The sequence below is a fragment of the Aquarana catesbeiana genome, linkage group LG01, assembly GCF_042186555.1.
Source record: "Aquarana catesbeiana isolate 2022-GZ linkage group LG01, ASM4218655v1, whole genome shotgun sequence".
NCBI classification, from domain to species: Eukaryota; Metazoa; Chordata; class Amphibia; order Anura; family Ranidae; genus Aquarana; species Aquarana catesbeiana.
In genome coordinates, this window is record NC_133324.1 from 85,114,802 (window position 1) to 85,258,980 (window position 144,179).

General features: G+C 43.3%; 3 protein-coding genes across 8 annotated transcripts in view; 1 reads left to right on the top strand and 2 right to left on the bottom strand.

Annotated features, from left to right (window-relative positions):
• Positions 1 to 788: 788 nt before the first annotated feature.
• Positions 789 to 66,241, bottom strand: LMBRD2 (LMBR1 domain containing 2). Of its 2 annotated transcripts, XM_073621185.1 has the most exons (19): positions 66,051 to 66,241; positions 65,773 to 65,830; positions 57,122 to 57,350; positions 54,818 to 54,951; positions 49,453 to 49,551; positions 47,345 to 47,512; positions 42,059 to 42,269; positions 30,749 to 30,823; positions 30,411 to 30,524; positions 28,801 to 28,984; positions 25,105 to 25,286; positions 20,488 to 20,621; positions 16,959 to 17,064; positions 16,781 to 16,878; positions 15,533 to 15,636; positions 12,640 to 12,686; positions 4,974 to 5,079; positions 2,790 to 2,919; positions 789 to 1,087 (listed from the first exon to the last, which is right to left on the bottom strand). In XM_073621185.1, exons 3-19 carry the CDS (start codon positions 57,293 to 57,295, stop codon positions 1,021 to 1,023), a joined length of 2,133 nt encoding a protein of 710 aa, XP_073477286.1. In that variant the 5' UTR covers positions 57,296 to 57,350; positions 65,773 to 65,830; positions 66,051 to 66,241; the 3' UTR covers positions 789 to 1,020. The 2 variants fall into 2 exon arrangements, with proteins under 2 accessions (XP_073477286.1, XP_073477295.1); XM_073621194.1 differs by lacking the exon at positions 65,773 to 65,830.
• Positions 66,242 to 74,554: 8,313 nt separating this feature from the next.
• SKP2 (S-phase kinase associated protein 2) lies at positions 74,555 to 112,404 on the top strand. Its single transcript, XM_073621206.1, has 10 exons — positions 74,555 to 75,173; positions 76,929 to 77,179; positions 79,524 to 79,635; positions 81,153 to 81,296; positions 83,987 to 84,121; positions 93,063 to 93,161; positions 95,039 to 95,166; positions 95,271 to 95,322; positions 98,163 to 98,270; positions 108,994 to 112,404. Exons 1-10 carry the CDS (start codon positions 75,166 to 75,168, stop codon positions 109,202 to 109,204), a joined length of 1,248 nt encoding a protein of 415 aa, XP_073477307.1. The 5' UTR covers positions 74,555 to 75,165; the 3' UTR covers positions 109,205 to 112,404.
• Positions 112,405 to 138,732: 26,328 nt separating this feature from the next.
• The window catches only part of NADK2 (NAD kinase 2, mitochondrial), a 54,756-nt gene continuing 49,309 nt past the window's right edge, over positions 138,733 to 144,179 (bottom strand). For all 5 annotated transcript variants that reach the window (XM_073621252.1, XM_073621236.1, XM_073621227.1 and 2 more), the window contains one exon: positions 138,733 to 139,419. In XM_073621252.1, coding sequence (XP_073477353.1) covers positions 139,281 to 139,419 — 139 coding nt within the window. In that variant the 3' untranslated portion in view covers positions 138,733 to 139,280. The remainder of the gene's footprint in view (positions 139,420 to 144,179) is intronic.

Here is a 144,179-nt window from a genome sequence, read left to right on the forward strand (position 1 = left end):
TAGTGCTACACTTGATAAGGAGCTGTGTCTAGGACAGTGAAGAGCTCCCATTGTTTGCCCACACTTTCCCCTCCCTGCATCTATTCACAAAAAGCCTTGTGTTCTTTTCATGGTCTACAAGGCATTCTGTGAATAGGCAAGGAAAGATCTTGTCATCCATTCACCCACTCCTCTGCCTTTGTCCATACACAGAACACCATGCATTCCGTAAGAAGAAGAACACAGGGCTTTTTTTTGTTTAATGAACAAGGGGAGAGGAAAGGGCGGGAGAACAACAGGAGCTCTTCTCTGTCACAGTGGCAGCTCTTCATCACGTATATCGCTGTGTGTAGGAAAAGGAAAGGCTGCACACCAAGGGAAACGATCCAACGTGATTTATTCAATCCAATATAAGTTACACACGACAGCCACCAAAACAAAGACACGGAACCCAGGAGGTGACGCGTTTTCAGGTTTGAAGAAGCACTATTGACAGTGTGAAACACGTCACCTCCTGGGTTCTGTGTCTTTGTTTTGGTGGCTGTCATGTGTAACTTATATTGGATTGAATAAATCACACTGGATCGTTTCCGTTGGTGTGCAGCCTTTCCTTCTTTTCCTATGGTCTTCGGTGGCGAGCCGTGGCCAGCACCCAGCACATCCGTACTGCACTGATTTGATCACCTGGAGCGGTGTTCTTTCCTCTTGAACTTTGCTGTGTGTAGGATCCAGCATCAGAGCTACTAGAATTTTTGCAGTAACCAACAACCATCCATCAGAGTCATTAGAGGGGACTTATTGAAATTGTGTTTGAAAAAAAAAAAAAAAAAACCTTTTTTTTGGAGTTCAGGTCAGTAAGTACATGCCCCTTTATATACTATGTTACAGTTCTCAGTCGTTAATAAATACATATGAGTACAATAAAATCGCAAATGCCTCTCCAGTGTTTAATACCATGACGCGGGTCTGGATGAATGTCAGATGAAGAAGTCCGCAGGGCTACAAGCACTTGCTCGTATGCTCTTTCATTCCGGCTCAGGATTATACGTCATCAAATATTCTGCTGTTTGATTTAGACATTGATAAATAGCGTCCGGCTGGCTGATATCTACGAAACACAAAACAAAGACAGCAAAGTAAAATGGTTGAGCTAAATATTGAAGAGGAACTTTTCCCGCACCACGTTCTGGTGTGAACTCACTCTTAATGCAAGTGATGTCACACCTCCCTAATGTCAAATCACCTTGTGTTATAGATAGCTTGGGTTAGTCAGCGCTCAGCAGCTGGACTCAATTGTTGGATGGTCATAATATAACAATTATGACAAATAAGGAATATAGTGATAAATCCCCAAATACAAGAGGACAACATAAAAATCAGTCCAGTGAAAAATATAAATGGGTATATACAGTCCAGTGAAGTGAATATTGATAAATCAATCCTTTCTCTGCAAAATGAAAAACACCAGTGATAGTGAACCTCCACCGTACAAAATGCACGCTTACCAGAGGGCAAGCAATAACAAGCCTGTAATCTTAGATCGATATCCGGACATCAGACCAGCACCAGCAGTAAATCACTTGATTAGGGTGAGGATACACCGGAAGATCATGGCTCAATGGATGGACCAGCGATCCGGGTTACGGGAGGATAAAAAGAAACTCACCATAGTGTGAATCCATAAACCAACGATTTTATTGTAGATAAAAATTATGCCCTTACAACAAAGCAGAAGATCAAAAGCTCGTAAGGGAATGCCGGCCGGCTCGCAGACACCCGGCCACACACACGCTCTACACCGCGATGACGTCAGCACGTCTGCCTCTCGACATACGTTTCGTCAAAGATTGACTTAGCCATGGGGAACAGTTCCCCATGACTAAGTCAATCTTTGACGAAACGTATGTTTGACGAAATCATGGCAACAGGGACGATTGCATTCCACACTGGCCATGTCTGCTTCCTTGGACACGTCACTTCCGGTCCAGATCTCTGTGACTCTTTTCCTCCTGCTGCTCAGCACGGCATTCCCTCGCTGTATCAGCCAGCCGCGGGAGCCTCCAATTTGCCAGCGTCAGTGACACCATTCTTGGTTGCCAGGGGGCCCGACACCCTACACACTCATGCGGCCAAAAGTGTTGTATTCTAGGTCGGCATTCCACCATTCAATTGTCCAGGTCTGACATTTAAACCATCAGTGCTCCAGTCAGCTCCACAGCTGGTGTGATAACGTTCCTACAACTATGCATGAACTGTACTGTTTTTAATCATCCTTTACACAATTAAAGTACCAGCAATTCTCTGAGAGGTAATGTGGTTTAGTGCAGCCACCACACAACAATTCAGTCCAGCTTCTGAGCGCTGACTAACCCAAACTATCTATAGCAGGGATATGCAATTAGCGGACCTCCAGCTGTTGCAAAACTACAAGTCTCATCATGCCTCTGGGTGTCATGCTTGTGGCTGTCAAGAGTCTTGCTATGCCTCATGGGACTTGTAGTTCTGCAACAGCTGGAGGTCCACTAATTGCATATCCCTGATCTATAGCATTCTAGTATTCAATCCCATGCCCATAGCCTGCAGCACAGCCTAGCTGCGCTTACTATCCATTTGGGTGCATCGCCTGTGATCAGCTCCAGGAACCTTTTTTTCTGTCTTTTTATAATCACCTTGTGTGCCCCCTTGGCTTCTAGTCTCATGACAACACAGGGCTGCAGATAACCAAATCCACAACACAAACCGCCATCTACCACCCAGCCTGAGCAAACAGAAGTTTCACCTGTTTTTCCACAGAACTTCCAATAGCTTACCTGCTTCCAGACTCAGAGTCCAGTGGGTCATCTGTAAAATTGTCTGCATTAAAATCCAGCGGTTCTGCATCCTGCAGGAGTTCAATTCGATCCCTTTCTGTTCGGTTGTTCTGTCTTGTGTACTTTGATGCTGGGAAAAGTTTAAAAAAATACCGACATTAATGGATAAAAATTCTTGAAAGGGTAGAGTAAAAGCAACAGAAGAGACAATAAAAAAAGAATACAGAAACCACATGATGGATCTCGTTATCAGAACAGCTAGCAGGGAAGTTCCTAACCGTGATCTCACAATCTGGTGGTCTGATATAACACGGGAGCAGGAGCCATTGATGAAAATACACAATGGCCATCCCTTGGGGGGGGCAGCTAGACTCCGGTCCAATTGGAGCAAACTTTACAGGATTCCCATGTAAAGAAATAGGGCATTTCAAAGAATAAAAAAGGAACTAGAGACCAGAAGGTCCAGAGTGTTCAACCTCCTAGGGCACCAAGTTGGAACAGAGGCTTCAGCTTCCTATCAAGGAGATGTAACTCCCAATGAGAGGTAACCTTTTACTTAGGACCTTATGTACCAACACATCCTTACTATTTCATCATAATAACCAATCAGATTGAAACTTTTGGGGATGATCTGATGGCAAGAAAAAAGTTAAGTCCCTAGTAATAACTGGAGTGAGGGTAGTGATATTACTACAGAGGACTTTGGTGTCCCTCAACAGATAATGAAAGTTGATATCAGACAGCACGGTAATAGCACATAATTACTATGAGCAACATCTCATTAAAGTATATATAAACCAGGGTTTTTCAACCAGGGTTCCATGGAATCGTAAAGTTCCTCCAGAGGTTACCAGAGGTTCCTTGAGCAATGAGCAATATCTGCCTCTCAAATATGTTTCCACTGACACCTTTCATCTTTTTAGTTATCTGTAAGGGGGGAATTCTTCCCAATGACCACAAGTGTAAGGAGCTTTCTTCCCACTGACCATCACACTAATGTATCATGAGTTGTAGATATAGTCATTTTTAGCAGAGGGTTCCCTGAGACTGGAAAGTTATTTTATTTTAAAGGTTCCTCTGCTTTGAAAATGTTCGGAAACTTACAAGCATGTTTGCTTCCTTTTGGTCCGTTAGATATATACGATTAAACAGGTTTTGTAATATCTGTTCAATCAATGCAAAAATATACCTGTTGATCCTGCCAGAAATCTTGAGCTGGTGACTTTAATGTGCAGTTCGACCCTATTTTTTAACTTCAGCCCCTGTTGTTGCTGATCGATATGCCATTAACGTTAGGAATTTGTTTTTTTTCTTAAGGTTTAGTACCTGTAGGGTTAATGAAGACCTCCACTTCCGTCCTACCGTACGTCACATCTTCCCACTCATTGGCTCCTGGGATATAAGTGTCATTAATCCCAGGAGTCAATTGGCAGATTCACAGGTTGCCATAACAACAAGGTGGGAACTGCCCCCCCCCCCCCACACCGCCGTTACAATGGCAGCTTGCAATATACAGAGTGTGCCAGACTTTGTTTACACTGCCCAGGCATGAGATCGGGAGGTGCATGCTGGGTAGCCAGCTGCACCGTATCGCTGAAGAAACTGAGTGGGCTTCAGGTGCCTACACTTAAATGATACAGAGGGTGCAGTGAGCACATTAGATTTACAAAAAACTAAGAACAATGACATATGCAGCATATGCCAATTTGAATTACATAAGCTGCGGCTATCATGGGGGTGCTTTTGAGGGAAAAAAAATGGATGGAGCTCCGCTTTAACACTGTCTGTGCTGACTCAGCATTCTTCCCAGTTTTCTGTGGACTACAAAACTGCTCCCCCTATATTATGTAGATCAGAAGAGAGAGAGTTGTTCTGTAGCCCTGTCCTAGGGTGACAATGATCCTCCTCCACAGATACAGTAAAGTGAGGGAGCGTTGCCACTCTAGGACAGGAAGTAATTTACTGGCAGCACCACCAGGTGAAAATAAAAGGGAAAAAACACCTGAATAAAAAGAATACACCAACCACATCTAAAGACAGGTAAGCTGCAATATATACATACATTTTTATTCTTGGATTTAGACACTTTAAACAAGCCTATAGTCTTACAGTGTAATAATATTAGTGGCATAGAAAGGTTGGTGATTCCCCAGTTACACAATTTTCATTGACAGTTCTACTCACATCGGCTGGTGGTCATCTCAGTGTATGTGGGCTCCTTCTGTTCAGTGCTGACATTTCTGTTACGGCTGGAATCCTCCCTGTTGGTGGCATAGCGCTCCTTCCATTCCTGCAATACAAAACCAGTCAGAGGGAAGAATGATCAGTCTCTATATGGACAGTATATAAACTCAGCGTGCTCTAAAACAAAGAAGAAGCAGGAACACTGGATGTTTTGGCCACAGCAGCCAATCAGAATACAACTAATTTTAATCTATTTAACCACATACCTACTGGGACAATTAAAAAAAAATTAAAAAAATTCACATGATAGAATTCTGCATTTTTGCTAGAAATTTACTTAAAAAACACCCAAACATTATATATTTCTGAGAGCAGAGGCCTTGGAGAATAAAATTATTGCAATTTTTTGCAATCATCATAAGCACAGCCCTTTATCAAAGTCAAATTATCAGGAAAAATAGGATTTTTTTTATAACAGCTTACCTGTAAAATCCTTTTCTTTCGATGGACATCACGGGACACAGAGCCACAGTAATAACTGATGGGATATGTAGGTACCTTTAGGTATTGGACACTGGTCACACCCTAATCAGGAAGTTCAACCCCCTATATAATCCCTCCCCTTCCAGGGATACCTGAGTTTTGTAGCAAAGCAATATAAGTGTATTAGAAGAGGGGCGGGACCTCTGTGTCCCGTGATGTCCATCGAAAGAAAAGGATTTTACAGGTAAGCGGTTATAAAATTCCTATTTTCTTTCTCGGACATCACGGGACACAGAGCCTCAGTAATAACTGATGAGATGTCCCAAAGCAATGCCAACTGAGGGGGGGAAATCACAACCAAGTAGGGTGCAATCAGACCTGAGGACCCTGTACCGCTGTCTGTAGCACACTACGCCCAAAGGCGATATCCTCATGTCTTCTCACATCCACCTGGTAGAATCTGGTGAATGTATGGACTGAAGACCAGGTTGCGGCCTTGCAGATCTGAGCCATAGAGGCCTGGTGATGCACTGCCCAAGAAGCACTAATAGCCCTTGTGGAATGTGCCTTGATCTGAAACGGAGGAATCTTCTGTTTCAAACCGTAAACCTGAATAATCAATTGTCTAATCCATTTAGAAATGGTAGCTTTTGACGCTGCCTGTCCTCTATTGGGACCTTCTGGCAGCACGAACAAAACGTCCGTTTTGCGAATTTGAGCAGTTGCTTCCAGATAGATTTTGACTGCTCTTACTACATTCAAAGAATGTAGTGACCTCTCTTACGGAGAACAGGGCTCTGGAAAAAAGGAAGGCAGAACAATGTCTTGGTTTAGATGAAAATCTGAAACCACCTTCGGTAAAAAATTAGGATGAGGGCGCAATACCACTCTATCCTTGTGTACAATCAAATAAGGCTCTTTACAGGAGCTGCTAATTCTGATACTCTTCTAGCAGAAGAGATGGCTACCAGAAAAATCAGTTTCCTTGTCAGAAAGATCAAAGGAATCTGACGTATTGGTTCAAAAGGCTGTTTCTGTAACACCGACAGAACCAAGTTCAAGTCCCAGGGGTTTATGGGCGCCTTAACTGGAGACGCATCACCCCCTGCATAAAGTTTCGGAACAAAGAATGCAAAGCAAGTGGCCGTTGAAACAATAATGATAAGGCCGAGACCTGGCCCTTGATGGTACTCAAGGCCAGCTTCATTTCTAATCCTAATTGTAGAAAATCAAGAATTCTACCTATCACATATTTTCTGGGATGCCAACCCCTGGATTAACACCAGGATACATAAGCTTTCCAGACTCTATGATAAATCATTCTGGAAGCTGGTTTCCTTGCATTGATCAAGGTAGATATGACAGGACCTGAAAGCCCACGACTCTTCAGAACGTGGGTCTCAATAGCCAACCCGTCAAATTTAGCGTTTGTAAGGCAGGATGGAACACTGGACCTTGAGATAACAGGTCTGGGCGTACCGGTAGGGTCCACGGGGAACCCACCGTCATTCTTACTATTTCTGCATACCAAGTCCTTCTGGGCCAAGCAGGGGCCACCAGAAGTACTGACTTCCTTTCCTGCCTGATCCTGCGAAGGAGTCGTGGCAGTAGCAGAATAGGCGGGAATGCATAAATCAGTGAGAACCGATGCCACGGAATCACCAAGGCATCCGTCCCGCATGCAAGAGGATCCCTTGTCCTTGCCACAAATCTGTCTATCTTTTTGTTGAATCGGGATGCAAAGAGATCTACATCTGGGAACCCCCCATCTTTGGCATATGGCCCAAAAGACGTCGGGATGCAGAGACCATTCCCCTGGGAGTAACTGCTGGCGACTTAGATAGTCCGCCTGCCAGTTCTCTATTCCTGGAATGAAAACTGCCGATATGCATGGCACCTGCATCTCTGCCCAGACTAAGATCTGGTTCACCTCCTTTTGAGCAGCTGGGCTCCGGGTGCCTCCCTGATGATTGACATAAGCCACTGCTGTGGCATTGTCAGACTGGATCCTGACCGGGCAACCCTGTAGCCTGATAGTCCAGGCTTTTAGGGCTAGGTATACTGCCCGGGTCTCCAGAATGTTGATGGGTAAGGTCCTCTGTCTTGGACCATAGCCCCTGGATCGCAGACCGTTCCAGAACTGCTCCCCAACCCGACAGACTGGCATCTGTTGTTACCACCGTCCAGGTAACCAGTAGAAAGGATTTCCCCTTCTGCAGGTTTTCGGGTATGAGCTACCAATTGAGGCTCTGACGCACCACATGCAACAGGTGCATCGGAAAGTCTAATGCCTGAACCTTCTTGTTCCAGCCCGACAGAATACTGTGTTGCAGTAGTCTTGAATGGAACTGAGCATAGGGAACTGCTTCGAATGAAGACACCATCTTCCCCAGCAGCCTCATACAAAGGCGGACAGAAGGACCCTTCTTGGTCCTGACTGTCAGAATCAGTTCCCTTAAAGCAGTGATCTTTGCCTGAGGAAGAAATACGTTCTCCTGGCTTGCATCTATGATCAGACCCAAATACTCCAGTCGTCTTACTGGTTTTAGGAAAGATTTTTCTAGGTTGAGGATCCAACATAGATGTTCCAGATACTTGACCGTGGTCCTCAAGTTCCCGTTCAAGGAAGCTACAGACCAGTCTATCAAGAGCAGGTCGTCTAGGTATGCTATGACAGTTATACCCTGAGCCCTTAATCTGGCCAGAGGAGGAGCCAAGATCTTTGTGAACACTCGAGGTGCAGTGGCTATCCCAAAAGGCAGAGCCACAAACTGGAAATGGCGCCCTCCTATCTCAAAGCGTAGAAACTTCTGATGACCAGGAAAAATGGGCACATGTAGGTATGCATCTCTGATGTCTATTGATGCCAAAAATTCTCCTCCCTGCAGGATGGAGACTACTGTCCGAATTGATTCCATGCGGAAGCACTGTATCCTTAGGAATCGATTCAGATCTCTTAAATCCAGAATGTGTCTGACATCCCCATTTGGTTTTTGGACCGTAAAAAGGTTGGAATAGAAGCCCAATCCTTGATCCTTTGTGGGAACCACCATAATGACCTCTTGCAACAAAAGTCGCTCTAACGCTAGAAGGAGCGACTGCTTCTTCTCTGGGTCTCTGGGAACACTTGATCTGAGGAAATGAGGAGAGGGAAATTCTTGGAACTCCAGCTTGTACCCTAAGGTTACCGTGGAGATTACCCATCTCTCCTGGAAATCCTCCTGCCAGAGCTTTGAGAACTGTAGCAGTCTTCCCCCCACTCGAGCGAGCGGGGACGCCCCTTCATGAAGAGGCCTTAGTGTCTTGTGTAGAAGACTTCTTCCCCCAGGACTTCTTTTGTCCCTGGGGTTGACTCTTTTTTTTTGCCCCAGACGGAGGATGCTGTCGCGACTGCCTGGAGGCTGAAGCCCCTGGTGCTGGGGAAAGAGCCCGTTTGAAAGAGGGGCGCTTACCCTTCTTTTTAACAGGTAAGAGAGTGCTTTTCCCACAAGAGATTCTCTTGATATAGTTATTCAAGTCTTCTCCAAACAACCTTGCACCACGAAGAGGAAACCCAGCCAAGAGCTTCTTACATGGTGCTTCAGCTGACCAATTTTTCAACCATAAGATTCTATGCATATGCACCAACCCAAGTGAAAGGCGAGAGGTTTGCATGATAGAATCTCTGATGGCGTCAACAACATAACATAAGGCCGCTGGAAGGTTAGCAAACCCCTGGGCCTGTTGTTCAGGTAATACTTTGATGACCTGCTTAACATGGTCTCTTAAGTATTGACAGACTCCAATCGCTGCTACTGCAGGTTGGGCCACTGAACCTGCTAAGGAAAAAACATCCTTTAATAAGGATTCCATCTTTTTATCCACAGGATCCCTGAGCATCTGAGCGTTGTCTACAGGACAAGTCAGACTATTATTCACAGAGGAAATGGCTTCATCAATAGCTGGCATTCCCCACATCTTAATACATTTTTCTTCCACTTCCATTCTTCCTCACCTACTATGTAACTATGATAAAGTGTTGAAAACTTTTTCGGCGGAAGAAATCGCTTATCTGGGTGATCCCACTCAGAATAAAGGAGCTTTTCAAGCAGATTATGAACAGGAAAAGCTTGTGCTGTTTGGGAAGGTTTCAGCGACCCCAAAGCAGAAGAGGATTCTTTAACAGATTCAGGTATGGGCAACTTAAATGTGGAGCGGACCAATCCAGTACTAAGTACTAAGACTTTCTCCTCTTGGGAAGCCGAAGAGGGTCTGTCTCCACCTGATTCCTCTGAAGAGGAATCATCCGTCCCATCCTGATCCTCTGAAAGGGATTCGTCTCCTTTATCCCAGAGCTCCTCTACCTGAGGGTCTTGGGAAACAGAGGAAGGCCTAGTACGTTTCTTTCCACTGAGTGAAGAAGTAATCACGGCCATTAATCTTTCCTCTAATCCAGTAATGGTTGAGGAAAAAACCTCTTGTGTAATGTATACAGGGGCTGAAGTGCCGGAGGCAGGTACAGCCCCAGACCCCAATGGCTCTCCCTGACCAGCCGTTCCTGGCCCCTCAGGGGGGGAGGATGTAGCAGACAGGGGGTCCTCAGAACCTGAACGAGATCCCCTAGTGTCTCTGGTTCTGGGGGTACTTGAACCTCTTCTACCCATAGTGCAAAGCAACAAGGTGTGAGGTTTCCAAAATGAACACTGACTGCTGAGCGATGTAGTCTGGCAAAAGCCTTGCTACCAAACACCCAGTCTGGTGTTACCTTAGTAAATGCAGCCTAGGAGAATGCCTGTGTCCCACCTTACATGCGACCGTCAGCTCTGTGTCCCTCTAAAGGCTCAGAGCACCTGTAAAGTGTGCTTTAAGTAGCCATGCTTCTGGCACTGTGGGCGTCTGAGCACGCTGACGCTCCGCCCACCCCCCACCGCTTCCTGAGCTAGCCGACCCTTTCGGGACAAGCCTGGAGGCAGGCTGGGGGTGGAGGAGAAGGAGGAGGCCGGCAGTGATGGGGTCCGCCTTACAGCCCATCTGTAGCCTCCCCTAGCCTGGGGGGAACATTCCTGAGGAGAAATCCCCCCATCCCATCCTACCTGGAGCCGGTCGGATGAGCTGTGCAGCGTCGAACGCTGAGACAGATCAGCATGAGAAGGTATGTGCTCTTGGCAGCCCCCCGGTGGTCACAATAGGCATAGCATGCATTTACCTTAAAGGAGAAAACCTACTAGAATTCAAAAATTCTGTGGAATCTCCTCTTACCTTATCCAATCTTCACCTCTCACGGTGGGCTCCATTTAAAAAAAACGTCAGAGACTGGGGCCCCCTACAAATAGGGGGATCCTGCAGTTCTGGCCCTGTAAAGAACCCAGCCAGAAATTAGGAGGTTTAAAGCCATTTTCTGATCTGCGGGGTCCAGCTCTCTAAAAAGAGAAGCGTTACAGGTAAAACCTCGTTTTTTCGGACACGAGGCCCGGGTACCATCCAATTCGGCCATGAAAAGACACTTTGAATGGATCTGGTTCGCCTGGCTTGCCCCAGTATAGGACATCAGGATATTCCCTTTGGAGCTTCAGCACAGGACATCTTTACACGTTCAACACCTAAGACACTGGCATAAAAACTGAGGTATCCCTGCAAGGGGAGGGATTATATAGGGGGTTGAACTTCCTGATTAGGGTGTGACCAGTGTATAATACCCAAAGGTACCTACATAACCAATCAGTTATTACTGTGGCTCTGTGTCCCGTGATGTCCGAGAAAGAAAGTTCACTTTTCCTGATAATTAAAGCACACAAACACAACACCCAATTTTTTGGTAAAATATACAATATGATGTTGCGTCGAGTACAAAAATACCAAACATGACAAGATTTAAAGCTGTGCACGCTTGTGAAATGGCAACAAACTTTGGTACCTAAAATTTTCCATAGGCGACGCTTTAACCACACCAATACTGGGCACTTTCACCCCCTTCCTTTCCCAGACCAATTTTCAGCTTTCAGCGCTTTCGCACTTTCAATGACAATTACGCGGTCATGCAATGCTGTACCCAAATGAAATTTTTATCATTTTGTTCACACAAATAGAGCTTTCTTTTGGCGGTATTTATTCATGACTCCGTTTTTTTTTTTTTGCGATATAAGCGAAAAAAGAGCAGAAATTTTGAAAAAAAACCCCAATATTTTCTTCTTTCTATTTTAAAAGAAATCCAATAAAATCAAATTTTGTCATAAATTTAAGCCAAAATGTATTCTGCTACATGTTTTTGATAAAAAAAATCCTGTTAAGTGTATAACAATTGGTTTGTGTGATCACGGACAGATGTACGTAAATGATCATGTTTTTACTATGTGGGGGACATGTGTTTTGGGGATATGTGTGTTGGGGACATGTGTGTTAACTTTGTGTGTTTACACTGTGGGGACACTAGACTGGTGATCAGTGAGTAAAAAGCTGTAAAAAAGCTCATACACACTTATCACCAGCCGTCTGCAGTGATCCGCTCTCCTCTCCTCACCGACAACTTCTGTGTGAGGAGAGGAGAGCCGATTGCCTAGCAACCGGCTCTGTATTTACATTACATGACGGCTGTGATTGGACACGGCCGTCATGTGATCAGGAGGGCCAATCGGAGATGCGCCATGTCCGGGTGACACGAGCGCATCGGGATTGCGTCGCTGCGGAGAGAGCAGTTGCAGTTCAGCCCTGCCCCCTCTCTATCCACATAGGCTCACTGACTTTGATTGACAGCAGCCAATGGCACCATGCTGTCTCAGCCAACCAGGAGGGAGAGCCCTGTCAGCCGAGTCTCTACTGCAACTTTGCTGGATCGAGATGGGGCTCAGGTAAGTATTAGTATTAGGGGGGCTGAGGGGAGCTGCTGCACACAGGCTTTTTATCTTAATGCACAGAATGTTAAGATAAAAAAAAAAACCTGACTTTACAACCACTTTAACCTGTGAGCAAGTAGCTACAGTAGGATATCGCAAAAGCTTTTAAAGATGTTGTAAAATATTTGTATTTCAAAAATGAAAAATAATTATAGTTTAATGAACTGACTGAGCACACGTGTTATATTCAGTATATCATTGATATAACTGGTCATTTTCTGTTTGGTTTTCTTGGTTAGGCTCTCATGCCGTCCCCATAACCACTTACAAAAGGAAACCATAAAACATATTAAAAACAAACCAAGATGACGCACCCGCCTGCGAGTTTCGCCATCTTCATGCCTCTGACGTTTCCTCTTTTCTAAAGTAAAAAGACAAAAAAGTATAAATCCTATGAATGATAATGAAAGACCTCTAATTTAAAACATAGACTAAATATTCCTAAAATGTATGTAAACCCCAACAATGAACTTCTCTTATTTGTTCCCTTGTGGTCAGTTTAATAAACCTTTGGAAGTGTTTTGTTTTGAAAAAAAAAAAAAAAGAACAATCCTGTCAAAAACTCAGAGCTGCCCTGTGTCCACTACACACTTCTTGTGTTATCTCACAGAGCCCCTCTCCCACATCACATCTTAGACTACAGAAGAATTTGCCTTTATGTTGTAGATCCAACAGTGGGAGTGGTTAATTAGTTTAGCAAAGACAACTGGGCAGGGCTTACACCGCTCAGTCCACAATAATGCTGTGTGTCGGCAGCCCACAACAGGAAATTAAGAGCTGTGTCCATCTCTGGCATATCAACAACAGGTATTGTTCTGCACTCATATAGACTGGGAAATATATTGCAGAAATGTAATGCATATTTTTTGTTTTATTTTGCCTTGACATACAGTGGGGAAAATTATTTGATCCCCTGCAGATTTTGTAAGTTTGCCCACTTACACAGAAATGAAGGGTCTATCATTTTTGTCATAGGTGTATTTTAAATGATAGAGACAGAATAGCAACCAAAAATCCAGAAAAAGCACATGATACAAATGTTATAAATTGAGTTGCAGTTCAGTGAGTAAAATGAGTATTTAATCCCCAAGAAAAAAACGATTTAGAACTTGGTGGAGAAACCCGTGTTGGCAAGCATTTCTTGTAGTTGGTTACCAGGTTTGCACACATCTCAGTAAGGATTTTGGTCCTCTCTCCTTTACAGATCTTCTGTAAACCCTTAAGGTTTCTTGGCTGTCGCAATTCAACGTTTCAGCTCCCTCCATACATTTTCTATAGGATTAATGTCTGGAGACTGGCTAGGCCACTCCATGACCTTAAAGTGCTTCTTCTTGAGCCACTCCTTTGTTGCCTTGGTGGCATGTTTTGGGTCACTATCATGCTGGAAGACCCATCCATGATCCAGCTTCAGTGTTCTGGCTGAGGGAAGAAGGTTATCATCCAAGATTGTACAATACATGGCCCCATCCATTGGCCCCACAATGCAGCAAAGTCGGCCTGTACTTTTAGCAGTGAAACAGCCCCAAAGCATGTTTCCACCTCTGTGCTTGACTGTAGGGATGGTGTTCTTAGGGTCATAAACAGCATTTTTCTTCCTCCAAACACAGCGAGTCAAGTTAATGGAAAAGAGCTCAATTTTGGTCTTATCTGGCCACAGCACTTTCTCCCAAACCTTCTCTGAATCATTTAGACGTGCATTGGCAAACTTCAGATGGACCTGTACATGTGCCTTCTTGAGGAAGGGGACCTAGGGGGAGATGCAGGATTTCAATCCATGGCGACGTATTGTGTTACCAATGGTTTGTTTGGTGACTGTGGTCCCAACTGCCTTGAGATCACAAGCTCCTCCCGTCTAGTTCTGGGCTGATCCCTCACTTTTCTCATGGTCATGCTTACCCCATGAGGCAAAACCTTGCATGAAGCTCCAGACCAAGGGAAATTTTGATGGTTATTTTGTATTTCTTTCATTTTCAAATAATCGCTCCAAAAGTTGTCTCCTTCTCACCAAGCTTCTTGCTGATGGTCGTGTAGCCCATTCCAGCCATGTGCAGGTCTACAATCTTGTCCCTGGCATCCTTTCTTGCCCATGATGGTGAGGTTTGAATGGAAGAAAGAGTGGACAGGTGTCTTTTATATACATAACGAGTTGTCGTTAGGAGCACCTTCTTAAATGGACAGGACTTATCTGTGTACCACATGAGCACTTACTGTAGCCAGTCTGTGGGAGCCAAAATTATTGTTGGTAGGTAGGGGATCCAATCTTTAATTTTACTCACTGAACTGCAACTCAATTTATAACATTTTTATCATGTGTTTTTTCTGGATTTTTGGTTGATATTCTGTCTCTATCATTTAAAATACACCTATGATAACAATTAAAGAGCCTTCATTTCTTCATCATAGGTGCCGCCGGGTCCAGGAGGAGGCAGGAATGACACTGCGGCAGCGCTGGGCACTGGGAGATCCCCGCCCGCTCTGTGTAAATGGGCGGGCAGCGGAGCGGCTCTCCTATCTTGGATCTCTCTCCCTGGTGCTTGCAGCCTGCTGTGGAGTGGTCAGAATGAGATGGGCTACACTACACAGGTAAGGCTGAGCTGCAGGAGTGTCAAGAGGTCATCTATCACGGGGGGGGGGGGTGTCAATGTAGGTGTCGGGGGGGGGGGGGGGATCAGTGTAGGTGTCGGGGGATCACTGTGTCAGGGGGATCACTGTGTCAGGGGGGATCACTGTGTCAGGGGGGATCACTGTGTCAGGGGGGATCACTGTGTCAGGGGGGATCAATGTAGGTGTCAAGGGGGTCAGTGTAGGTGTCAAGGGGGTCAGTGTAGGTGTCAAGGGGGTCAGTTTAGTGGTCAGCATGGATGGGTACTGGTGAGCCAGGCAGCAACCAGCAAGTGAGACTAACACCCCACCCCCCACCCCCACCAAGCAGTCAATCCCCCGCCGCCGGGCTTGGACTTCGGGCTGAAGCCCCTGGTCTTTTTCACACCTAGCAACGCCCCTGACTGACACCCTCTGTGGATCGCAAGGGCAGTGCGATTTGAATGCGGTGGGGGATATGTGCACGGATTGTGGGGTTTTCCGCACCACATTAATGTGAACCTAGGCTTAAGAAATACTTTTATAAAACACATTCAACATCAATTGGTCAGGCATTTGGATTTTACAGCTTTCTTAAAATAACTTCTAACTATGAAGAGAACCTACCTCTTCTGATCAACTCTTTCCCTTCATCGGTCAGGTCGGATGTCATGTCGTTATCCCCCATAAACTGCTGGAAGCCCAGTAAATTCAAGCAGCGAGTACCCAAACTAAAAAGAGAATACAGAAAAGCGATTACACTATACAGCATAATATGTAAAACACACAGTATGTGAACCACTGACCTTGTAAAAAAAAAAAAAAAAAATTAATTTAAAAAAGGCAAAATATTTGTGGTCTGTGCGCATTATTATTGCCAGCGGTTTAGACATTAATGGCTGTGTGTTGAGTTATTTTGAGGGGACAGCAAATTTACACTGTTATACAAGCTGTACACTCACTACTTTACATTGTAACAAAGTGTCATTTCTTCAGTGTTGTCACATGAAAAGATATTATAAAATATTTACAAAAACGTGAGGGGTGTACTCACTTTTGTGAGATACCGTGTGTGTGTGTGCGTATATATATATGATATATATTACACACACACCTCACAAAAGTGAGTACACCCCTCACATTTTTGTAAATATTTTATTATATCTTTTCATGTGACAACACTGAAGAAATGACACTTTGCTACAATGTAAAGTAGTGAGTGTACAGCTTGTATAACAATGTAAATTTGCTGTCCCCTCAAAATAACTCAACACACAGCCATTAATGTCTAAACCGCTGGCAACAAAAGTGAGTACACCCCTAAGTGAAAATGTCCAAATTGGGCCCAACTAGCCGTTTTTCCCTCTCCGGAGTCATGTGACTTGTTAGTGTTACAAGGTCTCAGGTATACATACAGTATGTGTTTTAGAGATGGCCAAGTCCTGGTCTGTTCTGACAGGCAAAGCTCAGACACTTCCAGATAATGGCAGAGTTTGCTGCTACCTCCCACTCCCCACACATTCATATTGGCCCAACACAATGATGGGCTGCCCTCTCTAGCCAATAGTGGTGTGCAGGAGGTAGGAAGGGATGGGAAAACACCATTGGGAAGAGCTTAGCTTAGCCTGCGTGATCGCCCTGGGATTCAGCCACAATGGCAGGGTTTAGGAGGTTGCTGCAATTAAGCACAGGCACCTACACAGTCTCTTTATTGCAACCATTTTCATGACGGTTCCTCTAATAATTTTCAGGGTGTATGAACATCCATTATGTGAACACAGTATCATTTAAAAAAAGATCATGGATCGCAGAATGATACAATAAATCACAGTGGTAATCATATGATACAACTAGATATTAATGTGCATCTCTTACTTGAAATATGTGGCAATGCAGAGAATGACGACCAGCATGGGATAATAGATATAAAAGACATCAGCAATAAGTGGCAGAACCTTTAAAGATCCCATAATCTATAAGAGGAGAGAAAAGCCATTTAGGGACAAAGCAGTGTTATCCTGCATCTATTTTAATGATAGGATGACGTACTTACGGAAGTGTAGGCAGTCTGCTCTGAATTCTGGTGAGAAATGGATCCATCCATATGAGTCAGACCCAGGAAATTCAGACACAGCGGAGGAGTCAAACGGCAGAATAACCTGTGGAGTAGAAACCATTAATAAAAAAAGATAAAAGGCAGCAAAGGGAGACTATTATGACTCCATTATAATTAGAGAAGGGACTTTATAACCACGGGCAAACCGCCTTTTTATTAGCACCACATCCCTTGACTGAATAGGTATAGGGGAATTTTATGGGATTTTTAAGGTGTCTCAAGATATAGCATAAAAAGTTTTATTTAAAAAGACAGAATAAAAATGTTTTAAAAACAAGTATGGCAAGTATGTTTCAAAACAATTTGATAGATACAGCACTTTAGAATGGAGTTCCCAACATGTTTCACCCATATTCCGGGCTTCTTCAGGGGATGCTGTCCATTAGAGGTACAAGCCTTCTATTGAAAAAGAATATACATATGGTAATCACATCAAGTCAATTTAAAATCATACGCTATACATACATTCGTTCATTCAGAAGCGTGTAATAGCTGGAACAAGCGCCCTTAAATACCCCCCATCCGGCCAATCAGGCTGGATGCGGACGAAAAGACCGTGCCGCACATGCACGAACCACATCATATCCGCCACTCAACCCGTTGCCACTGGGTCCCAACGCCCGACCCAAGAGAGGACAAAGAGGCTCCCTCTGGTGGCTTCTTTGTCCTCTCTTGGGACCCAGCGGCGAAAGGTTGAGCTGCGGATATGATGTGGTTTGCGCATGCGCGGCGTGGTCTTTTCGTCCGCATCTGGCCTGATTGGCCGGATGGAGGGTATTTAAGGCCGCTTGTTCCAGCTATTACACACTGCTGGAACTACAGGGACACATATGCTACTGCAGGACGACAGGTACTGGTCTATATTAATGGTTGTATGGTTGCCTCTGTTTTTTTTCCCTGGCTTCTTAAGCTCTAGAGACAAGTGCTGGCTTGCGCAGACAGTTCATGACCCTGGATACTGAGTTCACTGCAAAACCTAGTTTTGTAAGTTGACCTCTTTTTTATATACTATCCTCGTCTTTTGGAGATTCATTCCCATTTTTTGATGTTGAAATGAATTAATTATTCTTTTGTTATTATAGCTGGTCCATGAATGCCCCCTATGGTCACCTATAGCTCGTGGTTTTCTTGATGCTGGCAGACACTTTGACCCATATAGTGGTTTGATCATAGTACATAATATCTCAAAAAAACTTGGGTAAGCAATAATGTCGTCAAATTGAATGTGCACATGTATGTAAAAAACTATTTTGTATTGAAGAATAACCTCTAAAAAGGAGTGAATAAACAAACGTATGTATATCATATGATTTTGTGTTCGACTTTTGATGTGATTACTATATGTATATTATTTTTCAATAGAAGGCTTGTACTTCTAATGGACAGCATCCCCTGAAGAACCCCGGAATATGGGCGAAACATGTTAGGAACTCCATTCTAAAGTGCTGTATCCATCAAATTGTATTGAAACATACTTGCCATAATTGTTATTAACATTTGTTATTCTGTCTTTAAATAAAACTTTTTTTACTATATCTTGAGATCACCGTACCCTACTTTGCACCTTAAAAATCCAATAAAATTCCCCTATACCTATTATAATTAGAGGCTTCTAAATACACTTGGGCTGATTTAATAGAACGGGAGAAAATGAAGTAATATAAATTGATGAGATTTTCTAAGCTACTCTTCAAAATCTGATTGGTTAGCAGTTATAATACAATAGAAGCTGGAAATCATTGAAGTAGACAACTATACCAGTGATCTCCACTTACTTCCAGGTCCTGTGCTGAGCGGCTGGGCCTGATGCATTGTGAACACAGGAGGTGGACAGCTAGGCATGGGCACCAATCAGAGAATGCTTTACATTCTCTGAATGAATGCACAACGTTCCCTGTTTGGATGATATGGAGAGGCGGGGCAGCCATGCTTTTAAATTTGTCCAATCAGAGAGCATTGTGCATTCATTTTGAAAATGCAAAGCATTTACTGAATGGTGCCCATGCTGATCAGCCGACCTCCTGTGTTCACAATTCAGAAGAGGAGCTGCTAGGCACAGGACCCGGAAGCAAGTGCAAATCATTGTATTAGTGGTGCCTACTTCAGTGAATTCCAGCTGGAAGGGGGAATCGGCCAGGTACATTGATCAAACCTGGACTGATGTAAAAATTCACCACACCTTGAATTCCATTTTAAGCTGCAAGAACACCCTAGAGGTTGAGTTTTTAGTTTAAAAAAAAAACAAAAAAAAAAAAACAAGCTTTTAACCTGTTTAGTGACGGTTCATGCTGCATGATCCTTGGTCATCTTCGAAGCTACACAATAGTCTGAAATCCAGGGTTGGTAGGCTGTGGGTTCTGTATGCTTTTCAAGGTCTAATTTATTTGAAGGAGGCCTCACCACTGCAAGTAACCGACTTGTTGATGGTTATCTGATGCTCTGGGAGCACCATCATATAGCTTTCATGTGTGTTCAGAGAATGCCTGACCCTGTTGAATATACTCTCTTTTTGGAATCTAAAGATTTGGAGGACCAATTATGTGGGTATTATCAGTTAGCACCCTCTTCCAGGTATGTCCTTTACTTACATCCTTTTTCTATGCACTACAGGCTCCCCGCCAGAGTGAATGCCGTAATCCTGCTCAGAAACGTATCTAGGGAGCTCAGGAATGGCTAACATTGATCTCGGTACACTAACTTTCTGAACCAGCCATGCCACAGCATGACGAAGGGGGTGCAGTTTAATGAGCAGGGGTGGGAGTAGTCACTTCAAGGTGTGCAAGCAGTTGGGAGGGTCGATAGCGTTTAGCAGGGAGTGGACGTACTGGACCCACCTGAAAGGGTTAAATACCTGCAGGGAAGAATCAATGCCGAGGTGTTTCAGCACATGGGTCCCTGGAAAGTGAAGTATATTGCCTCTTATTTTACATGGTGTGCATTGTGCGTGAGTGACCCCGTGGTTAAAGGGTAATTTTAACTCTTGTGTAAGCTGCTGCCCATATGTATAGAAAGTCTGGGTTGGAGGACTAAGTACAATCCTACAAAAACATGAAAGAAATCCTCCTACTTTGATCGTGTATCATTTCATCCCATGCAACATTTGTAAAGTTAAGCTCACCAGCAGGTGGGGCTATAGGCAAAATGTGAACCTGCCCCTTCTGCTGTGGAATAGGGATGAGCTCAGGCATGTTTGAATATGAGTCCAAAACCTGCCTGAGCTAACCCGCCAGGAAACCTTCAAAGCAAACAGCCAATCAAAGAGGGCGGAGGTATGCCATGTATACTTGCAGCTGCTGGGAATGCCTCCACCGCCTAGGATTGGCTGTCCACTTTGACAGCTTCCAGGCAGGACTCAGAACACACCTGAGCTCATCCCTGCTGTGGAACTGGGCCATGTGAAGCTGGGCTCTGGGTTTCATGAATTCATTTAGCAGATAAAGTAGTAAAAGCAGTTTGATCCTCTTACATGCCGCTGAACAGGAGGCTGTACGCATCTGTCTGATGATGTGATGCAAAGTAGTAATAATTGAACACTCTGATCCTGAAGACTGTGGAGTAAACGCAGATACTCAAGAAGAATATGGTGAGAAAACAAGCTACCTGGAAGTGAGAGAAAGCCAATATGGATATTACATGAAACTGTTCATTATTAAACAGTATTCACTACAAAAACTGTGCACAGCTTAGAAGCATGAACTGCTATCAATTGTTAACCTAGTAAGAGCAAATTGTTAGAGTAAAACCTCGTTCCTTCAGGATTACGGCCCCTTTCACACCGCCACGACTTGAAAGTACCGCGATTTTGCCGCAATTTTCTATGGACCTCAACTCGCAATAAAGTCGGACCAAAGTAGTACAGGGACTACTTTGAAGTCGCATAGACATGAATGATACTCACTGGAAATCATGGGGTACGACTTGTCTTGGGACTGCAAAGTCGCATGACAAGTCGCACAAGTGTGAAAGGGGCCTAAGGATGAGCTCAGGTGTGTTCGCAGCTCCACATGCTCGAGCCCGCCAGGAAGCGGACACTCCGCAGCGCTAATCACAGGCAGTGAGACATTTCCTGGTCTGTGCAGCCGCGGATCGGGAAATGTCTCACTAACTATGATTAACATTGCGGACAGTCAGCTTCCTGGCGGGCCCCCTTGACTTCAGAACATGCCTGAGCTCATCCTTATTCAGGATCCCCGGCCTGGCACCAATACCTGATAGTTCTGGGTATGGAGAAACAGGTGATCTTCTCCCATCACAAAAAGGATTGAAAATCATAGAAATCTAAGTCCATATGGTATTAAATTCCAGGTGTAGCCTATGTGCCCAATGTAGACTAAAGAAAACAAAAGGGTAGGTCAAGGCACAGACACCAAGACCAACACAGCAGCCACCCTAATAGGGCTCAGGTGGCTTGTGCCACGCATTAAAAAAAAAAAAAAACAAATATATAACGGAATCAAATTTCCGTTATTAATTTACAAGGTCAAAAAGTACAAAAATACCTCCATATAAAAACACACCCTTCACCAATACAGGCATACCCCACTTTAGAGTACACAATGGGACCAGAGCATGTATGTAAAACGAAAATGTACTTAAAGTGAAGCAATACCTTTTTACACATTTGGGGTGTAGTGGAGGTGTCAGGGGCTGTAGTGGAGGTGTCAGGGGCACACTGGAACAGGGCGGGCTACGCTCTCGGAGCTTCAGCTCCTTCTGCTGTGGCTGCAAAATGTCTGTACAGTACTTGCAAGGCACTTTACATACAATCACTGGTATGTCCGTACTCGCGAGTGTATGTAAAGTGAGGGTACTTAAAGCAGGGTATACCTGTACCCCAAATATAATAAATCTCCTCCCATATAACAGTGCTCAGCTCTAGCAGCCAATTGCTAGATTCAAATACTGTCAAATACTGGGGATTTTAGTACTGGTTGCAATGTTTGAGGAAAGATTGGCAGGGGGGCACAGGAAAGTGTGTGTATACATATACACACACATACTATATATACACATATACACTAGGGGTGCTGAAATTAATCGTTGCATCGATGCATCGCGATTCGGGTGTCCCCGATGCGGCATCGATGCATAAGGACCGGAAAATCGATGTCCGGTGACGTCATTATTAGCCCCGCCCCTCCCGGGAAGGTGCTCCGAGCGTATTTTTAAAATGACTTTTTTTTAATGAATGTTGTATGACAATAGATGCTGTGCCCCCGCTGTATGTGCTTTTTAAAAAACAATGTCGCTTTATACCGAATTTCGCCGTAGTAGTACGATCATGTGACTCCCGGCCCGTCCCGCCCCTCTCCGCTCTCCTCCTCCGTCTCCTGAGTCCTGACGTCAGCAGGGATTTCTCAGTCCCGCCCGCCTCTCTTCTGATACGATAACTATAGTCAGCGGGCGGGACTGAGAATTCCCCGCTGACGTCAGGACTCAGGAGACACGTCAAAGGAGAGCGGAGAGGAGAGAGGAGAGCGGAGAGGGGCGGGATGAGCCGAGAGTCACATGATCGTACTACTACGGCGAAATTCGGTATGAGGTGACATTGTTTTTTAAAAGCACATACAGCGGGGGCACAGCATCTATTGTAATATAACATTAATTAAAAGAAAGCAATTGTGGGGGGTTAGTGATGGCTGCGTTTGATGGGCACAGGTGGCTGCGTTTGATGGGCACAGGTGGCTGCGTTTGATGGGCACAGGTGGCTGCGTTTGACGGGCACAGGTGGCTGCGTTTGACGGGCACAGGTGGCTGCGTTTGACGGGCACAGGTGGCTGCGTTTGATGGGCACAGGTGGCTGCGTTTGACGGGCACAGGTGGCTGCGTTTGACGGGCACAGGTGGCTGCATTTGACGGGCACAGGTGGCTGCGTTTGGGCGGCACAATTGGCTGCGTTTGACGGGCACAGTAAGGCTGCATTTGACGTGCACAGTAAGGCTGCATTTGACGTGCACAGTAAGGCTGCATTTGACGTGCACAGTAAGGCTGCATTTGACGTGCACAGTAAGGCTGCATTTGACGTGCACAGTAAGGCTGCATTTGACGTGCACAGTAAGGCTGCATTTGACGTGCACAGTAAGGCTGCATTTGATGGGCACAGTAAGGCTGCATTTGATGGGCACAGTAAGGCTGCATTTGATGAGCACAGTAAGGCTGCATTTGATGGGCACAGTAAGGCTGCATTTGATGGGGGAGGTTCAGTATTTTTCAGTTTGTTTGCACCCCCCAAAAAAATTTTGAACACCAGCTGCCACTGGTCAGCACAGTACAGGGAACTTCACAGGGCTGTTTGTCCTCTGTGGATTGTAATCCCTTCTGACCTCCAAGCAGCCGTGTGTGTGAATCTCTGTACCCTGTAGTGCACCGGATTAGTGCACTTTTTAGGGAGTGAGGTTATTTTTAATTCAAAGCAGAGTTCCAGTCAATTTTTTGTTTATTAGAAGTCAGCAGCTACAAAAAAAGTGTATCTTCTGACTTTTAATAAAAAGACACTCACCTGTCCCACAATCCAGCGACGTGGTCACCCAAACCCTCCATTCTCTCCCCCGCCTGTCCACAGCGCTGGCAATACTACTGTGGTCATCCGGCTGTGACAGCTTGCAGCTTCACAGCCGGGTGCGCATGTCTCACTGCGCTGTCCTGCATAGCCAGGCAATCTTTTGGGAACTGTGATGTGTCCCAGAAGATTGCAGGGTGGAAGGGCCGCCTAGGTGGCCCAAGCGGAAGTGGGAGCTCGTAAGTAATCGTGATGCATCGCGGAATCGTAACGAATCGAATCGTTGACCAGATAATCGTAATCGAATCGAATCGTGAGACCAGTGAAGATGCGCACCCCTAATATACACACACACATACATACACAAGGAGATATATATATATATTATATACATATACACACACACACACTATATATATATATATATATATATATATATATATATATATATATATATACATACGCGCGCGCACACACACACATGCAGTATCTCACAAAAGTGAGTATACCCCTCGTATTTCTGTTAATATTTTATTCTATCTTTTTATGTGACAACACTAAAGAAATGACACTTTACTACAATGTAAAGTAGTGAGTGTACAGCTTGTATAACAGTGTAAATGTGCTGTCCCCTCAAAATAACAACACACAGCCATTAATGTCTAAACTGCTGGCAACAAAAGTGAGTACACCCCTAAGTGAAAATGTCCAAATTGGACCCAAAGTGCCAATATTTTGTGTGGTCACCATTATTTTCCAGCACTGCCTTATTCCTCTTGGGCATGGAGTTCACCAGAGCTTCACAGGTTGCCACTGGAGTCCTCTTCCACTCCTCCATGATGACATCACAGGGCTGGTGGATGTTGGAGACCTTGCGCTCCTCCACCTTCCGTTTGAGGATGCCACACGGATGCTCAATAGGGTTTAGGTCTGGAGACATGCTTGGCCAGTCCATCACCTTTACCCTCAACTTCTTTAGCAAGGCAGTGGTCATCTTGGAGGTGTGTATACATATACACACACACACACACCCCAATATCAATACCTGACCTAAAATAGCCCAATTTTCCCTATTGATTTGGCCAAACCAAGCACTGCTTACATTGTAAAGTGTTAGGGATAAGTTGAGAACAATCAAAGAAATATGTATTTTGATACTGTTACCATGACTGCTGCCTATATGTTGAAACAACTAATGCAAGTGTCTGTTTCTGTATTGATATTATGAAATCTCTAACCCTTGCCCAGCAGCACTCAGATAAGAATGGGGAGGGTCAGCACTAGGAGTCAATCGGGCTCTATTCTATATGTATGTATTGAAAAGGAACACGCTGACAGGGGGAGAGGGAAGAGTGATCAGAGGGATGAGCTCATGACTTTGTTAAAGCAAATCTTCAAGTAAAAATAAAAGGAGAAAAAAAGACTACAATAGAGAATGTGGCCACCACATAACGACCGGTAAGGTGAACCACATTACAATTTGGTTTTTGGGTTTCAATACACTAACAAGTAAGGGCAGAAAATGAGAAGCAGGAAGAAGATTCATCAATCAGCAGGTGGACTGTGTCACCAGAATGAACTTACCTCTATGTAAATATAGTTATAAGTTCTCTCGGCCTGTTGAATAAACACAGCAAAAAGAGAGAGGACGGGGTGGGTGCTGAAGAATGTGCATTCTGACCACACAACCACAGCGGAGAACAGAGCCAGGACGACGGCCAGGATCCGAGAACACCAGGGCCGCAGCAGACACTCCCAGTACCACTCTGTGCAAAACAAGAGAGGAGGCAAGATCACATTTTATTTGGACTTTTTCCTGGCGCTAGAGAACCCTTCAAAATCAGCCAAGAAACTTACAGTCTAATGATCCAACACAGTCTTTGTGTAAAAGCCTAAACACATACCACTTCTATCTTTATTGGTTTTGTAGGTCTAGGATGCAAGAGTGCCGAGTTTACAATAGTTGGCTGAACAATCTTTAATTTTAAAAATTAGAACCTTCGATCTTAAAAGTGGAACTTCACTCTCTCAATCAACATTGATTATTTTTAATCCTCCTGCTGCAAGCACTAGTACATAGATAGGAAAATATAACATATATAGTTATTTTAACCGCTTGCTGACCAGCCGCCGTTATTATACTGCAGCAGGTCAGCTCGATCCCACGAATCGCCGTAGCTGTACGTTGGTCCCTTTAACCGCTATAGTGGGCGAGTATGAATCCGATCTGTCCACCGCAATGTCGCAGTCCTAAAAATCACTGATCACCACTATTACTGGTAAAAAAAAAAAAAAATAGAATAATAATAAAAAATGCCATAAATCTATCCTATTTTGTAGACGCTATAACTTTTGCGCAAACCAATCAATACACGGTTATTGCGATTTTTTTTTTTTTTTACCAAAAATATGTGGAAAAATACATATCAACCTAAACTGATGAAGAAATTAACAATTTTTTGTGATATTTACTATAGCAAAAAGTAAAAAATATTGCTTTTTTTTCAAAATTGTCTGTCTTTTTTTGCTTAAATTGCAAAAAATAAAAACCGCAGAGGTGATCAAATACCACCAAAAGAAAGCTCTATTTGTGGGGAAAAAAGGACATCAATTTTGTTTGGGTACAACGTCGCACGATCGTGCAATTGTCAGTTAAAGAGACGCAGTGCCGTATCTCAAAAAAGTGGTTTCGTCATTTGGGGGGTAAATCTTCCGGGGCTGAACTTTTTTTTTTTTTTTTTTTACATTTCTAAAGTTACTTGCTGGTTTCTTGCCTAGGCAAATTATGTCATACATCCCAGGAGACTTTAGGAGGAATGGTTTTCTCAGCTAAACACACTCTACTGTGTGCATGCTTGAGCTAAGGGCAGATGGATTCCAGGAAGTAAATGCTACATGAATCATTTGCCCTTACTCAAGATGGCCACGGCCAAAAATGCTAGGGGGGTGTTTATCAAAGTGATTTCTGAACAAAATAGTATGGAGACGTGGATGGCTGGGGGGAGTTTGCTTTAAATAATACAAATTTGTGGGGCTCAGATGCAGTGAAGATCCGCTTTAATATTGTGAAGGCTTTCATACTAGCCAACTACCAAAGTTGTTTTACACTTAGCCCTGGTTCACACTGGTGCGATTTAGCAAGTCGCACCCCACTGCCGCAATGGGACTGTTCAAAGTCGCAGCAACTTTGAAAATGTTTTCTGCACTACTTTTTTTGGTTTTTATTGGGACTGGCATTGAATTCTGTTAAATGAAGTCGCAAGCCGCAATGAAATCGGAAAGGCAAATCGCACTGATCTGCAGCTTTGAAATCACGCTGAAGCAGTGTGATTTCAAAAGCAGCACCAGTGTGAACCAAGACTTGCAGAACAATCTCTCTCTCTCTCTCTCTCTCTCTCTCTCTCTCTCTCTCGAGGAAGTGAACAGGCAGCAGCTTCAGCTGCCCACAGTTAAAATGGCTGCAGCCAGACTCAGTGGAGGGAGATTTCTGTAGCATATTTGGAAAGTACAGAATGACAGTATATATATAAAATAATATGCAATGTGGTTGGAGGGAAGAGAGAGACAGAGACAGAGAGACCGAGAGGCATGATGTCATAAGCCTTTTTACCAGACAAGAAACAGGAAGTGGGCTGTATAAGGTATTTACTGGCAGAGAAAAAACCTTTTACTATCCACAGTTAAAACAACAAGGACAGAAGATTTAATAGTTGGAAAGATGAAAAAAATGACTGAAGTTCCGCTTTAAAAAAAAGGCATCATTAAAAGTCCTGTACACTATTGTTAAAGTAAAACTATAGGCAAAACTTTTTTTCCCCCATTATGGCAAAAGCAAGGGAGTGTTATAACCACTGTCAGAACCGCTGTTTTTTTTTTTTTTTTTTTTTGTTTTTTTTTGCCATCTGTGTCCAATTGCAGAGATTTCCCTTCACTTTGTTCCACAGCCAAACAGGAAGTGAGGGGAAATCTCTGCAAATTAACCACTCGCAAAAGCGTATATTGATTGGTTTGCGCAAAAGGTATAACGTCTACAAAATAGAGGATAGATTTATGGCATTTACATTTTTTTACTAGTAATGGCGGTGATCTGCGATTTTTATCGAGACTGCGGCATTATGGCGGACACATCGGACACTTTTGAGTCGATTGACAATTATACAGCGATCAGTGCAATAAAAATAAACAAATTACTGTATAAATGTCACTGGCAGGGAAGGGGTTAACACTAGGAGGCGATCAGGGGGTTAAATGTGTTCCCTATGTGTGTGTTCTAACTGCGGGGGATGGGAGGGACTATAGGAGATGACAGATCGTGGTTCCCAGCTCGTAGGAACTCTGTCTCTCCTCTCCTCACAGAACTGGGATGTGCGTGTTTACACACACACACCCACGTCCCTGTTCTGCATCTTGTGCCCGCGATCGCTCGTGGGCGGTGGTCATCGCGACCGCCGGTCGTGAGCATTGGCACCCCCGCTGTGCAGTGGGCGCGCGCCTGCTATCCAGCTTAAAAAGGCACCGATGTATATCTACGACAGCTCGCGGGATCATGCCGACCTGCTGCAGTATAATGACGCCGACTGGTCGGCAAGTGGTTAGGGAGTTCCTCTGGGACCCCTAAGTAGGGCTGGGGAAAAACTTGATCTAAATATTGAACTGAGTTGAGAGGTCAAATCGATTCGAAATGTAAGCGAAACGATTTTTTTAAATTTTTCACTGCGCCGGTCCTGAGGAGCTGCGGGCAGGAGTTTTTAGGCGAGGCCGCAGCTTCGGCCTAGTCCGCGAGGCCGGACGCTGCGGACTAGGCCGAAGCCGCGGCCTCGCCTAAAAATTCCTGCCGCAACTCCTCAGAAAAAAAAAAAAAAACTCGATTCGAATCATGAATCAAATTTTTTTTAAAGAAAATCTCAGATTTTTTTTTTTTTTCAGAAAATCTCCCAGCCCTACCCCTAAGTCACCAGAACTAGTGTCCCCAGTAGAAGATTTCCCCTTTATTACTTTTCTGGGGACAACCAAAAATTTGGGATTTTCTTTTACTTGCAGTGATAATGGAAAATATGACAAATAGAGAGGGTGAATCTCCCCAACAGGGGCACAGACAGCAATAAAAACTGACAGGTGTTCTAATCCCTCTCCACTCCATCCAAAACTAAAAACACTCCTTTTTGCCTTTAGTTATACTTTAATACATTTAAACACGACTGTCAAATAAAGCCATCAATTGTTCCTCTACCAGTGTGGGGCATCATACAGTGCAGTGTATGACATGTATTCTGCTCATACCAATAGAAGGAGTGTAGAATCTTCGTGTGATCCAACTTTCTGGTTCCTGTTGGGGGAAGGTGTGTACAAACTGTCTGGCAGCACTTGTCTCATTTTTAGCAACATCCTCCAAGTGAAAAGCTTGTTCCAGAATAATGCGCCACTGAACCTGAGTCCGGTGATGTCTCTGGACTGCGTAGATCGCCTTCAAGAAATCAAGACAAGAGATGTAAGCGGAGACAACAATATCATCATCATCAAGGTAAGCTAGGCTGTTATTTCTCCACTGAATTCAAATGTGTGTATAAGCAAACTTTCTTTTTTAACATTTTGGATAGAGTAGAGAGGGGAAAAAATCTCCCTGCCTGTCTGGTTGGGGCAATTTGCCATCACTACCTATCCCACAGAGGCTACAGGAAGTGAGATATAATCTGTGTAAAATGCAGGAATGCCCATCTCAGACACTGGAACATGTGTCTCGTTAAGGCTGCTTTTACACTGGGGCAGACTTCTGGTAAAATTGGTGAGCCAATCACACAAGCAGGTAGGGCTGGGAGATTTTCCAAAAAAAAAAAAAAAAAAAAAAAATCAGATTTTCTTAAAAAAAAAAAAACTCGATTCACGATTCGAACCGAGTTTTTTTTTTTTTTTTGGACACCGCGCCGGTCCTGAAGAGCTGCGGGCAGGAATTTTTAGGCGAGGCTTCGGCCTAGTCCACGTCCGAAGCTGCGGCCTCGCCTAAAAACTCCTGCCCGCATCTCCTCAGGACCTGCGCGGTGTCAGTGCCGGTACTGGGGAGTTGCGGGCAGGAGTTTTAAGGCGAGGCCGCGGCTTCGGCCTCGCCTAGAAGCTCCTGCCTGCAGCTCTTCAGGACCAGCACGGTGAAAAAAAAAAAAAATCTAAAAAAAAAAAATCGATTTGCTTAAATTTTTAATCGATTTGACCTCTCAACTCGATTCATGATTTAAAATCGATTTTTTTCCCCAGCCCTACAAGCAGGATATTATGTTTCTGGGGTGGTCTGTACACATTCTGTGTACAGAACTCCTCCAGGTAGCCATATTGCATCGCATTTTCAGAAAATTACAGCAGCTGCAGACTGAAAAAGGGAAGGCCATTTACTTTCAATTATAATATGACTTGTGTTTCATTTGTATATGCTATATTATTTTTTATTTGCTATTTTTTTTTCCCCACAAAAGTGGAGTTACCCTTTAAAAATGCGTACTAAAAACACATTTATCCCACATTTACAAGGGACCGAAAACGCCTGAATACGTTTAAAAAAAATAAAATAAATAAATAAACTGATGTACTTGAGTGTAAGGTGATTGAGCCCAAAAGTGCGAACAGGGACATTATGGAAGAATAGGATTGTGCATGTTGAATGTATTCAAGCATGGGGAAAAACACTCAATGTGAATGGGGGCTTAGGATTTCCCCTCGGTTTCTCACTGGCAAACAGGATAAAAAAAAGGTGAATCTTCCCAGTGGGGAATAATAAAAACCTAAAAAAGGAAAAAAAAAAAAAAAAAAAAAAAAAAAAAAAAAAGAAAGGTTTGGGCTATACAAACACTTTAATAAAATCCTATCTTCCCCCTTTCCCACTGAGGCCCATTAGTCGGAGTTACCTGTTTGTGAAGTTTTACTAGGGTTTTCTCACTGGGATAGGTAATATTCTTTTCTTCAAAGTCCTCATAATCATCCATATTCCTTCCCATTTTCTCCTGGTACTCGGTGGGACACTAAGAAAGAAATCACATATATAATTCCAGCCATCCTAGGATTAGTCCCCACAATGACAGTGGCACCGGGGACTAGAAGCTACAATTCAGTGTCTCTAAATAAGCAAGCAGGACTGTGCTGTTCTGTATAGTCTATGATGGGATTTGACTCGTTTACCATATATTGATAACATGGCACACCTGATCAGATCTAATGAAATCGGAATCAATGATTATTCATTTACCTTCCTTAGGATTGTGTCAACACACTTGCGCAGGGGATGATTGTATTTGATGCATTCATTCACTTTACGGACTTCCTGTAGAGAAACCACAACATATTTTATATTTATTTCAGGTACTTCTATAGCGCCATCAATTTAAGCAGCACTTTACATATATATTGCACATCAACACCAGTCCCTGCCCTCAAGGAGTTTACAATCTAAGGTCCCTAACTCACATACAGTGCTTTAAGAAAGTATTCATACCCCTTGATAATTTCCACATTTTGTCATGTTACAACCAAAAATATAAACGTATTTTACTGGGATTTTATGTGATGGACCAACACAAACTGGCACATAATTGTGAAGTGGAAGGAAAATGATAAATGGATTTCCATTTTTTTTTTACAAATAAATATGTGAAAAGTGTGGCGTGCATTTGTTTTCAGCCCCCTTTACTCTGATACCCCTAACTAAAATCTAGTGGAACCAATTTCCTTCAGAAGTCACCTAATTAGTAAATAGAGTCCACCTGTGTGTGATGTAATCTCAATATAAATACAGCTGTACTGTGAAGCCCTCAGAGGTTTGCTAGAGAACCTTAGTGAACAAACAGCATCATGAAGGCCAAGGAACACACCAGACAGGTCAGAGATAAAGTTGGAGAAGTTTAAAACACTTCCCATTCTGGCCAATTCTGGCACTTCCCTCCTATATGTAAAAATCATAATTTTTTTTTTTCTAGAAAAATTATTCAGAACCCCCCAAACATTATGTATATTTTTTTAGCAGTGACCCTAGAGAATAAAATGGTGGCCGTTGCAACTTTTTACGTTACACGGTATTTGCGCAGCAATTTTTCAAACGTGTTTTTTTGAGAAAAGAAAAAAACTGTTTCATGAAAAAAAAAAAAAAAATATAAAAAAAAGTAGTTAGCCCAATTTTTTGTATAATGTTTAAGATGATGTTACGCCGAGTAAATAGATACCAAACATGTCACGCTTTAAAATTGTGCACACTCGTGGAATGGCGCCAAACTTTGGTACTTAATCTCTATAGGCAACACTTTCAAATGTTTTACAGGTTACCGGTTTAGAGTTACAGAGGACTTGGACTAGAATGGTTACTCCCGCTCTAATGTCCGTGGCGATACCTCACATGTGTGGTTTAAACGCCGCTTACATATGTGGGTGCAATGTATGTATGCGTTTGCTTCTCTGTGCGAGCATGTGGGGACGGGGGCGCTTTAAACAAACCATTTTTAATTTTTTTATTTTAATTTTTTTTTATTTTTACACTTTCTCTTTAAAAAATTTTTTTTATCACTTTTATTCCTATTACAAGGGATGTAAACATCCCTTGTAATAGGAATAGTGCGTGGCAGATCCTCTTTATGGAGAGATGTGGGGTCTATAAGACCCCACATCTCTCCTCCAGGAAGGAAACACCGGGATCAAAAGAAAAAATGAACGATTTCCAGCCGAGTCCCTGGCAATGTTTACTTCCGCCGGGCCGGACACGACGTCATAGAGATTGCCAGGGACCATCTGTCCCTTGAAATTTTCTATGCTCAACTTCCAGCGCCGGTGGATTCCTTCTCCGACTCGCCGATCGCATGGGCAAGCCAGTATTAGCACCAGATGTCCCCTCCCACCACTTGTAAGTACGATCAAGCGGCTGAACTGCCATTACGATTGTTCTTATGGTGCAGGGAATTGCATCATTCAGACATCCCCACTCAAAGTCCAGGATGTCATATGACGTACCTTGGGCGGGAAGTGGTTAAAGCAGGGTTAGGTTATAAAAAAATATCCCAAGCTTTGAACATGTCACGGAGCACTGTACAATCCATCATCTGAAAATGGAAAGAGTATGGCACAACTGCAAACCTACCAAGACATGGCTATCCACCTAAACCGACATGCCCGGCAAGGAGAGCATTAATCAGAGAAGCAGCCAAGTGACCCATGGTAACTCTGGAGGAGCTGCAGAGATCCACAACTCAGGTGGGAGAATCTGTCCACAGGACAACTATTAGTCGTGCACTCCACAAATCTGGCCTTTATGAAAGAGTGGCAAGAAGAAAGCCATTGTTGAAAAAAAGAGCCATAAGAAGTCCCGTTTTTAGTTTGCGAGAAGCCATGTGGGGGACACAGAAAACATGTGGAAGAAGGTGCTCTGGTCAGACGAGACCAAAATTAAACTTTTTGGCCTAAAAGCAAAACGCTATGTGTGGCAGAAAACTAACACTGCACATAACCCTGAACACACCATCACTGTGAAACATGGTGGTGGCAGCATCATGTTGTGGGGATGCTTTTCTTCAGCAGGAACAGGGAAGTTGGTCAGAGTTAATGAGAAGATGTATGGAGCCAAATACAGGGCAATCTTAGAAGAAAACCTGTTGGAGTCTGCAAAAGACTTGAGACTGGGGCGGAGGTTCACCTTCCATCAGGACAACGACCCTAAACATACAGCCAGAGCTACAATGGAATGGTTTAGATCAAAGCATATTCATGTGTTAGAATGGCCCAGTCAAAGTCCAGACCTAAATCCAATTGAGAATCTGTGGCAAGACTTGAAAATTGCTGTTCACAGACACTCTCCATCCAATCTGAGAGAGATTGAGCTATTTTGCAAAGAAGAATGGGCAAAAATGTCACTCTCTAGATGTGCAAAGCTGGTAGAGACATCCCCAAAAAGACTTACAGCTGTAATTGCAGTGAAAGGTGGTTCTAGAAAGTATTGACTCAGGGGGGCTGATTACAAATGTACCCCACACTTTTCACATATTTTTTTATAAAAATTTGTAAAACCATTTATCATTTTCCTTCCACTTCACAATTATGTGCCACTTTGTGTTGGTCTATCACATAAAATCCCAATAAAATACATTTACGTTTTTTGTTGTAACATGACAAAATGTGGAAAAATTCAAGGGGTGTGAATACTTTTTCAAGGTACTGTACATATACTAGGGCTAATTTAGTCAGGACCCAATTACTTTACCAGCATGTCTTTGGAGTGTGGGAGGAAACCCACACAGGCACAGTGAGAACATACAAATTCCAGGCAGGTGGTGTCATTCCATCATTGGGTATACTTTGTGCCTTGGCAACCAGAAGGCTTACAGTGTTACTAAACCCACAATAGTACAAATCAGTCTGTATATGCAATAAAAGCATGATTGTTATACTCACTGTGCAAGCGAATGTGTTAATCCTCTGCATTGTGTAAAAAGGCTGTTTGATCCTGTCTTCTCTGATCCTCCCCTTCTTTTACCGTTCCCAATCCATCTCCTGATAGTACAAAGCCTTGGAGGCACCTTTTTGGGCACAGCCTCCAGTTTGACATACATCTGTCCTAATGCCTTAAAGTGTACTTTCCTACTTACCCTCTGTTTCAGTATTGCTGTCTCTGTAAGACTCCTTTGTATTTAACACTTCAAAAAATGTTGGCTTTGTCCCCTGCTGTGGTTCCCTTCAACCCATACATGACTACAGGACTAAAGCCCCATACACAAAAGTCAAATGTTGGGAGACATCATCTGGTTAAAAAAAAAAAAAAAGAAAAAAAAAACGTACAACATTTGGCCCATGTGTATGCTAGCCGGTCTGACAGCTGACAGAAGCCAGCCATTCAGGTGTGGAAAACCCAACAGCCATTGGCTGAGTGCTGATTGGAGAGTTCTGGCACTGGGGGGGGGGGGTTTGCCCCCCCTGTCAGAACACAAAAGCTCAGCGGGGGAGATCGCTGTACCAACGTTGGATCGTTAGTACAGCATCACTGACCGAAACTGACAATTTTCTTTCGTTCAACCCGAAAAAAACATTTAAAAAATCAGTAATATATGCTGAAGCCAAAAGGATGCTTGTGAAAGCTGCAGATATACGCCACCAGAGAGGACAGTAATGAAAGCTCTTCTATTGCAGGGACCTTTCATTGGAATTTTTTTTTAACCCCACGGGGTTGATTTAACCACTTCAGCCCCGGAAGGATTTACCCCCTTCCTGACCAGAGCACTTTTTACAATTTGGCACTGCGTCGCTTTAACTGCTAATTGCGCGGTCATGCAATGCTGTAACCAAACGAAATTTGCGTCCTTTTCTTCCCACAAATAGAGCTTTCTTTTGATGGTATTTGATCACCTCTGCCGTTTTTATTTTTTGCGCTATACACGGAAAAAGACCGAAAATTTTGAAAAAAAATGATATTTTCTACTTTTTGTTCTAAAAAAAATCCAATAAACTCAATTTTAGTCATACATTTAGGCCAAAATGTATTTGGCCACATGTCTTTGGTAAAAAAAATGTCAATAAGTGTATATTTATTGGTTTGCGCAAAAGTTATAGCGCCTACAATCTAGGGTACATTTTCTGGAATTTACACAGCCTTTAATTTATGACTGCCTATGTCGTTTCTTGAGGTGCTAAAATGGCAGGGCAGTACAAAACCCCCACAAATGACCCCATTTTGGAAAGTAGACACCCCAAGGAAATTGCTGAGAGGCATGTTGAGCCCATTGAATACTCATTTTTTTTGTCCCAAGTGATTGAATAATGACAAAAAAAAAAAAAAAAAATTACAAAAAGTTGTCACTAAATGATATATTGCTCACACAGGCCATGGGCATATGTGGAATTGCACCCCAAAATACATTTAGCTGCTTCTCCTGAGTATGGGGATACCACATGTGTGGGACTTTTTGGGAGCCTAGCCGCATACGGGGCCCCGAAAACCAATCACTGCCTTCAGGATTTCTAAGGGCGTACATTTTTGATTTTACTCCTCACTACCTATCACAGTTTTGAAGGCCATAAAATGCCCAGATGGCACAAACCCCCCCCAAATGACCCCATTTTGGAAAGTAGACACCCCAAGCTATTTGCTGAGAGGCATGTTGAGTCCATGGAATATTTTATATTTTGACACAAGTTGCGGGAAAGTGACAATTTATTATTTTTTTTTTTTTTTTTTTGCACAAAGTTGTCACTAAATGATATATTGCTCACACAGGTCATGGGCATATGTGGAATTGCACCCCAAAATACATTCTGCTGCTTCTCTTGAGTACGGGGATACCACATGTGTGGGACTTTTTAGGAGCCTAGCCGCGTACGGGACCCCGAAAACCAATCACCGCCTTCAGGATTTCTAAGGGTGTACATTTTTGATTTCACTCTTCACTGCCTATCACAGTTTCGGAGGTCATGGAATGCCCAGGTGGCACAAACCCCCCCCCAAATGACCCCATTTTGGAAAGTAGACACCCCAAGTAATTTGCTGAGAGGCATGGTGAGTATTTTGCAGCTCTCATTTGTTTTTGAAAATGAAGAAAGACAAAAAAAAAAATTTTTTTTTTCTTTTTTTAATTTTCAAAACTTTGTGACAAAAAGTGAGGTCTGCAAAATACTCACTATACCGCTCAGCAAATAGCTTTGGGTGTCTACTTTCCAAAATGGGGTCATTTGGGGGGGGTTTGTGCCACCTGGGCATTCCATGGCCTCCGAAACTGTGATAGGCAGTGAAGAGTGAAATCAAAAATTTACGCCCTTAGAAAGCCTGAAGGCGGTGCTTGGTTTTCGGGGTCCCATACGCGGCTAGGCTCCCAAAAAGTCTCACACATGTGGTATCCCCGTACTCAGGAGAAGCAACAGAATGTATTTTGGGGTGTAATTTCACATATTCCCATGGCATGTTTGAGCAATATATAATTTAGTGACAACTTTGTGCAAAAAAAAAAAAAAAAAAAAAATTTGTCTCTTTCCCGCAACTTGTGTCACAATATAAAATATTCCATGGACTCGACATGCCTCTCAGCAAATAGCTTGGGGTGTCTACTTTCCAAAATGGGGTCATTTGGGGGGGGTTTGAACTGTCCTGGCATTTTATGCACAACATTTAGAAGCTTATGTCACACATCACCCACTCTTCTAACCACTTGAAGACAAAGCCCTTTCTGACACTTTTTGATTACATGAAAAAATTATTTTTTTTTGCAAGAAAATTACTTTGAACCCCCACACATTATATATTTTTTTAAAGCAAATGCCCTACAGATTAAAATGGTGGGTGTTTAATTTTTTTTTTTTCACACAGTATTTGCGCAGCGATTTTTCAAACGCATTTTTTGGGGAAAAAACACACTTTTTTACATTTTAATGCACTAAAACACACTATATTGCCCAAATGTTTGATGAAATAAAAAAGATGATCTTAGGCCGAGTACATGGATACCAAACATGACATGCTTTACAATTGCGCACAAACGTGCAGTGGCAACAAAATAAATACATTTTTAAAAGCCTTTAAAAGCCTTTACAGGTTACCACTTTAGATTTACAGAGGAGGTCTACTGCTAAAATTACTGCCCTCGATCTGACCGTCGCGGTGATACCTCACATGCATGGTGCAATTGCTGTTTACATTTGACGCCAGACCGACGCTTGCGTTCGCCTTAACGCGAGAGCAGGGGGGACAGGGGTGCTTTTTTTTTTTTTTTTTTTTTTCTTTATTATTTTTTTGCTTTTTTATCTTATTTTAAAACTGTTCCTTTCATTTTTTTTTTTTTTTAATCATTTTTACTGTTATCTCAGGGAATGTAAATATCCCCTATGATAGCAATAGGTAGTGACAGGTACTCTTTTTGAAAAAATTGGGGTCTATTAGACCCTAGATTTCTCCTCTGCCCTCAAAGCATCTGACCACACCAAGATCGGTGTGATAAAATGCTTCCCCAATTTCCCAATGGCGCTATTTACATCCGGCGAAATCTAAGTCATAAAATGCTCGTAGCTTCCGGTTTCTTAGGCCATAGAGATGTTTGGAGCCACTCTGGTCTCTGATCAGCTCTATGGTCAGCTGGCTGAATCACCGGCTGCATTCTCAGGTTCCCCGTTGAGACAGGAGAGCCAGAGAAAAACACGGAAGACGATGGGGGGGGGCATTCTCTCCCACTGCTTGTAAAAGCAGTCTAGAGGCTAATTAGCCACTAGGAGTGCTTTTACATGAAAGCCGACCGCTGGCTGAAAAGAATGATACCAAGATGATACCTAAACCTGCAAGCATCATTCTGGTATAACCACTCAAAGTCGTGAATGCTGTACCTGAAGACAAAAAAATGGTTAACAAAAAAGCACAGTAAACGGTAAAGTATAAAAAATTGCATACCTGAAACGGTAAAGTATAAAGTATAAAAAATTGCAAACATGATAAAACATAACAACAATAAAACATTGCAGAATAGAATACAGTAAAAAAGAGCAGAACAATAGAGAGAATAGAGAGAGAGAGAATAGAGAGAGAACAATAAAAAGACAACTATTATTTTTTATTTTATATTTTTGTTTGTGTTTTTTTTTTTTTTTTTTTTTTTACACTTTTTTTGTAACTGTAACTTTTATAACTGTAACCGGTTCCAGGTTCGGGTCTCTCAAAATGCGATGGCATCTTGGGAGACCCTGTGAAAGTGTGTCCTAGTCTGTGCAATGCTGTACCCTACGCTAATACTCAGCTAGTGAATGGTAGCGTTCAAAACATTCACCAATGCAAAGACCAGGATTGTCAGGACAGGAGGGACAATAATAGCGGGTGTCACGCATATATCCGCGCTTGCTGCAGACACAACATCTTTTTTGGGGGGTTCGCTGGGTAGGGGTACTCGGGAGGACATAAAGAAAATGCCTCTCATGCAGCCGACTGCATTTGGTTGGGGATGTGAATGGGGGAAGTACGGGCGCTGCAGAAGTGGTGGGTTCCCAATTAGGATTGGCGAATGCAGCAGGAAGGGCATTATGGGCACGACGGGCCTGTGTTTGTCTTCTTGGTGGCAGCGGGACACTATTTGTGCTTGCCACCTCACCAGCTTGAACTGCACTTATGGGACTCGCCACGTCACCAAGTGTTACTGCAGCGCTGGTTTGACTACGACGGGGTGTACTAGGCCGCTGGTGCTTGCCAGTTCACCAAAACGCTACCAAAAAAACTGTTAACGATCGCAGGGATCAGGCCTGACTCTGCGAACGCTGCAGTTATGCGTTTAATGTTTTGTAAGTGACAGTGATCGATCGATACTGCACTTGGGTGGGCTGGGCTGGGCCGGGCGGAGGGGCAAAACGCAGGTGCTAGCAGGTATCTGGGCTGATCCCACTAACACTGCGTTTTTGGGAACCCTAAACTGCTGGGGATGCCAGTATAGATCTGATCGGATCAGATATTGATGCGTTCAGATACTATACCACTAAGGGAGGTGTACGGTGCGTGCGTGGGTGTTAGCGGTACTGGCGCTAACCTGACGCTGCCTGGGGCTGGTGCTTGCCAGTTCACCAAAACGCTACCAAAAAAACTGTTAGCGATCGCAGGGATCAGGCCTGACTCTGCGAACGCTGCAGTTATGCGTTTAGTGTTTTGTAAGTGACAGTGATCGATCGATACTGCACTTGGGTGGGCTGGGCCGAGCCAGGCGGAGGGGCAAAACGCAGGTGCTAGCAGGTATCTGGGCTGATCCCGCTAACACTGTGTTTTTGGGAACCCTAAACTGCTGGGGACGCTAGTATAGATCTGATTGGATCAGATATTGATCCGATCAGATACTATACCACTAAGGGAGGCGTATGCTGCGTGCGTGGGTGTTAGCAGTACTGGCGCTAATCTGACGCTGCCTGGGGCGACGCATATCACCGCCGGGCGATCAGGGGGCTAAATCTTTATTCGGTAATAAACGGCGGGTGCCCTGACACTATAAAAAATAAACAAACTAACCAGCGTCACCCGTAACGGTTATACAGTGATCAGTGGTGAAAGGGTTAACTAGGGGGCAATCAAGGGGTTAAAACATTTATTAGATAGTATATGGGGGTCCCTGACGCTATAAAACGCTGACGGCGAACCTAAATATTTACCTCACTAACTAGCGTCACCAGCGACACTAATACAGCGATCAGAAAAATGATCGCTTAGCGACACTGGTGACGGGGGGGTGATCAAGGGGTTAAAACTTTATTAGGGGGGGTTAGGGGGGTATCCTAGACCTAAAGGGGGCCTAACACTCACTGCCCTAACACTGTAACTGTCACAAACTGACACCAATACAGTAATCAGAAAAAAAAAAAAAAAAAACCTGCTTGGTGTCAGTTTGTGACAGGGGGGGGTGATTGGGGGGGGATCGGGGGGCGATCGGGGGGTTTTGTGTGCCTGGCATGTTCTACTGTGTGTGTGTGTGTTGTGCACTCACATTGCAGTCTTCTCTCCTCGGCCCGGAACGGAAAATACCGAGCCGAGGAGAGATGACATCATTTCCTCTGCCTCTGTGTACAATACAGAGGCAGGGAAATGATCCCATTGGCTGGGAGCGATCGCGAGGGGGGGGGCCACGAATGGATGGCCTCCCCCTCACCACCGATCGCCGGGGGAGATTTGCCGACCGCCGCAGGCACCGAGGGGGGGTCCGATCGGACCCCCCACCCGCGGGCAGGCAAGGACGTACCTGTAAGTCCTTTTGCCTGCCCGTGCCGCTCTGTCGACGTATATAGTCGTGCGGCGGTCGGCAAGTGGTTAAATGTGGGCACCTAAAAGTGTAAGCTGGGCTCACTGTATACATCTCAAGGTTTATCAACCTTTGCGACTGAAGTGTAACATCAAAAAAGGTGCACCTTACAAGGCTGCCATCCCAAACATGTTTACTACATAGATATTTACAGACCTGTAACAAGAATGTAGTATGGAGCTTCAATTTTTCATATTCCATTGGCTGCATGCATGTTCTGGGTTAGTGACTCATAATAAAAAGTTAAGAAACCTTTAATAAAAGTCAGCAATGGCAACTTCCATATATCTTTCCTCAAGGTTTTATTAAAGTTAAGGTCTTCTTTATGGATCCCCACTTTCTCCATAGTGGACATCCCATGGGTCAATAATTACCAGAGTACATCCTGAGTTCACCCATAAGAATAAACCAGGACCTTGTTGTTCGATCACAGACGCACAGTGACCATCTCAGGATTGGCACTGCATTTTACATTTTATACAGGGGGCCGCACCATAGGGGGAGGGGAACATAAAAAGGACAACCTAAAGCCAGCAATACATGGATCAAATTTCAGACAGTTCAACAGAGACTGGCCGAGATTCATTCCATGTATGGGCAGATAAGTTGTACAAAAGTCGATCCATCCTGTTGGCTTTTTACATGAGATTACTGCCAGCAGCTATAGCTGCTGTGTTCTGCTGCCTAATGAAAAGTGAAGTTTTCCTTTATGGCCCAACTCTAAGCATTGATCTTCTGCTAGTGGACCTTCAGGGTTAAGAGTAATGCCGCGTACACACGAACGGATTTTCCGTCAGAAAAAACTTGGATGGTTTTTCCGACGGAATTCCGCTCAAGTTTGCCTTGCATACACACGATCACACAAAAGTTCTCTGAACTTTCGACCGTCAAGAACGCGGTGACATACAACACTACGACGAGCTGAGAAAATGAAGTTCAATGCTTCCGAGCATGCGTCGAATTGTTTCCGAGCATGCGTAGGAATTTTGCGCGTCGGAATTTGTACAGATAATCGCATTTTCCGATAGGAACTTTTTCCGACCGAAAAATTGAGAACATGCTCTCAATCTTTTGCTGGCGGGAATTCCGCCAGCAAAAGTCCAATGGAGCATACACACAGTCGCATTTTCCGACCAAAAGCTCTCATCGGTCTTTTGCTGGCCGAATTTACGATCGTGTGTACGGGGCATAAGGATCTGTTAACTGGCATTTTCTGCCTAGCAGCACTAAGGTCGTCGGTTCACATCCCAACCACGCCACTACCTGAATGGTGTTTGCATGTTCTCCCTGTGCCTGTGTGGGTTTCCTCCGGGTACTCCAGTTTCCTCCCCCCTCCAAAGACATGCTGATAAGTTAACTGGCTCCTGTCTATTAGCCTTACTATGTGAATGTATAAATGTGAGTTAGAGACCTTAGATTGTAAGCTTCTTGAGGACAGGGACTGATGTGCCTGTATGTATACATATCTATATAGATCTATCTATCTATCTACACACACATTATATATATATATATATATATATATATATATATATATATATATATATATATATATATATATATATATATATATATATACACACACACATACATATACATACATATACACACACACACACACACACACACACACACACACACACACACACACCACACACATACACACATACACACACGTAAAGCACTGCCTAAATTCAAGGCGCTATAGAAGTACCTGTAATAAACAAACAAAAATTTGCATTTTCCAGGAAAATTCTAAATACAGAAGAACATATTGATCTGACCTCCATGACATCCTCCAGGTTCTCCTCAGCGTCAGCTTTCTCTGTCATAAGTTTGGCTGCTTTGAAATAAGTCTTCATTAGCAGATAGCCCTTCTTGGCCCCATTCCAGTGTGATCGGGGGAGTTCTACCAGGCCATACCCCATCAGCAAGACTAAGAGGAACAGACCCCATGTGTTGGCTGCCGCTATCCCAATGGTCTGCAGCTGGTACCTTAAAAAATAAAGAACTTCGGATTTTAGGTGGGATTTGTTACAAACAACAATGGATGGGGTGATAAAAGTACAACTTCAAGATAACAAGGAAAAATAGAAATAATTTTTTTCTAAAGATAGTACAACTGTGGTCATCCCTTATAGTAGAACTAAACACACCAATTTATGTTTTCCAAAACAGTTACATTCAAGGCCTGAATGATAACCGCCACAGTTACTGCTTATGTTAGTTCTCAGCTGAACTGTCATAGCTGATCACATGGACAGCACCATACCGACTGCAAATCAAAGACTAAGATGGCAGCTTCCTTGGCTGTAAAATGTTGGGAGGGTTTAGTTAATTTTTTTGTTTAATTTTATTGCCATCCACCCAATTTTTGTATGAACATGCTACACAGGATTGAGCCCTGGAACATGCTACACAGATTGAGCCCTGATTCACACTGATGCGGTACAATTTGGAGTGCCAGTGCAGTGCGATGTTTCGGCGCGATTTTTGCTCTCCAGATCCGATTCTCACATGCAATAGAGTTTAAATTTGCACTGCTCTGCTCTAAACTCGCACAGGACCCTTTTTTGAACCACACCAGAACCGCACCACATCTATGTGAACAGCCTTCATAAGAAGCAATGCTTTTTCACTTGACATGCAAATCTAATCGTTCTGGAATGCATGAGTAACCAGGACTTAAGGTGAAACAGAAAACTGGGAATAAAGGAATCTTATAATGTTGTCCTAAAACCTTTGACATTTTCATTACTTTCCACAGTTCATCCATTTACTGCAATAGCCACTCGATGCCACCGTGCTCTCACAAATATCCATTGTAATCCATTCACTTTTTGATAAATGTGTTAAAGCAGAACTCTAGGTAAAATTGAAAAAAAAAAAAGCAGCAATCAAGCTCTGAAGTGGTCAGTGTCATCCTCGACACCTTACTTAATGATTCACTGCTCTAGAATAAGCATAATAGTATGACTTTTTACATTTCATATTATAGGCATTTTAAAAGTGGCTGGTTAGGCAGTATGAAACGCATTAACATGTTATTTGCTGTACTCCAATATGTAGTAGAGCTGCACGACTCTGGATAAAATGAGAATCACAAATTTTTTTTTTTTTACTTAGAATAAAGATCACGATTCTCGGCGCAACATCATCTTTCACATTTTACAAAAAAAATGTGCTAACTTTACGGTTTCGTTCATTTTAAAATTAATTGAAGTGTATTTTTTCTCAAAAAATTGCGTTTGAAAGACCGCTGCGCAAATAGAGTGAGACATAAAATATTGCAATGACCGCCATTTTATTTTCTAGGGTCTCTGCTAAAAATTTATTGTGTGTGTGTGTGTGTGTGTGTGTGTGTGTGTGTGTGTGTGTGTGTGTGTGTGTGTGTATATATATATATATATATATATATATATATATATATATATATATATATATATATGTTTGGGGGTTCTAAGTAAGTTTCTAGCAAAAAAATACAGATTTTAACTTGAAAGCAACAAATGTCAGAAAAAGGCATCTTTAATTTTTTTTTTTTTTTTTTTTACAATCAGCTGTTAGCGGGGAAGCCGTTGACAGCTGATGAGTCATCGGTGGTTAAGGACACGGCGGCCGGCTTCCCGACCCGCTGCTTAGCAATCAGCATTGTCAAAAAACAACGTGGGGGTCCCCCGAACCCCCACGCAGTTTATGGACAAATCCCGGTCCGCTCCTTAGCAACCAGCTCAATGCGGTAAATTACCGTAATAAATAATGAGGTAATTATTGCTAAATTGAAGAAATACCGCATTCGGTATTTAACGGTAAATTCAACTTTCACAACCGATTTATCGCATGCAGTATTTTACCACATTTTGTTTGCCGTTATTTAACACTTAGTGAATCGACCTCTATGTCTTCTAAGACATGACCTCATTTGTAGACTGAAGATCTTTGATCTCTAAAAGAACCAAACGATACAATATTTCTTTTTATCTCTCAGCGCTGAGCAATGCTGTGATAAACTTTGCTGGCTGCTTTTGTTTTTTTGACAGCTGTGAGCAGAGAACGGCTCTGCACTTGTTACCTGAATTGTGGAAATGCAGGATTAAGATCGTGGGGGGGTTGAATCGGGATTTTGCTATTTTAACGGTTAATCGTGCAGCTCTATTATGTAGCCAGTAACGATTCACTTTTATGGATGACACCAAGTAGCCGGCTCTATTCTATCATTTGATATTAGGTAGTAAGGCCAGGATCAGTTTAACAGCCCCAGACTATGCACCCTTTCATATCAAATTAGAAATGGCACTGAGCAAATTTTTCTCTTCTCATGGATTTACTTTAAAGTGGACCTTTACTCAAAAACAACACTCTGCATCATTCTAATCCTCCCCCTCCCTGTTATACAATCGCAAGCCTTTTTTTTTTTTTTTTTTTGGCAAAGCAAGTACCTATTTTTTTGCTCATGCTCACTCCCACTTTCTCATTCTTTGCCTAGGATACTATTACAAAGTCCTTGGCTGTCTTCAGCCTCCTGGAATACCATATACATCCCAGGGGCTTCCAAACTTTCTCCCCACAGTCTGCCAATCTTGCACATGTGCAGTGGAATTTCAGCATGGGGCTGGCTGTGAGTGATCAGGAAGTGGCAGTTGGCTCCCAAATCCAAAATGGTGGCACAGAAGCAAAGAAACATTGCAAAGACGTCAGGTGCGAGGAAGACAGCGCTGGACTTCATAAGCCAGTAAGCTTATGTTTAATATCCCACAGGAACAGTACATGTACAGAGCATCCGGAAAGTATTCACAACGCTTCACTTTTTTCACATTTTGTTATGTTACAGACTTGTTCCATAATGGATTAAATTTATTCTTTTCCTCAAAATACCCCATAATGACAACGTGAAAGAAGTTTGTTTGAAATCTTTGCAAATTATTTAAAAAAAAAAAAATGAAAAAAATAAAATAAAATAAAATAACATGTACATAAGTATTCAGAGCCTTTGCCATGACACTCAAAATTGAGCTCAAGGTGCATCCTGTTTCCACTGATCATCCTTAAGACATTTCTACAACTTGATTGGAGTCCACCTGTGGTAAATTCAGTTAATTGGATAGGATTTGGAAAGGCACACACCTGTCTAAATAAGGTCCCACAGTTAACAGTGCATGTCAGAGCACAAACCAAGCCATGAAGTCCAAGGAATTGTCTGTAGACCTCAGACAGGATTGTATCAAGGCACAGATCTGGGGAAGGATACAGAAACATTTCTGTAGCATTGAAGGTCCCAATGAGCACAGTGGCCTCCATCATCCATAAATGGAAGAAGTTTGGAACCACCAGGACTCTTCCTAGAGCAGGCCGCCCGGCCAAACTGACCGATCAGAGGAGAAGGGACTTAGTCAGGGAGGTGACCAAGAACCTGGTGGTCACTCTGCCAGAGCTCCAGCATTTGTTTCTCTGTGGAGAGAGGAGAACCTTCCAGAAGAACAACCATCTATGCAGCACTCCACCAATCAGGCCTGTATAGTATAGTGGCCAGATGGAAGCCACTCCTCAGTAAAAGGCACATGACAACCTGCCTGGAGTTTGCCAAAAGGCACCTGAAGGACTCTCAGCCCGTGAGAAACAAAATTTTCTGGTCTGATGAAACAAAGATTGAACTCACTGGCCTGAATGGCAAGCATTATGTCTGGAGGAAACCAGGCACTGCTCATCACCTGGCCAATACCATCCCTACAGTAAAGCATGGTGATGGCAGCATCATGCTGTGGGGATGTTTTTCAGCTGCAGGAACTGGGAGACTAGTCAGGATCATGGGAAAGATGAATGCAGCAATGTCATCCTTGATGGAAACCTACTCCAGAGCGCTCTGGACCTCAGACTGTGGTAAAGGTTCAGCTTCCAACACAACGAACCTAAGCACGCAGCCAAGATAACAAAGGAGTGGCTACGGGACAACTCCGTGAATGTCCTTGAGTGGCCCAGCCAGAGCCAAAACTTGAACTCAATTGAACATCTTTGGAGAGATCTGAAAATGGCTGTACACTGACGCTCCCCATCCAACCTGATAGAGCTTGAGAGGTCCTGCAAAGAAGAATGGGAGAAACTGCCCAAAAATAGGTGTGCCAAGTAGGGTTGTCACATCATCCCTTTAATCTAGGACACACATTAATTACACAGGTTCTGTGGCTGATTAAGGTGGTAATTAAACTCACTTGGTGCCTTATCTGCATTAAATCAGCCTCAGAACCTGTGTAATTAATGTGTCCTGGATTAAAGGGATGACATGGGAACACTAGTGCCAAGCTTGTAGCTTCATACTCAAAAAGACTTGAGGCTGTAATTGGTGCTAAAGGTGCTTCAACAAAGTATTGAGCAAAGGCTGTGAATACTTATGTACATGGGATTTTTTTTTCATTTTTTATTTTTAATAAACTTGTAAAGATTTCCAACAAACTTCTTTCACATTATCATTATGGGGTACTGTTTGTAGAATTTTGAGGAAAATAATGCACTTAATCCATTTTGGAATAAGGCTGGAATAAGGCTGTAACATAACACTCCAAAGACATGTTGGTAGGTTAATTGGATCCAGTCTAAATTGGCCCTAGTATAGGTATGAATGTGAGTTAGGGACCTTAGATTGTAAGCTCCTTGAGGGTATAGGAACTGATGTGAATGTATAATATATATATATATATATATGTAAAGCGCTGCGTAAATTGACGGCGCTATATAAGTACCTGAAATAAATAAATAAAATAAAATAACAAAATGTGGAACAAGTGAAGCACTGTGAATACTTTCCGGATACACTGTAGCTGCTGCCTTTTAATTTTGGATAGGGAGGTGAAGTTGCACAGTTCTGCCATACTCCCCAACCAGGTACGTGACATTCCTGTATCCTAGTTCTGCTTTGCAGCTACCAGATTCACCTTAGTGTCTCCACCCTCATCCCGGGACCATGGCCAGCATTATCACCGCTGTCCAGTGATCAGGCCACATATCACAAATCTGAAGGTAGAAACAAGGTCAATACTAGAAAACATGAAAAAAAGCTTATATTAAAATACACTTACCATTCAAGATGCAGTTTAGGGCTCACGGCGACATATATTAACAGGGCACCAAAGATTAACAGGTATGTACCATAGTAAATAGCATTTTCTATCAAAGCGGTTTTAATCTTCCCTGTAATAGAAAATCCACCAGAGCGAGCGTAGGACTGCATGAAAGGCAGCAGAATCCTATTTAAAAGAAACAAACAAAAACAAAAAAACAAAACAAAAAAAACACACATTTCAAACATCGATCATTACATTAAAAATATTGATTTGCTGTTAGTGCAGATTAAAAGCAAAACTCTATTAGGTGTATGTGGTATTTTGTCTTTATTAACTTTAGGGTTGGTTCACACCACAAAAACGCACTCCAGAAATGTTCCGGATGCATTTTTACATGCGTGTTTTTGTTGCGTTTTTGTTGTGTTTCTGGATGCATTCCAGATTCTTTTTTTCTTCTGTTTTTTTTTTCACTGTACAGGGGTCCGATGCATTTCTGATGCATTTTACTGCGTTCCAGTACAGTGCAGGAAAAATGCAGCATGTTCTACTTTTTTTTCTGGAATTGGAAAGCCCTGGGACTGACTGCACTGGTGTGAACTATACCATTGGAAATCATAAACTACTTTTCCATGTGTTTTTGATGCAGAACATGGCCTGCAAGCGTTCCAATATTGATCCATTACTTCCAGTATTGATCCATTACTACAATGGGCAGCCTCACTGACCAGGAGAAGGGCCTAGTTGAATGGAAGCGGCTACTTTCATAAATAAATCTTTCAGGCTTTGGGACGTCCAGGACACTCCACACAGTATGCAAGCATATATGAAGGCAACTGTAGATAAAAACAGCTTTTATATATACTTTAAGAGTTGTATCTAAAAAAAAAAAATTCAAAAAATTGCAGACCTTTTCGTCCTGTGCAACTGCATGTCCATGAATTCTGTGCGAATGGGGGCAAAAGGTCGAATGTTTTTTACGAATATGGAAGAGAGTGATTTAGGAAAATACTGCATTATGGCCACTAGATAAAAGTGATGATGTCAAGAAATAAATACTTATTTGCTATGATTGTCAGTTACATCTACTGGCCATAATGCAGTGTTTTGCTGAACCACTCAATTTTGAATGAATCTATAAAGCCGCGTACACACGAGCGGACTTTTCGACCGGACTGGTCTGACGGACCGAGTCCGGCGGACAATCTGATAGTGTGTGGGCTTCATCGGACCTGCAGCGGACTTTTTCGGTCGAAAATCTGACGGACTTTAGATTTGGAACCTGCTTCAAATCTTTCTGACGGACTCGAGTCTGGTCGAAAAATCTGCACGTCTGTATGCTAGTCCAACGGACCAAAACCGAGGCTAGGGCAGCTATTGGCTACTGGCTATCAACTTCCTTATTTTAGTCCGGTCGTACGTCATCACGTACGAATCCGTCGGACTTTGGTGTGATCGTGTGTAGAAAGTCCGTCGTAACTCCGTTGAAAGTTCGTCGGAAAGACCGTCGGACCTTTGTTGTCAAAAAGTCTGACTGTGTGTACACGGCATAACATTCAAAATGTAGAGAAAAAAGCAAACCGTCTAATAAATAGATTCCGCCCCTCTGCAAACTCTTTTTTTTTTACAAATATATCCTTATTTGTTTCAATGGTTGTTGGCTTAGAGGACAGATTCAAATGCCAGGTTTGTAATCACAATGAAACCCAACTACAAAAAACAAAAATTTGGTTAGAGCTCAACCCATCCCACATTCTACTCAAATTATATAAATCTTTATACATTATATGAGTAGAATGTGGGATGGTTTGTTGAGCTCTAACAAGGTTTTTTTGCAGTTGGGTGTCTTATTGTGTTTTTACTGGGAGATCCTTCCCCCCTCTAGAGAGTGGGGCCTAGAGACAAGAGTGTGATGGGTGTATTCTTTGTAATCACAAAGGCAGAAAGATGATTGGGAGTGTTTCATGCTTTCTGAAGTGGGACATATTAGAGTATCTGCGCTAAGGAATAAAAAAGTGGGACCCCCCTGCATGCAAGTGAAAAGTCCCCAACATCATACTGAAAATGAAAAGCATTGTCAACAATGACCAGCAGGGGGCACCCTTCACAGTTTTGGTGACACTTACCAAGTGAGAAACTGTGATGTCCAGTAGACCACACGCCAGAAGATCGGCATGATTCCTTTTGGGATATAGCTCCATGGCTTGTAGCACTCTTGAAGTGGGCTGTCATAAAACACAAGAGAAATCATCAAGTAGGTATTTACTAGCTGTAGGTGACCACAGACTGCTGGTAAGAGATTCACCCTTCCCACCATGGAGGGAGGTAGCTCAACCTTTTCCATAAATCTGTAGACACTTAGAGCATTGTTTCTCAACTCCAGTCCTCAAGGCGCACCAACAGGTCATGTTTTCAGGATTTCCACTATTTTGCACAGGTGATTTGATCAGTTTCACTGCCTTAGTAATTACCACAGCCGTTTCATCTGAGGGAAATCCTGAAAACATGACCTGTTGGTGCGCCTTGAGGACTGGAGTTGAGAAACACTGACTTAGAGGACGTAAAATGTTGATTCTCGTATGTAGAAAGGAACAGGCATTGAACTTGCACAGAAATATCCCAAATTTATTGGCATATATCTGCTTAGCCAAAGAGGGTCCCAGAGCACAGAGTCTCCAGGTTCTCACCATCTAGTGAACCCCAGACATCAAATGGAACAAATTACAATCAATTCTTTTGCTGGCTGTGTCATTCGCAACAACCCAGATGGATAAGTAATTACCAGTGTTTGTAGGTAAGAAGGGTGCCTTACAAATCTGTGATCCATCCACAGTTCTTTTAGTTCTTGGTAACTGAAGGCAAGCCAACTAATGCACTGTCTCCTGGGGACTCTGGTAGTAAAAGCCGGACTCACTCCTCCTCCTGCATTTTACATAGTAGAACTGCTCTTTTAGACTTCTGTGCCCTATGAAGAGCAATGTGCATTCAGATTGCTTTTCAGGGGGCATTTAACAGACAGTAAGCAGGAGATTTAACCCCATAATGCCGCACTACCACACTACAATCACCTGCATTGCATGCAGTTGCGGTGCAGTATTGCCTGTCAAACTCTATACCCAGAATCAAAAATTCCACAGCAGTTAAGCAGAGCATTGGGCCTGTGGCATCTGTAAAGCTCTAACCAAGAGCAGAGTCGTGCATAACGTTTAACATGACATACTAATCATAAGAATATCAAAAACTATTGATATAATAAAAAATCCTTGTTCCAGGAAAAAAATATTAAAAAGAAAAAAAAAAAAAAAAAAGAATAAAAATATATAAAATATGTATAACTCCAATATTACACAGTCTTATGTGATAGAGAAAAACAAGTGCAGAGCTTGAGATAGTGAAAAGATGTCACACTCCTGAGTTCCCAATCACAGTTCATGTGACCATCACCAGAAAGAATAGAAAAACGCCCACGCTTCCGGAACCTCGTGTGTCGTGATGTCAGCACGTCGTCTGCCCGACTAGTTTCGTCGCAGATTGACGTCGTTCTGGGGCACCTGTGCCCCAGGACGACGTCAATCTGTGCCGAAACTAGTCGGGCGGACAACGTGCTGACGTCATCGCGACACATGAGGTCCCGGAAGCGTGGGCATTTCGATTCTAATACTGGCCGGTATATTACTCTTTTAAATGGAGATGTTCTCCTCTTTTTTTTTTTAAAACAAATGTATTACTCTATATAAAAAAGCGTTGGATCTTATGCTATGTGAAGCATCCTCCTTTTTTCTGAGTGGGATATCTGCGAATACCCGCAAGTGAGGACAAGAGAGAGTGACTACTGGATCCTGGTGTGCCGAGCGGAACTACAGCTTAAAGGCCATGGCAGGGTAATCAGCCACAGGCGTTTTGACCTCTTTATAGGTCGAATCTATCCGGTAAGCAGGCATTTCTCTCTGGTGATGGTCACATGCGGTGTGGATACCATATTGAATATTTGGAATATTTCCATGAACTGAGATTGGGAACTCAGGAGTGTGACATCTTTTCACTACCTCAAGCCCTGCACTTGTTTTTCTCTATCACATAAGACTGTGTAATTAATATTGGAGATATACATATTTTATATATTTTTCTTTTTTTTTTTCTTTTTAATGCTTTTTTCCTGGAACAAGGATTTTTTACTACATCAATAGTTTGTTGACATTCTTATGATTAGTATGTCATGTTAAACGGTATGCGCGACTCTGCTCTTGGTTATACTGATTTTTTGTGATATCGCACATAAGAGTTGCTGCTTTTTCTGAATTTTTCTGAATCATCATTTACAGTGTTCATAATAAGCTCGGTTTCTCTCCCCCTATACATCTGTACAGCCCTGACCAGCTGTATTGAGACAGTTTGGGTGGGTGGCCAGTAAAACCGTGGCTGGCTCAGCTGCTAGTTTTTGCTACCCCCCCCCCCCCCAAATTTTATCCATTTGTCAGAGCACTGAAATAAATAAATCAAACAGCAAAAGCAACCTGCAGCAGAAGGACAGAATCCGGCTTTTCACTTTTAAAGCCCAACCTTGGAACAAATCATAGCCCTGCACTGAATAGGAGGACACCGAGGGACGGTCCGCTTCCCAAGAACTAAATGAGCCATTAACTCTTGCAGTGCAGCCCCAAGACATGGTAGAGTTATAAAGTTAATTGGAATTGGGCTTTAAATGTTAAGTTCATGGACTGAGTAGACAAATGCTAATACATGACCAACCATTTAGAATCCGTTATCGATTTCCATTGAAAAACAAGAAAATGTCAAGGACAAGTTTCACAAGAGTGTTTCATTACACAGCCCAAAGAAAAAAAAGTCACAAAACTTGTGAAACCTGTCAGACAGCAGTACCATCTTCTGAACGTTCATTACTCTGGAAACATATGGAAGGGACATTAGATGATCTGGCCCTGTGATAAAAGATGAGATGGGAAGCTTTTAATGAGTCTCATTACAATAAGAGAGAGATCACAGCCTTTCCTTCTCCATTAATAGAGAGGAGGGATTCTGCAATCTAGATGGCTGGGAACAAGGTAACTAATAACAGTGAAGCCCAGACAGAGGACAGAAAGTTTTTAGATGAGAGGATTTGTTTAATCTTAAACGACTCAAAGAATCTGTTATATTTGTTTAATATTTAACAGAACAAAGTGGACCAAAAAAGAGAGGATGTTAGGTGTTAGGGTTTACACAAACTTTAACTTCAGTATAAAGTCAATTTACAACTGTTGACATGCCATAAGTAGAAATGAATGGAGGCGTACACCTGGGGTGTGTCGAGAAGGTTTAGGCATTGTTCACACATGCATACAATGTACACCCAATGCGAGGACCGCGTTAGCCCCCATAGGTGTCCTGTGCATCCCCCATGCAGACAGTCCCATCCATGTCCACTGAGAGACGGCTGATGCTCCTAAATTTGACAGCCTTGCAGCTGCTGCGTCCCAGATGACATGAATAGGACTGCCCACATGGGGACACACGGGACCACTGTAAATCATGGGTGTACGTGGTGGTATGTCCATAAATTAGGCCTAAGAGGAAAAGGCTGTGTGATGCCAGAAGGCTGCGCAATAAGAGAGATCAGAGCTGCTTTTTAGGCTACTTTCACACTGAAGCGTATTCCGGTGCTTTAGCGCTAAAAAAAGCGCCTGAAAACTGCCTCACCTGCAGCCCCAGTGTAGAAGCCCGAGTGCTCTCGCACTGGGGCAGTGCGCTTACAGGACGGGAAAAAAGTCCTGCAAGCTGCATATTTGGGGCGGTGTATTTAGCACTCCTAAACTGCCCCCGTCATTGAAATCAATGGCCATCATCTGGGACCTGTCATGTGTCCCAGATGATTGCCGAGAGGGGAGGGAGGTGATTTCCCTTCCGGTGCTGCAGTGCCTCGGGAGGAAGTGGGAGCTGGAACCCTCTAAAAAGAGGGTATCCACTCCCCCCCAAAAAAATGACATGCCAAATGTGGCATGTCAGGGGGTCACCTCCTTTAATGCGGAAGTTCCATTTTTGGGTGAAACTTCGCTTTAAAACAAAAATTCTCTAATCTAATTCTTCTAATGTATGGTCAGCTTTACTGGACAATGTATGAGGAATTCCAATTTTATTTCCCTCGGTGTCTGATACTCTCCTTTGTTTGGAAACAATAGGGAACAAACTCCCTCCCTTATCTTCTCCTGCTGTAGATATTCCCTTCTTATGATAATTTGATCTAACAAAACAGAGAAACTGTGACCATAGTGATTTCAATGATGCCGATTTTTGATAAGGTGGACACAGACTAGTTATTTACCTTCCCTGGTGCACGTCTCTTGGCCCAGCTTTAAATTAAAGCGGGAGTCCAGCGAACAATCTTTTATTTTTTTTTTTTTAGGTCATTGAGACACTTTGCTAATCCCAAAATAATACTCACAGTTTGGGTGTAATATTTCCGCCTCTGTCTGTTTTCGTACTGAAGAATAACTTTAAAAATGTGATGCTGGCTGTTTCCATCTTGCTTGTGGGCATGTGAAGCCCACAAGCATTGATTTCCTGGATGCGGTGAATGCTGTTCATTCACAGCTTGTTCACACGCATGATCATTGTTCCCACACTGAATCTTGGGAAGCCTGACACTAAGCTCCCAGGAGACAGTGCGGCGCAGAGGAAAGGCAATAAACACGCCTACTCCCATGGGAGGAGAGACAGGAAGTGCCACAATAAAGTACAATATAAAGGTAATTACAGCGATAAAAAAAAATTCGTGCGGCATTTGAACATCTATGCAATTAACTGAAGGGGGTAAGATTAAGTTAAAAATTTGAGTGGAACCCCGCTTTAAGAGATGTGGAGAAACCCTTAAGCCGACCATACATGAATCGAAATTTAGCTGGGTCAGCAGGGAGTGGATGAATTTTGATCCATTCATGGGCTAGCTGGTTGTACACAAAAGTGAAAAATCGATCATCTTGTGTACCACCAGCCTAATCTGGTTTCTCCCAAGGATCAATGCCCCTGGCTATAGCCGGCAACACTGGTAATTGTATTCTGATGGCGGGGAAGACTCCCTACCGTCAAAATACAATACCACAGCGGAAAGGATTCCCCCCCATCCACCTCAAATGTGTGTATAGGGAAATAGGCTCATTTATTTTTTTTCAATTCAACTCGCCGGTTGAACAAAACAAAAAAAATTAATCTTATTTTCCTTGCATGTGATTGGGTATTGTTAGCAAAGTGAAGCTTCGCCTCATTTACTAAGCTCTGGAGCAACTGCACTTGCAGAATGCACAGTCTATTTGCATTTAGTAAATTAAACCATCAAGTCATTGGAGCAATTGCCAGTCTATCTGCACTAAAAACTGAAAGATGGCCTAGAAAGAAAAATGTGACATGCTAGTTCCAAGGTGGTTAGACGCAGACATCATCAGTAACATGAGTTATGAGACTGTATGATGGTGGCGATTACACAAAGGTGATCAGTACCTCGTTGGATTGGAAATAACCAGCTCTGAACTTGTAGTGTTGGTCACGACTGATTTTGTAGTGGTTGTAAGTAGACTCACATTGATTGGGGTGGGAGTTACGGCATTCTTGGCGATGCATCGATTATATATTGTCTGCAAAAAATAAAGTACATTATTTACTAAAAGTTAAAATACCACATCATCTTCTTTCACGTGCCACCCTACTGGACCTGTACCAAACAGCTCATTCTCTTAAAATCTGTATAATAGCAAATGGTATATTGATACCCCAAACGATCTACTGTATTGCTACATTGTAACAGTCTTTATAATCGACTAGAGACTTCTGGCTATCACCTACCCTGTTTCCCCAAAAATAAGACCTAGCCTGATTGTCAGTGATGGCTGCAATATAAGCCCTACCCTATAAATAAGCCCTACCCTGTTTCCCCGAAAATAAGCCCTACCCTGAAAATGAGACCTACAAGGACTTTAACTAGGGCTTATTTGGGGGGTAGGGCTTATATTGCAGCCATCACCAACAATCACGCTAGGTCTTATTTCTGGGGAAACAGGGTACGTGAGTAATATGTATAATAATTGTGCTGAACAAAAGACATAGGGGTTGATTTACTAAAGGCAACTAGACTGTGCAGTTGCCCTTTGCAGGTGCAATTGCTCCGGAGCTTAGTAAATGAGGTGAAGCTTCACTTTGCAAAGAACACCCAATCACATGCAAAGGAAAATAAAAAAACAGCATTTTTGCTTGCACATGATTGAATGATGGAAGTCAGCAGAGCTTCTGCTCATTTACTAAGCTCTGGAGCAACTGCACTTTGAAAAGAGTATAGTCAATTTGCCTTTAGTAAATCAACCCCATAATGTTTGTGCATTGAAAATTGTACAATTATTTTTTTGGGGAAATAAAAACGTTGTAATTAAAAAAAAAAAAAAAAAAAAGTTAAAAATGCAAATAGAGTGTATTTTTAACATTTTTAATTATTAGTATATCACACACTTGTCAAATTATATCTAAATGTAATTTGACATCTGTATAAGCTTGTTGCTCTATATTTCCATACATGTATTTTATATACAGTACCTCACAAAAGTGAGTACACCCCTCACATTTTTGTAAATATTGTATTCTATCTTTTCATGTGACAATGTTTCATGTGATTGATAGCCAGCTATACAAGGACTGGCCGAATTTCAATGAATGTATGGGCTATCTGGTAATCGATCGACTTATGTACAACCAGACTGTCTGGTTTTTCAGTGCCCCGCCTAGAGCCGGCAACACTGGTCATTGTATTCTGATGGCAAGGAAGGCTCCTCAATGTCAGAATACAATGCCACGGCTGTTTTTTCCCAATGCATTCCTTTGTTTTTCGCATAGTGAACTCCATATAAAAAAAAAAAAAGAAGTTTTTTAGTTGGTTGTTATAAAATTTTGTAAATAAATAATTTTTTTCTCCTTCACTGATGAAGCTGCGCTGATGGGCACCGATATGCAGCAGTGATGGGCACCGCTAGGCGGCACCGAGAGGCAGCACTGACAAGCACTGTTGGGCCTGCACTGTTAATCAAGGCACTAAATCAGTGCCCTGATTATCTCTGCATTTCTCGCCTGTGAACAAATGCCACTGATCGGCTCTCCTTTCCTCACACACTGTCAGTGTGAGGAAAGGAATTTCCCGATAACCGACATTTCCTTGTTTACATGTGATCAGCTGTGACTGAACACAGCTGATCACATGGGTAAAGAGCCTCGTCATTGGCTCATTAGGGAGATCAGTGATGCGCAGTGTCCCAGGGATCGATCTCGCCCTGGAGCGAGGGTGGGACGTCATATGACGTTGTCCCAGAACAATAGAGCCGCTGCCCGCCTGTCATTTGTCAATACGGTGGGTGGGCAGGAGGTGGTTAACATCATGAATTTAAATGAACATGAATTTGTTTTCAGCCATTATCGGCACAGATATCCCCATTTTCAGCCGAAAATTTTCGGTACCCAATATATCGGTGCATTCCTATTTAAAAAGGAGTCATGCTAAAAGCACAAGAGATGGAACAAACAGAAGATCACATCCAGTTTATAGTCCTAATAAAGGAACAAACCTTCTCAAACATTGCAGTCTTTGCCAACATGTACGTTTTAAAACCCAAGTAATATAAAACTTCTGTTTATGGACGATGGCTCCCGTGTAAAATGCTTCTTCCTACAAGAAGGTATTGGTGGGATCCTGGATGGCAGCACATCCAGACCTTCATATCTACAAATTGCACATGCGTCTTGCCTTTTGTTTTTTATTGCACTTACCGTACTGACATCCAGCGGTATTATAAAGACGATTATAAAGCACAACCACCAGGCGAGCAGTGTAGCCACCAAGACGAGTCTGTGCTGCTTCTTGAAGTCTCCAAATCGGTGGAGGAGGAAGAGGGCGAGAAAAAACACAAATACAATCTCTATTCCGAGGGCAGCTACGCTCATCGTTACCAATCTTCTTTATCCTCTGGGGATACCCAAATACAATGCTGGATCAATGCTGTAAGACATCAAGGTTACAGAGGGACTGTTTATGACAACTAAAAATGCAAAAGGTAATTCCATAAATATAAGAATGCAACAGAAAAACAGACCTGAAGCGTAACAATTGTGCAACCACTGGCCACACTGGGGTTTAACAGAGGACATCTCTGGAAGGGGCATAAAAGGCCTTCCAACTATAAAAAGGTCTTCTAACATTTTTTTTTTAATAGAAAAAAAAAGGGAATAAACGTCCTCCACATCTAATATGACTTAAAGTAGAAGTCCTAACACTAAAATCCCTGCATCTACAGATAACCACCATCTATCACTAACCTATCTAGCCCTGTAAAGAAGAAATCGCTACACATACCGTACATACTCGAGTATAAGTCGAGATTTTCAGCCCTTTTTTTTAGGCTGAAAGTGCCCCCCTCGGCTTATACTCGAGTCACCGCCGTCTGCCTACATGATCAGCGTGTCATTATTTTATTTTATTTCAGTTACTTATATAGCGCCGTCAATTTACGCAGCGCTTTACATATACATTGTACATTCACATCAGTCCCTACCCTCAAGGAGCTTACAATCTAAGGTCCCTAACTCACATTCATACATACTAGGGACAATTTAGACAGGATCTAATTAACCTACCAGCATGTCTTTTGAGTGTGGGAGGAAATCGGAGTACCCGGAGGAAACCCACACAGGCACAGGGAGAACATGTAAACTCCAGGCAGGTAGTGTCGTGGTTGGGATTCAAAACAGTGACCCTTCTTACTGCTAGGTGAAAGTGCTATCCACTACACCACTGTGCCGCACGTCATGTGTCATGTAGACAGATGGCAGCCAGCGTGTCATAAAAACATACGGCGGCCATTCCAGTGTTCAAAAGCCACGCCTCCTCCTCGTCTGTGATATGCAGAACACTCAATTTTCCAGCAGTCAGTGTTCAGCCTATCACGGACATCCTCTCATCCTCGTCCTCCGTATGTTTTTATGACACGCTGATCGGCACAATGGTGGCTGCAGATCGGCACACGGAGGCATGCACAGGACGCACGGGACACAGGGAGGCACGCAGCTGCAGATGGGCATTGTTGACCCTCTTTTCCACTTACAGTAGCTGCTGCATTTCTCACACTCGGCTTATATTCGGGTCAATACGTTTTCCCAGTTTTTTGTGGTAAATCAGGGGCCTTGGCTTATATTCGGATCAACCTATACATATATAAAATGAATGGGATGTTACCTCACCCATAGACTTACTATGGGACTTCCGTTGTCGGATGTGTCCTCTGCACCCGCCTACACGGCGAAGCCGCAGCTGACAGCTCAGCGGGGGATCAGGTCGAATCGGCTTCAGAAAAGGTACGTATACAGATTTCTTCATTACAGGAACTTCTACTTTAAGCCTGTTTCACACGGCCTTCAGCTTGTATAGGAGCAGTGTGAACAACAAGCTTTTATGAAGGTTTCGGCAAGCTTTTGCAAATCTTTTGGGAAGTTTCTCAAAGCCTTTAAGCGTTCTTCAGCTAATGTTTGTTATACATAAATCCTCATAGGAGTGCCAATAATCACTTTAAAACAAGCTGCTAGCAGGCTTCAGCAGGCTTTCAACAAGCTGCAAGTAGTGCTGAAGCCTGCTAGCAGCTTGTTTAAAGTGGTAACAGCCTCTCCCATTAGGATCTGTGCTCTACATTTACAAACTGGAACTGAAGGTCACTTTAAAAGCTTCAACAAAAGCTTGCTGAAAGCTCTGCAAATGCTTTGTTAATGGCTTCTAACTTCAACTTCTTCAGTTTAGCTTTGTCAAAAAACAAAAAACAAAACTGGCAGCTGATTGTTTTCTATGCAGAACTGCACCAGATTTTGCACACTCCAGTTTTAGAAAAACTAAGATGGGAGAGACTTTGGAAAAGTCCTCCAGGACTTTTCCAAAGCCTCTCCCATCCTATGGAATGCCTTACCCCAATCTGTCCGCTTATCTCCTACTCTATTTGTTTTAGACGATCCCTGAAAACCCTTCTCTTCAGAGAAGCCTACCCTACCCACACCTAACAACTGTATTTTCATTTTCTCCATCAGCTCATCCCCCACAGTTATTACATTTTGTTCCACTTGACCCTCCCTTCTAGATTGTAAGCTCTAACGAGCAGGGCCCTCTGATCCCTCCTGTATCGATTTGTATTGTAAGTGCACTGTCTGCCCTCATGTTGTAAAGCGCTGCGCAAACTGTTGGCGCTATATAAATCCTGTATAATAATAATAATAATTACATGATGGGACACAGCCAAATGGAACCCTAAGTCCCTGTTCACACCTGTCCGATTTCTTACAAGACAAAAGGAATCCTATTATGGTCTACAGCAGGCATCATTAAATGGTGGACCGAGGGCCAAGTCCGGACCGCGTCAATGCTCCGTCCAGCCCCGCCGCAGTCGCGCCATTTAAGATCTGCTTATTTGTCTTCAGCCGCCGCTGCCTGCTGGCTCGGTTATTTTCCCAGAGCTGACATCAGAAGAGCAGCACAGCGATGGACGGAAGGCGGGGGCTGGCCCAGTTAATGGATTGGTTACTAGAACCTGCCCTGCATTCTAACAACCAATCAGTTAACTGGGGCAGGTCCCGTCCTGAGTCCATCCCTTTGCTGCACTTCCGATGTCAGCTCTGTGCCTCCTACTATGCTGTGCCCTGTGTAAGGTAGGACAGGGAAGAGGGCACTGTTATGAAGGACGGAGGGGGAAAGGATCAGAAACTGTAAGGAAGGAGGAAAGGTGATATAAAAGGGAGGCAGGGTAGGAATGTGAAGGGGGGTGCTATAAAGGGGGGCTTGGGTTTATGGTGTGAAGGGGGGTGCTATAAAGGGGGGGGGGTTGGGGTTTGTAGTGTGAAGGGGATTGCTATAAAGGGTGTGAGGACAGGAATGTGAAGAGGGGCTGGGGATTGTGGTGTGAAGGGGGGTGCTATAAAGGGGGTGAGGATTGCGGTGTGAAGGGGGGTGCTATAAAGGGGGTGAGGACAGTTATGTGAAGGGGGGGTGGTGATTGCGGTGTGAAGGGGGGTGCTATAAAGAGGGTGAGGACAGTTATGTGAAGGGGGGGTGGGGATTGCGGTGTGAAGGAGGGTGATATGAAGGGGGCTGGGTGATATAAAGGGAGACCGTAGACAAGAATGTGAAGAGGCGCTGAGGACTGTAATATGAAGGGGGGGATGTGCAGGGGGACTGAGGACACTGATGTAATAAAAAGGATTGTGACGCAAAGGATGTTAGGCTAGCTTCACATTATTGCGTACTGCGTGTAGGTGGCCCCTCTATTGCAGTAGGCTGCCTTATAAGCAGAAACGCAGAAAAATAAGTCCCTGGCCAGACCCTTTTTTTTTTTTTTTTTTTTTATATTGCACCGTACCAAGCTGCATGGTACTGGGGCACCATGCGGTGTGGCACTCGTAAAAATGCGCCACATTTACCATACAAACATGACTCGGACCTCGCCTGGAAGAGAATTTTACTGACTGGACCTTCATGAATTTTAATTCAATACCCCTGGTCTACAGGGTTCATTCACACATATTTAATGCTTTTCTATGCGACTTGGAAAAAGATGCAGGCACGACCATGCATTTTTTGGCCCCATAGGCTTTAATACCAGTGCTTGAAAAATGTAATAAAAAAATACGCATAAAAAAAAAAACAAATAACAAAAAAAAACACACCCACAAGAAAGTGAAAGTGTGAACAAAGCGGAATAATAATGTAAAACAGTCCAAAACTGCAAGTACAAATGCAGGCCACCAATTGCTATTAACGGTGCACAAACTGTATTATTTCAAAGAAACCATGAAGGTTTGATTCACCATTACAGAAAAAATGTAAAAGGGAACAAACACCGTACACCCTCCCAGCCCTCCCGGTTCCCACTGTACTTACTTTCAGCCATTCTGGATCCTGAGCCCACCCATTGGTCCAGGGATTTAAAATCCCCGCTCCCCACCCTGCTTGGGCTCTTGCATCAAATCGTAGGTCGGGTGCATTCGCAGGTGTGAATGCTACCAAAATGTAAGCGAACTAAGGCAGGCTATAGATTTTGCAATTTTCTTTCCTGCAACCCCACCTGTTGATTAAGAGCTATTGTGTTCCCCCGAGGGGCGGGGGGAGGGGAGGGGTTGGCTTGTGGAGAGCCTCCCCTGCCAAGATAACACAGTGATTATTGATGGCCGCTGGCACTACTTGCATGCAAACAGCCGCATGCTGATTATACCCAAGTCGATCGATGGATTGCCGAACACTGTTGCAGAAGTACGGCTATGTAGATCACTTTATCATTTTTCAGTACATAGAGTCAGCACTGTCAGCTTACATCACAGAGCCGATTCAGGCTCTCTTCTCTCCCCTCCAGCGCTCACTGGAGCACTGGACTGCGGAGGGGGTAGGAGGGGCTGGCTCAGGCTCTTAGCAGATCACTGAGAGGCTGCGCCAGGCACCGGTCTGGGCATCTGGGTGGATCCCGATCATATGGTCGGGATCTTTCCTGAGCCTGGATCGGAGTGACATCAGCCAACAGTGGACTTTAGCCCGTTGTCTGCTGAAAATGAGTCACATGAATGCAGAACGAACTGAACTCTTGTGATCCATAGGAGAAGTACAGCCAAAAAAGCTTTGGCCAAACTTCTTTAATTTTAAGAAAAGTGAAAATGTGTGGAAGTGCTGAGTCTATGAAAAATGATAAAGTGATCTACATAGCCGTACCTCTGCAACAGTGTTCAGCAATCAATAGCATTCTGTACACACAAAGATTACAGTTAAAAAAAAAACTCAGATCTGGCAGATATTGAACAGGGAAGAGAAAGAAGAAAATCAGAGAAACTAGTCATAACTTCTTGGTTTCAGTTGTGAAATATTAAAAACAAAATAGCTGAAGAAGCTAACCATTGCTACAAGGGGAAGGGGAGAAGAGCAAATCTTAGGGTAAACACTTTTATGGGAAAAAAAATAGCAAAAATAAAAAAAAGAAGAAGAATATACAATCGCTACACAATCCACATTGTAACTCAATGGTATTAAAAAATACCTTTCCTTTTTAACCTGCAGCCACTGTAACTTTCTGAAAAATTCTATGCAATATGGCAACCTGGAGGCATCCTGTACCCAGTTGATATACAGAACTTCCCCAGAAACATAATTTCCTGCTTGTGTGATTGGCTCACTGATTTTCCCAGAAATCTACAATAAGCAGTCAGATTTTAGGAATCCCCTGCAATAAAAATATCATTTTGGTGAGATACTCCCAAAGAGTTAACCACTTCTAAGGGGATGCAGACCCTGTCACTTTCCCCAGAACACTGCAACATCAGCTAATTAAGGCTAGGTTCACAGTTATGAAGTGCGGGAACAGCTGTAATCCGTGTGCATTTTCCACACAGCATGCAAATCTTACTGCGGTTGCGATCTGCTTAGGGTGTCAATACAAAGTTAACAACGCTCCAAATGCAGGTCACAAATGCAGTGCGTTTGCCTGCACCAAATTGCACAGTACAAAATCACCATGCGATCCGGTTGCGGTGCAAAAAAGTGCATGCACTTCTCTGGTGTGATGCGGTGTGATTGGAGCCCATTCAAAATTAACGGGCTCCAATTGTAATGCAATGAATTGCATGTGAATTGAATAGGAATGTGATGCAATTCCTGCGTGGGTCACATGCGGTTCATAGTGCGAACCGAGCCTAAAAATGAAAAAGTCACTCCCACTCGGATTCACATTGCACATCGGCATAATCAAACCTGGTCTTCAGAGCAGAAACAGGTAGAAAATCTGCAACAAAGTTTGTTAAAGAGCAACTCCATGGAGAAGAAAGAAGAAGAAGAAGAATTCCCCTCTGGGTGATCTATGTACATTACAAGAATTTTAACAAACATTGTTGCAGATTCCTACCTTTTTTTATTCTGAAGAAATCCCCATTTGTTCCTTTGTACCCCTGTGCTGAGTGAGTCTATAATAAGAGTGGTATCATAATTATCAATCAGCTGCTGCAACTACAGGGATCTAATGAGGAAATCTGCTGGAAATCTGCATCCCTTTAGACGTAATTTCCTATTGGGAGTATCTCACCAAAAAATAACATTTTTGTTGCAGGGGATGCCAAAAATCGTATAATCCTATTTTTTTTTCCATGAAAGTGGAATTACCCTTTAAATTCCCTTCAATGTACATAGATCACCTTCCCTGTGAAGTACGCTGTGTCCATTTGTTTGTGCTTAGCCCTGTGTAAGTGTGAAGAATAATATAAAAGCTTGTGGAATAGTAAAATACAAGCACTAAATAGATATTTTTACATGTATTATAGAGTTCTGGGAAGCAATCCTTTTACAATGGTGTTCTTTTCAATAAATGATGAATCAAAAGTGTAAACTCGCTGCATTCCATATAAAAGTAGGGAGATAAGCCGGAATAATTGGATTGAATGAATTGCTGTGTCTAACATCACTGCATGGATGAATACACGTCTTCCAATTATAGTTTGTTAATAACATACCAGTAGATGTCACAAGACAGAATGGTTGGCAATAATTACGCAAGATAAATATAAACTAAAAAGGGTCATAAAGATACTCGGCGTTTCTATCAGAGGCTCAGGAAGGCGGAACCTCCTCCCCATCAATGGAAAAAAATACTTTTTTTCAATGAGCTCACAGGCAACAAAAATAAAATCCAAGTAAAAGTAGTACAGGTATAATATACTATGGCTGCTTACTAAAATCAAATGTAAATCTGTACTGTATAGATGACAGAATAGCGGAATGCCGGTTTAGGACCAGCCAGCCTGCTGTGTTCTAAGCCTTACAATTCTCCAGTCTGTTCCTGTGCCGCCCCCCCCCGCCACGCAGCAAAGCCTTGTCTGGCAAGACAGGAGACCTGATTTTATTCTGCTGCAGGTCAAGTAATGGTCTTGTCCCTCCCCCAGCCTGTGATTGGACGGTGAAAGGAGAAGCAGCACACTGATGAGCTCATCTCTCTACAATGAAAAATATAAATGTTATGACGATTAGGCTGTCAGGCGTCATTGGTTGGATGCAGGTAGCCAGGCCACACATTGTCCTACATTTCCATAGTGTCAGTGGACCGCCACCAACACGTCAACAACCAAGGATACCATGCAGCCAGGTGTCATTGATTGCTAGGATACAGACTGGTATCCTAGCAAACAATAACACTGTGCAGCCAACAACCAATGACGCTGCAAAATCCTAGCAACCAAATACACTGCGCATCCTAGCAACCAATGACGCTGTGCATTCTGCATCCTAGCAACCAATGACGCTGTGCATTCTGCATCCTAGCAACCAATGACACTGTGCATTCTGCATCCTAGCAACCAATGACGCTGTGCATTCTGCATCCTAGCAACCAATGACGCTGTGCATTCTGCATCCTAGCAACCAAATACACTGCGCATCCTAGCAACCAATGACGCTGCGCATCCAGCATCCTAGCAACCAATGACGCTGCGCATCCCGCATCCTAGCAACCAATGACGCTGCGCATCCTAGCAACCAATGACGCTGCGCATCCCGCATCCTAGCAACCAATGACGCTGCGCATCCCGCATCCTAGCAACCAATGACGCTGCGCATCCTAGCAACCAATGACGCTGCGCATCCTAGCAACCAATGACGCTGCGCATCCTAGCAACCAATGACGCTGCTCATCCCGCATCCTAGCAACCAATGACGCTGCTCATCCCGCATCCTAGCAACCAATGATATTGTACAACCTGAGTGCCTACAACCGATGAAACATTGCAGCCTGCTAGCCTGCATCCCAGCCACCAACGATGCTGTGCATCCCGCATCCTAGCCACCAACGATGCTGCGCATCCCAGCCACCAACGACGCTGCGCATTCTGCATCCTAGCAACCAACGACGCTGCGCATTCTGCATCCTAGCAACCAACGACGCTGCGCATTCTGCATCCTAGCAACCAACGACGCTGCGCATTCTGCATCCTAGCAACCAACGACGCTGCGCATTCTGCATCCTAGCAACCAACGACGCTGCGCATTCTGCATCCTAGCAACCAACGACGCTGCGCATTCTGCATCCTAGCAACCAACGACGCTGCGCATTCTGCATCCTAGCAACCAATGACGCTGCGCATTCTGCATCCTAGCAACCAATGACAGTGTGCTGCCTGCATCCTAGCAACCAATGATATTGTACAGCCTAGGGTGCCTACAACCAATGAAACATTGCAGCCTGCTCTCCTGCATCCTAGCAACCAATGATACATTTTGGGTACCCTTGCTGTATAGGGATAGCCCCAACCATAAGCCAGCTACAGGGGGGGGGGGGGGGGGGGGAGAGCCAACACATATCAGGAGCTGACCCCTTCCGCTGTTAAAAAGGGGGGCAACAGGGGTAGGCGTATCACAGTTCACTCACCTTCCCCCAATCCGGAGATCAGCAGAGGAGATCTTTCATGAGATTTGGGTGTAGTGACCTGTAATAAGAATGGTAGAAGGGAGATGAGGAGTGATGTGTACCCTATGGAGGGTCCCCTCCCCCCAACATGTCCTGATCAATGGATGGAGGACTGTAGAAGGATCTGACATACAACCACCTCTGTCTGTCCTGTCAGCCTGAAGTATGGAGACTGACAGCCCTGTGTACAATGAGTCATCATCAGGAGACATGACAGAGGATGAAGAAGCCGCCCTCACCTGGCCGGGCCGCCTGTCCTCACTCCGCTCTCCGGACTGTCATCCCCGACTACCTCCTCACTCTCCGGCCCGCAGATCTCAGCTGACAAGACAAGAAATAAAAACCAAATCTCTTACATCACTTCCGAACTACTTCCGCCCAACATCATCCCCAGCCAGAGGATTCGGTTTGTGAGGTGTACACTGAGCCGCTGCTGTATTGACTCCAACACGGGAGCCATTTTGTCGGAGCCCGTCCCATAGAATGGAAGGTGCTTTGGACTCCGGAACAATGGCCGCTTACTGAAAGTTTTCATTGATATCAGTAGGGCTGGGCGATGATGATGATGATTTTTACTAATAAATAACAATAATAATAAAGCTTATTGGAAAGTCAGACATTAAAATGTATCTCTAAGCACATTTTTTTGTTTTGTTTTTGCATTGTGTGTGGAAAGATTAGACCCTCTGTCCAGTTTTTATTGCTGTCTGTATCCCTTATGCATATCTCCCAACTGTCCCTGATTGAGGGACTGTCCCTGATTTGGAGCTATGTCCCTCTGTCCCTCATTCCTCCTCATTTGTCCCTCATTTTGCTCTGATCTATATAGTTGTATATAAAATGCACTACTTATTTATCAAAAGTGTTTCCCAGTGCTAAATCTTTCATCCAGTTTCTAAATTGTTACATTTTGTAAATTTTAAAAGCAAATATAAGGAAATAATAATGTTAAACAAAAGTATTTGTGGGCATAACTAATCATTTTTCTTTCTATAATTCTCCTTTAAGGGGGCGTGGCCAGGGGTGTGCCCTATGCCAACAAACTTTTGCTAATAGATGTCCCTCGTTCCCATCTCAAAAAGTTGGAAGGTATGCGGATGTGAGGAAGAAAGTGAGGGGAGATCCTACATTTTCAGATTGCCCCCCCCCCAAAAAAAAAAGGTTAGAGAAAATGTTCCAATGGGGACATCTGTTCTAGAGGGGGAATTCTCCTCCACTTGGGACATTTTATCTAACTTCCTGTTGCATCTCGGAGACAGGAAATGAAGGAAAATGCCATCAATGGTAAACAGATGGTGTTTCATCAGATTAGGCCACCTGTCAGATTGTGCAACAGAAGTGACGTTCTGTCACGGCCACCTTGGTACACCTGCACTTGGCAGCAGTAAGGATACAGTAAGAAGTCAGCAGGCAGACATCTTGTTACACCCAACGGAGTCTTGCATTTTACACTTATTTTTACCAGTAAACTGAGCTTATATAGAGCAATACAGCATTTAGCAATCCATCTGACTGTTTTGATATTGAATTGTTAAAGCAGCGATGTTCTGTCAGATTAGCATACCTGTGAGCAGGTTTGCCGCTGCTTTTACAATTCAGCATCAAAACAGTCAGATGGATTTCTAAATATTGAATTTCTCTATATAAGCTCAGTTTACTGGTTAAAATGACTGCAAAATGCAAGACTCCGGTAGGTGTACAAATATGTTCCACTTGCTGCTGTTCTGACAAAATGTCAAATCCGGCAAAATATCGAACCATGTCACTTCCTGTGATGTGGAATCAGCAGTTGCAGGCAACCACATGCACTGCAGTGCTAAAAATAAGTGTGAAATGCAAGACTTGGGTGGGTGTAAAAAGATGTCCGCTGCCCCCTTCTGACTGCAGGCTTAGTATGGCCGAGTGCGGGGTGTAGCAACATAGCCGATGATTTTGACATGCAGTGTCCCGACGTCAGCGATGACGCTCTGCGCATGCTCAGATGACGTGTGCGCATGTGCAGTGCGTGTTGTTTTTCTGCAACAGCTGATTCCACCTAACAGGAAGTGACGTGGTTCGATATTATGCCGGGTTTGACATTTGACAGAACACCGCCTTCTCACTGTATCCTTACTGCGGAAAAGTGCGGGGTGTACCAAGATGGCTGTGACGTAACGTCACTTCCGTTACAATATCTGGCAGGTCGCCTAATCTGACGAAACACAATAAACGCAACAATAAACTGGTGTGGGTTTTGAAGTGGTATTAAACCCGAAAACAAAAATGTACCCTAAGGCTCGATTCACACCTATGCATGTTGCTTTTGAGCGTTTTTGGAGGTTTTTTTTTCATGCTTGGCACGTTTTTGAGCCGCGTTTTTGCCGCGTTTTTGCTGCGTTTTTGCCGCGATTTGCGTTTTGCGTTTTTTTTTCATTTTTTTTTACAGTCTTAAAAAAAATTACAAAAAATAAAAAATAAAAAAAAAAAAAACAAAAAAAAAAAAAAAAAAACGGCAAAAACGCACCAATAACGCACCAAAAACGCATCAAAAACGCTGCAAAAACGGTGCACTTGCGTTTTTGATGCTTGTCCATTGAAAACCATTACATGCAAAACGCTGCTTTTTGCATGAAAAAAAAGTCCCCGACCCTTTCCAAAAACGCAGAGATACAAAAAAGCATTGATGTGAACATGTTCCATAGGAACCCATGTTAAAAAATTCCCGTGCATTTCTGCAAAATGCATCAAAAAACGCGCTAGTGTGAATGGGGCCTAAGACAGGCAGTGTGTTACTGGCTGGATCGCCAGGTAAAAATAAAGGAAAGAAAGCTTATAAAAGAAAACAAATGCAGCCACCAGATCTAAAAACTGGTGTGCTGCAATTCTATACATTTTTGTTGTTGAGTTTATTACAGTTTACAGTTCTTCTTTTTTTTTTTTTTTTTAGAATAATTTTTTTTAATATATTTTTTGGGGGGCTTTGGTGAGATATCAGGGGTCTAAACAGACCCCTGACATCTCCTCTTTGAGACATTGAAAGGGACTGAAGACACATTCCCCAATCCCTTTCTCAGCACTAAAGATGAATGAACAGGAGACAGAGCCTCCTGTTCATTCATAAACTAAGCAGAGTAAACACAGTTTACTCTGATCAGTTATCACAGGACTCAGGAGCGAAGTCCAGACAGGAGAGGAGCCGGCTGCGGGGGACGAGGGAGGCGGAGGAGGACAGGGGAGACAGGGGGGGGGGAGGACACGGAGGGGGCCGGGGGAGGAGCACACAGAAGGGGATGATCGGTGCTGCAGAAAACAGCTGTGAACACCGATCTCCCTCTATAGCTTTTTAGCTGACAGCCGTGGGAGGGAGAGAAGGAGAATCGGCTGGCAGCTAAAAATCTATACAAAGGAGATCGGTGTTCACGGCTGTTTTCTGCAGCACCGATCATTCCCGGGAGATCGGGAGGCACTTGCGGGTGTGCGGGAGCTGCTGCAGAAATGCGGGAGAAATGAGATATATGCTCTTCAAAAGCGCTCAGTGTTTTACTGGCAGTTTAGAAGCGCCTCAGTTTGAAAGGGGCCTAAGACTTCATTTACATGGCCATATAAAAAAAAAAAAAAAAAAAAAAAAAAAACATATACAAGTGTTTTTTAATTATGGATCTGAACACAGCTGCATTGTTTTCAATGGTGACTGACACAGGAGCGTAAACATGCACTGCATTCAGATCTGTAACAGAATCCAAAAATCTGCATCTTAGAACATGTGCTTTATGCACTTACACATATAGAGCCATGTATACACATTTGTAAGCATGTAAATTAAAGTGGAACTTTACCCATAACAACTTGATAAAAAATAAGGTCCTTTAGCAAGGACCATAAATTCCACATTAATAATTTGCTACCAAAATCAGTGTGTGCTGTAAATTGCCTCCAGCATTGCTCCTGTTTCTTCTTGCTGGAGGCTGCCATTTTGCTGAAGCCCAGAGCCCCTGAACAGAAGTAAATCATAAAGCAGAACTAAACCTATCGATTTAACGGTTTCAAAAAACAGTTACATTCATAGATTGCTAACTGTCACAATTGCTTGATTCCTCGTCCCAACTGTCAAACCATCAAATGGCTGGGTGTCATAACTGATCACATGTGCAGCACCATGGCAGTTGCAGATCAAACAGAAACAGTATCCCTGGCTGTAAAGGATAAGAGGGTTTAATTCCACTTTAAGGCTGCCAGCAGATCGGCCTCTACAAATTCGGCAGTGTCTAAAAATAGAGAGCAACTGAGCATGTGCAGAGCCAGGTGAGACTGTGTATTGCTGTATTTTACACAGTATAGGCACTTATTTTAAATAATCATTTTTTTGCTAGAAAATTACATAGAACCCCCAAACATTATATATGTTTTTTTAGCAAAGACCCTAGAGAATACAATGGCGGTTGTTGCAACTTTTTATCTCACACAGTATTTGCGCAGGAATTTTTCGAATGCTTTTTTTGGGAAAAAAACTGTTTTGTGTTTTAAAAAAAAACAAAACAGTAAAGTTAGCCCAATGTTTTTACATATTGTGAAAGATGAAGTTACGCCGAGTAAATAGATACCTAACATGTCACGCTTCAGAATTGCACACGCTCGTGGAATGGCGCCAATGTTCGATACTTAAAAATCCCCCATAGGCGACGCTTGAAATTTTTTTACCGCTAACATGTTTTGAGTTACAGAGGAGGTCTAGGGACAAAATGATTGCTCTCACTCCAACGTTCGCGGCGATACCTCACATGTGTGGTTTGAACACCGTTTTCATATGTGGGCGGGACTTAAGTATGCGTTCGCTTCTACGTGCGAGCACACGGGGACAGCGCCGCTTTAAAAAAAAATTTTTTTTTATTGTTAATTTTATTTTTTTATTTTTATTTTGACACTTTTTTGAAAAAAAAAAAATTTGATCACTTTTATTCATATTACAAGGAATGTAAACATCCCTTGTAATAGGAATATGACATGACAGGTCCTCTTAATAGTGAGATATGGGGGTCAATAAGACCCCACATCTCACCACTAGGCTGGGAAGCCTGAAATAAAAAAAAATAAATAAAACGATCACCGCTTCCCAGCCGAAGCGGTGTCGTTTTTTTGAATGGAGAGGCCGGGAGTGACGTCATAACATCGCGCCCGGCCTCCGATGATCATAGATACTCCGGCGGACTATGATCTACATCCGGCGCCGGCGGATCTGCTCTCCGCCTCACCCATCGTAACGTAACCAATCAATATACGCTTATAGTGATTTTTTTTTTAACCAAAAATATGTAGAAGAATACATATCGGCCTAAACTGAGGAAAAAATGTGTTTTTTTTTAAAAAAAAATTGGGATGTTTATTATAACAAAAAGTGAAAAATATTGTGTTTTTTTCCAAACTTGTCCCTCTTCTTTTGTTTATAGCGCAAGAAACAAAAACCGCAGAGGTGATCAAATACCACCAAAAGGAAGCTCTATTTGTGGGGAAAGAAATTATAAAAATTTCATTTGGGTACAGTGTTGCATGACCGTGCAATTGTCATTCAAAGTGTGACAGCGCTGAAAACTGAAAATTGGCCTGGGCAGGAAGGGGGTAAAAATGCCCGTTATTGAAGTGGTTAAACGCATTCCATATGCAAGTATTTCACTGATCATTATGCAGAGACGTTTCTCCTAGAAAACACACATGTAATAACATCAGTAAAATTTTTATGGCCGTGTGCATACAGGAAGTGTTTTGCTGGCAGGATCACCAGGTGAAAACAGAGGGGAAAAATGCTAAAACAAAAAAACAAATGCAGTTACCACATCTAATTAGAGATGCACCAATATTTCAACAGCCAAAACATATTCTGCCAAAATGGTGTTTTCTGCATTTTGCCGATAGAGAAAAAGGTGCCTATAACGGCACAGAAAAACGCACGCGATTTTGCCACGATTTAATTGTGCTTGTGGGGTTTTTTATAGGCCATGTGATTTAAAAACCTAACACAGGTGAGTTATTGATGAGTTCTTGCTTTGTTTTCAATGAATTTCAATGGGGAGGTGCTTTTTGGTGCGTTTTTTTTTTTTTTTTAACTGACCAAAAATGCAGCAAGCAAGATTTTTAACACCACAACGGGAGTGTGGCGGACCAGTGTGAAGATAAACATAGAATTTAGAGGGATGCAGTTTTCTTGAGCTTTTCTTGTGCTAAAGGGGCCGATAATTTATTTATTTATTTATTTATTTCAGGTACTTATATAGCGCCGTCAATTTACGCAGCGCTTTACATATATATATTATACATTCACATCAGTCCCTATACCCTCAAGGAGCTTACAATCTAAGGTCCCTAACTCACATTCATACATACTAGGGACAATTTAGACAGGATCCAGTTAACCTACCAGCATGTCTTTGGAGTGTGGGAGGAAACCGGAGTACCCGGAGGAAACCCACGCAGACACAGGGAGAACATGCAAACTCCAGGCAGGTAGTGTCGTGGTCGGGATTCAAACCAGCGACCGCTTCTTACTGCTAGGCGAGAGTGCTACCCACTGCGCCACTGTGCTGCCCCATAATAAAGTCATATTTATTTAAATTCATGATATTAATGCAACAATTGAATATAAGACAATTATATATAAAGATATATACACAGTAAAACCTTGGATTGCGAGTAACTTGGTCTGAGAGTGTTTTACAATAGGAGTAGCGTCACGTCACAACTGAGTCTTCTCTTTGAGGGCCAGTTCACACCACATGCAGTCCATTGCATTTTTTTCCTGTATCAAAAACGCATGGATAGTAGGTTATATGGTTTTCAATGACATAGTTCACACCAGTGCGATCAGTTCCAGAAAAAAAGTAGAAGGGCCAGTTCACACCACATGCAGTCCAGTGCGTTTTTTTTTTTTTTTTCTGCATCAAAAACGCATGGATAGTAGATTATATGTTTTTCGATGGCATAGTTCACACCAGTACTTGCAGTTCCGGTGCAGTCTAGTTCCAGAAAAAAAGTAGAACGCGATAAAACGCATCAAAAATGCAACGTAACGCACCTAAAACGCACTGGAACACACATCTCCTTATTTGAGGTTAAGAAAAAAAAGGAGGAAAATGCACTGGATTGCTTCAAAAATGCACTGGAACGCACCAAAAATGCATCAAAAACATGCATGCAGAAAAGCATCCGGACTACATTTCTATGGTGTGAACTTGCCTGAATATGCTGCATTTTTCCTGCACTGGACTGTACTGAAACGCTGTAAAATGCATTAAAAACGCACTGGCACACACCGGAACGCACCTAAACACACCACCAAAAACGCACTGGAACACACATGTTCTTATTTAAGGTTAAGAAAAAAGAGGGGGGAAAAAATAACTGGACTGCATCAAAAACGCACATGCAGAAACGGATTGCGTTTTCTCTGGTGTGCTTCGAATTACAAGCATGTTTCCGGAACGTATTATGCTCGCAATCCAAGGTTTCACTGTCGTTTTAAAAAAAACTGTAATTTTCGGTTTCTGGCCAAGTACATCCTGAATTTCCTGGTTTGGCACCAAAATTTCTATTCGGCTCACCTCTATACCCACCTAATGATTGGTAAGCTGTAATATAATACATTTTTTGTTATGGGTTTAATACTGCCAGTAAATGGCTTCAAACATGCTTGGGTTAACCATAGGTCTATAGTCAGACAACAAAGTTAAAGTGGAGTTCCACCCAAAAGTGGAACTTCCACTCATCAGATTCCTCCCCCCCCCCTCCGGTGACACAGTTGGCACCTTTCAGGGGGGAGGGGGGTACAGATACCTGTATATTACAGGTATCTGTACCCACTTCCGGCATAGATAGCCGCAGAATCTGCGGTTATTTACGCCACTTCCTGCTCCCTCCCCGCTGCCTGCTGGGAAACACACGGGTCCCAGAGGCAGCAGGGACCAGCCGTATTGCGCTGCGCGACTCGCGCATGCGCAGTAGGGAACCGGGAAGTGAAGCCACACGGCTTCACTTCCTGATTCCCTTACCGAAGATGGAGGCGGCAGCACCCGAGGACAGAGAGACGCTTCGGCCTCGGGTGCCGACATCGCGGGCGCCCTGGACAGGTAAGTGTCCATGTTTTAAAAGTCAGCAGCTGCAGTATTTGTAGCTGCTGACTTTTAAAAAAAAATTTTTCGGCGGCGCTCCGCTTTAAAGAGGAGGTCCGCCCACCCCTCCAAAAATTAAAAGTCAGCAGCTACCCATACTGTACACAGACTGCAGCTGCTGGCTTTTAATAATAGGACACTTACCTGTCCTGGAGTCCAGGGATGTCAGCACTGCAGCTGATGTCTCCATTGGCTGTCGCGTGCTGCCGCCGCCATTGCCGGTAAGGGAACCCGGTAGTGTAGCATTACAGCTTCACAGTCCCTGCTGCACATGTGCGAGGCACCGCTGTGTTCTCCTACTGGCCCGGCGGCATGGGGTGGAGGAGACGGAAGGAAGAGTGAGCTGAGCTGCTGACGTAACTCGCCACGGCCCGGTCTCCTGGAAGTGGGGACAGGATACTTGTGTCAAAGACAGCTCCCCCCCCCCCGAAAGGTTCCAAATGTGACACTGGAAGGGGGAGCAGACAAATGAGCGGAAGTTCCTCTTTTGGGTGCAACGCCGCTTTAATGAAAAAAACAAAAAAAACTACAAAAAAAACAAAAAAAACACTGAAAAAGAAAAAAAAAAAAAAAACACAAAAAAAGAAAAAAAAAAAAAAAAACAACAAAAAAACACACTAAAAACAAGCACAAAAAAACAACAAAAAGACACCCAAAAAAAAACAAACACAAAAACAAACACAAAAAACCCCACTAAAACACAAACACAAAAAACAAAAAAAAAACACAAAAAAACACACTAAAAACACACAAAAACAACAAAAAGGCACCAAAGAAAAAAACCACCCAAAAAACAAAAACAAAAAAAAAACAGCAAAAAAAACCACTAAAAAAAGCCACTAAAAAACAAACACAAAAAAAAATGGGCAGACTTGATGGACAACTTGGTCTTTTTCTGCCGTCACTTTTCTATGTTTTTATGGTATACATGTTTTTTTTTTTTTGTATTTATTTATTTTTTGTTAGTAAAAGCGAGAAAAGTTTTAAAACCATCCAGCCTGATAGTGACTGGGTAGTCCTCCCATGACACTGGGACGTCAGTGTTCCTGCAGCGACCTCTACCGGGCAGACGTGGTAAGCGCTCATTACAAAGCCACGCCGTGCACTAGTTTGCAGAACGCAGGGAGCTGTGCGTGACGTCGGCGGCGCGCCCGTACGTGTATGTGGAGGGACGCGGGAAGTTTGTAAAAGGGAAGGAGATCTGGCGGGCGGGCGTACGATGAGCAGGTAATATCACCGGACACTACCGGGGAGAACCTGTATAGACCGATACACCCGGGTGCGGCAGTCCTCCCTCCTCTCTATGACTGCCGGTGTGAGGGGAGAGAGGGCCCCGGATGGAGCGGAGCCCTGTGTATAGTTGGGGGAGGGAGATATCAGTCAGGTCTCGCCCCCCCCCCCCCCCCCCTTATAATCACTGATATGTTTCCCATCATGTAGGTGTGATCCGGGCTCCTCCATATGTCTCCATAGGACCTCATTCACCCGGAGATGTACAACGCGGGGCGTATTTCCTTACCGGGAGGGGCTGGGCTGTGTACACCAATGTCTGTAGACGAGTGATCTCCGATATTTGTGGGGGGGTCTCCTCCGCACCGTTGTGTTCCGGAAAACGTACGTCTTTGGCAGCCCATTTAAGTGAAAAACACGAAAAAAAATGCAGATGGAAACGTGCGGTTTTTTTTTTTTCTACAAATGGTGTGTATCTCGAAACACGTGTGTGTCCCCCCCCCCGGATCTACACCGACCATTCTCTCTATAACTACTTCAATACTGGGGGGGGGCACTTTTACCCCCCCTTCCTGCCCAGACCAATGTTCAACTTTCAGCGCTCTCACACTTTGACAATTGCGCGGTCATGCAACACTTTTCTTCAGTGCACATGTGTCGATGATCTCAGTACATGCAAACCGTGCGGGTTTAGGAGATATCCAGAGTAGCTACAGGTAAGTCTTATTATTACAAAGTGGTCTCGAAGGGTTTGCAGCCACTTGCAGACCACGCTACAGCGTGGCCCGGCCAGTTCTGGGAGGGCATCATATGACGTCCTCCCGCGACGGCACTCGCTGCGGGGCGCTCTGTGATCGCTGTGTCCTCCGGGCCCTGCTGATCACAGATTGAGGTAAAGAGCCAATCAGCGGCGGCTTTTTTTTTTTTTTTTTTTTTTTTTTACCACGTGATCAGCTGTGACCAATCACAATGTAAACAGAAGCCTGTTCTCAAAAATAAAATGCGGGAATTCTGCGCTGTGTGTGTTAAAATAATATCTAAAATCTAGGCAGCTAACACACAAGCAGTATACACAACTTACAGCGTAAATAATAGTGGAAGTTTAGCACCTTTTTAAAAAAAAAAAACACTTCTGGACCGCCCACCGTGGATTTACGTTGCCACTTTGTGACGTTAAATACCGTTCTTATGGCAGTATATAGCTGCCCTAAGCCCCGGTATTTTCTTCAATGGCAGGCGGTCCGCTTTCGGATAAAAGTGGTCTCCGCTTTTATCGGCAGTGAGAGGTGCCCACCTGCCTTCTGCCACGTCCCGGGCGTCTCCGCCGCTTACAGGATCCTTCGGTAGCGGCAGAGACGATCTGATCCCCCTTTTGGCTAAGATCAAGTGTAGTATCTGTTCTTATCAGTTGCCAGAGGAGGCGCTGTGCTACTCCCAAGCGTGGGGAGGGCAGATGCAAATCCAATGGTGTCATTGCACCTGGAAGGGCAGTTTCGGTAGGGATTTTTATATATATATATAGTGTGTGTTTTTATTGAGGCATTTTGGTGAGCTAGCACAGGATTGTTTATTGATATGGTGATATGAATAGATTGTGTTGCATCTGTCAGATTTTGTGAAAAATAGGAACTAAAATTTATAGGGGATTCATAGGAGTGTGTTCTTATTTTATGCGGCACCTTGATCCTTCTCTTGCACTGTGGGTACAGTATGGAAAAAAGATAAATAATATTTTATTTGTACTTCATGCAGGAAACATCTAAAGGAAATTCCTGCTTCTGCCAGGAACTCCGCAAACTGGACATGGGACTCCAAGAAGAGCTCCGACCTGCTTTGTGGAATGGGAGTAACACCCATAGAGAAAGATGCACTGGACACAGAAAATACTCCTCTGGACCAAATCGTAAAGATTACTCCACCACAGAAGCGCCAGAAGCCAAAGGAGAAAGATGACACCTTTGTTATTGCTAGACGTCCAAGAGCAGCAAAAAGCTCTACATCAGGTAGGAACTGTAGAGTGCTGTGATCAAGTGAAGGTGTGCGGTATGTATGAGCCACCAAAACTCAGGGTAATGTCTACGTAAAAATAGAGATAGCAGTTAAGGGCAAGTTTTGGAGCCACCTGACAACTTTTTCTAGGTTCAAGTGGTGCGATACATGTTGCTAGAGAGCCTGTGTGTTATGAGAAACAAACATGAGGCCTTTAAAGCAGAGGTCACTAATCTCTGGGCCACGGACTGTTAGAAACTGGGCCCCTGGGGGGGGTGGCGCTGACCTCTCTGGAAGATGTCTACATTTTGACGAGACTCTCTCCAGGCATCGGGGACTTCAGGTTTTAACAGGGCTTCTCGGAGCTTCCTTCTGCCTTTGCTGCACTTTTCACCCTCCCGGCCTAGCAGCAGAATGACCATCAAAGGGAAAGAGCGGCAGCAGCAGCTCTCTGCCGGGTGTGAGCTACAACAAAATGGTGCTGGCAGCTGCTCTCTCAATGCGGCCGGTGCCAAACACACTAATTAAACCAGCAGCATTAATACGTGCCCAAAATCGGCTTCACATGGCTCTGCAGGTCCCACTACCTCCTCGGGCTCATCCATCATCCTTCCATAGGCAACCCTGCGAAATCCAGGGCAAGGCTGTCGCAACCCAGTGGATCTTCCTCTACCCCTCACCGGAGGTGAATGTAGCCTGTGCTTTTCCCTGATGACAACAGCATCCACACTGATCCCATCTCTGCTTTTCCAACCACAAAGCAGCCCATGGTAGATACCATGAAAGACAGGGTATGGTCATTAAAATCATCCCTACAATCTGACATGGCTTGCATTCTCTAATTTAAAGGAGAACTATGGTCAATGCTTTTTTTTGGCTGTACTTCTCCTGTGGATCCCAGGAGTGCAGTTCGTTCTGCACTCCTGTGCCCCGTTTTTAGCTGACAGCAGGCTGAAGCTTGCTAACGTCACTGGTCCAAGCTCTGAAAAGATCCCCACCATATAGTTGGGATCCAACCAGAAACCTGGATCAGCCTCTTGGCAATCCGCCGAGAGCCTGAGCCTGCCGCTCCCGCCCTGCCACAGCCCAGCACTCCAGTGAGCGCTGGAGGGGCAGAGCAGAGATCCAGAAACTGACAGTCCCAGCCCTCTGCTCAGAGCAGAAGGGAGAACTGAGGGATCAGTGGAGTTTGATCGCTCAGTTGTCACTGCAGAGCCAGTGGGATACAGATGCAGCATCAGATCGAATCCTCTGTTCATCTGACTTTGCACGGATGCGATCTACATTTAATTTGATCATAAATATTTAAGCAATTTTATTTTTTTAGGCAAAGAGATACATTCATGAAATGCATACATGGGAGCTGATAAAGAATTTTCATTTGTCTAGCAGGTCCTGAGATTCACACACTCCTGCCATATATTACATGTGGCTTGGTTACCTCCCTATCGGCAACAGTAAAGGAGCACTAGCACTTGGTAACTCACTCTCCTCACCTGCTCTTCCTTGTCAGCATATTTGCATGCAGGAACCTAATCTTCCTCTAGCGCTGCACCATCCTCTCTTCTGGGGATTGCAAGAGGCTAATACTAAGGCAGATTTATGTACCGTACATTCATTAGATGTATTTTAAATATGATTAACTCATATTTTTTATTGAACACACAACTGCATTAATTGACAACTTTTTCCCCTGGTGTTCAGGTTTAGGAGCGCCATGTAAATGTGTTTGTATGTTTTTAAACCAGGCTGTAAATACTGTATTTATCGGCGTATAACACGCACTTTTTTCCCCTGAAAATCGTGGGTGCGTGTTATACGCCGATCCCCCGCCGATTGTGAGCTTTTCGGCCGCTCACAGCGGCTTTTGGCTTTTCTCGGCGACTTTGAAAATGGCACCGCCGTTCTCGGCCGCTTTCGGCCATTCTCGGCGGCTCTCGGTCGCTTTCGGCCATTCTCGGTGCCTCTTGCAGTCCCGCGGGAGCCGCCGAAAGCCGAGTGCGGCTGAGAGCCGCCGAGAATGGCCGAAAGCGGCCGAGAACGGTGGCGCCATTTTCAAAGATGCGATGCAAACGACACAGGCTACAGAGGGACACTAACAAGGCTGCAATGGGGGACAACACTACAGATGGACACTGACAAGGCTGCAGATGGACACTGATGAGGCTGCATTGATGGGCATTTAAATGTAAGTTTGTTTTTTTTTTTCCTTAAAATTCCCTCTTAAACTTGGGGTGCGTGTTATTCGCCGGCGCGTGTTATATGCCGATAAATACGGTACTTACAATCCTTTTTGTGTGTTTGTCAAGCCATTGCATCATATATATTTTTTTTTTTCTACCACTCTTCTTTCTAAAGGTATATCATGGGATTCCCTACCAGATGAGTTAGTTCTGTGCATCTTATCCTATCTGCCTCTAACTGAACTATTGAAAGCATCTTGCGTTTGTAAACGCTGGAGGAGACTATCGTAAGTGTTCAACTCAATATGGTAATATCTTTTTACAGGGTGGCTATAAGCAATATTATATGACAAATATTATTCACCGATGACACTAGACATTGGTATAAGATGCAATATTATGTGCCAATGGCACCAGAGCTTGGTAACAGAAATGTATTACATTTTTGAGACAGCCCTTCAGATTTTTTTTCTTGAACTAGCACAGCCTACTCCCACATCGTGTCACACTTAAACTCCAGTGTGCTCTCCTTCAGTGATGTGACTTCCATGTTGCCCCTTCTTGCTCTGCCTTTGCGCAGTCACTGACGATGTAATGATGAGACTACATTATGTTAGCACTTGGCATTTTTTCCAGCATCTTACAGCAACAGGGAAAGCGCAGAGAGTGTACACTGCACTTTGTGCTTTTTTTCTTTACATTGGGAAACCAGGCCCATTCACACCTATACACACTTTTGCATGTGCCTGCAAATGCATGGTACAACAGTTCACTGTGTATGTGCAATTCATTTTTAATGGCAACTAACACATATATAGAGTTGGCTCCTTTTTGCACACTAGGCCATCTAGGAGCAGTGTTTCCCTCCAGGCATTTTAGTGTGCCCCGGAGGGACAGGTGCAGTGCCCAGCCCCACTGCTGGCAGCCTGTCAGTCTATGGCAGGCTGCAGCTGGACAAGACTGAATGCTGTGTCCATTGAGTAGTACCTGAAGGCCTGGAATGCAGTATTCTGTGCATGAATGCATGGGGCCCTAAGTGCAGGTACCAACCGGTACTGCTCCTAGACCGCTCTGTGTTCTAAGGGCCTTAACATACCTGTGCTTTTGTGTAGTTAAAAAAAAAAAAAAAATGGAATAGCTTATTGAAAAAGAAAAAGTACAGTTGATATAAAGAAAAATGTGTATAAGTGTGAAAGGGCCCTATGGCCCAACTGAAGTCACAAAATGTTTATTCAGTTAAACATTGTACTAAGAATCTTTTTTTTTTTTTTTTTTTTTTTTTTTTTTTTTTTTTTTTTCTTCCCCTACTGTACAGACCAGTAGGAATTGGAGTTATATCACTTAGTAGCCAACACTCAGTAACAGTGAGAATACCTTTTGAAATTCTTTTGCAATATAAGTATGAAAAATCTTGTGCTAAGGGGAGTGTTACGAAATGCACATATATGGGGGTATGGTATTAATAAGATAAATGTGAGACTTCACTTGGGCATTTTTATGCATATTGGTGCTGAACAAATACATTGTATGAGCACTGACTAATGGTATAAGTAGCATTTCATTTCTGTGGGAAGTGGAGGCTGTTATATAAGCACCAGATTGGGCTATATCAGAATTTGGACAAAAAAAAAGTACCCCAGCAGTTTTGGTTTTTCGGACTGCTGTTTAGCCTAGTAAGTGATAAACATTTGCTCAGATAATTGATTTAGGCTGTTCTGCAATTTCTTTGCAATAACTTTTTTTTTCTTAGGATGTCTTGTACATGCTCATACTACATATAAAACATGTTGTTCCTTTCTCCTAGGTGTGATGAATCGCTGTGGCACAGTTTAGACCTCACTGGAAAACATTTGGTGGACGGAGTAATTGGATATTTGTTGTCTCTAGGAGTGGTTGTGTTGCGCTGTCCTAGATCTTGTATTGGAGAACCAATGTTTAAACAGATCAGGTGAGCAATCGCCTAGACACGAGGTGGAAGACAAAAGATCTGAATAGACATTGATCTGCACATAAACAAGCTTTCTGGTATCGGCCAAGCAATCTGCATTTCTATTTGTTTATTGTGTAGACAGCCCTGGTATTGACTGATCAGTAATGATCAGCAGAATTTTTCAACTTTGAGTGTCTGCACAGTTTGTTCCATCCGGCATACACTAGTTTCCTGTACTGACTAGAATTCCCCCAGGCTCAGTGCCATTGGGCAGCTTAAAAACAGCCGAATACAAAGTTAACCACTTAAGGTCCGCCCTATAGCAGTTTTACTGCTACAGAGCGGCACCTTTTGCTGGATCACGTGTGTATATATACGTAATCTGACATTTTCAGGTAGAGGGCGCGCATGTGATTGCATACAGTGGTAGCCTATTGGCAGGTGCCGCAGACTCGATGTCCACCAGCACCCACCGATAATCCTGCAGAGAGGCAGATCTCCGTTCTGTCTATGTAAACAAGGCAGATCGCCGTTCTGACAGGAAGGAAGGCACGGATCCTGTGTCTCTCTGCAAAACAGGGACTAGGATCCATGTCTTTCCCTTCTAAAAACACCTCTTACAGTGTAGCAAAACACAGCTTAGGCACACAGTTAACCCTTTGATCGCCCATTACCCTCTTCCCATCCAGTGTCAATAGTACAGCGACAGTGCATCCTTCTTTCTTTTTTTTTTTTTTTTTTTTTTAGCACTGATCACTGTATTAGTCTAACTGTTCCCTAAAAAGTGTCAGTGTCCACCGCAATATCACAGTCCCTGCTATTGCTGCCATTACTAGTTTAAAAAAAAAAATAGAGATATCTATATCACCAAAAGAAAGCTCTGTGGGGGGAAAAAATAAAAAAAGCACAAATTTTATTTGTGTACAGCGTTGCATGACTGCGCAATTGTCAGTTGAAGCGTTTGTTAACCCAAAAAAAAAAACCCCAGATATAACATACTGTTCCTTTTTTAAAGCAGGGATATGCAATTAGCGGACCTCCAGCTGTCGCAGAACTTGCAGAGCAAGACTCTGACAGCCACAAACATGACATCCAGAGGCATGATGGCATTTGAAGTTTTGCAACAGCTGGAGGCCTGCTTATTGCAGATCTCTGCTTTAAAGCATGTTATACAGCACAGTGCTTGTGCTGTGTCATTTGGCCCCTGTAACACCTAAAAAAAAAAAAACAACCTGGCTGATCCTGCCTGGCTCTACCCTCCCCCCTGCAAACCGACTACGCTGCTAAACCCTGACATTGCGTGATTCTCTCAGCCGCAACTCTCCTGTGTCCTCCCCCCTCCCCTCCTTGCTGTTTTACCTGATCAATGATTTGTAGTTTGTACAGCCAGCCTTGTGACTTGCACAACTTCTCCACAAAAAAAGGAGACAGAGTTGTTCTGATTTAAACAATTTCTCTTCCTGATTTAGCTGTTCAAAATAAATCTCCTCCGGGTGATCAATGTACATTGCAGGGATTTTAACAAACTTTATAGCAGGGACCTGTTTCTGTTTTAATGGAGAGGTTCACCTTTTTGCACGTTACACCTGTATTTAGCGTTTAACAAAGAAACCCCCCCCCCCCCTCCCTGCACCCAGTGTCGCATCTTAAAATCATTGTGGCTGTGCAAGGCCCCGCCTGCACAACCATGTCAGTCATTCACAGCGACCTGTGAATGAAGTAACTACAAGTCACCACAGCAGACTGCTTGTAGTTTTCAATGGACTGCGAGGGAGCTTATGATCGCCCCCTTAGTAAGAGAAAGCTGAAACAAATGTCTACAGGAGCCTGACATTGCACCTATGATGCACTGATCATGGCAATACTCTGCAAGACTCCTGTGGAAAAAAATTGTAAATGCAGTTTCTTTCCTGAAAAAATGTGCACTTAGGTGAACTTGGCCTTTGGGGAAAAAAGCTGTATGTTTCACTGTGTCCTTTGGAAGTCTGAATGGCAGTGTCTGTGTTCAGTCCAATTAGCTGATGCACTTGCCATCTTCCAGTTAGGAAAGTTGCAGTATCTGCATCCCTTTAGAAGTAAATAACCCTTAGGGAGTATCTCAAACTATAATGCCTATTGCAGAGGATGCCTAAAATCTGACTTGAATCTTAGTGTAGACTTCTGGAAAAATTGGTGAGCCAATCACAAGAAGGTAATTACTTTTCTGGGGAAGTTCTGTACACCAACTGCGTGCAGAAGGCCTCCAGGTAGCCATATTGCATTGTATGGAAAATGTTAGCACTGAAGATTGTAACCTTAAATTACAATATGGCTTGTGTTCCAATTGTATATGCTGTATTTTTTGTTATTTGCTATATTTTTTTTCACGAAAGTGGAGTTACCCTAGGACCATTGTAGTTCCAAACTACAATGTCTCAATGCCTTGCCTAGAATCTACCATATCCGTTTTTAAGGAATGCTGTACCTCCTATTGCATATTTGGTAAACCCTAAGGTGGTGGTGTTGCAGGACCATTGGTACTCTTTGCTTCCTGCACAATTAGATCAGTGGGATAATTTGACAGTAGATTGTCATTATGCATTTCCAGAGAAAGGAAGCGACTGGTAAATTCCCAGTCTTAGCTAGTTGCTGTGACTTACAACATACGCTATTTGCAGTATTTGAGTAAACCAGTATAATGCAGTTTAATTTACTAACCTATTTTACAGACCTTTGCGTCTACAACACGCAGACTTTTCTCATTGCACAATCAGCATAGACGCTTTGCGGAGTATGATTTCCCGTTGCCATAGGCTGCAGAATTTGAGTGTGGAAGGGCTGGAGCTGACTGATGACATCATAAGGTAAGAGACAGCAATGCCATAGAGGCATTCTATTGGTATACTATTGTCTGGTATAATACTTATCACTTATTTACACTGTATGGAAGTTTCTTGGAGTAGTCTAAATGATCTTCTACAGTTAGCCTAGAATTTATCTGTGCGTTTATATACTATGTAATTAGTCAAAGCTAATTTTAGATTTACTGTAAACATCATGCAGGCAGTCCACAGTTAGGAAAGAGTGCATTTCACTACATTACTAAGACCCCTTTCACACTGAGACAGTTTTCAGGCACTTTAGCTCTAGAAATAGCCTCTAAAAAGCGCCTTAAAACTGCCTCCCATTCAGTGCAATGAGTGCTTTGACACTCAGGCGGTGCGCTTGCGGGACGTTAGAAAAAGTCCTGCAAGCAGCATCTTTTGGGGCAGCTTGGGAGCGCTTATAGCGCTCCCAAAACACCCCTGCCCATTGAAATGAATGGGCAGCGCCTTAAAAGCGTTTTGAAAGTGCCGCAAAACAGGACTTTTTCTCCCTTCGCCTTTCAGGACAGCACCTTGGAGAGAGCGTAGCTCCACCTCTTAGACAGGAAACACTGCGTGACAACGCCCCTTTAAAAAGCAGCTGCTTCCACCATGCCATCAGTTTTAGTGTTTCATCCGCCATGGTGGAAGCACTGCTTGGGGAACCAGAGGGGCTGCGCTCTCTCCAAGGAGAGGGTTTTGGCAGGACCTCCACGTTTGGGTACTCAGACCAACCCAGCTCCTTCCCTTACGTGAGGAGGGTGCTCCGGTGTCCTTTCCTTCTCCGGCTCACAGGAGTAATGGTCTGCCGGAAGTTTTCCACCCGGGGTGTTCGGGGGGCCGCGGTTGTGCTCAGTAAGAGCGTCCATGCCAGGCCTCTGCATGGCGGCGCCGAATCCCGGACAGCAGGTGATGTCAGTTCCGGTGGGCGGATACTTCCGGCGGGGCGTAGCAGCGATTGGTTCCTGCTGCTGGAACGCAGGAGGAAGGGGCGGGTCCTCTGGCCGGGACTTCCTTTTGTTTGGCACATGGAGCCTAGTACACAGTGCAGCAGCTGCGGATTGCACTATGGAGACAGCGGAATCGTCAGCAGCAATGGCGGATGCAGGCGCCCAGGTTCCCGGCCAGGCCCAGGTAGGAGAGGTGCGGTGGCACCTCTTTCCTTTTTATATCACTGGGTGTTTTATCTTTGATGTGGTTATTCAAAACCTGCTGCTGTCTGCTATGGGGTAACAGTTTCCATTAGCAGTTCAGCAAAGGAGTGAGACTCTGGGCACTTAGGGTGTTGGCTGGAGGTACTACTTTTCTCTGAAGCCTTAGTTCTAAAGGACCTGGGTTTTTTCTTGTTTCTCTGTTTCAGAAAGCTACTGCCAAATCAGAGAGAACAGGGAGAAAGTGCCCCCATGCAAAAATCCTTTAAGGGACTCTTGGCCCAAACCACTGTGCAAATCCTGCATTGTGGTTTTAGTAAAAGAAGAATCCTCACAAGAGTGTAAAGAGCTCTTATCTTCTGTGAGGAAGGAGTTAGCAGAGGCCCTAGGGACAGTGCGTTCCCTTGTAAAGCACGGCCAGAGTTCCAGCCAAGAGCAGAGTTCTCACTCCAGTTTCCCTCAGTCCACTTCCAGACAGGTGGAAAGTGAGTCGGAGGAGGAAAGGGAAAGCATTCCACCCTCAACCATTGATTCTGAGGAGGAGGAGGTGGAAGAAGAGTCAAGATCATCTAGATATAAGCTGTCACTTGAGGAGGTGGATGAATTACTCAAGGCAATTTATACTACCCTGGAGATCCAGGAAGAAAAGGCTCAGCTGTCTGTGCATGATAAGATGTACCTGGGGCTGGAGGAAATTAAACACAGGGTGTTCCCTGTGCATAAAGTGTTAACAGACACTATTAAAAAGGAATGGAAGAACCCAGAGAGAGGACAGTTTTTTTCTAAAACCCTCAAAAGGAGGTTTCCTTTTGAGGAGAATGAGGAACTATTGTGGAATAAAAAACCAAAAATAGACGCTGCCTTTTCTCAAGTATCTAGGAAGACTGATTTAGCTTTTGAGGACATGGGTATTCTCAAAGATGCTATGGATAAGAGGGCGGATGGGCTACTGAAGAAAGCCTGGGACTCATCTCTAGCTAATCTTAAGCCAGCAATGGCGGCTACGGTTGTGGCTAGGAATCTGGAGTGCTGGTTAGAGCAACTTAAAAATCATGTTGTGGCAGGTACCTCCAGAAAGGACTTATTGGAGTCCTTCCCTACCCTGCTTAAGGCAGTAAAATATATGGCAGATGCCTCTGCAGAATCTATCAGGATGTCAGCCAGGTCCTCTGCGCTTGTTAACTCAGCAAGAAGAGCACTCTGGCTAAAGACCTGGTCAGGGGATTCAGCTTCTAAAGTAAAACTGTGCGGAATTCCCTTTTCAGGAGACCTGATGTTTGGGCCAGAACTAGAGACTGTCCTTGACAGGACAGCAGACAAGAAGAAAGCTTTCCCACAGAAGAAGAAAACGGTACAGCAGAGGAAAAATTTTCGTCCTTTTCGACAAACCGATAAGGAAAAGGACCACACACAGAAGAGACCCTGGTCTTCTCAGAGAGGAAGAGGTAGAGGTGGGGTACTCTTTAGAACCCCAGAACAAACCCCTAAAAAACAATGACCATCTAGTAGGGGGGAGACTACAGGACTTCTTACCAATCTGGGAAAAAACAACAAAGAGTCCTTTTGTTCTGGGGTTAATCAAAAAGGGTTATCAATTGGAATTCTCACAAAGCCCCCCAAGTCGGTTTTACATCACAAACCTGCCAAAGGATCGGGAAAAGGCTCTGGCCATGAAGTCTCTGTTACAGGAACTGATGCAACAGAAGGTCATTTCCCAGGTTCCGAAAGATCAAGAGGGGAAGGGGTTTTACTCCCACATTTTTATGGTCAAAAAGCCATCAGGAAAGTTCCGCCTGATTCTCAATTTAAAGGTTCTAAATCGATCCATAAAATACAAAAAATTCAGGATGGATACGATTTTCTCAGTAAGGAATTTGCTAACCCCCAAATGTCATATGGCTTCCATCGATTTGAGAGATGCCTATCTCCATATACCAATAGCGCCCCCATCACAAAGGTTCCTGCGTCTTGCAGTCAATCTGGGGGGAGGGGAGATTTGGCACCTGCAGTTTCGGGCTCTGCCTTTCGGTCTTTCCTCTTCTCCCAGGGTATTCACAAAAGTGATGGCGGAATCTTTGGAGCCCCTGAGACTGAAGGGGATTTCAATAGTACCCTATTTGGACGATCTGCTACTGTTTGCAGACTCAAGGGGTCAAGTAGAGGTCAACCTACAGACAGTTCAAACACATTTAAGAGGTTTGGGATGGCTTCTCAATCTTCAGAAGTCAAACTTAATTCCATCTCAAAGGGTAAGGTTTCTGGGGTACGAAATAGACTCGATAGAACAGAAAATTTTTCTACCCCAGGAGAAAATAGAGAAGATGCAGTTGACCCTGATAACACTTCATTCCAACGCAGAGATCTCTGTAAGACAAGCCATGTCTGCTCTGGGTCTGTTGACAGCAGCAATTCCTTCGGTACAGTGGGCCAGGTTGCATTCCCGTCCTCTGCAATCGGATATCCTGATGAATTGGTCATACCAGGAACCTCTGGAGAAGAAATTCAACTTGGGGGCAAGAGCAAAAAGGTCTCTCTGGTGGTGGAGGAACCTAGGAAACGTTTCAAAAGGGCTTCCTTGGGTCTTTCCGGTAACCAGAAGGCTGACTACAGATGCCAGCGCCTGGGGATGGGGAGCTCACCTGGAAGAAAAAACGGTTCAGGGAGTTTGGACCAAACCAGAAGCCAGAAGATCTTCAAATTGGAGAGAGTTAAAGGCTGTTCACTTAAGCCTCCTCTCCCTCCAGGAATTTCTAGTGAATCAACATGTCCAAATATTGTCAGACAATATGACGACAGTATTATATTTAACAAAGCAAGGGGGCACAAAAAGCAAAACCCTAATGGGTCTAGCGCATCAGATCCTAAGATGGGCAGAGAACAATGTGGCCTCTCTATCAGCAGTCCATCTAAAGGGGACGGAAAACACCTTAGCAGATCTCCTCAGCAGGAAAGAAATAAGGGAAGCAGAGTGGTCTCTCAATCAGGAATTATTCGAAAAGATTTCCAAGAGTTGGGGTCATCCCCAAGTGGACCTCTTTGCAAAAGAGGAAAATGCAAAAATACCAGTCTTCTTCTCTCTTCAGAGACAGGATCAAGCTCTCGGAGTAGATGCGTTAGCTCACAAATGGGACTTCCATCTGTCCTACGCTTTTCCCCCGTTCCAACTGATACCAAAGGTGTTAGCCAAATTCAGATTGGAGTCCACGGAGCTAATATTAATAGCTCCTTATTGGCCGAAAAGACCCTGGTTTTCAACCTTGATGAACCTCTCAGTGAAACCTGCTTGGAGATTACCAATCAGGACAGACCTGTTGAGTCAGGGCCGAATTCTCCATCCAGATCCAGCTTACCTCAAACTAACAGCTTGGTTTCTGAAGAACAAATCTTAAGACGAAAGGGTTTATCAGAGAGGCTTATTTCTACCCTTCTTGCAAGTAGAAAAAAAGTGACGAGAGACATTTACTTTAAAGTCTGGAAGATCTATAATTCTTGGTGTTCCAGTAAAAACTTTGATTTTCGTACCACATTTTCAGTTTTGGAATTTCTTCAAGAGGGATTGGAGAAGGGGTTAGCAGCAAGTACGCTCAAGACGCAGGTAGCTGCTTTATCAGTTTTTTTGGAAAGAACCCTGTCAGGGGAACCTTTAATAATCAGATTTTTTAGGGCAATGGCAAAAGTAAAGCCTAGACCTGTTGTTAGTTTTCCCAAATGGGATTTATCTTTAGTTCTTCAGGGTCTAACTATGGCACCGTTTGAACCCATAGAAGAAGCATCATTACGTTTCTTGACGTTAAAGACTATTTTATTGGTAGCAGTAACTTCCGCACGTAGAATTAGTGAGTTACAAGCCCTTTCAATTAAAGAGCCCTTCATGAGATGTCTACAGGATAGGGTAGTCTTAAGGACGGATCCAGCATTTCTACCAAAGGTGGCTTCAGTTTTTCACCGTACACAGGAAATCATTCTCCCTACTTTTTGTCCTTTACCTTCGGGAGCAGGAGAAGAAGCTTTCCATACCCTTGATGTCAGGAGGTGCCTGCTTAAATATCTGGAAAGAACAAAGGAAATCAGAAAGTCATCCTCACTCTTTGTTTTAATGGAAGGTACTCACAAAGGAGGTAAAGCTTCCAAAAGCACCCTTGGAAGATGGTTAAAGCAGGCCATCAAAGAGGCATACATATCTTTGGGTCTGGAACCTCCGGAAGGGGTATTACCTCATTCTACTCGAGCAGTGGCGGCATCATGGGCAGAAAGGGCTGGGGCATCTCCTGAGCAAATCTGCAAGGCTGCCACATGGTCCAGTTTTTCGACCTTCATAAGGCACTACCGCTTGGATCTACTATCAGCCTCGGACCAATCATTTGGTAGGAAGGTTTTGCAGGCAGTAGTCCCACCCTGAAGTAAGTTTCTCGGTTATCCTCTCCAAGGTGCTGTCCTGAAAGGCGAAGGGAGAAAACCTTAGTTAGACTTACCGGTGACGGTATTTCTACGAGCCTTTCAGGACAGCAGCCTACTTCCCTCCCTTGGTTATCATATGTAAAGTATAATTATAGGACCTGGTAATTGTCTGATTATATTTTCCAGCATGTCGGAGGATTTCTCGGTAACAACTGATGGCATGGTGGAAGCAGCTGCTTTTTAAAGGGGCGTTGTCACGCAGTGTTTCCTGTCTAAGAGGTGGAGCTACGCTCTCTCCAAGGTGCTGTCCTGAAAGGCTCGTAGAAATACCGTCACCGGTAAGTCTAACTAAGGTTTTTTTTTTTTTTTTTCTAAGGTCATGTTACATGACCAATAAAAAAAGTGACCTTAAAAAATCTGAAAAGTGCCGCTAAAACACAGGTAAAGCACCGTAAAAACAACGGATGCTTTAGCGGCGCTGCAGTGTGAAAGGGTTATAAGTGTCTCTCTATATATAGGGGGGGGGGGACGGCTCATAAGTACACTTGTCTGCTGTAAATGGCAGCCTGTTGTAATGTTTCAACTTATGACATTGCTATTGTGGCAGCATGATACATCAAGTGTCTTCTGTTGTATCTAAAACAGTTAACTAGTGGTAGGTCTTATTCGTATTTTACATATATAGTTTTTAGGGACTTTGTGTGGAGGGGAGGAAAACCTAGATTTAGATTAGATTTGAAATACTACAGCAGCCTATTGATAAGGGGGGAATTGCGATAGCTAACGCAAGATATTTTATTGCATCACAATTACAACATTGGCATGGTTGGGAGGCAGAGAATGTGGATGACCCTATACAAAATATAATAGCATCTCAATTTAAAAAATACCAACTAATAGTAGCTCATCATTTCCATAATAAAAAAAAAGGTTCCCTACCTTCCACCTGATTCATAGAACATGGGAAGCAATACGAAATATAACACAAGGGATATACGAATCAGATGCCCATATGGAATAATTATTGCCTTTATGAATTAAACAAACTTTCGGAATTTTCAAACTGGAAAAAAGCAGGTACAATATTTCTGTACCATTTTATATGAAGGGAATGTTTTACTCCCTTTTTTAATATATTAAAAGATTGTTATCAGTTAACGAATAATTTTTTTTTTTTTACCAATACTTCCAAATACATCATGCATTACAAATCCAAAGCTCAAAAATTCAATTACAGTATGAACACTCAACAATATTAACAATGGCAACATTGGTTGCCCGTATGAAACGAGGACTAATAGGAGATCTTTATTCTAAATTACAAATAATGGAGACCACTGAAAAACACAAAATAATTTTGCCCAGTGGCAAGGAGACATTGAGGATTTGAATGAGGAGGGCTGGACACATGCCTTGGAAATGCTTCCTAGGACATCTCTCTCGCCCCCTCAAAGGTTATCTCAGCTCTTTATTATACATAGGGCTCATTGCGCTCCACAAAAACGTTATACTTGGGGGGGAAAATATGTAACATCGCTATGTCTGAGATGCTCTTTATTTAATGGGTCTCTTATCCACATGCTTTGATGTCCAAAGCTTCATTGTTATTGGAACAAAGTATTTACAACCCTGAACTCGTTATGCTCCACTGAGATAATAGGGATTCCTAAACTTGCACTACTGGGCATAATGGCTGATGGAGCACTATCAGCAGATATGCATACTATGTGGATAAGATCCATATATTTAGAACGAAAAGTCATTTTACAAAAATGGACATCCGTCTCCCCTCCAACCCATAACCAATGGGTTGAGAAACTTAATTATATACTTTAAAAGAGAAAATTTAACATTTTAAGCATAGAGGTACACCCCGAAGGTTTGATTAAAATATGGTCACGTTGAATAGAATCTAGTAATGTATTAAATGATTTATCTAGTGGAGAGGAGTGAAGGTAGAGGAGATAGATGAGAGTAGAGAGCTGGGCTAGAAGGGTGAGGAGTAGAAGAATGATGGGAAAAGATAAGTTGAACCCACTTGGAGGAAGTAGCCATAGGTTAATGATTGATATTGGAGGAGTCTAAGATCTTGTACAGAATGTATCTGTATTTATGTTTGCACTATGTTTCCCTTATACATAATGTTATTATAGTCAGAGAGGTACAAGGTTTTTGTGTGTTTTCTTACTTTGATACTTAATGGATTAACTTGATATAATATTTGTTTATATGCATCACAGAATATATTATGGATTAATTTGATAATTTTTATAAACAAATATAATTGATTAAAAAAAAAGATATGGTAAGGCAGGTTTGTACTATGCATACATTAAATTGTGTATATTTTTAATAATTGTCCTGAAGGCAATACAGAGTTTAACTGGGATGACTCTATGTAGATATACAGAAGGATAACCCATTTGTGTATCTATGGTGTGAGCAGAATCGGGAAGTCATGATAAAAGTGTAGTGATAAAATACTGTGGTAACCGTATGATTACACTACATGATTAATCGAGGAGTAGTGGAGAGGAGGTAATCAAGGCCACCCACTGCTTAAAACATTGATTTAACCTATGAAACAGCATTTCCACTGTATGCACACACACTTGACTGTTAAAGCGGGGGTTCACCCACACCGCCAAAAAAAAAAATATTAAAAGCCAGCAGCTACAAATACTGCAGCTGCTGACTTTTAATACATGGCCACTTACCTGTCCCAGGGTCCAGCGATGTCGGCAGGGGACGCCGAGAACCCACTCGGTTCTCGGCAGCTGCCGCCGCCATCCTGGGTGAGTAAGTGAAGCGTTGCGGCTTCACTTCCCGGTTCCCTACTGCGCATGCGCGAGTCGCGCTGCGCGTCCCTAGTGGTCCCCGCTCTCTCCTGGGAGCTGTGTGTTCCCAGCAGACAGCGCGGTGGGGACGGGAAGAGGCATAGACTCCCATGGGAGTCTATGCCGGAAGTGGGTGCAAATACCTGTCTTAGACAGATATCTGCACCCCCCCTCCCCCCTGAAAGGTGCCAAATGTGACACCGGAGGGGGGGGAAGGTTCCGAAAAGCGGAAGTTCCATTTTTGTGTGGAACTCCGCTTTAAGCCAAGAACAGTCAGCATCTCCATAAGAACATGTTCTAATTGTAAGCTTTGCACTAAACGGGCCAAGTGCAGCTGTGGCATGGATGACCTTTTTAAATTTCTATTTACATGCATCTTTAGAGACACAAGCAGTTGTCTTCTGCTTCACGATACAGCACACATGGAAGGGAATAATGCAATGTTCAAAGCTAAAGGCCAAATCGTTTATTCTTATTACCGGTAGTTGAATGTAGAGTTTTATTTTATAAAATATTTGTTTTTCTGTATAACTTTCGGGATCCTGTTCTCTTCAGTGCCATCGCCCAGAATTCAGATCTGGTAAGACTGAACCTTGGTGGTTGTTTCGGCTTCTCGTCAGAATCGCTATCACACATGCTGAACAGCTGCTCTAGGTAAGACTTTCTTCTCTCAGGCAGTGTGTAAAATTATGATCTTGTCCGGACAACGTAGAAACCAGAAGAAATTTTGGACAACCAGTCTTCTACCAAAGACAATACAAAAACGTCAAGATATTTCTTCAAATAAGAACTGAAATGGAGTTAGATTATTTCTATTTCTTTTTTTTTTTTTAAATACATTTAAAATAGATTTTTTTTTTTTTTAATTTATGTCAAAGTCAGACTTGAAGTGTATGATGACTAAATGCATGGGCTATTTTCAAGAAATCTGTCCCTGTCTTAGATTTAGATGGAGGGATCCAAATGTATATTAAATATTGACTTTTCTGTAAATAGCCTAGATCTTGCTGTTCCGACTCCCAATTGATAGCCTTCTGACTAGTAGGCTGGTAGCAGGGGTTTGGGTTAAAGCGATATCAGTTTTTTTTTTTTTTTTTTTTTTTTTTTTATTTAAAAAATAAATAAACTTGTTATACTTATCTAAAATGTCTCTCATAGTGCAGCGCCACAAAATACCTTTAAAAATTGTGCTAAAAATGCATCCTTATTAGTGCATGAATTATCAAAGAATATCGAACAAAGTTCATAAAATATGTAGATTCCACCGCTGTGCTCTTCAATCCCCAATAAGGTTAATGACCCCAAATTGTGCACACCACCACCGGCTGAAAAAACTGCTCACCTCAAAGGTGACTTCAATGGGCACTGTGTATAATCACTCCTGTGCTATACCTAACTGCGATCTCTCTCCTCCCCTCCTGGGAATCACCTCTGTACACGTCTCTCAATTCAGGCAGACTACATGCAATCAAAAAGCAGACTCCATAATGCTCTTCATTTAAACACATTTATTAAAATGCCCCCTTATTAAAAACACTTACAACACTTGCAACAATTAAAACACACTAAGGATGCATTTTTAGCACAGGATTTAAGGAATTTTGCGGCGCTGCACTATATGGGACATTTTTGGTGTGGTGAAATCACTAACGGTGTACAGCAGCCGCTGTGAATAAACACTATATAATTGCACAGTATTTTATATTTTCATGTTATTGATTGTTGCATGAGATTTTGTTCTATTTGGATGTATTATTTAGTATATTTATAGGTAGTAGGGATCGGCCGATATAAACTTTTTCAAAAGTATCGGTCAAAAAACTGACCGATATTGCTTCAAGGGGTTTGCTCGACTGTTATTACAAGCAGCTGGAGGGTACATGTTTGTTAATAAAAAAAAAAACCCTTTACAATCACTTTAAGCTGTCCATATCTTCTCAGGGTCCTACTGAGTGTTTTAACTCACGGAAATCTCTGTATTTGCATAGTTTAAACAAAGTCAGTGAGATTTGCCTAGGTCCACTATACAATCATGTAGTGCAAAGACCAACTTAAACACACATAAACTGAATCTATTATTTAGGGTCTGGGACTACATAATTGTGGGTAAAACTAAAGGAGATTCTATGATGGCCTAACATGGGGCTAGAGTACACTGGTTTTGGAGTTTTCTAGGCTCTTCTGGGTCTTTGCTGTTCAAGGACTTAAGAATGAAAGCAGTTTATACTCTTGTAAATATTTCAGTGTACATTAAAGCAGCTCTTCCGCCTATGTACAAAAAAATTAGAAGCAAGCAGCTACAAATACTGTAACTGCTGACTTCGTGACTGGCCCCACAGCTTCCTGGGGGGGGGGGGGGGGTTGAAAATTTTGCTGGACCAAAGGTGGTGGCCGGTAATTGTCAAATCTAGATACCGCCTCCCCCAGACACAAACTAAAGTGCCAAAATTAGAGGAGGGGGGTGTCATAAAATGAATTGGTACATAACTTTTCTTATTTGAATGATAATTCTCTAACTGTATTTAATGCAGGCTGGATGAATTGAACCTCTCCTGGTGTGACTTTACAACGAGCCATGTGAAGAGCGCAGTGGTTAATTTTCCAAGAGGTTTAACCCAGCTGAATTTAAGTGGATATCGCCAGAACCTGGATTTAGCTGGTATATTAATTGAAACTAATTTCATCTGTATAATTTTATTCTGTTGTCTGTTGCTGATGCGTGTGAATCGGACTAATTTCAGCTAAATCCTATTTTTCTTGTAGATGTAGAGGCTTTAGTGCAAAGATGTCCTGAACTTACCAATTTAGATTTAAGGTAAGTAAAGCTTTTCATTGTACCCCTTAACAAATATAACACACAGGAAACCATTTTTGGGGGCTCAGTCAAAGTTTTTAGCAGGTGGGATCACTGTGACTATTAAACTCCACACCTACTGAGAATCTAATAATTCTGTATAGAGAAGATACAATATTAAAGCCTATTTCCTATTTTGCAGTCGAATGTGCAAAAACTTCACTACGTTTTGTGTTCCCATTCAGATAGTATGTCTATATTTTTTTTGTTTGTTTGTTTGTTTGTGTTTTTTTTTTTTTTTATGGTTTTTTGGGAGAAGGTGTCAAGGCTGACTGCAGGGGTGTGTTTTTTTTTTTTTTTTTTTTTTTTTTTTTTTTTTTTATAACAATGTTTAGCGTGAGCCTGTCCCAAATCTATCATCCTCATACAATGCAAGAAGTCCAGCCTTTAAGCTGGGTTTACACTGATGCGGCCACGGGTCCTTGCATCCCTGTACACCAATTCACAAATGTATCGGGTCCGAATTTTTGCCTGAATTCGCACGTAAAACGGAGCCAAAGACACACAAGACCATTTTCCAATGCGAACCGCGGCCTCCTTGGAGCTGTGTGAACTGGCTCTATCGAGAGCCGGTCACAGTCTCCTGTCATGTGAATTGGATACCCACATCCAATTTGCCTAAGTGTGAACCCAGCCTTAAACCTTTATCCCTTTTGTTAGGACAGAGTAGATTTACTAAACCTGGTGCAGCTGTGCATGGTAGCCAATCGGCTTCTGATCTTAGCTTGTTCAATTAAGCTTTGGCAATAAATCCTGGAAGCTGATGGGTTCTTATTCAGAGTTGCACTCTCCAGCTATGCTGTGTGAATGGGAACATGTAACAAATATAAAGTGGGTGTTATACCATTTTTGGCTGCAAAAGCGGAATATGTTCTGCTTACACTCTGCCTCAGGAGTGAATGCAGGCTAAAGCTGATCTGGAGATGGTTACCTGTGCAGTGGGTCCCCTTCCCCATTGCAAGAGTTTACTACTAATTTTGTCTAGGGAATGATGAGTAGGATGAATTGCTTCCCTCATTCCTCACTCCCCGGTGCTCTGCTGTACGAAATGCCTAAGGTGTAGGCAGTCCCTCAGTGTCCTCACATACACTGAATAAGTAATCCAATCCCCCTAGACAACACAAGCAGTTAACACATGTATTGTGGAGGGGGGGGGGGGGGGGCGGCTACAAGGGTTGCTTCTCACCATAGGATTGAAATGGCTTGGAGTGTGTGTGTGTATATAGACACCTGATCACTTTTATCTACCGGAATCCCCTTAAGCTGGCCATAGACCGAATCTCAGCAGGGACCGTCAGATTCGAACCATGAATGTAAAGGCTGAATCTACCCAAGTTGATCAATTTGGGTACAGCCAGCCTGTCGGACTTTACATGTTATTATTATTGGCATCTATTCTAGCCACTGGCAGTAATCCACTGTGTTCTCTTGGTGGGGATGGCTCCATGGGAGGGATTGCCCCATCAACATTGACTGTGATAGAAAATTGCTGCATCAATGGCCGGCTGTGGCTGTGGATACGCACGACTGAATGCTTGCAATTGGTTTCCTAACAGAGACTTGTTCCGATCAAATCGTTTGCTCAACCTTACAATACATTTACAAAGGGTGTTGAAATGAGGATTATGAACATATTGTGCTGATAGCATGCGCCATTGGCAAAAAAATAGACCTGCTTTGCCAGTCCAAAAGTCCGTAAATGAACAGTTAAAAGCAGTTTGGAAATTGAAACCAAGGAAGCCTTGCTACTCTTTGAACCATCCGGACACCGGATACTGAAAATACACAAAGGAAAAAAGAGTGCACCGGCTCTTAGTTCAGTAATCTTTATTAAAAGTAAAAAAAAAAAAAAAAAAAAAAGACACAAGTAAAGTTGCACTCACAATTGTAGGCATATGTCAGGCATGTCATCAAATGCAGGTTGTTGGTCTTCCGGTCTGTGGAGTGCTGGGTACGGCGTTGGCCGCCGATTGGCTAGGTGCACTCTCCTGCCCTTCAGAGAGCCTGTGATGTGACAACCTTTGTGCATGCAGGTCCAGGGTGCAGTCAGCTGAGCCGTCCCTTGGCTGACAAGAGGAAGGAGAGATGTCCACAGCATGATTTCTTTGCATTTGATGACATGTCTGACCTATACCTACTTGTGTGGTGTGTGGGTTTTTTTTTTTTTTTTTTCCTCTTTTAAAAAAGGTTAATGCACTAGGAGCCTTTGGGCCTTTTTTTTCTTTTGTGTCTGTTGAAATAAGGATAGCTGTTATTAAAAATGTACACTTGTTGGCTTATGTTTTATTCATTTACACTGTAAAAAAAAAAAAAACTAATTTCATATAGTATATTGAAATAAAAAAACAGTACGGCATATATTTAAGTCTAATTTTATATACATTATGACAGTAATTTTCCCACACTGGTACATTTTCAAGTCCTTTTATGCTATGACAGTTTCTTTTGATATTGTTACGAAATTGGATGGTACCTTTTTACCAAAAAATGTCCATGCAGGTAAGAGGCACCTGCAGATTAAAAAAAAACGTAAAAAAAGTGCAGTTTTTTGACTGCAGTTGAATAATGCCCGTGTTGTAGGTGTAGGACACGTATGTACCTCCCAAACTCCGGCTGAAAGACTCCCAGAGATGACACCACGAAATCACTATATTCAAAAGAAGGGCTCACCTGTGGGGTAGCTTCTGTTGGTAGGATTGTGTTCCATGCTTCTCTAGTTAAATTAGATGCTGGTAGTAGCAGTAGAAGAAATATTGTGCCATGGGCGCTGTATAATATCATTTTTTTTTTTTTCTGTGCAGTGACAGTGTATTGCTGACCCCAGAATGCTTTCCAATACTCCACCAACTGCTGCACCTCCAGCATCTTGGCCTCAGCCGCTGCTATCAGATCTGTCCTGCATCCTTGCTGTAAGTATTTACCTTACCAGCACAGTAATTGGACGGAGAGTTTTGTCTAGACAAAAGATGTATTTTCTAAAAAGTAAGTCATATAAACACATTAAAGTACTGGTCATTACATTCAGCTTTAGCTGCAGTATGAATCTCATTCACAATATAGTGGGACCTCGGATTGCAAGTAACGCGGTTTACAAGCGTTCTGCAATACCAGCTCCTTTTTAAAAAAAAAAACAAAAAAAAAAAAACAAAATCTCGTCTCGCAAGACGAGCAGGATTCAAGCCGCTGGGGTGTGCAGTACCGCATTTAGCCTGGGGTGCCGGTGATGCTCAGACACTCGGTTGCCAAGTGTCTCCCAGTGTTACCGGTGCCCCCACACCTCTGGCCACGTGCGGTACTGCGTAGACCGACTGTGGCACAGACTATCTGAGTTTCCATTATTTCCTATGGGGAACCTCGCTTTGATATACGAGTGCTTTGGATTACAAGCATGCTTCTGGAAGGTATTATGCTCGTAATCCAAGGTATTACTGTAATCCATTGTTAAGGGCTTAATTTTTAAAGCAGCAGTATGGCCCTACCGTGGACATACCGCTGCTTTTAAAAAAAAAAAAAAAAGGTTTTCAAGTCCTTGATTTGAGACCTTGGGCAAGCAGAGCACTACTGAAATTATTGAATTAAAAATAATAAAAAAGCTGGGAGGCCCATTTATATAACTCGTCATGAACATTAAGCAGTCTGGTCAATATTCCTATCGCACACATTCCTGACAAATCTGGCTCATAAAATGGTGGGTGCTGCAGCGATTACCAGTTGGGTCCTGGAAACATCAAGCAAGTGTACATATTCGCCAGCACACCATGGATCAACAACTTCCATCCAAAGGTCTTTAATTAAAGAGATCACATCACAGGGATAAGTGCAACGTTTCAGGGTCGTGCAGGGCCCCTTCGTCAGGCATGTGATAGAGTGCAACAGTGTCAAAACAGAATATTACTACATTAGCCACCAATCAGAACATGAAAAAAATGGTAACGCCCCCCCACCCTGTGACGTTAATACGACATCAGAATCCCCCAAGAAAACATTAAAAACTAACAGGCATCAAAGTAACCTAAGGCAGGCAGGGGCAATAAAACTCCCCTTTTTTTTTTCCCATTTCTTTTTTCCCCCCGTTTTCTGTCTGTTGTGCTTTATTAACTTTTTTTTTTTTTTTTTCTTTTTTCTTTTTCTTTTCACCCCTTGTGCTTTTTTCTTTAGTTTTCTCCCCCTTTTTTCCCTTTTTTCATTTTTAGTTTTTTTTTTTTCCTTTTCTCCTTTTTCGTTATCTTTTCCATCTTCCCTTATTTTTTTTTTTTTTTTTTATCTCATTTAAAGCCGGGTTCCACTCCAATTTTTAACTTAATCTTACCCCCCTCAGTTAATTGCATAGATGTTCAAACGCCGCACAATGTTTTTTTTTTTTTTTTTTTTTTTTTTTTTTATCGCTGTAATTACCTTTTTATATTGTACTTTATTGTGGCACTTCCTGTCTCTCCTCCCATGGGAGTAGGCGTGTTTATTGCCTTTCCACGGCGCCGCACTGTCTCCTGGGAGCTTAGTGTCAGGCTCCCCAAGATTCAGTTTGGAAACAATGATCATGTGAATGAACAGCATTCACTGCATCCAGGAAATCAATGCTTGTGGGCTTCACATGCCAACAAGCAAGATGGAAACAGCCAGCATCACATTTTTTAAGTTCTTCTTCAGTACGAAAACAGACAGAGGCGGAAATATTACACCCAAACTGTGAGTATTATTTTGGGGTAGCAAAGTGTCTCAATGACCTAAAAAAAAGATTGGTCGCCGGACTCCCGCTTTAAGTTCATGCTCTCCTATCCTTGCCCTGCTCTTGTCTTCCTCTTCCCATGCTTTTCTTGCTTTTCCTTCGCCTCGCTCCTACACACTTGCACTTTCTCCTTCACTGTGGTATACCTAATGCGGTGCCGGCCATACCCGTGACGATGGCCCCGCAGATAATCGTCATCCTGTTACCATGAGCGCCGTGCGCATGCGTGGCACGCCGTGATTGGTGGCCGGGGCTCCTGGATAGAAACCTGACCGCTGGGTCCTAGTGCCTGCTTGTTTTTGATCGGGCGCATCTGGTTGATGTGCCCGATCTAGTGCACATACACTGACGCCAGACATGCGGGCTGTATTCCGCAATATTGGAGTTGTATTGCCCCTGCCTGCTTTAGGTTACTTTGATGCCTGTTAGTTTCTAATGTTTTCTGGCGGGATTCTGATGTTATATTGACGTCACAGGGTGGGGGGGGGGGGGGGGTTTCTTTCATTTTTTACATGTTCTGATTGGTGGCTAATGTATTTATATTCTGTTTTGACACTGTTGCACTTTATCACATGCCTGACAAAAGGGCCCTGCGTGGCTCCGAAACGTTGCACTCATCCCTGTGACGTGATCTCTTTCATTTTATAACCTTTGGACGGAAGTTGTCGATCCATGGTGTGCTGGCGAATATGAACAATTAAGCAGCCTGAATTTTATGAATGGGCCATAAAAATCTGTATTTATGCAACATTTCAATGTCAAGCAAATAGAGAGGATATCACTATCTTATTACATTCTATTATGCTAACAATGGTCTGAGAACCTTCAGACTAATGACATTCGGGGGGAGATTTACTAAAACTGGTGCACACAGAATCTGATGCAGTTATGCATGGTAGCCAATCGGCCTCCAGGTTTTGTCAAAGTTTAATTGAATGTGCTGAAGTTAGGAGCGGATTGGTTACTATGCAAAGCTGCGCCAGATTCTGTGTGCACCAGTTTCAGTAAATCTACCCCAGTGTGTCTACAGATGAGGCCTCACGTGTGATCTGTTATGGTTTTTTTAAGGGAGGAATTTTGCTTTATTCTGTTATGTCAATGATCTTTTTAACCACTTAAGGACCCGCCTAACGCCGATTTACGTCGGCAAGGCGGCACGGGCAGGCAAAATCACGTACATGTACGTGATTTGCCTCTCGCGGGTGGGGGGTCCGATCGGACCCCCCCCCGGTGCCCGAAGCGGTCCCGTTCTGTTCCCCGGCGATCCGAGATGAGGGGGAGGCCATCCGTTCGTGGCCCCCCCCTCGCGATCGCCGCCGGCCAATGGGAACACTCCTTTGCTGCTGTATGCTAAACAGCAGCAAAGGAAATGATGTCATCTCCCCTCGGCTCGGTATTTTCCGTTCCAGCGCCGAGGGGAGAAGACATCAATGTGAGTGCACAACACACACACACACAGTAGAACATGCCAGGCATACAAAACACCCCGATCCCCCCCCCCCCCCCCGATCGCCCCCCGATCCCCCCCCAATCACCCCCCCCCCCCCCCCCGTCACAAACTGACACCAGCAGGTTTTTTTTTTTTTTTTTTTTTTTTTTTTTTTTTTCTGATTACTGCATAGTGTCAGTTTGTGACAGTTACAGTGTTGGGACAGTGAGTATTACCCCCCTTTAGGTCTAGGGTACCCCCCCTAACCCCCCCTAATAAAGTTTTAACCCCTTGATCACCCCCTGTCACCAGTGTTGCTAAGCGATCATTTTTCTGATCGCTGTATTAGTGTCGCTGGTGACGCTAGTTAGTGAGGTAAATATTTAGGTTCGCCGTCAGCGTTTTATAGTGACAGGGACCCCCATATACTACCTAATAAATGTTTTAACCCCTTGATTGCCCCCTAGTTAACCCTTTCACCACTGATCACCGTATAACCGTTACGGGTGACGCAGGTTAGTTCGTTTATTTTTTATAGTGTCAGGGCACCCGCCGTTTATTACCTAATAAAGGTTTAGCCCCCTGATCGCCCGGCGGTGATATGCGTCGCCCCAGGCAGCGTCAGATTAGCGCCAGTACCGCTAACACCCACGCACGCAGCATGCGCCTCCCTTAGTGGTATAGTATCTGATCGGATCAATATCTGATCTGATCAGATCTATACTAGCGTCCCCAGCAGTTTAGGGTTCCCAAAAACACAGTGTTAGCGGGATCAGCCCAGATACCCGCTAGCACCTGCGTTTTGCCCCTCCGCCCAGCCCACCCAAGTGCAGTATCGATCGATCACTGTCACTTACAAAACACTAAACGCATAACTGCAGCGTTCAGAGTCAGGCCTGATCCCTGCGATCGCTAACAGTTTTTTTGGTAGCATTTTGGTGAACTGGCAAGCAAGCACCAGGCAGCGTCAGGTTAGCGCCAGTACCGCTAACACCCACGCACGCACCGTACACCTCCCTTAGTGGTATAGTATCTGATCGGATCAATATCTGATCCGTTCAGATCTATACTAGCGTCCCCAGCAGTTTAGGGTTCCCAAAAACGCAGTGTTAGCGGGATCAGCCCAGATACCTGCTAGCACCTGCGTTGTGCCCCTCCGCCCGGCCCAGCCCAGCCCACCCAAGTGCAGTATCGATCGATCACTGTCACTTACAAAACACTAAACGCATAACTGCAGCGTTCGCAGAGTCAGGCCTGATCCCTGCGATCGCTAACAGTTTTTTTGGTAGCATTTTGGTGAACTAGCAAGCACCGGCCCCAGGCAGCGTCAGGTTAGCGCCAGTACCACTAACACCCACGCACGCAGCATACGCCTCCTTTAGTGGTATAGTATCTGAACGGATCAATATCTGATCCGATCAGATCAGATCTATACTAGCGTCCCCAGCAGTTTAGGGTTCCCAAAAACGCAGTGTTAGCGGGATCAACCCAGATACCTGCTAGCACCTGCGTTTTGCCCCTCCGCCCGGCCCAGTCCAGCCCACCCAAGTGCAGTATCAATCGATCACTGTCACTTACAAAACACTAAACGCATAACTGCAGCGTTCGCAGAGTCAGGCCTGATCCCTGCGATCGCTAACAGTTTTTTTGGAAGCTTTTTATTGAACTGGCAAGCACCAGCGGCCTAGTACACCCCGGTCGTAGTCAAACCAGCACTGCAGTAACACTTGGTGACGTGGCGAGTCCCATAAGTGCAGTTCAAGCTGGTGAGGTGACAAGCACAAGTAGTGTCCCGCTGCCACCAAAAAGACAAACACAGGCCCGTCGTGCCCATAGTGCCCTTCCTGCTGCATTCGCCAATCCTAATTGGGAACCCACCACTTCTGCAGCGCCCGTACTTCCCCCATTCACATCCCCCCAACGAAATGCAGTCGGCTGCATGAGAGGCATTTTTATGTGCTCCCGAGTACCCCTACCCAACGAACCCCCCCCAAAAAGATGTTGTGTCTGCAGCAAACGCGGATATAGGCGTGACACCCGCTATTATTGTCCCTTCTGTCCTGACAATCCTGGTCTTTGCATTGGTGAATGTTTTGAACGCTACCATACACTAGTTGAGTATTAGCGTAGGGTACAGCATTGCACAGACTAGGCACACTTTCACAGGGTCTCCCAAGATGCCATCGCATTTTGAGAGACCCGAACCTGGAACCGGTTACAGTTATAAAAGTTAGTTACAAAAAAAGTGTAAAAAAAAAAAAAAATATATATAAAATAAAAAAAAATAGTTGTCGTTTTATTGTTCTCTCTCTCTATTCTCTCTATTGTTCTGCTCTTTTTTTACTGTATTCTATTCTGCAGTGTTTTATTGTTATTGTTATTGTTATTATGTTTTATCATGTTTGTTTTTCAGGTATGTAATTATTTATACTTTATTGTTTACTGTGCTTTATTGTCAACCATTTTTTTGTCTTCAGGTACGCCATTCACAACTTTGAGTGGTTATACCAGAATGATGCCTGCAGGTTTAGGTATCATCTTGGTATCATTCTTTTCAGCCAGCGGTCGGCTTTCATGTAAAAGCAATCCTAGCGGCTAATTAGCCTCTAGACTGCCTTTACAACCCGTGGGAGGGAATGCCCCCCCCCCCCCACCGTCTTCCGTGTTTTTCTCTGGCTCTCCTGTCTCAACAGGGAACCTGAGAATGCAGCCGGTGATTCAGCCAGCTGACCATAGAGCTGATCAGAGACAAGAGTGGCTCCAAACATCTCTATGGCCTAAGAAACCGGAAGCTACGAGCATTTTATGACTTAGATTTCGCCGGATGTAAATAGCGCCATTGGGAAATTGGGGAAGCATTTTATCACACCGATCTTGGTGTGGTCAGATGCTTTGAGGGCAGAGGAGAGATCTAGGGTCTAATAGACCCCAATTTTTTCAAAAAAGAGTACCTGTCACTACCTATTGCTATCATAGGGGATATTTACATTCCCCGAGATAACAATAAAAATGATTAAAAAAAAAAAAAAATGAAAGGAACAGTTTAAAAATAAGATAAAAAAGCAAAAAAATAATAAAGAAAAAAAAAAAAAAAAAAAAAAAAAAAAAGCACCCCTGTCGCCCCCTGCTCTTGCGCTAAGGCGAACGCAAGCGGCGGTCTGTCGTCAAACGTAAACAGCAATTGCACCATGCATGTGAGGTATCGCCGCGAAGGTCAGATCGAGGGCAGTAATTTTTGCAGTAGACCTCCTCTGTAGATCTAAAGTGGTAACCTGTAAAGGCTTTTAAAGGCTTTTAAAAATGTATTTATTTTGTTGCCACTGCACGTTTGTGCGCAATTTTAAAGCATGTCATGTTTGGTATCCATGTACTCGGCCTAAGATCATCTTTTTTATTTCATCAAACATTTGGGCAATATAGTGTGTTTTAGTGCATTAAAATTTAAAAAAGTGTGTTTTTTCCCCAAAAAATGCGTTTGAAAAATCGCTGCGCAAATACTGTGTGAAAAAAAAAAATGAAACACCCACCATTTTAATCTGTAGGGCATTTGCTTTAAAAAAATATATAATGTTTGGGGGTTCAAAGAAATTTTCTTGCAAAAAAAAAAAAACTTTTTCATGTAAAAAATAAGTGTCAGAAAGGGCTTTGTCTTCAAGTGGTTAGAAGAGTGAGTGATGTGTGACATAAGCTTCTAAATGTTGTGCATAAAATGCCAGGACAGTTCAAAACCCCCCCAAATGACCCCATTTTGGAAAGTAGACACCCCAAGCTATTTGCTGAGAGGCATGTCGAGTCCATGGAATATTTTATATTGCGACACAAGTTGCGGGAAAGAGACAAATTTTTTTTTTTTTTTTTTTTTTTTTTGCACAAAGTTGTCACTAAATGATATATTGCTCAAACATGCCATGGGAATATGTGAAATTACACCCCAAAATACATTCTGCTGCTTCTCCTGAGTACGGGGATACCATATGTGTGAGACTTTTTGGGAGCCTAGCCGTGTACGGGACCCCGAAAACCAAGCACCGCCTTCAGGCTTTCTAAGGGGCGTGAATTTTTGATTTCACTCTTCACTGCCTATCACAGTTTCGGAGGCCATGGAATGCCCAGGTGGCACAAAACCCCCCCAAATGACCCCATTTTGGAAAGTAGACACCCCAAGCTATTTGCTGAGAGGTATAGTGAGTATTTTGCAGACCTCACTTTTTGTCACAAAGTTTTGAAATTTGAAAAAAGAAAAAAAAAAAAAGTTTTTTCTTGTCTTTCTTCATTTTCAAAAACAAATGAGAGCTGCAAAATACTCACCATGCCTCTCAGCAAATAGCTTGGGGTGTCTACTTTCCAAAATGGGGTCATTTGGGGGGGGTTTGTGCCACCTGGGCATTCCATGGCCTCCGAAACGGTGTTAGGCAGTGAAGAGTAAAATCAAAAATTCACGCCCTTAAAAACGCTGAAGGCGGTGATTGGTTTTCGGGGCCCCGTACGCGGCTAGGCTCCCAAAAAGTCCCACACATGTGGTATCCCCGTACTCAGGAGAAGCAGCTAAATGTATTTTGGGGTGCAATTCCACATAGGCCCATGGCCTGTGTGAGCAATATATCATTTAGTGACAACTTTGTGCAAAAAAAAAAAAAAAAAAAAAAAAGTGTCACTTTCCCGCAACTTGTGTCAAAATATAAAATATTCCATGGACTCAATATGCCTCTCAGCAAATAGCTTGGGGTGTCTACTTTCCAAAATGGGGTCATTTGGGGGGGGGTTGTGCCACCTGGGCATTCCATGGCCTCCGAAACTGTGATAGGCAGTGAAGAGTGAAATCAAAAAGTTACACCCTTAGAAATCCTGAAGGCGGTGATTGGTTTTCGGGGTCCCATACGCGGCTAGGCTCCCAAAAAGTCCCACACATGTGGTATCCCCGTACTCAGGAGAAGTAGCTGAATATATTTTGGGGTGCAATTCCACATAGGCCCATGGCCTGTGTGAGCAATATATCATTTAGTGACAACTTTTTGTAAATATTTTTTTTTTTTTTTTTTTTTTTGTCATTATTCAATCACTTGGGACAAAAAAAATAAATATTCAATGGGTTCAACATGCCTATCAGCAATTTCCTTGGGGTGTCTACTTTCCAAAATGGGGTCATTTGGGGGGGTTTTGTACTGCCCTGCCATTTTAGCACCTCAAGAAATGACATAGGCAGTCATAAACTAAAAGCTGTGTAAATTCCAGAAAATGTACCCTAGTTTGTAGACGCTATAACTTTTGCGCAAACCAGTAAATATACGCTTATTGACATTTTTTTTTACCAAAGACATGTGGCCGAATACATTTTGGCCTAAATGTATGACTAAAATTGAGTTTATTGGATTTTTTTTATAACAAAAAGTAGAAAATATCATTTTTTTTCAAAATTTTCGGTCTTTTTCCGTTTATAGCGCAAAAAATAAAAACTGCAGAAGTGATCAAATACCATCAAAAGAAAGCTCTATTTGTGGGAAGAAAAGGACGCAAATTTCGTTTGGGTACAGCATTGCATAACCGCGCAATTAGCAGTTAAAGCGACGCAGTGCCAAATTGGAAAAAGACCTCTGGTCCTTAGGCAGCATAATGGTCCGGGGCTCAAGTGGTTAAATGTACATGGAAAATACTCTAGTTTACCCAACCCATTTGTCTTTTATGATCATTATTTATTTTTTCTATTATTCCCAACAGTGTATCTCAACTCCAGTTCTAAGGAACTCTCAGCAGATCTAGTTTTTAGCCCTCGATCACACTGAAAGCGGGTTTGAAATCGTGCGACTTCAGCTGAACTCGCACAAATTCAAACCCAGATTTCAGTCTGACTTCGGGGGGCGATTTGAAAGACATCTGTGCGGGAACAAAAAAGATACAATGATATGGGCAAGAATTAGCTGCACGCCCCAATAACATATGAAGTATGGAAATTTCCCTAGGGGGTTTTGTATTGCAGCAAAATGAGTCCAAAGAATTGTATGAAAAAAGTTTATTACAAAAGATAATAAATACAAATACAGCTGTCCCTCAAGACAAGAGCTGTAAAACCAAGTGCTAGAAGGCATAAAATGCATAATTATACAATGGTACAATAAACATACGAATAGTATAATAACTGTAGAAAGTCATACAGAAAGACCCCAACACGTTTCAACCATAATATAGTAGCGGTCTTCTTCGGGAGGAAGGATATGAACTTCTAAGAGGTACAATATTTCAATCAGTATTGTTAAAAAAACAAAACAATAACATCGATTGACAAAGGTTACAAAATAAATACTAAGATTTATATTTACCAAAGAACCGCTTAATTTTGACCTTCTAGCAATTCTGTTTCAGACTGTCACCCAAGGATCCATCCTTGCTCCCGCCCCACCCCCCTTTTCACACAGTAAACGTGACCTCTTGTATGTTCTCGCTGTGGCCTGTTGGATATGTTGCTCGTTTGAGGGGCGGGCACCATTTTGTTTCTGCTGTGCTGTTTGGATCCTTGGGAGAATCAGTCTGAAGTCTGAAACAGAATTGCTGGAAGTTCAAAATTAAGCTGTTCTTTGGTAAATATAAATCTTAGTATTTATTTTGTAACCTTTGTCAATCAATCGATGTTGTTGTTTTGTTTTTTAACAATACTGATTGATATATTGTACCTCTTAGAAGTTCGTATCCTACCCCTGAAGAAGATCGCTACTATATTATGGTTGAAACGTGTTGGGGTCTTTCTGTATGACTTTTTACAGTTGTTATGCCATTCCTATGTTTATTGTACCATTGTATGCCTTCTAGCACTTTGTTTTAGAGCTCTTGTCTTGATGGACAGCTGTATTTGTATTATCTTTTGTAATAAACATTTTTCATAAAATTCTTTTGACTCATTTTGCTGCAAAACAAAACCTCCTAGGGAAATTTCCATACTACAGATGTTTATTGAAATCGGGCCCCCCCCCCCCAAGTTGCCAAAAGTAGTGCAGGAACTCGGTGCTGCGCCGCAAAGTCGGCGTTGAACCGATTGGGACAGTGCCCGTGTCGGCAATAGGCTGTGATTTGACATGTCAAATCGCACCGATGTGAATGGGGGCTTAAGGCAGTTTAATCTGTTACATGTACTATCATCATTTTTGCAGCTGTTTCATCTAAGTAAAAACCTTGCACTGTATACAACTTGTTATCGGATGCAGAATTAAAAAGCCAATCAGTCCATTCTAGAAGGAGCTGTGGAACACATACTGTACTTCTATTACAGTGATACTGTGATTGGTTTATTCATTTTTTTTAATTCCCCCCCCCCCCCTTATTTTCTGTACTGTATACAGTATATGCCGGAGCAGCGTTGTCACCCTAGGCTTCTCATTCCAGATTTGGTCTACAAGCTAGCATCATGCATATTGTCCATAACGTACTGCCATGTTTATAAGAAGGATTTGTATTACTGATACATATATATATTTTTTACCTCCCACAGTGATTTGGGCAAGCACATGCCCCTGAAGACGCTCAGTGTATATGGCATAGTGACGGATGGTTCCTTGCAGTTACTGAAAGATTCGCTGCCTCACATTAAGATAAACTTTTCTTTCTTCAGTACCATTGCCAGGCCCACCACAGGCCACAAGAGGAACCGGGACATATGGGGCATAAAATGCAAGTTGTCATTAAACCGCACAGACTGTTGACAGGAAAGGAATCTCTGTCCTAGATATCCAGGAAACTTGAATTGACAGAATTGAACAAGACTTTCGACTTTTTACCCTATGAAGTACTGTGCGTAGCATTTCTAAACCAATCCTAACCTGGTGATCGTTATGGATGAGGATCTACTGAACATTCCCGGGATGGTGCTGATGTGTCACGTTACACATACTGCCAGATGAATTTTTACAAAATTGGTCTAGTTAGTCTGTTGCCCAGAGCAACTAACCAAACTTCTACTGCCATTCTCTCATTGCAGCCTGGTTGCTGTGGGCAGCACTCTATACATAGACTGGCTATTTCTGAATTTGCTGCTCACACAACACAGCACATATCCTATTTTTTAGTATTTTTACCCTTAATGGATTTATAGAAGATAGCAGTGAAGAAGGACTTCATGGAAACTGGTTTTAAACAATGCAATACAAAAAGAGATCTCTGGTGTTTTGTAGGGCTGGAAACATACTTGGAAACTGAACACCAATTTTAAATTGCCTCTGATGCATGATTCCTGCCCTAATCTATCAAAGGACCAGTGCTGAAAAATGTATAGCATCTGTGACAAAACAGTGAAAAGAGAAGCAGCAGACTGAGTAAATCTGTCACTCTGCTCTCTTATTCCACCTGTATGTCTGTTGGCACATGAGCACTGCAGCACACCTGACTGGCTCCTTCTGATGCTCTCCCCCCTCCCAGGTCTGATCTGTGTACAAAACTGATTCAAAGTTAAATTAAGGAACTTTCACTGCTTGTATTAAAAATCCATTTACTGATGTATTACTGATTAGGCCCCATTCACACAGACATACCTGTGAGGGCAGTATTTGCCTGCATGAGGAGGAGCTGGGCCGTGCAGGCAGTCTCATTTGTGTCAGTTGGGACATAGTGGCTGCACAGACACAGCCGCTCCTCCCAATTTGACAGCCGCATGGGTGCACGACTCCTGAATAGGGATGGGCTCAGGCGTGTTCGAATCCTAGTCCCAACCCACCTGAGCGATACCGCCAGGAAACCGTCACTGCACACCGCCAATCATGAGCAGCCTAGTCAGAGCATGTGTATGTGCAGCTGCGGGCCGGGAAATGCCTCACTGCCTATGATTGGTGGTGTGCAGTGACGGCTTCCTGGTGGGATTGCTCAGGTGGGTTGGGATTAGGATTCGAACACGCCTGAGCCCATTCCTACTCCTGAATGCAGAGAGTGCATTCCGAGTCATGTACAGGCACAACTGTCAAATTGGGACCAGCCGCTGCGCCCCAATTTAAATGAATGGGACTGCCTGCATGTGGATGCACAGAACATTTAAGCATCCCCAACTGTGAAACAGTCCTCACATGGGTGTATGCTGTAGTACACTCGTGAGCAAGGCCTTACAGGCCTCCATTAATATGTATCTGATATCTTCCTGAAGTTCAGAATTAAAATACTGTGCATTTTTTAGTTTGCGTCTGTGAAACCAAAATCTGTCTTACTGGCTTTCTCCCCCATCACACAAGCATTATAGGGGCTTGAGTTCAATCTACTGTGCTTTTGGGGAGAGCCATTCACATACAAAGTTATGCCAGGTTGATGTCTTCTTCACATGCTCAGTGCAGAAATACACGAGGAAGTTTTTTTAATGAGACTTCTCTTTCCTGGATTATTTTTAACATTCGTTTTAACCCAATCTACATAGACGTGTCACATCTGAGTCAGCCTACTTTTTAGTTGTTTACGTAGAAATTAGGCTTTGATATTTTTATACTATGTAAGTAAATCTTTCTTGTAAGATGCATGGAGCCTGCCATTGCTGTTTTCTCATTCTACAAAGGATAGCTATTTGGCTGTTTATACTCCAGATGCAGGTGAGGAGTTCTGGCTTTGCTGATGATCAGCATACTTGTTTCAGGTCAGTGACTTAAAGTGTATGAAAACCCTTACAGCAATCTTCTCTTGGTCTGTTAAATATACCAATGAAAGAATTATTTATTTAATAAGTGCAAAATAATAGGGACGCACTGATACCATTGCCGAGCATTTTCACGCGTATGCAGTGAGAGTTGCGTCAATACAAATTGAATGGGTGCAAATCGCACTGCAAAGAATCACATATGATTTGAACAGGAATGCAGTATGATTCCTGTCCGAATCGCATGCAATTTTCCCCACAGCTCGTGTGTGTGTGTGTGTGTGTGTGTGTGTGTGTGTGTGTGTGTGTGTGTGTTTATAGAAAGGGAAAAGCGCCATCTAGTGGGAAGTTTATTAAAAATGTTAGGACTCGCAGTACATATCTGGCCAAATGCAACCTTTTCATAGGTGTCCTGGTCCCACCGATAATGGAAAATCACAGCCGCTGGAGGAGATGGGCGGATCGCCTATACAAGCTGACATCACTTCCTCCCTATACCCATGGGGTCCCGGAACGTCTCCTCCAGCCCTGTGAGCACCTCCAGTGGCCATGATTTTCTATCATAGGCGGGACTGGGACACTGTGCAGATTTTGCACTTCATCAGATTTGTACTTACTGTAATGTGAGTTCTAACATTTTTTTAATAAACTGCCCACTAGATTGCACTTTTCCCTATCTATCGATCCACAGTGGGGGAAATCACATGCGATTCAGAGAGGAATTGCACAGCATACCTGTTCAAATTGCTTGCAAAACTTTGAAGTGTGATGTGCGCCCATTTTATTTTGTATTGACGCAAATCCACCTCAACATATCAGTACCCGTACTTGCCAATTAAATAAACCAGTATCGGTGCAACCCTTCAAAATAACCTCTTCATCCTGCCAGAAATCCTAAGAAAAGAAAACCTATGCAGTCACCACATTTAAAGACTGGAAAGCTGCAATGTATAACATTTTTGGATTTGGCTAATGATTGTGTGCGGACACTAGCGGTACTCTATAAGTAGGGAGTTGGCAATGACAGCCCCCATGTTTCTCTTTAATACTAAGAGATGAGACTTGGGTTCTCTTTACTGACACTAGGAGGAAGTAAATATTTCCCAACAATCGGTTTGCACCAGCCAGATGTAAAAATAATCACCACTTATATAGGGGTACCTCTAGTTGGAAAAGCAGCATCTTGTGCTGTTTATCATGAAGTTTTATTGAAGCACAGAAGAAGCAGTGAGCGCAGTTTTTATGAACATCACCTGTAGTGTTTTATTTAGGTGACAAAACACATTTCTAATTGCTCACTCCTCTAGGGAGGAACTTGGGTGGGGGTTGTGGGGGGGGTTTTAATATTGTGAACTTAATTGCATATTACTACTCCGGGGGGATCGAACATTACTGTGACTTCCCTGCTTCTGGAGAATGTGACATTCCTGTGTCCTAGAGCAAGAATATGCTATTGTTTCCCAAACTCAATGTAAGGTGTGCCCTTTTAGATCCACTTTTTATATTGATGAACACACTTTTTTGTGTGTGTGTTACCATCTGAAATTCACTAATAACGCTGCACTTTTTTTTTTTTTTTTTTTTTTCCTGTCACTTGGACCTTATACTCTAGTCCTCGTCTAGAGCATTTGATGCCTTGGGGGTTGATTTACTAAAAGTAGAGCGTGCAAAATCTGGTGCAGCTCTGCATGATAGCCAATCGGCTTCTAACTTCAGCTTGTTCAATTAAGCTTTGATGATGAAAGCTGATTGGCTACCATGCAGAGCTGCACCAGATTATGCACTCTCCAGTTTTAGTAAATCAACCCCTTATGTGTCAGACACGGTGCTAAAACCTCTTTCTGACCAGTACCAAAATTCACCCTTTCCAGCCCTTTTTACTGGATCTCAGGTACTTTTACTGCTGTTTGGCTGAACACTGCCTTTACACTCAATATGTACAGAGAGAGGGCTGACCACCGCTGTGGCTATATGACTAACGTTCTTCAATTCTTAGCTCTAAAATATGTCTGATGTTATCATTTTAACCAAACTAGCTAATGAGAACTCAATGACTCACTCATAGTGATTTCATGCATAGTCCATGCAAAGGAATACCTTTTATGTATTGGAAGGATATGACCTGTTTTACTTGTCAGTGCCGGTGATTGGACCAGTGATGTCACATGGGGGTGGGACGGTATCCTCAGCCAGCCTAAGCTTCCTTATGGACTTACACAGGGGGTGTTCTCTCTCTTTGCTTCTGACCGCTAATGAGGGGAATTTACTAAGACTGAATCAAAGAGAAACATGGCCACCAATTGGCTTCTAGTTTTCTTTTTCAAAGCTTAACTGAAGAAGCCGAAGTTTAGAAGTTAAATGGTTACAATGCACAGCTGCTCTAGTTTTAGTAAATTCCCTTCAATGTATCAGTGAGGGGAACAAAGGAAGGTATGTGCTGCTTATGTAATTGGCACATTTTTTTTTCACTGTGTACAGGTGATGATGGGACTTCACAGGTTGTCTTTTTGTTGTATGTTTGGAAAGCGCGGGGGGGGGGGGGGGGGGGGGGGGGGGGCGGGCAGGGGGGTGTCTGGATAAATTGATCAATTTAAAGCTGAGTTCATTTTTCTGTTTACTAAAAGTCAGCAGCTACAAAAAGTGTAGCTGCTGACTTTTAATAAACACACGCTCGCCTGTCCCTCAATCCAGCGATGTGGCCGCCCGAAGCCTGGCTTCTCTCCCCCGCCTCGGCATCACTAGTGTGGGCACTCGGCTGTGACAGCTTGCGGCTTCACAGCTGGGTGCGCATGTGCAAGTCGGGCTGCACGTCCTGAATGGCCGAGCAATCTTCTGGGACTGGTGATATGACCCAGAAGATTGCAGGGAGGGGGAGAGGAGGCGGTGGGAGCTGGGTTCCTGTCAAAACTAGGTACCCACTCTCGCCACCCCCCCTCCCCCCCCCCAAAAAAATATGCCAAAAGTGGCATGTCAGGGGGATTCCACTTTTGGGTGTAACTCCGCTTTAAAGCTTAGCAATAATTCAGTTTGTTCTGTTTTAGCATGTTTGTTTTCTTATGTTTTATTTTCTTATCAGTATTTTTCATTTTACACATTGTGACCAAAATGTGTTGGGGGTGGGTGATGCGCTTAGTATTCAGTAGAATTTGCAGGAAAGTAACATATGCTTAAAAGTTAACTCCTCCTTCTTTTGGACCATGTTCCGCTATTATTAAGGATGTATGTATGGACCCTCCTAAAATTCTTTCCCTGTGACAGCATGAGCGTCATTTAGAGAGCTGTGGATGAATGAAGAACATGTCCTGTCACCACAGAAGTCAGACTTGTGGTACTGAATGGGACCCTTTTTTTTTTTTTTTTTTTTTTTTCTTTCCTTCCGTCACAGGTGAAAGGAAGAAAATCGTTTGATTTCCCCTTCAATGCAGTCAGCGTCAGCAGAACACAATGATCACTGCTGGCGGCTAAAGCTGCTGGCAGTGATTGCATGAAGCAAATCCAACAGGCTGGTAGTCCTGAAGTCGATTGATAGATCGACTTCAGGACTACCCATAGATGGATTAAATCTCCGCCCGTTCAGCAGGGACAGATTTGATCCATCTATGGCCAGTTTTAGTATTTTATTTTTGTGTATCCTTTGGAAACTAAAACAGGGGAAAAAAAAATACTAAAACTAGAGAATATGTGCAAAGTAACCAATCGGCTTCTAACCTCAGCTTGTTCCTTGTTATGAAAATGAAAGTTAGAAGTTGATTGGTTGCTGTGCACAGCTGCTCCGGTCTTAGTAAATTCCCCCCATAGTACACAGGAAGGGTTATAAACCACAACTTTTATAGCTGCTGGAAGTAGTAGAAAAAGCGGCATGTTTGACCTGCTATTTCTCACAGTAAAATTCACAATGTCACCTAAGAAAATTTGCAGATACTTCACTTTATTCACAGAATGATGAAATCAGGCGTGTAGGTAGGAGTGCCTCTATTCTGTAAGTCAATCGGACGGACGTCTATAGTGGAGTGGAGGAATATTACCAGTATGGGGAAGGACATTTAAAATGAGCAGATAGTATGTTGGGTAGTGAAATCTCATTCTCACAGTTTGCAGCCATAAACACTATATGGACAAGTGACCATCACACCTAATATGAGCTTGTTGGGTATCTCATTCCAAAACCAAAGACACCCCATTCGTACCCCTCACCCCTGCTATAACAGCTTCCACTTCCAGGAAGGCTTTCCACAAGATTTTGAGGCGTGCCTGTGGGAATTTGTACCCATTCAGCCAATGGAGCTTTTGTAAGGCCCATGTCCTGGTGTTGGATGAGGACCTGGCTTGCAGCTGTCATTCTTATTCATCTCAAAGGTGTTCTGTAGGGTTGAGGTCAGGGCTCTGTGTAGGCCACTTGTGTTCCCTCATTCCACACTCCTCAAACTCTATCTTTTATGGACCTGGCTTTGTATACCTGAATGCTATCATTTTGGAGGGGTGTCCACACTTATTACACTATATAGCTATGTCACAGCCAGGAAGGTGGACTGAAATAACTACTGTATGTGCATTGATTTCAAAATATGGCATATTAAGTATTTTACATCTGTTTCAGCTATGTATATAAGATGTCTACCCAGATGAGCTTATTTAAAATGTTTAAAAAAAAAAGTCTGTGTGTAGCATAATCTGTCTACAGATTATTTTGGGTTTTTTATTTTTTTTATATAAATTTTCGATTGGTGTCTGCAAGCCTGGAACAAATATAAAACAGTTGACATTGTAAGCGCATATTTGAAACTTATAGAATATTTTTTCAACTTTTTTTTTTTTTGATTCATACATTCAGTAGGATTAATTTGTTGAGAAAAGGAACTGTATACACAGCAAGGATTGTAGCCAATTTTATTAAAAATATGAAAAAATATGTTGTGCTGTTGTTTTTAACTAGCCATAAAAATATTAATAAAAGTGCAAGGGGGTGGTCTCTCTCTTGTGGTCGCTCTCTCCTAAACTGCTGGCAACAAAAGTGAGTACACCCCTAAGTGAAAATGTCTAAATTGGGCCCAATTAGCCATTTTCCCTCCCCAGAGTCATGTGACTCATCAGTGTTACAAGGTCTCAGGCGTGAATGGGGAGCAGGTTTTAAATTTTGGTATTATCGCTCTCACAGACTGGTCACTGGAAGTTCAACATGGCACCTCATGGCAAAGAACTCTGAGGATCTGGAAAAAAAAAAAAAAAAAATGTTGCACTACTATATAAAGATGGCCTAGGGCAGTGATGGTGAACCTTGGCACCCCAAATGTTTTGGAACTACATTTCCCATGATGCTCAGCTACACTGCAGAGTGTATGAGCATCATGGGAAATGTAGTTCCAAAACATCTGGTGTGCCAAGGTTCGCCATCACTGGCCTAGTCTATAAGAAGATTGAAGACTGAGTTGCAGCACGGTGGCCAAGACCATATAGCAGTTTAACAGGACAGGTTCCACTCAGAACAGGCCTCACCATGGTCCACCAAAGAAGTTGAGTGCACGTGCTCAGCGTCATATCCAGAGGTTGTCCGGGAAATAGATGTATGAGTGCGGTCAGAATTGCTGCAGAGGTTGAAGAAAGGGGGGGGGGGGTGGGGGTCAGCCTGTCAGTGCTCAGACCATATGCTGCACACTGCATCAAATTTGTTTGCATGGCTGTCGTCCCAGAAGGAAGCCTCTTCTAAAGATTATGAACAAGAAAGCCTGCAAACAGTTTGCTGAAGACAAGCAGACTAAGGGCATGGATTACTGGAACTATGTCCTGTGGTCTGATGAGACCAAGATAAACTTATTTGATTCAGATGGTGGCAAGAGTGTGTGGCAGCAACCAGGTGAGGCATACAAAGACGTGTCTCTTGCCTACAGTCAAGCATGGTGGTGGGAGTGTCATAGTTTGGGGCTGCTGGCACTGAGGAACCACAGTTCATTGATGAAACCATGAATGCCAACATGTACTGTGACCTACTGAAGCAGAGCATTATCCCCTCCCTTCGGAGACTGGGTTGCTGGGCAGTATTCCAACATGATAACCACCCCAAACACACCTCCAAGATGACCACTGCCTTGCTAAAGAAGCTGAGGGTAAAGGTGATGGATTGACCAAGCAGGTCTCCAGACTTAAACCCTATTGAGCATCTGTGGGACATCCTCAAACGGAAGGTGGAGGAGTGCAAGGTCTCTAACATCCACCAGCTCTGTGATGTCATCATGGAGGAGTGGAAGAGGACTCCTGTGGCAACCTGTGAAGCTCTGGTGAACTCCATGCCCAAGAGGGTTAAGGCAGTGCTGGAAAATAATTGTGGCCACACAAAATATTGACACTTTGGGCCCAATTTAGTAATTTTCACTTAGGGGTGTACTCATTTTTGTTGCCAGCGGTTTAGACATTAATGACTATGTGTTGAGTTATTTTGTGATACAAGCTGTACACTCACTACTTTACATGTATGTTTGTGAGATACTGTATATATAATGAAAGTTCATTGCTGCACAAAAATGTAAAATGAAAAACATACAAAAATGTATCAAAAGCGTTCAATCATATAGTTACAGTTTTGGGCTATGTTGCCAACGCCCTAACTCAGACTGGAATTGGAACTTGAATATTCTTTTCACACCATTTATAAGAAAGCACAATTGGAATCCAATTGCATTAACAAGATCATTATCAGTCATTATGTGTCAGATCTCTTCAATCAAAATGAAAAGGCTGGATACTAATTCCTGTAATATAAAAGAGAAAAACATATGCCTTTTTATCTTCATATTCAATAAATGCAATATAATTTAAAACAGGTCATATGTCAAGCAACCCATGATTTATGAGTCACTCATATGAACAAAAAAAAAAAAAAAATATATATATATATATTTTTTTTTTTTTCTAACCTGCTCAATGGGTGTTTGCAAGTTGCAATGGGGGCAGATGTTATTTTCACTGTTCTCTGCTGGCTCCTCACATCAACTGATTCTCCCTCCCTGCTAACTCCATCTTTGGGCTGGAGAAGCAGTGATGGAAATATTTCACACTAACAGCACATGAGATCCTCAGACCTCACTTTCATAAACTGTTCGTTTGTGTAACCATGAATGAGAGAAACGTTGTGTGCTGAGATGATCAGCAAAAGACATCTCCGGTGATCATCTCGGTTTCATAAGCAGCTAATGATTTGCAACCTATACTAGCACATTATGTATAACTTGCCTTAAAACAAAGCCCTCCAGCAGCACACTGTCACCACTAACAGGGCTTCCATCTTCACCTGGTCTTTCTTCCGGGTTGGCAGGCTTCGGTCCTTTGATTGGACAAGCTGCGATGACGTCACTCCCGTGCATGCTCGAGGTATGTCATTCCTTCAGAGCACATGCGCCATTGCCATCACAAGTAAATATCTCCTAAACAGTGCATGTTTAGGAGATATTGACTGTATGTTGGAAGTTCACGTTTTTATATCAGACATTTATGGATTTTTACTGCCTGATTAATAAAGCCATTTGGCCTGTTGGAAGTAGTCTTGGAATGTAAGTACAGCAAGTTTACCCAGCAGAATGTTCGTAACAAGGAGTTATAAATGGGACTTCTCGGTGCGTCAACTGCGTTCAGGGTACCAATTCCATTGGGCAACCAATACTATTTCCTATTTAGGAGTGGCGATTACACCCGATCCCGCAGATCTGTATCAAGCCAACTTCACCCCAATGCTTCAGAGTCTCAAAACAGATCTACAACACTGGCACTCCCTCACCCTTACATGGTTTGGTTGATGTAATGCCATCAAGATGACCGCATTGCCAAGGATTCTTTACCTGTTACAGGCTCTCCCCATTCGTCTCCCATCACCCTTCTTCAAGCGAATTGACGCACTGTTCCGAGAGTTCGTCTGGTCACACCGAAAGCCACGCATCAAATTGCAATTACTCCATATGGCAAAGCGTAGGGGGGGGGGTTGGACTCCCGGACATGAAGGCATATTATAGGGCAACGCATCTTACCAGGCTAATCGACTGGTACTGCCATGCAGAGGCGAAACAATGGGTAGCGATGGAGTTGGAGGATTCAGATGGCACAGCCAAGAGCTGGCCCTGGATTACCACCCCTATACCAAAGGTCATTACCGATCACCCCACCCTAGGCAGCACATTACAGGTTGCTAGAGAAACCTTCCACAAATCTTCGGTGTCCCCCATGCCCTCTCCCATGGTGCCAGTTCTGGGTAACCCGGACTTCCCACCTGGCTGCCAGGGTCCGATCTACAGGTCCCTGTCAGCGGAGGGGAGGTGGCCACACCTCCATGACTTCCTTGGACCAAATGGACAGCTTAATGCAGCTGCCAGAATGGCAGGATCCAACCCACCTCTGGACTTCTTGAGCGGTCTCCAATTGCGTAATTATTTACGCCAATGCACACGGACTTTGGGCAGTCCACGTCCGCTCACTGAGCTGGAACAAATATGCCACAGAAGGGAACCTACGCGCCACTCCTTGTCCTTAATCTACTCCTCCCTAATCGCCCCGGCGGAGGGATTTATTCCCCCTTTTATTGCTAAATGGGAGGAAGACCTAGGAGTTCACTTTGATGACTCCCAGAGGGAGAAGATTCTACATTTCGCCCAAAAATCATCTTTAGCCACCAGGGTACAGGAGACCTGTTACAAAATTGTAACTAGATGGTACAGAGTGCCATCCACTCTGCATCGGTATTTTCCACAGGTATCAAGTCTATGCTGGCGTTGTGGGTCGGGGGAGGGAACAATGTTCCATATTTTTTGGGATTGTCCTAAAATTAAACCCTATTGGCGGGAGGTGACACACACGATCGAATCTCTGACTGGTGCTAAGTTAGGGGGAGACCCTGGGGCGTGTCTGTTGCACCTCTCCAGACGTCCAATTAAGAAATTTAAAGCCTCCCTAACTATACAGTTACTGAACGCAGCCAAGGCCTGCATTCCCTTATTTTGGAGATCGGAAACCCCACCAACTAAAATTCAGTGGTATGCCAAGGTTAATGAGTTGCGCGATATGGAGGATCTTACTGCCACTTTATACGGTAGGGAGGAGGCCTTTCGCGAGACGTGGCGTCCCTGGCAGCACTTCATATACTCTGAGGTGTACCTTCGTGAGGTAGCACTGAATGAATGACCCCAGGGCTGGGGGCGCCGCCTGATCGGGGGGCCCGGCCGCCGTCCTTAACCTTCTGCTGTACCTCCTCTTTCTTCTCCCTTCCTCTCCCCCTATCATCTCCCTTACACGCCCTACCTCTATTTCCCACCTCTCTCTACCCTTTACTTCCCTTTCTTCTTTTGTTACTTTATCCCATTTTTTATGTTTCTTCAGTGATGGGAAGGTCTACCCAGATATGTTGCATATCATGATGTGCAGTGCACTTTGGCAGTATCCCATGGCTGAACCCTATTGACTTTTTTAGGAAGTCTTCACTCCTGGTCTGAGGAGTGTCTTTCTTTCATTATTTAAATATGAAAGGTGCACGATTTAATAAAAATCAGGGTTACTCTCAGGGAACCTCCACGGTTGTGTAGTCGGTCAATTACCTAGTATGACCCTTTTCATTTTTCTTTCTTTGTTTCATATATGTTCCATAAATCGTGCAAGTAGAAGAAATGTTACTATACAGTTTCGAAATGACAAATAACTCTGTTAATGACTTATCTCTACTATGGTTTTTATTGTAAACCTATAAGTTGTATGACATTCTATGCTTTGTCAACTGAGCTGTAACATTTATTTTTGGAAAATAAAGGAATTACAAAAAAAAATAAATGGGACTTCTCCTGAAGGATGTTCTTGCATAGGCCTCCTGCTGTGATGTATGGGGGGATAGAGGAGCATCAGCTAAGACTGCATTCACACCTGAGCGTTTCGTTTTCAGACAGAAGGTCGTGCATTTTTACACAGGTCAAAAGGTCACCCATGTAAAAAGCAGAGAAATGCTTGTAATCTGCCAAAAAAGAAGCTCATGTACTTTTTTGAGCTTCAGGTGTTTTGTCTCAGGCTACAAAACGCTCAGATGTGAACAGGGGCCGTTTAAATGAATGGGATTTTGATTGTTGGGCGTTTTTCGGGCATTTTACAAACTGAAAGCGCTCAGGTGTGAATGGGGCCTAAGGCCCCATTCACACCTGGGCGTTTTGTAGCCTGAAGCTACAAAATGCTGGGGAGGGAAAAAAAAAAAATCAATTATTCGAAGATGGTTCACATCTCTACTCCAAAACACCAGAAGCCAAATGCCTGAAGCTCAAGAAAGTCCTGGAGCTTTTCTTATAGCTCAATTCTGGCGTTTTTCTTCTTTTTTACATTGGTGACTTTTTGACCTGTACAAAAACGCTGTAAAAACGTGCAACTTTCTGCCTAAATACACTATGCTCAGGTGTGAATGCAGCCTAAGACCCCCTGGGGAAATGTGAATTAAAATGACTGATTTCCTGACTCACAGCAACATCAAAGGCCAGCTGGTAACAGATAAAGTGACAATGTGCATATGTGCAAGTGAGCAATACACTAGAATACCAAGTGCTAAAGAGTAAATGCTCTAATCGAAATCAAACGTCCTTGACTCCTTAGTGAATAATAAATGACATGCAGTTTCTATACAATGTCCTTTTCTTCTTAATAATAAAACAACAATATAAAAACTGCAAAATCCATGAAGTGTCTTCTGTAACAAAAACTCTGTATAAAGTGCAAAAAATGAGGTCACTTCTTATCCTCAGTGCAGTATGTGACGTATAGATGTCCCCTTACCTTACTGCTGTAAGGTAACGGCATATAAGTAGATCTTTGTGGGTAACGGGTATGTTCCCTATGGATCCGGGTGTCCACCGACCTCTGGACCTGGCATTTTGAATGTGATGGTGTGTGCCTGTCTTTAAAGCCAGAGGTCGGTGGACACCCAGATCCATAGTGAACATACCCGTTACCCACAAAGATCTACGTATATGCTGTTACATTACAGCAGTAAGGTAAGGGGACATCTATACATCGCATACTGCACTGAGGATAGGAAGTCACCTCTTTTTTTGCACTTTATATGGAGTTTTTGTTACAGAAGAAGACACTTCACGGATTTTGCACAGTTTTGTATTGTTGTTTTATTAAGAAGAAAAGGACATTGTATAGACACTGCACGTCATTTTGTCATTTATTATTCATTAAGAAGTCAAGGACGTTTGTTTTCGATTAGAGCATTTACTCTTTAGCACTTGGTATTCTAGTGTATTTATCACTTGCACATTGTCACTTTATCTGTTACCAACGTGATAACAAAAAACTTGCCACAGCCCTCAGCTATAGCTGGCTATTGCAGTAAGCGACATTGGAAGGCTAAAACAGGTAACAACAAAGCCTGGGGAATGGCCAGGAAAAAAAAAAAACAAGCCTACTTACCAACCAGCTTGCAGACAACCGAATTAACCTGTCTAACAGTAGGCGTTAAAAACAGGGGTTTAGTCGCATGCGTTATTTGCAAACGCATGCGTAAGCCACAGAGCCTCTTCACAGTACCCCGGTATCTGTGGTCCTAACACTAAAATATGAGTGTCCCCACAGTGGAGGCACATGCATAAATGAGGGCAGGTGGACTGAAGGAGAGCCCACCTCTTCTTAAAGGTGCAGGAGCAGGTGTTGGTGCGTTGCTGGACCAATACAAACACCAACGTGATAACCGCCCTCATCTATAGCTGGCTATCGCAGTAAGCGGCATTGGAAGGCTAAAACAACAAAGCTTGAGGAATGCCCAGGAAAAAACCCAAGCTTACTTACCAACCAGCTCGCAGACAACCGAATTAACCTGTCTAACAGTATGCGTTAAAAACGGGGGTTTACTGCTATCACAGTAAGCGGCATCGGAAGGCTAAAACAGGTACCAGGGTGCCGTGATGAGGCTCTGTGGCTTATGCATGCGTTTGCAAATGCGTGCGGACTAAACCCCTGTTTTTAACGCATGCTGTTAGACAGGTTAATTTGGTCGTCTGCGTGCTGGTTGGTAAGTAGGCTTTGGTTTTTTCCTGGGCATTCCCCAGGCTTTGTTGTTACCTGTTTTAGCCTTCCAATGCCGGTTACTGCGATAGCCAGCTATAAATGAGGGCAGTGGCAAGTTTTTTGTTATCACGTTGGTGTTTGTATTGGTCCAGCAACGCACCAACACCTTTGCAGCCATTGTGCTATTTGCTGGGTGTTTGGTGTGCTCCTGCACCTTTAAGAAGGGGTGGGCTCTCCTTCAGTCCACCTGCCCTCATTTATCCATCAGAATGCATGTGCCTCCACTGTAGGAACACTCATATTTTAGTGTTAGGACCACAGATACCAGGGTGCCATGACGAGGCTCTGTGGCTTACGCATGCGTTTGCAAATGCGTGCAGACTGAACCCCTGTTTTTAACGCGTACTGTTAGACAGGTCAATTCTGTTGTCTGCGAGCTGGTTGGTAAGTAGGCTTGGGTTTTTTCCTGGGCATTCCCCAGGCTTTGTTGTTACCTTTATCTGTTACCAGCCCAGTCATGGCTGTTTGATATGTAACACGTTGTCACTTTATTGTGTATATATTTTAATTCACCTATTGTTGACATCTATTTTTAAATCATACAGCACAGCACTATCTGTTTTTATATTTACTTTAGAGTTTTGGTTCAACCTTCAGTGCTTGCAGCAATATACTTTATCTATTTAGTGGCCCAGGGATATCTCACTTTCATCAAAGGCTAGCTGTTACTGTAAATTAATCTGGGTCAAGGCAGGTATTCACCAACTAATGTTGCCCCCTTGTGGAAGAGAATATTATACTTCCTGGAAAATGTTTGGGGAATAACATATTTCCTGGTGATTAGGAAGAACGGCCCCTTATAGCTTCTCACTGAGCAAAGGACTACATGGGCGGGCAGAGGGTGTTTGTGTGTTGTGTCTGAGAATGCTTTCAAAGGCAATGTTCAGCAAGGGTCTTTCTCTTTGTCCTGGAGCCCATCCAGAATACAGAACACGAAAGGAAGGACTTACGGTATCGTATCACCTCTGCTCTTTGATCGGCTCTGTATTATTCTTTTAGTGTTTGTTAACATTTCTACTTTGTATTATTCTTTTAGTGTTTGTTAGCATTTCTACTTTCCCTGTAAATAAATTAGGCCTTTGCTTATTTGAGCAGTGTGTTTATTTCTATAGCTAACATTGTTATGATATCATCATCATTAACGTTATCAGAGCTTTGATAGAACAGCTAACTGTAGAAATAGGTAAAAAATCAGCCAAGGGAGTTTACCCCCACTTTATGAGAGCTAAATCTTCGTAAATTCTGGCTATTTTTAAGGTGTTTGTAAAAAAAAAAAAAAAAAAACCCGGAAAATTTATATCAAATACTTACCGTAATTTTCCTTTTCTGATAGACTCCATGGCAGCAACGTGTGGGTTAGCCCCACCTCCATAACTACCCAATAGGACCCCTCTCCCATAAATCTTTGCGCTAGGCTGCTATCCATGTTCCGTAACTAGTCTACTCCAGACATTTGGGAGGGAGTCTATCAGGAAAGGAAAATTATGGTATTTGATATAAATTTTCCGTTTTCCTGACAGACTCCATGGCAGCAACGTGTGGGAAATAACTTGCCATACACACCCGGGCAGGCAAAATGTTGAGCAAAGAAACCAAAATTTATTTAACATTGTCAACCGACAATACTTGTAAACCAAAATTAATGGATGACAGAGCAGTTGGTTCAACACAGTAGTGAGAGACAAATGTGTTAATAGAAGACCAAGAGGCCGCTCTAAAAATGATTTCAGGCGCAACATGTCGAGAAGCTGCCCAAGAGGTCGAGATACTCCGGGTCGAATGAGCTGTCACTGCCTCAGGAGGAGCCAAGCCCTTTGCCATGTATGCCCTCTAAACGGTCTGCACAATCTGGGAAGAAATTGATCTGACCGAAGCTCGCATTCCTTTGTTTTTACCATGGAGAAGGACGAAGAGAAACTCTGTCTGACAGGAGCCATAACCTCCAGGTATTGTTTTAGAGTGTGGCCCGTCCAGAGGATGAACATCCTAATTGTCTGTTGTCTTAAAAGTAGGAAGCACAATCTCTTGGTTTTCATGAAAGACTGAGGTCACTTTAGGGGTTGACACTAACATGGGAATCAACACTGCTCTGTCTGGGGAAAAAGGTCAGAAAAGGTTCCTCTGAACCTAATTTCTAATTTCTGAAACTCTTTTGGCCAAAGTCACAGCTACCAGGAAAGCAGTCTTGAGTGTGAGGTCTCTTGTGGAAAGGGGTTTGTCAGGATCTGATCCAAGATTGGAGAAAAAAAAAAATCTAAAACAAGAGGGAGGTCCCATTTGGGGAACCTAGGTCTTCTTTGAGGTCTAAGCCTGATGGCTCCTTTAAAGAACTGACAGATCAGAGAATGATTTGCCAATGTAACTCCTGTGAAGGCCGAGATGGCTGATACTTGCACGCTTAGTGAGCTGACTGCCAGAGACAGGTCAAGTCCTGATTGAAGAAAACTCAGTATGTCTTGGACTGCTGGAGAGTTACAAGGATTCGACCTGGAAGACATATGATCAGTGAACCTGGACCATATACGCTCATATACCCTATTAGTACTTTTCCTTCTGGCACTGAGAAGGGTCGGAACAGCTTCCTCAGGCAACCTAGAGCTTCGAGCCTTCCCCTCTCAAGAACCACACCCTGAGGTGTAGGCAGGATGGACACGGGTGTAATGTCATGCCTTGAGACAGTAGATCCAGCCTGAGAGGTAGGGGAACTGGGTCTTGATAGCTGAGGAGTGATAACAGAAGCAACCAAGGCCTGTTGGGCCAGAAAGGAATCACTGCAATGATCTCCACCTTCTCTGTTCTGAGCCTCTGGAGAAATTGAAGAATCACTGGTACCAGAGGGAAGGCATAGGCCTTCTGAAACCTCCACTGATGTGAGAAAGCATCTGTCCCATATGCCTGAGGGTCTCTGAACCTCAAATAATATTTGGGCATTTTGTGATTGCATGGGGAAGCAAACAGATCGACCTCTGGAGAAACTCCCAGGGTCAGAAGCCATTCGAACACCCCTCTCTGGAGAGGCCACTCGTTGTTCATTTGAACACGAAGGAAGTCTGCCTATAAATTCTGAATCCCTGGAATGTAAACCGCAGAGATGTTGGACAAGTTCTTCTGAGCCCAGTTCATTATTGGCTCCACTTGCTGTATCAGGGACCAGCTGCGATTTCCACCTTGCTTCCTTATGTAAGCCACCGCGGTTGTGTTGTCCAACCTAAACATTACTGATGAATTCATTATTAGATGGCGAAATGACAGGAGTGCCTGAAAAGCGGCCCTCAGCTCCAGTATGTTGGAGCCAATCCCCCAAAGGGAAATTCCATCTGCCCTGAGCCACTTCCGAAAGGCAGCGAGCGCCCCATCCCCGATTGCTAGCATCCGATGTTATCGTGACCCATGAGATGGGAATGACTGAATGGCATTAGCGCAGAGTTTTCCCTTGAAGCCAACAAATGAGGGACATTCTCATTGTTGGAGTAAGGTGTATGCGCTGGGTTTGGCTGGAAGAATCCCATTATTGAAGGAACCCTTTTTTGGAAGGGCCGTGTATGCTATTGGGCCCACTTCACCATAGGAATGGTTACTGTCATCGTGCCAAATACTTTCAGGCATTGGAGAGTGGAGAGGTGAGATGACATGAGGGCTGTATGTATTCTGTCTCGAATCACTTCAATCTTCTCTTCTGGAAGGGAGATAGTGCCTTCCACTGTGTTGAAGTGAGCCTCTAGAAACACAAGGGATTGTGTTGGCTCTAGCTGGCTCTTCTCTAAATTCAGGAGCCACCCAAATTCTTGCAGGGTGGAAATGACTAAACTCCTGTGCTCTAAAATTTGATCTTTGTTCTGAGCTAGAAGTAGGTCATCTAGATGAGTGGTTCTCAACTTCTGTCCTCAGGACCCACTAACAGGCCAGATTTTAAAGTATTACCTTGGGGAGATGCAGACTAGAATATCGCAGTCACTGAGCAGCAAATTATATCACCTGTGATGTATTTCAGTTATCTTGCAAACCTGGCCTGTTAGTGGGTCCTGAGGACAGGAGTTGAGAACCACTGGTCTAGATAGTGGTGGAGACGAACCCCTTTGACACGAAGAAGAGCCACAACAGATAATAGGACCTTGGAAAAGACCCGAGGTGACGTCGTTAGACTGAAGGGTAGACACGTGAATTGCAGATAGTGGACGCCTAACGCAAAGCGGAGGAATTGTTGAAAGTCCGTTGCCACTAGCACGTGGAAGTAGGCATCTTTTAGATCGATTGAAATCAACCAGTCTCCCAAATGTACTGACTGTTGAATTGTAAGTAAGGATTCCATTTTGAATAATTACTTCCGGATAAAGGAATTGAGATGGGTTAAGTCTATGACTGGTCTCCATGTGCCGTTTTTCTTTTGTATCATGAACAGAGGAGAATACATGCCTTTGCCTCGTTCTTCTTCTGGAACAGGGATGGCTGCGCCTTGATCCAATAAACAATTCACATAAGTTACCAGGACCTGCTTTTTCTCTTCTGAACCTGGAAGAGTTGTAGGAACAAATCTGAGTCTTGGGGTGTTGTTGAAGACCCACTTGTGACCAGAGGAGACCGTCTTGGCGATCCAGTAATCCTGGATTGAGGCTGCCCAGACATGCCTGAAGTGGAGAAGACGAGCCCCCACCTGGCACGCCTGAGCGGGCCCAATCTCAAAAGGACTTAGTGGAGTCCTGGTTGCCAGAGGAACCACCTTTTGTGGGTTTTTTGAAAGAGGACTGCCTGGATTTTCAGGACCTTGAAAACTCCCGACCAGGTCTGTAGCTGCGCGCTTCCCTAGCGCGATCAGAATTTTGTCTTCTTGGGGATAGACGTTTCTGATTCTGTAGGCGTGGACCTTGAGGGAGGAAACCAGACTTGCCGCCTGTGGCCCGAGTTATGGCACTATCAAGTTTGTTGCCAAATAGTGAGGTTCCTTCAAAAGGAATTCGGCACCAAGCTTGTTTGGAAGCCGGATCCGCCAGCCATGGACGGAGCCATAAGGCATGACGTGCTGAAACAGCCGCCAACATAACCCGGGACATCGAGCGGATGACATCAATAGAAGCCTCCCCAAGAAAGGCGGACGCCAGCCTGATCTCCTGGATAGGAGAGTCTTTAGCTGTTTCAACATACCTCTTAGGAACCCATCAACATTGTCAGACCAAGATTCTATAGCTTTGGATACTGCGGCTATCGCAAGTACTGGCTTGCATGACATTCCTGATGGTAAAGGTAAATCCTTTTTAAATCTGAATCAATCCGCCTTTCTAAAGGATCTGTAAAAGATACAGTGTCTTCTAAGCAGGGCTTTTTTTCTCAGAGACTAGGTGCAGGAACTTCCCTTTCGGGGTCACCCCTTGTCTCCGCCCTCTACCCACCCCCGAGTGCTGTCCCTTGGTTCCAGTCCCCTACCCACCTCCCAGCACCACCCCTTTTAGAGAATACAGAACTAAGTAAAATTTGTGGTGCTAAGTATTTTGTATGGAATTTGTCAATGATAACAAGAAAAGCAGTAAAACAGAACCCCTGCAGGCAGAAACAATAGATCCCCTCATTAACAAAAAAAAATCCCCCCAGCAACAATAGACTGCGCGCAAAAATACACCCCCCCAGCAACAACAAATCTCCCCACAGCCAGCATCAATAGACCCTTCAGCAGCCAGCAACAGGCCCCTCCCTAAACAGTAGATCCCTCCTAGCAACAACTGATCTCCCAGCAACAATAGACCCACTGCAAAAATAGGTCCTCTCCCACAACAATGGATCCCCCAGCAGCCAGCATCAACAGACCCTGCAGCACTCCCCAACACCCCTTGCCATTACATGCATTCAATCCTGGAGGTACGGGAACTGCGTTCCCCCGCGCTCCCGCTGAAAAAAAGCCCTGCTTCTAAGGAAAGAGTTACATATCTTACTAGTCTCATAAGTGCTGCATCCACCAAAGGAGCTGACTCAAGGTGTTTTACTTCCTCTTCCTTGAAAGGATACAGTTTCAAGACTTTAGATTGCATGGAACTTTTGTCCATCTTGCTCCATTCATCAGATATGACATCACCCAGCTGACAGCTCAGAGAGAAAAGGAAAGTATTATTGCTCCTTATTGAGCTGCTTGAAGAATTTTCTCTGTTTTGGGGGGTAAGTGACAGGGTCTTCCCACTTCAGAGCCTCTCTTACTGCTTTCACCAAGGAAGGAACCAAAGCATATTCAAACCCCATTCCAGGATCTTCCAGATCCGATTCGCTATCTGAGATAGGAGCGGAATGGCGACTTGGCTGCGAAGATTCCTATGTCTCATGTACTAAACCTTCTCTCACTGGAGGGCATAATGGGTCTGATGGGGAATCACAGGGCTGTTGAGCCTCTCTTTCCTGTAGAGATGCTTTCACAACCCGCCTCACCATAGATTCCAGACGCTGGTCTGCACCATCCCTCTCATCTGCGGCTTTAGAGAAGCAGTGATCACAGAAGGATTTGTCTATTGGAACAGGTATCCTGCACCCCCAACATGACTTTTCTGGTCTCTTGCTAAAGAGAGATGAAGGGGGGTGAGGAAGATCTTTACTGCGCTGTTCAGATCTGGAAGGAGACCTACGATGGCTAGACCTGGAGGAAGATTGCCGGTGGTGTGATTTTGATGATCCACTTCCTCTATGGGAACTACGCTGTGGATCAGACCTAGAAGGGCTGTGAGGAAAGAAACAGAAAAGCTAGAGACAGAAATCAGCTAGTGTCCTAAAATCCTACTCTCTTCCCTTGCACAGGCAGAAAAGCATAACTGCAAACAAACCTGTTACAATCTGGCTGGCCACTAGGGGGCAATGAGGAATCCATGGTGTCAACACAATAGGGAACTGCAGAGACAGATTAAACAGTTGGCTGACAAAGACCTCATACCCCAGACAATAGAGCTCGTCTTACCTTGAACCGCCAAGTTAGTTGCCCTGGAAATCGCCGTAGCACCCACGATCATTCCCGGGGCTCTGTAAGCTTCCAAAGCTTTTAAAAGTGGCGTCCGTGACGTCATTGATGGCATCAGACGTGAGACACTCCTGCGCATGCGCGAACCAAGCCTCATCTTCGTATCAGGTCCGAGCATGTGCAGAGCGTGCACGCCGGTACCCGGAAGTAATAGAGGGAATGCAGGAAGCGTCAGCGCTAGCTTAGGACACCAGTGATGTAGAAAACAATGAGGAATAAAGTACAAACAACACACAAACACTGCTGCCATGTATATCTATATAAAAACGTACCCCTCCACCTACGATCACCTGAGCTGAGGAAGCTGCCACACACCCCGGACTTTGTAGCAGATAATGTCGCCTTGTAACAATAGGCAAACAGACCGTGCGCACATAGATGAACCAATTCCCATTCTTCAGCGCTACTCTGCTGTACACTCCATACCCTGCTTAACAGTCAGGGCCTATCGGAGGAACAAAATTTGGCACTCGGCTGATTAGATTGTAGGGAAGTCATTTTCAGGTAGGAGAACCAACACCTGGTCCTACGGAGGAGGACAAAAAAGGAACATGGATAGCAGCCTAGAGCAAAGATTTATGGGAGAGGGGTCCTATTGGGTAGTTATGGAGGCGGGGCTAACCCACACGTTGCTGCCATGGAGTCTGTGAGGAAAAGAGGCATGCTGGGCACTGGGGGACATGTACTAATAAAAAAAAAACAAAACTATGATTTTTCAAATATAGTTGCAGTGCATATTTGACTGTGAAATAATTGATTTTATTCTCTTTAAAACAGCATGGCTAACATACAGTAGCAGCCCCCTAATCAGATTTATTTCAGTTTGAAAAAAAATTATTTTTAGCTTGTGCGGCAATACATGCTTTTTCATTAAGCTATAATAGGCCCCCTTTAACCAACAGACAGGAATTAGCTAGCAGCTTGTTGTGGCTGTCCATATTTTTGCTGATGCATAACTGTCCTGCCACTGACCAATTTCTATCAAGCTCTCATTAAGAAAAAGACTGTAGATGGCTAGCAGTAGGACAGTTTCAGGGATAATAGGCCTAACTGGTATATGCCTAACTTTTTTTTTTCCTTTCTCATCTGTTGCAGGACACAGGAAGATGGGATATTGGCAAACAAATGTGCCTGAACCCCACTTGACTAGATGTTGCAGGGTTAACCTGGAAGTTGCCTTCATGCAATGGGTTCTGCATTAGGTGCTTTTTAGACCCCATTTGGTAACAAGTTAGCAGAGCACTTTCCAGGTCCAGAGTCATTGGCATGGTCTCCACAACGGCCCTAACTTTGAAGATTCACTCTTTAGTAGGCTGCACTTGGAGATACCTCATTGTTTGGACTGAAGAGTGCATTTGAATGTTTCCACTTTCACCATACAAGGGGTTAAAGGCTAATTCATCTTTTATAAAAAGAATACATGCACATCTTTTTGCAGATACAAAAGGGTGTCTAACTTTTTGACCTTCCCGGGCCACATTAAAAAGAAGAGGAATTGTCTTGGGCCACACATAAAATACACTAACAATAAGGATAGCTGATGAGCAGAAAAAGTCTTGTCAGATCACAAGTGAACAATCACAGATATAGATGACGTACCCGAGTAATAAAACTTTTTTGTAGCTTTTTTTATTATATAAGTTAGAGGGAAATCTAAAATGAGTGCGATATTTTTGATAAACTAGCGCATCAATATCAGGTTGTGAGGAATAGAGTAGAAAAGCAATGAGTTCTCAAGGTGCTCATCAGATACTTTGGTTCTAATTTTACCCTTGGGGTTGATTTACTAAAGGCAAATTCACTCTGCAAGTGCAGCCGCTGTACACTTGCAGTACAAAGTGGATTTTCCTTTAGTAAATACACCCCCCCCTCCATGTGCTTCATCCTTGAAAATGGTTGCTCACAAATATAGGCGCTGCAAAAAACTGATGACATGAATAGGGCGATTGTGAAGAGTGGGATATTTTTCTTTGGGAAGATAAAAGTCCAGTAAAGAGATGCTGTCAATTTTTTCTTCATGTGAAATGTGTTCGCTAAGTGTCAACACATTTGTACTAAAAAATAAAATAACATTTTTTTAAGCAAGTTTACAATTTTGTCTTGGGCTGCATGCAGCCCGTGAGCCACAGGTTGGACACCCCTGCTGTAAAGTATTGCACCTGAGATCAGATCATGGGTGCAATGCCAGGCTCCTACAGACTCTCAGTACACTGTTGCAAGAAGAATCAATGAACTACAAGAGCGCTCAGCAGCACCCCTGCAGAATATTGAGAACTACAAGCTGTCAGCTGTGGTAGTTGTAGTTCATTAATTTACATAATTCTGTAAGTGTATGACACGGCCCCATGCCATTTTTAAACTGACAGCAGGTACAGGGAGAAGATCCCCCACCCATTGTCGCAGAGAGATGAGAAGCCAGGAGCTGGAACATGTTCAACCCTAAATACAAATGAAACATGTGACATGGTCCAAAGGTGAACTTATCCTTTTAACACTGACATCGCCCTCTGGGTGGAATGTTACTCAGATGCTCTTTCCTGCCATGTAACATCCAGGAAGTATCTCCCTGCCTGAGATTTGCAAAAAGCCACGTGGAACTCTGATCACCTGACCCTCATCAATTACTGACTTCTGGGTTTTTATGATTACCTGAGACTTTGCCACATTCACCAAGCTTAGTGGCATTGCTGCCACAGTGGCAACATGTCTGTTTCTAGACACAGAGGGGACAATTCCGGTACAACAGATGGCCCCAGCTCACAGTTCTGCAGACATTTGTTCTGTGGCTTCCCAAGGTACTAATTTCTGCAATCCAGAATCCTGTTACCTTATATTTACAGGGTTCACCTCCTCATCAGGGTCCTTCTTAGCTCCAGCTAGTAAAGACCAAATCCCTAATAGTCTTTTAAAACATTTTGGGTTACAATTCAATCAGTTCTAGGCTGGTGCTGACTGCAGAGGCTCCAGCCACAGCGATCTGACTTTGATCTGAGGGTTCCTTCACTCTCCCCCCCGATAAGATTTTAAGAAATCAGACTCCTCTGTCATATAAAATTTAAGACTGTTTCAGGTCTTATGGATGTTGTACAATATTACTCTGGAGGATCAGCCTGCAGGCTCAACTTTTCACCAATGCTACAGGTGCAAAGATCTTCCCATTATACCCGTTGTTCGAGATTTTCCCCCATATAGATTGGGAGCACCCTGGTAGGTCCCCAACCCCTCTACTTCCTGAGCTTTTCAACCATGTTCTTGCAGGTAGGCCCCGTCTTTCACTCTATTCTAGTTGTGTCTTATTTGTCAGACTGTGTGGGAATGGCCTAATCTCCTCAAAAGTGATCTTTCCACTGTGGCAGTGGATCCTTTCCTGATCACGTGGAACAGAAGTTTGAAGTTCTAAACTTCAGCTTTGATAGCCTGCTGAAAATATCTAGGCTTGTCTCTTTTGTGGGTCTGTTGTCTATACAAATACACAGAACACTGGGTAAAAATTGCTGGGATGCAAAGACTGCACCCAAGAAGCACCTGACTGGTCTTTAGGGGAAAAATCCATTAGAATTATCATCAATGATATTAGGGGAGGCAAGAGCACCCACCTACCTCAGCGAAGTAGTCTAAATGAAAGGTTGGTCTCCTCCCTCCATCACCTACTCCTGGAGTAGGCACTATTGAGCCCTCTAAACCTGGTTCTCCAACCAATAGCAAAGCGGGGAATAAGAAACCTAGTAAACCCTCAAAGAAGCCTTCAGCATGGAGGTGCAACCCCACCTCTCCAAGTGGGGGGAATGTTTGTTAATCATTGTGGAATCTTGGGTAGTTAGCACCTTGGGCATATAATGGCTTTTCAGGTCTATGGACTAATCTCTCACCTCTACCTTCTGTGTCACCACAGAGATGAGCAAACCTGTCTCTGATTCCTTGGGGTCCTCTGGACCCAATTATTATTATGTTTCCTGTGCCAGTTTGGCCTCAGGAGTTGTATGCCACAATGACCACACTTTTCTCCCCCAGACTGTTTCCTATGGGACATGTAAAGGCAGTAGTTGCATTTGGTATCCATCAGATTCACCATCCCTGTACTCCTCCAAAAAGGGACCCTCTAACCTGCATAGTCAACTAGGCCATGCATGTGCTGCTTACTGTCCTTCCACAGCTCTGCCTCCTACTCACCCTTGCACCATGAACGTTTTTAAGGGTATTGGCTCTGGGTTTTTCATGGCATCCTCATTGTGGGACACAGGGATTTTTAGTTTACACATATTACAATACATGTTTAGGCTGCCCAACTGCATCAAAGGAATCCTTCTTATGGCCAGTTCTACTCTGCTACTTGGTTATAAACATGTACAAGCTATTGGGATTTGAGCACAGGTATGTCTTGTCTCCTGTGGAGAACAGTTGCAGTGGGTCCTGTTGGGACAGCATCTTCCCGATAGTTCAAAGGCCTCCAAAATTCATCTGTATATTGTTTCATCAGGAATCAGCATTGAAATTCATTGCTTACAGCCAGTTTAAACCATCACGTTTCTACACTAAAAAGGGCTACAGGATATTTGCCCTCATGTCCCTTTCCTTTGTCAGGGAGTTACCAATCTCTCAACTTTCACAGAAGTAGTGTCAAGGGTCACCCTCTCTCGGGTCTCTTCTCAGACTATAAAAGAAAATCAAACTATGCTAATGAATCCTCAAAAATAGCAAAAAGCAGCAGCACTTACTGCAAGATACACACAGTATGATAGAGAGAAAATAGAGCTGCACTACACATCTAAAGAAATATAATTGAAATCTTTTTTAAACCAACAAAATAAGTCCATAGTGATATTGACACCACTCGTAGAGAGATATACTGTATATATAAAACTATAAAATCCTCTGTGTTGTTAGTGATACACATGACCAAACGTACACCCTGCACCACATAAAATGCATGCTTAGGAAACAGCAAGCGTTAGAACGGTTGTGGCTATATGCCCAGCCAGGGCCTTGACCTCAAGATAGGAACAAATGGCAACTCTTGCCAGGAAGCTTCACATGTAGTGGAAATATATGGATGGTCCCAGCCCTTCCAGGGATCCAAAAGAACAAAATCTCTCTCCAGCAGCAGCCAGCACCCCTCTCTCTACTAGAATATGGGTGGGCTTTGGCATATTTATATACACTGCGGGACGACTGCTTCCAAAGTGTATATGACACAGAGAAGCTGTGCATCACATCCAGCAAGGGAACTCTTCTGTCTGAATACTGTACACATGCAGGCTGTGTATGATCACCAAACACAATATTCAGACTCCAGGCTGTATGGATGAGCTGTGCTCTAGTCCAAACAGGGAAACTCTCGTCTGTGTGTTCTTCTTCTCAGAATACCTCAGCCCTTTCTTCTGCTGCTATGGATCAAGTTTTTGAGCAGACTAACTCATCTGTCCCTGAGGCTTAGGTGGTTCCTAACCTAGTATTAATCTTCCAGTTCTAGGGCTGACAAGGCCTTTCCTCCCCACCTTTACGTAGGTCCTGTCACTGAAGAACATTTATCTCCTGAGCTACATTATGGAGTTTCAGAAGAGGTGGTTCCTTCTACATTATAGGACCATTCCCTAGTCAGGTCTTCTTATTTATAATATACAGTTGGGAAAATCTTGAGGTACTGGCAAAGAAAGGTCGTTTTGATCCTGACTTGGCTAAAACTTTGTGTTCTAGTCCTGTGTGCTTTGCTCCCTTTAAGTGCGATCTTCTTGAGGTCCATCTTTCCGCTACCTATTGCTTCTGGAAAGGAGAGAGTGGTCCAATAACCAAGATACATTTCTTATTGTAATTTGCAATTATAATACGATTCCTGTTGCTCCACAGACTCTGATGCATGGTTACATTTAGGAAGTCAGGAGCATCTCTTTCTGTGACTGCAAGGCTTCAGAAGAGGAATGCTATTTTCAGTCAAGTTCTTGCTTAGGGCAGGCCCCAGGGACACCATCTTATATTTCTACAGAATGCAGAACTGTATTCCTCCTTTGCAAATTTGGGGGGTTATATCGGCCTTCTACCCCCTGCCTAATCTTTGTATAGGAAACTCCCTAGTCATCTTGGTGCTGCAGGATGATAGCTTTGTTTGCTAAGGGGGTTCAGGGATCATTGTCTCTCTCCTTGGAAACATTTCTGAACCAAGTTGTCCTCATCCCATTATCAAATACACTAATCAACAGCTGCAGATCAAGACAAATTTCCCAGCATGTCCCTCCAACAGAAGTCAAGTGGGGACTGCTACATACTGATCGAAATTCAGGTTGTACCTGCTGAACCAGCCACATTTAGATATCAATGTAATTATCGTGGTAATTAACTGGGCAGTGCACGACAAATAAACACAAGTGGATAAAATCATTAATCAACAAGCTAAAGAATTATAAAACCATGAAGAAAAACAAAAAAAAAAAAAAAATGTATTCCTTGGTAACATTTTCTCTTTTTCTTCATGGTTACAATTCATTAGCATATTGATTAATGATTTTAGCGACTGGTGTTCATTTGTCGCGCACTGCCCAGTTAATTACGTCGACAATTACAAGTGCATTTCCTGTTGGGTGCGCTCTTAAATAGCTGAGGTCTGAGCTAGGTCTTTCTTATGACTAAGCACAAGTGATTTGTGTAAAATGCGTCAACCTTCCCCTGTGTTGGTGTCTGGCATGGTGACAATAAAGGACTTCTAAGAATTTGACTTAGTTTGTCGTGTGCCACCATCTTTTCCATATCTGCATTTACGGTGGCGAGCCAGGGTGAGCACCTGCCGCTATCAATCTGATTGCCTGAGCGGTGTATACTATGTGGTTGGATTGTTTTTCTTTACAGTTGGATCAAGCTGACCAATTTTTAGGGTATGGTCTATGATTCAGGTTCTCCAACATGTTGTGTCTCCTTCACCATTATTCTCACTAATCTGGCTTCAGGCTTAGTTCCTGCGCTAAATTAACACCTCGTCTTGCCCTTTTCCTACCAGGTGGGGGGTAAAGTGAGATTCATCTAGTCCCAGCTTCAGGCGGCTCTAGGTATCATGTTAGACCTCTTAGTGGGCATCTGTAATATATGATTTCCTGTGTCACTCAATGGACGAGAAAGAAAAATAATACTTTTGTGCTCACTGTGTAATCCTTTTCTTGGAGTTGAGGGACACACTTTCCACCCCTGTGTTATGATCATGCTTTTGGTACTGCTACAAAACATAGGCATTCTCAGCACAAAAGGGGTTATCTTGGGTTGGCCTACAGTTTTCTTTTGGGCCACTGTGCAATCCCCCTGTAGGCGGCAGTATAAACCATCAGCACGAGTCTCTGATTGGATTCCAAGAAAATAATCCTATTTATGATCTTTGGAGAGAACGCATTTAAAGTTGAGTGATAAGAGGTGTTTCAGGTGCATGCGGTTCTTGCACTTTTTCCCCCTCACTTTGAAACAAAACAGTTGCTTGCTGCAAACAAAAGGCAGCTTAAGGCGGAACTTCAGTCTTTTTTTTCAACTTTCCATCTATTAAATCCTCTGCCCTTGTTTTAACTTTGGATAGTAAAACATTTTTTTTTCTGCCAGTAAATACCTTATACAGCCCACTTCCTGTTTGTCTGGAAAAAAGCCTAGGCTTATGACATCATGCACAACTCTCTCTTGCGAGAGTTTGCCAGGAAAGGATGGAGGCTGAGTCATAAGAGGGCCAATGAGAGCTGAAGGTGTGCCTCTGTGTGAATCCAGGAAGTGAACAGGCAGCATCCTCAGCTGCCCACAGTTAAAAATGGCTGCAGCCAGACTCAGTGGAGGGAGATTTCTGCAGCATATTTGGCAAGTACAGAATCACAGTATATATATATATATATATATATATATATATATATATATATATATATATATATATATATATATATATATATATATATATATATATATATATATATATATAAAAAAAGGGAAGGAAGCTTTAGAATGGCAAAGATGTTATTACAAATTATGTGAGCAGACTGCAGTTTCTCTTTAAAGAACAGATGGTCTTGAATATTTACAGGACAGCAAGTAAAAAGGGACTGCTGACTTCATATCAGCCACAATGGGAGATTTTTTTATCTTACATTTTACAATTATGAAAAAAAAAATAAGGCAACAGAGGGGTTGTTGCCCAAAGAGCTGGGAACTGACCCTCTTTCCCCATGCGGCTCGTCACCTTTCCCTGCAACAGCTTCCAATCCACTGACAATATGGCTGCTTTTTGCTGCCAACCCCTTCCCAGTTTAGTGAGGGTGACAACTCCAAAAGCCCCCTTCCAAGCCTGCTGGCCATAGTTTAAAGGCTGCACAGTGCCTTATTTTAAAAAGAAAACAAGGACCCAAACAAATCTGCACGAATATTCGCTGGGACCCCGAATCTCCAGCCTGTAGGCAACCCTAAACCCATGGCAGTGGACAAACCTGAACCATGTCCTTATTTATGTGTTGCAGATCACAATGATAGCCCATCTACTAATGACTTCATTTGTGAAGTTAACCACAAAAATGCTCCTTTAGTGCATTATAGAAAGTACTCAAGACTACAAAAAGTTCAAACAATGTATATATTTTATATATAGGAACAATTTTTATCAAAAGGCTGTAATTAGGAGGCAGCAAAATTCAGTTGGTACATGGCCCCAATGTCCAATGATTGTTTCCACGAGAAAAACAAAAAAGCAGCTAAAAATAGCTTGATGCAAAAGGCAGACAAGCTATCAAAATTGCATTAGAAGTGGCAAAAGTATATATCTTTTTACAAATCTACAACAGTTCAACGACAGCATTACAGCGGTCATGTGAGCTTGGCATCAGTGTGGGTGGATAGTATGTGGTGCAGCTGTGGGTATATCTAGATTCACAGCTTGAACAGCATTGTAGACGCCCACACAAGTGATCAGATCTGCAAAGTTCAGTCTGCAGGGTGCTACTATTATCTTGCAGAGCTGAACTATTAAGCGATTCCGGTCAGTAATGCTGAACTGATAACCAAGTCATTTTTAGTGTCCTGAGTTGAGGGTTATCACCAGAGACAGGGATACATGGCAGCATTGAGTGCCCTCCTGCAGCTGAAGCTCTAGATGTCCCTTATGTGCTGGTTAGTCATCCAGCAGTACTGTACACAGTGCGTCATCCTTGTTCATGGTTATAGATACTATAGCGCCATCGTTGAACTCAAAAGATGTTCCTCCGTCCACCACCATGCAAGCATCCCAGCATCGTGATCGCACACACACCCTATGGGATATAAATATAGATGTTAGGTTCCACAGAACACACTTTAATACGTTTTCTAACAATACATTTCCTCATATTTACTTCCTTTAGGTCTCTTTAATAGACCATTGAAAGCATAACATCTGATAAATGCAAAAAAACAAAAAAACAAAAAAAAAAAAAACAAAAAAAAAAAAAACACTGGTTGAGCCTACCAGAAACCTAGATCTGTCCTGTGCATTGTTATTTCAAAGAACACATATCATTCAAGATGGAAATGGGGAGCAACAGGAGTTTACTTGGTATGGTACCCCTGTTTCCCCCTTCTTGTTTAACCACTTGACAACTGGGCACTTAAACCCCCTTCCTAACCAGACCAATTTTCAGCTTTTGGTGCTCTCACATTTTGAATGACAATTACTCAGTCATGCAACACTGTATCTTTATGAAATTTTTGTCCTTTTTTTCACACAAATAGAGCTTTCTTTTGGTGGTATTTAATCACTGCTGGGTTCTTTATTTTTTGCGCAGTAAAAGAAAAAAGACCGAAAAATCTGTAAAAAAATACATTTTTTCTGTTATAATATTTTGCAAATTAGTAATTTTTCTTCATATATTTTGGCCAAAATTTATACCGCTACATATCTTTGGTAAAAAATAACCCAAATCGGTGGATATTATTTGGTCTTTTTGAAAGTTATAGAGTCCAAAAGCTATGGTGCGAATATCTGAAAATTGATCACACCTGAAGTACTGACGGCCTAATTTCTTGAGACCCTAACATGCCAGAAAAGTACAAATACCCCCCAAATGACCCCTTTTTGGAAAGAAGACATTCCAAGGTATTTAGAAAGATGCATGGTGAGTTTTTTGAAGTTGTCATTTTTTCCCACAATTCTTTGCAAAATCGAGGTTTTTTTTTTTACTTTTTTTTTTTCCCCACAAAATTGTCATATTAGCAGGGTATTTCTCACAGACCGCATATACATACCACAAATTACACCCCAAAACACATTCTGCTATTACTCCCGAGTACGGCGATACCACATGTGTGAGACTTTTACACAGCGTGGCCACATACAGAGGCCCAACATGCAGGGGAGCACCTTCAGGCGTTCTGGAGCACCCAGGCCAATTCTGACATTTCTCTCCTACATGTAAAAATCATCATTTATTAGCTAGAAAATTACTTAGAACCCCAAAACATTATATATGTTTTTTTAGCAAAGACCCTAGAGAATACAATGGCGGTCGTTGCAACTTTTTATCTCGCACGGTATTTGCGCAGCAATTTTTTTAACGCTTTTTTTTGGAAAAAAAACTGTTTTGTGCTTTACAAAAACCAAAACAGTAAAATTAGCCCAATGTTTTTGCATAATGTGAAAGATGAAGTTACGCCGAGTAAATAGATACCCAACATGTCACCCTACAAAATTTCACGCGCTTGTGGAATGGCGCCAAACTTTGCTACTCAAAAATCCCCATAGGCGACGCTTTAAAATTTTTTACTGGTTACATGTTTTGAGTTACAGAGGAGGTCTAGGGCCAAAATTATTGCTTTCGCTCTACCGATCGCAGCGATACCTTACATGTGTGGTTTGAACACCATTTTCATATGTGGGCGGGACTTACGTTTGCGTTCGCTTCTGCATGCGAGCACCCAGGGACAGGGGCGCTTTAAAATTTTAATTTTTTTTTTTATTGTTCATTTTACTTTATTTATTTTAGTTTGATGCTTTTTTCCAAAAAAAAAAAATTTTTGACCACTTTTATTCCTATTACAAGGAATGTAAACATCCTTGTAATAGGAATATGGCATGACAGGTCCTCTTTACAGTGAGATATGGGGTCAATAAGACCCCACATCTCACCTCTAGGCTGGGAAGCCTGAGATTAAAAAAAAAAAAACACGATCCTGGCTTCGATCGTAGCTGTGAGTCGGTAGAAGCGCGGGAGGAGGGGGACATCCCCTCTCGCCTCCCGTAAGAATGATCAAGCAGTGGAACAGCCGCTATGATCGTTCTTATGGTGTAGGGAATCGCCAGGTGAAAAAGCTGATATCTGAATGATGCCTGTAGCTGCAGGCATCATTCAGATATCCCCGCACAAAGTCAAGGACGTTGTATGACGGCGGGCGGGAAGTGGTTAAAACACTTTTTTTTTTTTAACACAAAGTTGTCCATTTATACAATATTTCTAACACATAACATGTACATACCAAAAATGACACCCCAAAATAGATTCTCCTACTCCTCCTGAGTACGGCGATACCACATGTGTGAGACTTCCACAGCTTGGCCACATACAGGGGCCGAGTACAGCCGAGCATGGCTCAGCATGGCAGGGTATGGCTGGGTATGGCGGGGTATTGCAGAGTATGGCGGGGTATGGCGGGGTAATGCAGGGCTTTGCAGAGTGTTGTGGGGGCTTTGCAGAGTATTATGGGGGTATTGCAGAGTAATGTGGGGCTTTGCAGAGTATTATGGGGGCTTTGCAGAGTATTGCACAGCAGAAGGGATGGCTGAGCATGGATGGATGGATGGATGGCTGGATGTCTCTGTGCAGCGCTGTGGGCACTACACATCCAGCCCACAGCGCTGCAGCCATCCATCCCCCTCTCCTCCAGTGTACCGATCGGTACACAGGAGGGGAGGAGAGGAACCGGCGTCATCAGATGACGCCGGTCTGTTTACATGTGATCGCGCTGTCATTTGACGGAGCGATCACATGGTAAACGGCCGCGATCAGCGGCCATTTACCGGGATCCGTGATGCGCCGGGTCCTCTGGACCTGGCGGTCACGGATGTGCTCGGGTGCGCGCCCCAGGGGGCGCGCGAGAGGGGAATTCCGGGAGGACGTCATATGACGTCCTCCCAGAGTTAAGCAACCGCCCTGCAGCCGTCATTTGGCTATGGGCCGGTTGTTAAGTGGTTAAATCTTATTATGTTTTAGGATGCAGGTACCTTACTATTCCATGTACATTGAGCACCTGCCTTTGCAACACACTGATAAAAAATACTTTCTAATAACCGTTATAGGTGCTTGAGCACTCATCTGAACGGTCAAGCCGTCAAATGTCTGGTGTCATAACTGTTTACATGTGCAGCACTACGGCAACTGTGGATCAGAGGCCAAGATGGCAGTTTCCTTGACTGTAAAACAATAGGAAGGTTTAGTTCTGCTTTAAGCTGGCTGACTTGCTTGCCATCATGCTTTTATTTTGTTCACCCGCCTCTTGAGGATTGACCACAAGTTCTCAATGGGATTAAGGTTTGGGGAGTTTCCTGGCCTTTGACCCAAAATTTCAATGTTTTGTTCCCCAAGCCACCTAATTATCACTTTTGCCTTATGGCAAGGTGCTCCATCATGTTGGAAAAGGCATTTTTCTTCCCCAAACTGTTCTTGGATGGTTGGGAGAAGTTGCTCTCTGAGGATGTTTTTGTACCATTCTTTATTCATGGCTGTGTTCTTAGGCAAAATTGTGAGTGACAAAAAGAAACGTGGGGGAAACCTCAGACGAGTGAACCCCAGGAGGTGAAGCGGCTACTAAGGCGGTTTTGCTGCCTTAGAAGCCTATTCACTTCCTGAGGTTTCCCCTACGTTTTTTTGTCTAGTCGGCCTGTCTACAGCAGCAACACCCAACTAGGGTGAGTGGCATGTGGTCTGAATTAATCAACATAAATGGTAGAAGTGCCATTAGTGGACCTGTCACCCTTCTGTTTTGTATTTGTGTCTAAAATTGTGAGGGAGCCCACTCCCTTGGCTGAGAAGCAACCCCACACATGAAAGGTCTCGGGATGTTTTACTGTTGGCATGACACAGGACCGATGGTAGCGCTCACCTTTTCTTCTCCGGACAAGGATTTTTCCGGATGCCCCAAACAATCGGAAAAGGGATTCATCAGAGAAAATGACTTTATCTAAGTCCTCAGCAGTCCAATCCCTGTACCTTTTTGCAGAATATCAGTCTGTCCCTGATGTTTTTCCTGGAGAGAAGTGACTTCTTTGCTGCTCTTCTTCTCCTCCAAAAGCCTTTTCCTCACTGTGTGTGCAGATGCACTCACACTTGCCTGCTGCCATTCCTGAACAAGCTCTGAACTGGTGGTGCCCTGATCCCACAGCTGAATCAACTGTAAGAGACGGTCCTGGTGCTTGCTGGACTTTCTTGGGCGCCCTAAAGCCTTTTTCACAGCAATTGAACCTCTCCCAAGTGCTTGATGATCCGATAAATGGTTGATTTAGGTGCAATCTTCGTAGCAGCAATATCCTTGCTTGTGAATCCCTTTTTGTGCAAAGCAATAATGACGGCACATGTCTCCTTGCAGGTAACCATGGTTAACAGAGGAAGAACAATGATTTCATGCACCACCCTCCTTTGAAAGCTTCCAGTCTGTTATTCTAACTCAATCAGCATTACAGAGTGATTTCCAACCTTGTCCTCGTCAACACTGACACCTTTGTTAAAGAGAGAACCACTGACATGGGGCTGAAATGCAGTGGAAATGCTTTTTTTGGGATCAGCAAAAGGGACTTTGCAATTAATTGCAATTCATCTGATCACTCTTCATAACATTATGGAGTATATGCAAATTGTCAACATAAAAACTGGAGGCAGCAGACTGAAAATTAATATTTGTGTAAGTCTCAAAAACGGCCACGGCTGTAATCATCCTTCTTGGTGTTGTGAAATGTTAGTCTGTTATCTGAATCAGAAGCACCTCCCAAATACCCAAAATATGAATAATACAGATCAGTGTACATATTGTAGTCCATACAGTAGTG

Bases quoted from the DNA above. Each gene is read 5' to 3' on its own strand.
- LMBRD2 (XM_073621194.1), bottom strand. From the start codon at position 57,295: ATGAGCGTAGCTGCCCTCGGAATAGAGATTGTATTTGTGTTTTTTCTC. The intron at 12,687-15,532 runs GTAGGTTCTCTT...TTTTTACTTTAG, and splicing joins GAAAGAGTTGATCAGAAGAG to AAAAGAGGAAACGTCAGAGG. The intron at 1,088-2,789 runs GTAAGCTATTGG...TGTGTTTCGTAG, and splicing joins GACTCTGAGTCTGGAAGCAG to ATATCAGCCAGCCGGACGCT.
- SKP2 (XM_073621206.1), top strand. The intron at 93,162-95,038 runs GTAAGACTTTCT...TATTTAATGCAG, and splicing joins ATGCTGAACAGCTGCTCTAG to GCTGGATGAATTGAACCTCT. The intron at 95,167-95,270 runs GTATATTAATTG...TTTTTCTTGTAG, and splicing joins CCAGAACCTGGATTTAGCTG to ATGTAGAGGCTTTAGTGCAA.